Below are 143,530 nucleotides of genomic sequence, written 5' to 3' on the forward strand. Positions count from 1 at the left end.
TTCTCTTGACACAGAACCTAAGGCAGGAATCATTGGATTCCTTCTTTTTTCCCTCCTCACAGGTGTGAATTTGATCTATCAGTGTCTGAAAGGCCCCTCTCATCTCTGGCTGTGGGTTTCCACTCACAGAATAGATCCAAAGGGTGTTTCAGGACGACAGATCTCCCGCACGTTAAATATACCTGCCAGTAGCCCCACCTCATTCTTAAAGCTTTCCGGGACAATCAATGAAGTCAGTCCACTTAAAACACACAACCACCATGTGAATAAAAGGGTAGTGGCTGCAAGCTCTGGGTTGCGTGATAGAATGTGAGAAGTCACTGAAGACACAATCTCATTATCACAACTCTGACCAGCGGGGTCCAGACACAGCCACCTCCTCTGTGTGTTATCAGTCACATCCCAGCAAGTACTACCTCTTTTTTATTTTTCATCAGGGATGACATACTTAGAACAGGTTGACTCACCTGGACCTGCTCACTGTCTCCTGCTGACACACCTCTTCCCATTCTGAAAAGAAAAGAAAAAAAAAATCTTCAATTAGTCTCTGGGAATTCACATCCTCTGGTTGGAGGAATACATACTGGGCCAAACCACCCACAAAGAGGAGAATGAAATCTTTTACAGGGAGTCATCTCTGTCCTGATGCTAAGAACAAAAGACAAAGTAAGTTCTGAGGGCACAGATGTTAAAGTCTTAGAGGTAGGAGGGAATCAGACTATGAAGGGGGCTGTGGGGTGGAATACGTTTCAGAGTTTAGGTGGTTTACCCCAAACAGCCTCATTAGTGGCAAGTCAGAGGCTTCAGACAGCTTCTCTGAATTCATGGCCTGGGGCTCTTTCCACCAGAATGCATTGCTAATGTTGTTAGAAACAAAGAATACAGGAGAGGGCTTCCCTGGTGGAGCAGTGGTTGAGAGTCCACCTGCCGATGCCCCGGTCCGGGAGGATCCCACATGCTGCGGAGCGGCTGGGCCCGTGAGCCATGGCCGCTGAGCCTGCGCGTCCAGAGCCTGTGCTCTGCAACAGGAGAGGCCACAACGGTGAGAGGCCCGCGTACCGCAAAAAAAAAAAAAAAAAAAAAAGAACACAGGAGAGAATGAAAGATGCAGGTCAAGGCTCCCATCACCTGTCAGTTACTTTTTAAATAATAATAATTGTCATCATTATTATTATTATAGACTTGTCACTTTTTTCCCACCTCGTAGAGATAAAGGCACCAAAGGAGAAGCAGCTGTGCCACTTCGCCAGCAGCTTCAGCATCACGCCCGCCCAGGCCGCCCCTCTCGGCCTAAAACTCAGAGCATCGCCAGCCAGAGGATGCTCAGAACCCAGAGCCTTCACCTCCTGAAATCCACACATCCCAGCTGGCTCCCGGCAAAGCCAGTCCATCGAACACCATTGCTTGCTTGACCTGGCAGAGATCTGCGTACTCAACAAGACTAACCCAAAGAAGTACTCTGTCTCTCAAGTTTACACAGTCAGATAAGGGAGACACCTGTTGAAATGATCTTGTCCAGAAAAAATATACCTTGTGTTTTTCATGAACATTTATGGATTTTTAAGAGGTTGATTAAATTTTATTTCATTTGCATGGGGGTCAGAAAGAAACAGAGATAGATGTGAACCTTCAACATAACGCTGTAAGTGGGGCCCAAACAGTATAAAATGACAGGTTAATGGAAAACAATCACTTTCAATAGGTCTGTACTGATACCAAAAGTACAGAAGACACTAAAACTTATATTTTACGCAGTTGACACTGATCTGAGAAAGCACAAGATGACCCCAGAACAAGGAAACCTTCTCTGGGAGGCTCGCTTTTGTCTTGGGTTATCTTGAGGAGATGCTTTCAAGAGAGCCAGAGCAGCCAAGGAGGAGTCAAAGGACCCGTCCGGGCTCCAGGATGCTGGGTGCAGGTGTCATCCCTGCACCTGGATGCCTAGGCCACCTCTCCGCATATCCACCGACCACCCTGCTGTCCAGGGGCTTAGACGGGGTGACCCGGGTCCCTCCCAGTAATTCCATTCTTGAACCCCTAAATAGGAAGGAGCACATTGTGGATTGGTTGGCTTGAGTGGATAATCAGAAGAGGATAAAGAGGAGAAACAAACCACCTGAAAGTACGTGAATTAAAAGACACTCTATTCCTTGCCCCAAGTGAAGCCTGTCACCTTTTAGTAACGGCTTCCCAGAGACTGTACTCTTTCTCTCGCCTTGATGACACACCAACTGCCCTCCTGATCCCCTGGACCCGAAAGCCAGGCTGTGGCAGCCTTTTCTGTCTCTTCTCTACGCCAGTGACCAAGGTAGAAGGATGTTGGAACCAAGGATGGGAGAGATTTTTCTGTGACAACTCATGTTACAGAACACACCTCACTGCTGGCTACTAGGTGATGACACACCGTCACCCTTGCCTGGACCAGATCCATCAGCCTTAGGGGACCACACCCTGCCAGCCACAGCCATCCACCTCCATGCAACTTGTGGGCGACCTCATCGAGTAGCCAGCTCACCTCAAGGCAACTGCCCAATTAGTTAAATTTTATGCTACCACTTTAGATTTCTGGAAGAGAGGGTAACTTTTTTTTTACCCTGCAATAAACAGGCAAGCTTTAAGAGAAGGCACATAGGAAGAAAACGAAAAGTCAAGTCTTTTAAAGATTTTACTAGTTTTAGTTACATATGTAATAGAAGTAATTGTTCTTTCTGTAAAAAATTCAAATATAGAAGTTTATATAGTAAAACGTAAAGGTCCCATTCTATCATCCCCAACCACTTCACCTTCACCTCCAAAACTAACTTAACCTCTATTAGGCAGTTTGATATGTACCCCTATAGTCTTTTTTTCTGTGCACTGGCATATAATATATATACTTTATACATTTTATATATAATTTATATATAATTATATTATTCAGTTATATTTATATGATTTATATTGTATTTTATATAACTTATATTATTAAATAATTATATTATTATATTAATTAAATATAATTTTTATATATAAGTAATATATTATATAATTAATATATAATATATATTACATATTATTATATATTATTATATTTAATGTTAAATATACATTATATATAAATATATCTATATAAATATATTTATAAATTTACTATATATAAATTTATATTAAAATTTATATATAAATTATATATTATATAATTGTATATTAATTATATACAATACATAATTATATAATTATAATTATAATTATATATAACATATATTATATATAGGATTCTTGGTTCAAGATGGCAGAGTAGAAGGACATGCGCCCACTCCCTCTTGCAAGAGCACCGGAATCACAACTAACTGCTGAACAGTCATCGACAGGAAGACACTGGAACTCACCAGAAAACATACACCACATCCAAAGACAAAGGAGAAGCTACAATGAGATGGTAGGAGGGGTACAATCACAATAAAATCAAATCCCATAACTTCTGGGTTGGTGACTCACAAACTGGAGAACACTTATACCACAGAAGTCCACCCACTGGAGTGAAGGTTCTGAGCCCCACGTCAGACTTCCCAACCTGGGGGTCCGGCAACGGAAGGAGGAATTCCTAGAGAATCAGACTTTGAAAGCTAGCAGGATTTGACTGCAGGACTTCTGACAGGACTGGGGGAAATAGAGACTCCACTCTTGGAGGGCACACACAAACTAGTGTGCACATCAGGACCCAGGGGAAGGAGCAGTGACCCCACAGGAGACTGAACTAGACCTACCTGCTACTGTTGGAGGGTCTCCTGCAGAGGCAGGGAGTGGCTGTGGCTCACCATGAGGACAAGGACACTGGCAGCAGAAGTTCTGGGAAGTACTCCCTCGCGTGAGCCTTCCCAGGATCCACCATTAGCCCCACCAAAGAGCCGGGTAGGCTCCAGTGTTGGGTCGCCTCAGGCCAAACAACCAACAGGGAGGGAATACAGCCCCACCCATCAGCAGACAAGCAGATTAAAGTTTTACTGAGCTCTGCCCACCAGGGCAACACCCAGCTCTACCCACCACCAGTCCATCCCATCAGGAAACATCCACGAGCCCTTAGATAGCCTCATCCACCAAAGGGCAGACAGCAGAAGCAAGAAGAACTACAATCCTGCAGCCTGTGGAACAAAAACCACATTCACAGAAACATAGACAAGATGAAAAGGGAGAGAGCTATGTACCAGATGAAGGAACAAGATAAAATCCCAGAAAAACAACTAAATGAAGTGGAGATAGGAAACCTTCCAGAAAAAGAATTCAGAATAATGATAGTGAAGATGATCCAGGACCTCGGAAAAAGAATGGAGGCAAAGATCAGGAAGATGCAAGAGATGTTTAACAAAGACCTAGAAGAATTAAGAACAAACACCTAGAAGAATTAAAGAACAAACACACAGAGATGAACAATACAATAAGTAAAATGAAAAATACACTAGAAGGAATCAATAGCAGAATAACTGAGGCAGAAGAACAGATAAGTGACCTGGGAGACAGAATGGTGGAATTCTCTGCTGCAGAACAGAATAAAGAAAAAAGAATAAAAAGAAATGAAGACAGCCTAAGAGACCTCTGGGACAACATCAAACACAACAACATTCGCATTATACGGGTCCCAGAAGGAGAAAAGAGAGAGACAGGACCCGAGAAAATATTTGAAGAGATTATAGTTGAAAATTTCCCTAACGTGGGAAAGGAAATAGCCACCCAAGTCCAGGAAGTGCAGAGAGTCCCATACAGGGTAAACCCAAGGAGAAACATGCCAAGACACATAGTAATCAAATTGGCAAAAATTAAAAGCAAAGAAAAATTATTGAAAGCAGCAAGGGAAAAACGACAATTAACATTAAGGCAACTCGCATAAGGTTAACAGCTGATTTCTCAGCAGAAACTCTAAAAGCCAGACGGCAGTGGCATGATATACTTAAAGTGATGAAAGGGAAGAACCTACAACCAAGATTACTCTACCCGGCAAGGATCTCATTCAGATTCGATGGAGAAATCAAAAGCTTTACAGACAAACAAAAGCTAAGAGAATTCAGCACCACCAAACCAGCTCTACAACAAGTGCTAAAGGAACTTCTCTAAGTGGGAAACACAAGAGAAGAAAAAGACCTACAAAAACAAACTCATAACAATTAAGACAAAGGTAATAGGAACATATATATCAATAATTACCTTAAATGTGAGTGTATTAAATGCTCCAAACAAAAGACACAGGCTCACTGAATGGATACAAAAACAAGACCCATATATATGCTGTCTACAAGAGACCCACTTCAGACCTAGGGACACATACAGACTGAAAGTGAGGGGATGGTAAAAGATATTCCATGCAAATGGAAATCAAAAGAAAGCTGGAGTAGTAATACTCATATCAGATAAAATAGACTTTAAAATAAAGAATGTTACAAGAGACAAGGAAGGACACTACATAATGATCAAGGGATCAAACCAAGAAGAAGATATAACAATTATAAATATATATGCACCCAACATAGGAGCACCTCAGTACATAAGGCAACTGCTAACAGCTCTAAAAGAGGAAATCGACAGTAACACAGTACTAGTGGGGGAGTTTAACACCTCACTTACACCAATGGACAGATCGTCCAAACAGAAAATTAATAAGGAAACACAAGCTTTAAATGACACCATAGACCAGATAGATTTAATTGATATTTATAGGACATTCCATCCAAAAACAGCAGATTACACTTTCTTCTCAAGTGCGCATGGAACATTCTCCAGGATAGATCACATCTTGGGTCACAAATCAAGCCTCAGTAAATCTAAGAAAATTGAAATCATATCAACCATCTTTTCTGACCACAACGCTATGAGATTAGAAATCAATTACAAGGAAAAAACGTAAAAATCACAAACAAATGGAGGCTAAACAACATGTTACTAAATAACCAAGAGATCACTGAAGAAATCAAAGAGGAAATCAAGAAATACCTAGAGACAAATGACAATGAAAACACGACGATCCAACACCGATGGGATGTAGCAAAAGCAGTTCTAAGAGGGAAGTTTATAGCTATACAAGCCTACCTCAAGAAACAAGAAAAATCTCAAATTAACAATGTAACGTTACACCCAAAGGAACTAGAGAAAGAAGAACAAACAAAATCCAAAGTTAGCAGAAGGAAAGAAATCATAAAGATCAGAGCAGAGGGCTTCCCTGGTGGTGCAGTGGTTGAGAGTCCACCTGCCGATGCAGGGGACGTGGGTTCGTGCCCCGGTCCGGGAAGATCCCACATGCCGCAGAGCGGCTGGGCCCGTGAGCCATGGCCGCTGGGCCTGTGCGTCCAGAGCCTGTGCTCTGCAACGGGAGAGGCCACAACAGTGGGAGGCCCGCATGCCACACACACACAAAAAAAGATCAGAGCAGAAATAAATGAAATAGAAACAAAGAAAACAATAGCAAAGATCAATACAACTGAAAGCTGGTTCTTTGAGACAATAAACAAAATTGATAAACCATTAGCCAGAAAAAGAGGGAGAAGACTCAAATCAATAAAATTAGAAATGAAAAAGGAGAAGTTACAACAGACACTGCAGAAATACAAAGCATCCTAAGAGACTACTACAAGCAACTCTATGACAATAATATGGACAACCTGGAAAAAATGGACAAATTCTTAGAAAGGTACAACCTTCCAAGACTGAACCAGGAAGAAATAGAAAATATGAACAGACCAATCACAAGTAATGAAATTGAATCTGTGATTAAAAATCTTCCAACAAACAGAAGTCCAGTACCAGACGGCTTCACAGGTGAATTCTATCAAACATTTAGAGAAGAGCTAACACTCATCCTTCTCAAACTCTTCCAAAAAATTGCAGAGGAAGGAACACTCCCAAACTCATTCTATGAGGCCACTGTCACCCTGATACCAAAACCAAAGACACTACAAAAAGAGAATTACAGACCAATATCACTGATGAATATAGATGCAAAAATCCTCAACAAAATACTATGAAACAGAATCCAACAACACATTACAAGGGTCATACACAATGATCAAGTGGGATTTATCCCATGGATGCAAGGATTCTTTAATATACGCAAATCAATCAATGTGATGCACCTTATTAACAAATTGAAGAATAAAAACCATATGATCATCTCAATAGATGGAGAAAAAGCTTTTGACAAAGCTCAACACCCATTTATGATAAAAACTCTCCTGAAAGTGAGCATAGAGGGAACCTACCTCAACATAATAAAGGCCATATATGACAAACCCACAGCAAACATCATTCTCAATGGTGAAAAACTGAAAACATTTCCTCTGAGATCAGGAACAAGGCAAGGATGTCCACTCTTGCCACTATTATTCAACATAGTTTTGGAAATCCTAGCCATGGAAATCAGAGAAGAAAAAGAAATAACAGGAACACAAATTGGAAAAGAAGAAGTAAATCTGTCACTGTTTGCAGATGACATGATACTATACATAGAGAATCCTAAAGATGCCACCAGAAAACTACTAGAGCTAATCAATGAATTTGGTAAAGTTGCAGGATACAAAATGCACAGAAATCTCTTGCATTCTTCCACACTAATGATGAAAAATCTGAAAGAGAAATTAAGGAAACACTCCCATTTACCACTGCAACAAAAAGAATAAAATACCTAGGAATAAACCTATCAAGGGAGATGAAAGACCTGTATGCAGAAAACTCTAAGACACCGATGAAAGAAATTAAACATGATACCAACAGATGGAGAGATATACCATGTTCTTAGATTGGAAGAATCAATATTGTGAAAATGACTATACTACCCAAAGCAATCTACAGATTCAATGCAATCCCTATCAAATTACCAATGGCATTTTTTACAGAGCTAGAACAAAAAATCTTAAAATTTGTATGGAGACACAAAAGACCCCGAATAGACAAAGAGTCTTCAGGAAAAAAAACGGAGCTGGAGGAATCAGACTCCCTGACTTCAGACTATACTACAAAGCAACAGTAATCAAAACAATATTGTACTAGCACAAAAACAGAAATATAGATCAATGGAACAGGATAGAAAGCTCAGAGATAAACCCATGCACCTATGGTCAACTAATCTATGACAAAGGAGGCAAGGATATACAAAGGAGAAAAGACAGTCTCTTCAATAAGTGGTGCTGGGAAAACTGGACAGCTACATGTAAAAGAATGAAATTACAACACTCCCTAACACCATACACAAAAATAAACTCAAAATGGATTAGAGACCTAAATATAAGACCGAACACTATAAAACTCTTAGAGGAAAATATAGGAAGAACACTCTTTGACATAAATCACAGCAAGATATTTTTTGATCCACCTCCTAGAGAAATGGAAATAAAAACAAAAATAAACAAATGGGACCTAATGAAACTTAAAAGCTTTTGGAAAGCAAAGGAAACTACAAACAAGACGAAAAGACAGCCCTCAGAATGGGAGAAAATATTTGCAAACGAATCAACAGACAAAGGATTAACCTCCGAAGTATATAAACAGCTCGTGAAGCTCAATATTAAAAAAACAAACAAGCCAATCAAAAAATGGGCAGAAGACCTAAAGAGACATTTCTGCAAAGAAGACTTAGAGATGGCCAAGAAGCACATGAAAAGCTGCTCAACATCATTAATTATTAGAGAAATGCAAATCAAAACTACAATGAGGTATCACCTCACACCAGTTAGATTGGGCATCATCAGAAAATTTACAAACAACAAACGCTGGAGAGGGTATGGAGAAAAGGGAACCCTCTTGCACTGTTGGTGGGAATGTAAATTGATACAGCCACTATGGAGAACAGTATGGAGGTTCCTTAAAAAACTAAAAATAGAATTACCATATGACCCAGCAATCCCACTACTGGGCATATACCCAGAGAAAACCATAATTCAAAAAGACACATGTGGGCTTCCCTGGTGGCGCAATGGTTGAGAATACGCCTGCCAATGCAGGGGACACATGTTCAAGCCCTGGTCCAGGAAGATCCCACATGCCGGGAAGCAACTCAGCCCGTGCGCCCCAACTACGGAGCCTGCACTCTAGAGCCCGTGAGCCACAACTACTGAGCCTGCGTGCCACAACTACTGAAGCCCGTGCACCTAGAGCCTGTGTTCCACAACAAGAGAAGCCACTGCAATGAGAAGCTGGCGCACTGCAACGAAGAGTAGCCCCTGCTCACCGCAGCTAGAGAAACCCTGCGCACAGCAAAGAAGATCAACTCCGCCAAAAATAAATAAATTTATTTTAAAAAAAGACACATGCACCCCAATGTTCATTTCAGCACTGTTTACAATAGCCAAGTCATGGAAGCAACCTAAATGCCCATCAACAGATGAATGGATAAAGAAGATGTAGTACATATATACAATGGAATATTACTCAGCCATAAAAAGGAATGAAACTGGGTCATTTGTAGAGACATGGATGGATCTAGAGACTATCATACAGAGTGAAGTAAGTCAGAAAGAGAAAAACAAATATCATATATTAACACATATATGTGGAACCTAGAAAAATGGCACAGATGAAACAGTTTGCAGTGCAGAAATAGAGACACAGATGTAGGGGACAAATGTATGGACACCAAGGGGGGAAATTGGGGGCTGGTGGTGTGATGAATTGGGATATTGGGATTGACATGTATACACTAATATGTATAAAATGGATAACTAATAAGAACCTGCTGTATAAAAAAATAAATAAAATAAAATTGAAAAATTTTTGTAATGGGCATTCTCTTATCTAACTACAGTGTCATTATCACTTTTAACAACAATAATTCATTGATATCACCTGGTACCTGCTCCATAATTAAAATTCCTGAAATGTCAAAATTATATATATATAATATATAATATATATTATATATTATATATTATATATATAATTAATTATAATTAATTATATATAATATATAATTATAATTAATTATATATAATATATAATTATAATTAGTATAATTATATATAATATATATTACATATATAATTGATATATATATTATATTATATATAATTTATATATAATATAATATTTATATATAAATTATATAATATATAAAAATTTTATATATTATATGTAACTTATATATATAAATGAGGACATAAATGGTACCAGACTAATAATAATGTGTATTAGAGATATTTTCAAATCTGTACGTGTATGTTTATCTCATTATCTTTAATTGTTGCACAGTTTTCCATAGTAGGACCATATTATAATTTTTTAACCAATTCCATATTGATGGCCATTTAAGTTTTTCAGATATTTTTATCATATATACATGCATATATATATGAGTATATAATATATATCATTCTTTAATGTAAGATACTTCCATCATTTCTAAATTTATCCTTATTATAAATAACTTTCTATACAAGTATTTGCCTGCATTTATGTCTTAGGACAAATATCTAGAAGCTGAATCACTAAACTGGAAGAGACAAACTTTTTAAAACAAAAGTCTTACATGGTTAATTATTCAACTACCAATCAGAAAGTATATACTACTGTTGATCACAAACAACACTAAAAAAAAAAAAAAATCACGAGGGAAATTTACAGAGGACATTCTGGGTATCTGTTACCAATTATACCATGAGCTTTGGCTTGAGCTTTCTGAACCATCTCCTTCATTCTCATAAAACAGAGTATAGGAGTCCCAAAAGGGTATCCTTCAAATACCCCAGGATAACAACTTAAGCCAAAGAAAATTATTTCTGTATTAATCACACAGCAGCAACAGCTGCATCCTGTGACCAGTGACACAGAAGATACACACCAGAGGTTTAGGCTCTGGAGTTAGACACAGATTTGAATCTGTCTCTACAACTTGATGCTTACTCTCTCATGATACCTCTGTTTATCAACTTCTGTTCCCTTCTTTCCATATCCTCCCCTTGCCTCTCAGCTCTCAATTTCAAACATCCTGCCTTTGCCACCAGACTAATCTTCCCCTGCACTGGTTCACATCCTTCCCTTCGAAGGGCTTCCAGTGCCTGAGAGAGAGTTCCACGTCGGACTGGAACACAGAAGCTTGTAACTGACCATCACGCCCACCAACAACACTGGGAAAAGGAGAAGAAGAAAAACTGGATAAACAAACAAAAACATATGTTTTTAAAGCTATTGGGAACCACAGTTTCAAAAAAAAGTCTAAAGTCACTAAATTGGAGAGAGAGCCAGGGGGCTCCGCCCTGTGATCAGAGATGGCACTTTGTTTCAGAAGTGCTGGCTGAGTTGGGGAAGGGTTGTGTGGGTGAGTGTGCTGTAGACAGAAGAGAGGTGATGGATGATCCCTGTGAAGATTAACCGGGAGCAGAGATGTAAATGCAGTGGTTCCCTCCCACCCCACCCCCTTGCCCCTGAGCACGCGAGGTATACTCACATCCATTCAGGTTTATGCAATCAGAGAGTTGGAAAAAATAGTTTAGGTTATTCTAGTTCAAGGTTCTGAATTTTTGCTGCATGTTAGAATCACCAGGGAACTTTTAAAAATACGTTCTGGGGGTGCAGGGGGAGGGCAAGGGGACTTCCAGACAAATTAAAACAGAAGCTCTGCGGGCAAGGCCCAGATCTCAGCACTTCCTAAAGTTCCCAAGGTGATTCTGGGATGCAGCCAACATTAAGAAGCACTGGTTTAATTCAACATGCTTCTATCATTCCTTAGACTTTAGATTAGATCCTCATGTGTTAAACTATTTTATCTTCTTCCCACTACTGAGGGCTCAGGCTACCTCTCGGCTACCTTTGTGTCTTTACAGCATCCACCAAGGTGCTCTGCATGTAGTAGGTATTCGATAAATGTTGTTGACGTGATCGATTAAATACACTCCCATGAGAGTTAGTCATTAGGAACTCAACGTCAGGAACAAAATGCATTTCTTACAACTTCAAATTGAACACAACAAATATAGGAGAGAGAAGGACATTCCCAAGCCAGAAACATTCACACCTTATACTTTACATCAGCCCAGGAGAGTGGAAATGAATACATTTCCAGGGAAATCACCTCAATAAAAATGAAAGAAAAAGTCTGTTTCCCTGTCTCAAAAGATTTTCTTCTCTTTCTGGAAACTCACTGACTTTAATCCAGTTGGATCTAGCAAAGTAACAAAGACATTGGCTTCATGGCCACCTGGTAACCATGGTTACCTGGTTTGATTTCCCCCTCTAGCCGTGACAATCTGTGTGATCCAGGGCAAATTATTTAACCTCTCAAATTATTTAAACTCTGAGCCAGAGTTTTCTCATATATCTTGTTAAAAGATAAACTGAAGCATATTAAATTTTTTAAGAGTTTATTTGAACAAAAATTGACTTGAATCAGGGAACATCCAATCTAGCGGATAGAAAGTTGCTCCAAGGAGCTGTACAAAATGAAAGACATTTATAGCCAGAAGGGAGTGGGAACAAGGAAGTTATTCTAGGCAAAAAGTGGGTTGGTTATTGCAAGGTTACTTTCCTGTAGGGGATGCGGGGGTCTATCAGGCAGATGACCTAACTAGTGCAGATAAGGTGTTTCCTGATTGACTGGCTTAAGACTCCATTTCTGGAAGAGCGGAAACTGTAATTAAGTATGGGTTTGGTGACGTGGCACTTGGCATAAGTGATTCCATTTTGGGCCCGTTGACTTGTTCTTAACAATATAAAATGGAAAAAAAACATAGAACTAACTCATAAAGTTGTGGGGAAGATTCAATGCAAAGTTTCAAGTCTAGACATCTAGCCCATAGTGGGCATTCAAATACTACTTCTGTGTATTCTTGGGGACCATAGAATATTATATGTCTTCATATATTAATATATATTATATTATATGTTATATATATATTATATTATTATATGTCTTCATATATTCTGTGGTATTAAATCAAGTTGAGTCCTTGCCTGTAGTCCTGATTCCCAGAACTCATCCAACACCAAACTGGCCACCGAAGAGCTAAGGCGATTCCCCCATCAAGACTAGAAAGGGTTCAGTTAGGACGGGTCTGTAAGATAACACATCACAGCAGTGGAACCGGAAATTGGGCTGGTTGGGGAAAAGAAAGATGGATTTTTCCCTTACTGAAGGGAGAGCTGAACTCTTGAACCAACTGGATGTGTTTTCCTGTGTTTTGCCGACTAGCCAAAAGCGGTGGGCGGATGGATGTCTCTGCCTATTTCCTCCCGGTTGTTTTCACAGACCTACACTTTGAGAGGGCTAATTGTTGAGTCCTCATCTTTCTTCCCCACAAGAAGAGGGCTTTGTTCAGCGATTAAATCAGGCTGAGAGGCAAAGCCTTTCCATTTTAGATCAAGGTTTGGGCCCCCAAGTAAAAGAAATATCGCTTCTTTTTCGTTTAGCTGACAATGTTTTCTCCCTTAGAGAATGAATTGGAGATTTCCACCCACCAGAAAGGCCCCACCGTGACTCATACGGATATCAAAATACCAGGAGGTGAGACCCCAGCTAGCAAAGCAGAGCATGAAGACAATCGTTTAGACATCTTGTTTCTACTTCCAGTGAATGAACACAAGCAAAGATCGCCTTTGGTTCATCTACACAATGGCCTCAGCCCTCTCCCTTCCTTTGTTTTGGGGTGTATTGCATTTCAGACTCACAGGGAGAGAAAACCCTGCCAGTGGCTGGGTTCTGTGTGCTCATCGTCACCATCTCGGGAGGTTTCTTTGCTGCCCAGCTTTGCAAGACTTGATGGACTTTTCTCTGAAGTTCTAGAGCTGCTGAGAACTTCTCGTTGTTGCTGTCTAAAGTCATCACCTTCTCTGAGATTAAAGCATTGTGTTCCATGGCTTTAATCTGAGTATAAACTTCTTCAGTCCTTTCTTTGGGAAATAAATATTGCCTAAGTTTCTTAGTGCAAGTCACATGGCACATTCACCCTTTAAACAGGAGGCTCTAAGCAGCTTGGGTCCAGCGGGGTTGACAGCCAGCACCAAAAAGCAACGCAGGCGAGCACGGGGGCTGAGGAACCCCATGCAGCATCACTGAGAAGGGGGAAGAGGGTCAGCTTGCAGGAGAGGAAGGAAGTTGTCTTCTCAGCTGTTAGTCTAGTGGGTAATGGCTATAGCTGGCAGCTTAGAGCTTTAATGCCACACAGAGCTTCTGACACATCCTGGGGCAATGTTTTCTCTCCCATTCTTTCCAGGGAAGTAACTCTCAGTGAAAAAAGAGCTGGATCAGGAGTCAAGTCGGTTTAGTCCCAGCTGCTATTATGCCTGCAATCGCTTCCCCTCTGTGAGACTTGGTTTCCTCATCTGTAAAGTGTTAGGGTTGAACTAGAGGACCTTGAAGACCCCAGCTCGAGCCATCATGGCTTCAAAGACTAAAAGGCTCATATGATGATCAGTTTATAATTCTCTTTGATAGGAACTAATGTTTTTCTCATTCATCTCCTATAAAATTTTCTCCTAGCATTTAGCAGTCTTGGACCGTAATAGGACCTCTATAAACCCCAAGTGAGTGAATGAAGGAACGAACCTGATTTAACCCACTCTTCTCACTCCCGAGAAGCTCCATCTGAGTGAGGAGGCCCCAGTAGTAACACAATACTTCTTTGTCCGTAACTGTCCTTTTCCATCTTCTCACTCACCTAGTCCTTTGTGAGCTGTGGATTTTAAAGACCAGGAATTACTTGTCCAAGGCCAAGTAATTCTACTGGCAAAGTATACCAAATGTCCGAAAAAGAAAAACACTTAAGTGATTTTTTATAAGATGAATATAAGTCTGAGTCAAAATCAGGAAAGAACAGTATAAGAAAAAACAATTATAAGCCAGTTTCACATTTAATATAGTGTGAGGCTAGAACCAAAAGGCTTGATTTCAGTAAAGACTGCTAAGAATGATGACTGAAATCGAATTCCTGGTGACCTTCATTTCCGTTTCCTCCTGAATCAGTAAACAAATAAAACACAAAATATACGAGATAAAGACACAAGTAAGAAAGTGGATACAGCTTCCCAACTCTTGCCTAGTTTCTCAGAGACGTGCTTCCTAAGTTTTGTTTTCTGTGAAGAGAAGGCAGGATGAGAAATCCACCACATCAAAGAGCCCAAGTCACCAGTTTTCTTCCATGTGTGCTCTAGAAAAAGGAGAAGGGTCATATCATCATTCAAGGGTCTATCTATTACTATACAAAGCAATTCCTTTTTCCACTACAAGGACCACAATTTTGTGTCTTTGAAGCATTGTGTTTTTATTGCATTACTGGGTCCAGAGTAGACTTGACCATGGCCTATTACAAATATACACAAAACTCCTAACAATGTCTATCTGCAAATTGAAATCTGCAATGTATTTTAAAAATAAATAATGACCAGCTTGGGTATATCTTAGAAGGATATAGTAAAAGCTCTCATAACGTGATACAACACATCAATAGATAAAAGGGCAAAAAGCACAGTTTTTGTACATGCAAAAAAACCTCACATTCTGTTAAATCAACTCCAATTTATGATTTAACATAAAAAACTGATCAAATCAGGAAAAAAAAAAAAAGAATTACTCGTTCAGATGTACTCTTCTTGCCACAGAACTAATTTATTCTTGTGTAAGAAAGCCCAGAGTGTTGACTGGGCTAAGGTGCCTCTGACCCAGAGCATCCGCTGAGCACAGCTCTTTGTGGGGGACTGTACCCACACTCTCAGGCCTGGTCTGAACTGGAATATGGTTAGTGTCTTTCTAAAACACAGTGAGCAACCAGATTGCTCCAGAGAGAACAGCATCTCTCCAGAAAGTCCCTTTGTCTTAACCAAGCTCTTCTTCCTGTGGCTGGCGGTGGTCTGGCTCCCTTGGAGAAATAAGGGTTTGATCTTCACTACATGCACTTGACTCACGCTCCCTGGGTATATGCTTTTTTATCCTGGTAAATGGAGTGGTGTCATACTCTTCATTTGGTACCTGGGGCCCAGAAAGTCCCCAACAGCTGAGCTGAGGCCACGCTGTCCCCTCAGTGGGCTGAGGAAACTAACAGCTAACACATTTAACTCCAACCCCTGGAGTTACAAAATGACAAATCATAATTTGTCTCACACCTTTTCCACTCCACTGTGGGTGGCGGTGGGGAGAAGCAAAGTGAATTAGAGAAAGAGAACAGGCCCCAGTAAGAAAAAGTCCCAGGCCCCGGGGGAGCAGCCCAGGAAAAGGTCTGCCTCAGTTGACAGCTCAGATGTGCAGAATAGATCAGAGGGGTGGCACTTAGAGGCCAGCCTGAGCACATGGCCGTGTCCTTGCTCCCTCCTGGAGGGGTCGGGGAGGGCTCGTCTGATGCTGTGCGTTTACTTCCCCTTCCTTATTCTTCGCTCCATCCCTGTCATTCCTCACCAACTTCATCCACTGAGACATTCTGGGACTTTAATAACAAAGTAAAGAGCCTTGGGTGGGGAGTTACATCTAGGAGTTTTGTGTATATTTGTAATAGGCTATGGTCAAGTCTACTCTGGACTCACATCTTGGAGGTGAACAAAAATGCTAAATGTGTTGCCCTGGGACCAGCCACTGCTCCATTTCCAATCATGACAATGTGGTTTGTAAAGGAATCTTTTTCTTTAATGAGACACTGAAGCTCCTGCCTTCTTCTCTAGGCTGACACCTCAGCCGTACTGGAACTCTTAGGACCTGGGCATCCCCAGTGAATCTATCAGATTGCTAGCTCAGAAAGGGTGATGCTCAGTCTTAAAATGTTTACTGTCTCTAGTACTTCAAACAATGACTTGCACATAACACACATTCAACGGATACTTGTTGGGAGGGATAAGCCCCTTCCAAGTCATATGTGAAAGCCTCACGTTCTAGTGAATGAGCCCCTCTAGACTGCACAGTAACTGAATCTGCTGTAAAAAAAAAAAAAGTGGAGGGGCTTCCCTGGTGGCGCAGTGGTTGGGGTTCCGCCTGCCGATGCAGGGGACACAGGTTCGTGCCCCGGTCCGGGAAGATCCCACATGCCGTGGAGCGGCTGGGCCCGTGAGCCATGGCCACTGAGCCTGCGCGTCCGGAGCCTGTGCTCCACAACAGGAGAGGCCACAACGGTGAGAGGCCCGCGTAACGCAAAAAAAAAAAAAGGGGGGGGGGTGGATAAATTGGGAGCTTGGGGTGAACAGATACACACTACTGTTTATAAAATAGATAAACAACAAGGACCTACCATATAGCACAGGGAACTAACTATATTCAATACCTTGTAATAACCTATAATGGAAAAGAATCTCAAAAAGAATAGATTTATGTGTACATCTGTAACTGAATTACTTTGCTGTACACCTGAAACTAACACACCATTGTAAATCAACTATACTTCAATTTTAAAAAAAGAAAGAAAAAAGCAAAACAAAAACTGTTTTTAGGGCATTACATTGAGAATGTTTTCATCCTGCATGCTCAACCCAAACACCTGAGAGAAATCTTCCATTGCAGTTACTGCACTCGAGGAAACCCTGAGCCAGAATGATGCTGACCTTCCAGTTAGCATGGAAACAGGTAACCACCTCCATCCCAGTTAGGAATATGAAGTGCTAAACATTCTGGGTAGTGGAAGGCAATAGTTCATGGAAATCAAAGAACTACAGATCAGGTAAGAAACTTAAAAACTCATCTGCAAAGGAATATCTGTGAGTCCATAGTGATATAAATAAATGAATGAATAAGTAAATGAATGGGGAGGAGTGACTAATTTTCCTTACAGAAGAATCACACACAATCATTGTAAAAGAAAGGAAGGAAATAGAAAATTGCCATTAGACACCACCGTAATAACATCTGCAAAGAAAATACACCAATGAATGCTAAAGTCCAAGGGTGAAAATTTAAGAAGACACAAGATATTTGTATATACTCAAAGTGTCTCCCCCCAAATCTTGATCAATTACTGTGGTGGTTTTAACACATGTCCACAAATTCTTTACTCCTCCTCCCTTCAGAGGTGGAGATAATTTCCTCGAGAACTGAAAACTGAAAGGGAAAAACACTAACCTGACAGTGAAAAGTGGCAGACACCACTAATAAGAACCTGCTGTATAGGGGCTTCCCTGGTGGCGCAGTGGTTGAGAGTCCGCCTGCCGATGCATGGGACATGGGTTCGTGCCCCGGTTTGGGAAGATCCCACATGCTGCAGAGCGGCTAGGCCCGTGAGCCACGGCTACTGAGCCTGCGCGTCCGGAGCCTGTGCTCCGCAACAGGAGAGGCCACAACAGTGAGAGGCCCGCATACCGCAAAAAAAAAAAAAAAAAAAAAGAACCTGCTGTATAAAAAATTAAATTAAATTAAAAAAATTTTTTAAAAAGTGGCAGACACCACCTTCACCAAATGACTGGTTAACATCACCAGCAATAAGTCGTGTTGTTATCCTGTCCCCCAATATGATATGATGAGAAAATCACCTCCCCCAAAATGCATTAGCTTAGTCCTATCATGAGACAACCTAAGACAAATCCAAGTTGAGGAGCCTTCTGCAAGATACCTGACTAGCACTCCTCAAAAGTATCAAAGTCATTATTTTAAAAAAGGAAAGTCTGAGAAATTGTCACAAATTGAAGGAGGTTAAATGCCATGTGGGATCCTGAATGGGATTCTGGAACCGAAAGTGGATATTAGTGGAAAAACTGGGGAAATTCAAATAAAGTCTGCAGTTTTGGTAATGGTATTATACTAATGTTAATTCTTAGTTTTGATGAACGTATCATGCTTTTGTAAGATGTTAACATTAGGGGAAGCTGGGTAAGGGGTAGATGGAAACTCTCTGTGCAATCTTTGCAACTCTTCTGTAAATCTAAAAATATTCAAAAATGAAAAGGTTTTCTGAATCTATCTAGTCTATGCTCTTCATTTTATATATAAGAAATCTCGAGATGCTAACATGCAAATGTCCAGTATCCTAGCACCAGGCATGTGGTAAGTGCTTGATAAATGGTCCTTTAATTACATGGACTTTATTCTAATGGCCCCAGAACCCAGGCATCCTGGCCATGCAGTCCTGGGCAAGTCCCTACAAATATTGACTCTATAAAGTAATGAAAGTAATGTTTTTTTGTTTTTGTGTGTTTTTTTTTAAAGAAGATGTTGGGGGTAGGAGTTTATTAATTAATTAATTTATTTTTGCTGTGTTGCATCTTCATTTCTGTGCAAGGGCTTTCTCTAGCTGTGGCAAGCGGGGGCCACTCTTCATCGCGATGCGCGGGCCTCTCACTATCGCGGCCTCTCTTATTGCAGAGCACAGGCTCCAGACGCGCAGGCTCAGTAGTTGTGGCTCACGGGCCTAGTTGCTCCGTGGCATGTGGGATCCTCCCAGACCAGGGCTCGAACCCGTGTCCCCTGCATTAGCAGGCAGATTCTCAACCACTGTGCCACCAGGGAAGCCCAGTAGTGTTTTTTTAAAGTTTTGTTTTTAAAAGATAAAACAGAAATAAAATAAAAACAAGAAGTAGCTCCTTTCCTTTCACTAACCATGAAATTCAGATTTTCCCTAGATATATTTAGTGAAAGAGAAAAGTTAACATGGCTAAAATCTAACTTGTCTGGCAGCTGGCACATAGTTTTAATTTTAATTTTAATTAATAGGTGGTAGACATCACTACACATTTAAAAATAAAATAAAAGGAGGACCGGTGACCATCAGAATAAATATTTCATGATACTATTTGATAGAATAGGTTTTAACCATCTCATTAAATGCCCCAGACATTTAAAGAATTCATGAAATTCTTTAAGAAGAAATTCGTTCACACAATTTACATGTTTCCATGCTTCTGTTTTCACTCTGCTTTGTCAGAAGCACTGAAGAGAGTTTTATCTTTTCTATTCCTTGTTAGACTGCTGATTTAAAGAGAGGGGGGAAAAAAGCCAAACTCTACAGACACTTTCAAAGTTCAGTTTTATAATAAAAATTGTTTGGATAATTAGACCTTGACACTCCTGAAGATAAAATAAACATGTAATCTTCTATTTTATTTTGCTCAGTAAAATTATTCAGAAGATCAAATGTAGTAAAGACAATGTAAAATTAAACGTTTTGAAATTGATGTTGGACCTTGTTTAACTTAACATTTTGGAGAGTAACTGCCTCTGACATCAACTCAAGGAACACTTTTTTGCCGCTAATGTAATCAGTTTTGTAATGACATCAGCAAAGATATGTTTATTATTTTTTAACAAAACACACAGAAACATGTAAAAGTTTTAAACTTTTTCTTTGGAAATAATTTCAAAATACAGAAAAGTTGCAAGAATAAGAATGGAACCAAAAAATAAACTATACACCTTTTACCTAGGTCTACCTATTGTTAATATTTTATCCCATTTGCTTTATCATCCTTCTTCTCTTTCTCTCTCCCTCTCTCTCTCTCCCTCTCCCCCCCCCACAAGGTGAATTTTCACTCAGCCATTTTTTGCGTAAGTTGTATGTATGGAGACATCACAGCCCTGAAACCAGCAGTGTAAGAGATGACATAGAAGTTTTATCTGTGGGGATTTTTTGCAATGTTTTCTACAAATTGTATTAGCCCTAGAAAACATTCCAGTTACATTTTAAAGAATATTTATGACAACCTACATGGCTGCTCTGTTTAAAGGTATTTTTCTCTCCAGCTAGAGAATAATATTGAGAATAAATGAAAATAATCACTTATGTTTAAATTATTTTTTAATTTTTTAATTTTTTTTTTTTTGTGGTATGCAGGCCTCTCACTGTTGTGGCCTCTCCCGTTGCAGAGCACAGGCTCCGGACGTGCAGGCTCAGCGACCATGGCTCACGGGCCCAGCCGCTCCGCGGCATGTAGGACCTTCCTGGACCGGGGCACGAACCTGTGTCCCCTGCATCGGCAGGCGGACTCTCAACCACTGCGCCACCAGGGAAGCCTTAATTTTTTTTTTAATTTTAAGCATTCAGTATTTCTTACTGATATTCTTTGCTTTTTCTCAAGCAACTCTCTTTCAGAAGGGTTGTATCCTTGGACACTACTGGAGAAATGGAAGAGACCAAAACATTGAAACAAAATTATTGTTTCTTCATTTCCTTTTATCATATACCATTCAGAATAATGTAACAAAATGATTCTCCCTTTAAAGAAATATCTATAAGGCAGGGAAAGGCAGGAAGTTCCAGGGTTCAGGGTACCTTGATTAATATTTGAGGGAGTCATTTTTTGTTTCATGCCCCAGAATTTTTTTATACACCAGGGCAATGCAGCTAGGGGAGATTTGAAATAGGCAAGAAGCACATTCTCAGACACATTATTTTGCAAAAGAATACAATTTAAGGAATTTAAGGTCTGGGATTGCTCGAAACTATTGCTGTTCCCCTTACACCTTAGAAGGTCTTCCTTTAAACACCCAGGGGAAACCTCAACCAGTTTAAAGGCCACTGTCCTGAACAAGTCATGGTCATCTGGGCAAAGAAGAGGTTAAACTGGAGAAAGGAGGTAAACTGAACCCAGCTTCTTGGCGATGAGATTAAGGAGATGGCCCACCCCCATCCCCATTCGACATGATCAAGAGTCGAGATTCAAAGGATGGCCAATAGGCACATGAAAAGATTCACAACATCACTAATTATCAGAGAAATGCAAATCAAAACTACAATGTGGTATCACTTCACACTGGTCAGAATGACCATCATTAAAAAGTCTACAAATGACAAATGCTAGAGAGGGTGTGGAGAAAAGGGAACCCTCCTACACTGTTGGTGCAAATGTAAATTGGTGCAGCCACTATGGAGAACAGTATGCAGGTTCCTTTAAAAACTTAAAATAGGGCTATCCTGGTGGCACAGTGGTTAAGAGTCCGCCTGCCGATGCAGGGGACACAGGTTCGTGCCCCGGTCCGGGAAGATCCTACATGCTGTGGAGCGGCTGGGCCCGTGAGCCATGGCCACTGGGCCTGCGCGTCCGGAGCCTGTGCTCCGCAACGGGAGAGGCCACAACAGTGAGAGGGCCGTGTACTGCAAAAAACAAACAAACAAACAAAAAACCTTAAAATAGAGTTACCATATGATCCAGCAATCCCACTCCTGGGCAAATATCTGGAGAAAACTTTAATTCAAAAAGATACATGCACCCAATGTTCATAGCAGCACTATTTACAATAGCCAAGACATGGAAGCAACCTAAGTGTCCATCAACAGATGAGCAGATAAAGAAGATGTGGTACACACACACACACACACATATATGTATGGAATATTACTCAGCCATAAAAAAGAATGAAAAAATGCCATTTGCAGCAACATGGATGGACCTAGAGATTATCATACTAAGTGAAGTAAGTCAAACAGAGAAAGACAAATATCATATGATATCACTTATATATAGAATCTAAAATATGATACAAATGAACTTATTTACAAAATAGAAATAGACTCGCAGACATAGAAAACAAATTTATGGTTACCAAAGGGGAAAGGGGGTTTGGGAGGAGGGATAAATTAGGAGCTTGGGATTAGCAGATACAGACAACTGTACATAAAGTAGATAAACAAGCTCCTACTGTATAGCAAAGGAACATTGCTCCTACTGTATAGGAAACGAATATACAGGGAACTATATTCAATATCTTGTAAAAAACCACAATGAAAAAGAATATATATATATATATATATATATATATGAATCATTTTGCTGTACACCAGAAACTAACAAAACACTGTAAATCAACTATACTTCAATAAAAATTTTTTTTAAAAATAGTTGAGATTCAGAGGGAAATGCAGAGTTGGGTGAGTGTCATTTTGTCCATTGGTCACCACTGCAGCATCTGATAAATATCGTATGATCAGAATGGCAGCCAAGAATGTGATTTGTGATTAATCAAGTGAAAAACAATTTGGTTAATAAAAGACAGAAAGGTCTGAAGTAACCTGAAACAGAAGGATGAGAGTTCCCAAATGGTAGCCCTTCTTTCACTCATTCACCATCAGCCTATTTGTTCTGAGATTGGTTATTGAGTATTTATCATGTGTGTGTGTGTATATATATATATATATATATATATATATATATATATACACACACACACACACATATATATATATATATGTGTGTGTGTATATATATATATATATATATATATATATATATGTATGCCCACTGGTTCTGGTCCTCTAGAGAACCTTGATCAATTGATACAATCCTTAATATTATATACTCTCAGAGAAGCCCATACTTAAACTTCGTGTTTTCATACAGCTATATAATGGTATAATGAAAGAGAGATAGAGAGATATAGATAGATAGATAGATAATAAGGGACTGGCTCACACAATTAAGGAGGCTGACAAGTCCCAAGACCTGCAGGTTGAGTCAGCAAGCTGGAGGCCCAAGAGAACCAGCAATGTAGTTCCCATCCAAAAGCCGGCAGGCTGGAGACCCAGGAAGAACCAACATTTCAGGCCGAGTCCAAAGGCAGGGGAAGACCCATATCCCATCTCAAACGCTGTCAGGCAGGAAAATTCCCCTTGCTCAAGGGAGGTCAGTCTTTTGTTCTATTCAGGCCTTCAACAGATTGGATGAGGCCCGCCCACATGAGGGAGAGCAATCTGCTTTACTCAGTCTACTGATTTAAATGTGAATCTCATCTAAAAACTCCCTCACAGAAACACCCAGAATAATATTTGATCTGGGCACCCTGTGGCCCAATCAAGTTAACATATAAAATTAACCATCACAAGGATGAAGGAAGACAGTCCAGAAGACTGACACCTAAAATTGAGTCTTAAGGGATTCGTGAGACTTGACTAAATTGGGGGGTAAAGATTTGTGATCTAGGCAGAGAGAGAAGAATGTGGAGAGGGTCAAGAATAGAAAACATGGCTCACTCTGAAAATCACAGAGGATCAGACAGTGGGAGCTGGGGTAGCCAGGCCTGGAGGTCATTAGGGGAGGTGTTGGAAGGTAAGCAGAAGGGTCCCTGGCTTGGGGGCTTTGCCTGCCACACTAACGTCCTGTCCTTTTTTGTGGGAAATGAATGGGTGGTCACTGAAAGGATTTATGCATAGCAATTATCAGGTTTCCCTTAAAAACCTTTAAATTATGAAACAATACTTACAGACATTTTCTCAAAAATGAATGAAGTGAGCTTATCACTTTAAGGAAAACAACTGACAGTATTTGTTGGCCATTTTAAGTTTTCAAGTAAAAAAAAGTTTCAGATTTGGCACTGCAACTAACATTTAAGAAACTATAATTTGTCCAGTTTGGGTGTAGGATCAAAGGAGAATACTCACAATTATCTGAAAAAGCTATTAACATACTCCTCCCATTTTCAACTACATTTCTGTGTGAGGCTAGATTTTCTTCACATCAACTCAAGCAACATATCACAATAGATTGAACACAGAATCAGATATGAGAATCTGCCATTAAAGAGATTTCTAAAAAATATAAATGCCATTCTTCTCCCTAAAAATTTTCTATTTTGAAAATTATAGTTATTTTGCATTAAATATAGGTTAGTTATAATGTGATGTGTTTATTATTTTTAAATAAATTATTAAAACATAGTTTAAATTTTTTTTCTGTTTTCATTTCAAATACACTAAATATGAATAGATATAACTCACATGAAAAAGGGCTCTTTGGAGTCTTTAATAATTTTTAAGACTGTAAAGGAGCCTTCAGATCAAAAATTTGGAGAACTGTTGCACTAACATATTGCGCTAACTGTTCTAAATTCAAGACATTCCAATAGTAGCTGAGTTACACGCTTAACAGAAAGATAGGGTAGGAAAGATATCCCTGGGGGTGTGTAGTGCCTGAGTTAATCATTAAAGGAGGCTTCCCTTTCTTGGGTGCCCTGGAGGTGTTTCCACCCTGGGTGCAATGCACTGTAGTGAGTGCTTTTGGGGTGGGGAGGGCTTTGCCTCTCTCTGTTTGCAAAGTAGAGAAAGACTATTTGTGAATCTAAGCAAACTTCCCAGGCTATCTGGAAAGGGCAAATGTGGAAGTTGAGGATCTGGAAACCTATTTGCCTAAAACGTAACCTTAACCTATGCAGGTGAACTCCTGGGAAAGCCTTCATGTACCCCAGGAATGGGGTACTCCAAAAGATGGTCTTGAGGCCCAGTTTAAAACAGGTGGGAAGGGGAAAACACAGAATCTTAGAGACTGGGCATCCTGAATCACGACCCCCTAAAGAAATCCTATTTTCTTAACGTATTTTTGGACACAGACAGTCCTCTCCATAGCCCCAGGGACACAAAAGCCCGTTTGCTAATTAACATGATTCATCTGGCAGCTCCTGGCTCAGCCCTGACACCTGGAGCTGACCACCAGTTAGGGCTGGGCGGAATCAGGCAGTCTCTGTAAGTTCTCCCAGCCTCAGATCCTCACCTGTAAAGTGGGGTTCACAGCATCGACTTTGCATTTAAAGGACCCGGCACCCGTGACTAGATTAATAACAGCCATTCCAGTGCTTACTCTATGCCAGAACTGTCCAGGGCTCTTCATGTGTAAGATTTAGTCCTCACAGAAAGCCTGAAAATTCATTACAGTACTGCTGCACTTCTAAGGAGACTTTTGGTCTACACTTAACACATCCGAAATTGAATTTTGTCTTGCATTGGTTGTGCATGTGGTTAGTTCTCTTTTGTAGGAAAAGTTAATAAATTGATGGTGTATTCTACTGAAAATATGGTATGAGTTCCCCCATTTTAAGGATGGGGAACAAGTTAAAAATATAAAGTAATTTGTCCAGGCCCACACGTCAAGAACGTGGGAGGACAGAAGTGAACCCAGGACTATCTTTCTCCAAAGCCTGAGGTCATCTTATTGATTCACTACACTGGGCTGGTAGTCTCCCCTCTCCCCTTGATTCTGCCACATGGCACAGATTTCTGAAAATAAACTGAGCCCACCCAGGCCTCGAGTGCCCCCTCTACCCCTCTGTTCACCAAATGTAGGTGCCAGAATATCCAGGTGAGACATCTTTTGTGCAGTTAACCCGACGTCAGAGGCAGAGTTGCTCTGATGCCTGCAGCTGAAGTTTAGGCCTCAAGGAACTGAAAATGGACGGCTCGCACCCTCAGTGTAGAGTACTTACTGACAATGCAACGTTATGAAATATCTTATATATGGGGGACACGTCCGCACACTGCCCACCCTCATCCCCACCACCATCAGGTTCTAACAGTCCACCAAGCCAGCCTGTCCCTGGGCTTCATTTCACCCTAGACGTTGAATCTTGTGTGGCTAATGCGTGAAAAAAATGAGGCTTCTTCCATGGACGTCCACACCATTAAATACATGCAAAGACATCTCTCAGGGCGTGTGCGGAGGGCCTCCTTTAGTCCTAAGTGGCTGAAATACTCTGTTTTGTGCTTCTGCTGTCTTTTTCTTTTTCACTTTTTTGTGTGTGATATAGTTGATGTACAATATTATATAAGTTACAGGTGTATATCATAGTGATTCACAATTTTTAAAGGTTATACTCCATTTATAGTTATAATAAAATATCGTCTATATTCCCTGTGTTGTATAATACATCCTTGTAGCTTATTTATTTTATACATGAGAGTTTGTACCTCTTACTCCCCCCATGCTTCTGCTGTCTTCATGGGAGTTCCCTCTGAGCGTGATGTTACTTGTATGTCAGAACCTGTGGGTTGAAACCAGTGCCTAAGCCATCAATGCACTGGCTGAAGACTTGACCCAAACTACTCACACTGTGTCAAAAAACTGTGAGCTCCAACTGAAGCTGTTAAAACAGTCATTAGAACTTAACTCCAGGGACTTCTCTGGTGGCACAGTGGTTAAAACTCCACCTGCCAATGCAGAGGACACGGGTTCAAGGCCTGGTCCAGGAAGATCCCACATGTCACAGAGCAACTATGCCCAGACAGCACAACTACTGAGCCAGTGCTCTGGAGCCCGCGAATCACAACTACTGAGGCTGCATGCTGCAACTACTGAAGCCCGCACGCCTAGAGCCCGCGCTCTGCAACAAAAGAAGCCACCACACTGAGAAGCCCGCGCACCACAACGAAGAGTAGCCCCTGCTTGCCACAACTAGAGAAAGCCTGCATGCAGCAATGAAGACCCAATGCAGCCAAACATAAATAAATAAATTCATTTTTTTAAAAAAGAACTTTTAACTCCAGCAAACGTCAGTTGCCACATCTTTAAATAGTAAGGATTAAATAAAAGCCTTTGTCCAAGGATCTAGAAGAGTCTCCATGTTTTTCTTACTGCTCTGGATGTGTTTCCAATTTACATTTTAGAAAAATTGGGGGATTTGTCAAATTTGTTGCAAATATCTGTTAGCCTGTTGTTTTCCTTTTACTCATGTTCAAGGTTTTCTATGACACTGAACTTAAAATGTTCACAGGGTGTGGAATCTCAGTATTTCCTTTGTAGTTAATCTTATTGCTTCTAAGCCTGGTCTTTGTCCAACCAAAAATTAGACATTCACCAACATTTTCTTCTCCATTGTTAATAGCTTGATTTTTTAAAAAACACTTAGATGGGCGGTGCAACACATAATCTGATTAGCTTTTTCATCCCAAATAGTTGGCCAATTCTCCCAGTTTATTAAGTAATTCCAAGTTAAGAGACTCTCGACCGTGCTGGTGGGAAAAGTGGAAAGTGAGCCGAGGGCAAAGTGAGATGAGAATCAATTTGGCCGGAGGCTCCTGCCGCCGCCCGGGCCTGCAGATGGGAGCACCTGGCATGAAGAATGCAGGCACAGCCCGCCCTCGAGAGGGACGCCACCAGCTCTGTTCATTCAGGTCACTTTGCTGCAGCAAATCCTTCCTAAGCACGCATGCCCACTCCCCACCCCACGAGGCATCCTCTCTCTATGTGACCCTGTGATCTGTTGCCTCTTAAAGGTGCTAGTCAATTTCTTGGGAGGAAAGATTAGCAAGGCGGATTCTGGATATTACCTGGGGAGTCCAGAATCTGGACTAGGGCGCCCACCTTCTCCTCAAGGGCCACTGCTGACTTCCCTGAAGACCCTGACCGTCTGACCACCAGCTGGGCACCCCAGGAAGCAAGGAGGGAAGACGGCCCATGCCTCCCAGCCCAGCGCGCAAGCAGCTTGAAACTGACCTGACCTCTCACCTGTTCCACTGCTAACTCCCATTAACTTGGAGAGACCAGAAATATGCGGAGGGGAAATTTTACAACGGTTAAAGCCACAAACCTTAGTGTCCCAGGCACTTGGATTTGAATCCTTAAAATTCACCTGCTAAGCAGCCTTGAGGAAGTTCTTTACCTTTGGCGAGTGTCGGATTCTCCATCTGCAAAACAGCAAACAGGAACTGCCTCACCCCTCAGGGCGCCTAAGGATCTCCTTAAGACCATTAAGTCTTAAGGCGTTGCAGCTGTTCCTGTTTGACAGACTGACTTTATCTGCCACTGGGGAATTCCTCACTTGTTTTTCCTGGTATGAAGAGCCACAGTCTGGCTCTAGATCCTCCATAATGAGTGTCCTTCCAGCATTCACCTTCCTGCAGCTCTCTGCACCCCTTCACCCACCATGCGTCCACCTGGTGACTCATTCTTCAGTATTTTTTCAATAACAGTCACTGTCACACAGATGACTCTCAGCTTGCCCAAAAGGCCACAAAGTGGTCCTGGAAGTTGGATTGAGTCTCTTCCCACTGGAACCTTGAAAGGGGCTACAAGGGGGTGGGAGGAAGGGCAGGGAAGTGAAAGGGACCAAGAACCTGAGATGAAATGCCTTCCTGTGATTCTACCCAGGGCCCCAACACCATCTGCAGGGCTTGTATAAGAACAGCTGCTGACTGGGACTTCCCTGGCGGTCCAGTGGTTAAGAATCCGCCTTCCAATGCAGGGGATGTGGGTTCGATCCCTGGTTGGGGAACTAAGATCCCACATGCTGCAGGGCAACTAAGCCTGCGTGCTGTAGAGCCCGCGTGCCACACCTAGAGAGCCCACATGCCGCAACTACTGAGCCCTCGTGCTCTGGAGCTGACACGCCACAACTAGAGAGAAGCCCACACGCCGCAACTAAGACCAGATACAGCCAAATCAATCAATAAATAAATCAATAAAAAAGAACAGCTGCTGACTGAAGGGGCTGGGAGAAGGGATGGATGGCATTCTGAATGCCGTGATGGTAGATACATATCAGTATGTGTTTGTCAAAACGCACAGGACCAAACAACAGAGTGAGCCCTAGTGGAAACCATAGATTCTAGGTAATAATAACGCATCAATATTGGCTCATCAGTTGTAACAAATGTACCACAAATGCAAGATGCTAATAACAAGGGAGACATATGCCTGGACCTGGGGGTATCCAAGAACTCTCTGTACTACCTGCTCTTCTCTCGAAACCTAACACAGCTCTAAAAATAAAGGCTATTCATTTTTTTAAAAAGGTGACACAACATTGTTTTGCAAATGCAGACATTAGGCAATCAGAGTCTGCATGTCCCATTTTGGTTTTTTTCCTTGGCCACGCCGCGCGGCCTGCGGGATCTTAGTTCCCCAACCAGGGCTCGAACCCAGGACCCTTGCAGTAGAAGTGCAGAGCCCTAACCAATGGACCGCCAGGGAAGTCCCTGCAAGTCCTGTTTGAAGGAAGGTGATGGGGCTGAGTGGTAGAAGCTTGGTGTACTGACCCCAAGTGTGTTGAAAGACTCTTCCTCCCCGCCCCCCAAAAAAGGACCAGAGACGCACTTCATCCGTGTATTTCAACCAGGTATTTTATTGTTCTGGCAACTGCAAAATATACAAATTTCCGACAGGCATCCCCTGTTTGAAAGCTGGCACAGCTTCATCCCAGGTAATTAATTCAGACAGATGTATACAGAACACAGAGAAGTCAGAAATCACACATAAAAGGCCCCCAAGCCAACCAACTAACAAGACCCAATCTATACAGCTTTCCATCTTCAGGATCCCTTATACATATTAAATAAATAAATAGCACATCTGCTATCAAAATAATAAAAAAATAAATTTCAAGTATTAGAAACGAAAATGTCATTGGCGTGGTTCAAACAGTCTTTCTTCCCCCCCGCCCCCAAACGAAGAGCTTCGCCCACAGTCTCAGGACAGAAGGAGGAGAGGGGTGAGCCCGCCCCCAAAACAAACATGCAAAGCTAAAAATATTGGTCCCAGATGTTTTTCGGGGGGTGAGGGAGTGAGAGTCAATGGTCAGCGTTGCAGAAGCCCTGAGACCGTGGCTCAGACACACCCTTGTCCACCGCCTCCCTCCTCAGATGTCAGGCCCCTGGTCTCCAGTCTCCCAGCCTCGGCTCTCTCCCCATCTCCCCTCCACGCCCGTATTGATGTTCTATCTCCCCACTGAGGCTCCTGAAAACCAAGGTCCCTGGTTAGGCCAAGTGCATCCTTTGTGGATGCACTGATTTCGGGCAGTCAGAGGCAAGGGGGGGACACACCTTCACGAAGACCCCACTCAGACCAGCCATGAGAGTCAAAATTCAGGGTCAGCTCCGACAACCAGAGAAGGAGTCAAAAGGTGGACATAAGAGAGCCATTCTCAAGAGCAGAGCTGCAGGGCCCTCCGTCTAAAAACACAAACCCACACACACACACACACACACACACACACACACACACACACACACACACACACACACACACACACACACACACACACACACACACAGTCTGACACACACACACACACACACACACACACACACACACACACACAGTCTGACACACACACACACACACAGTCTGACAAGACAGCGGGAAAGCGAGAAAGTAACCAGTCTTGCACGGGAATGCACAGAGAGACATCGTCTTGGGAAGATGGCCAGTTAAGGGAAGGGAGGATTTGAATGGTTTTGTGTGAAACCCACAAACCTGGTTGTAGGGTGTCTGAATCGTGTTCCCATTTCTCCCAACCAGAGGAACATGCATTTTTCTACAAGCTCCTCTCAAACAAAACCCCCAAACAGCTCCTCTCCCCACTCCCAGCTCCAGCAGTCTAGACGCCCCTGCCTCTACCCCCAGTGACTACTGCACAAGCTAAGAGGGGTAAGGATGTGGGACCCCAAAGCAGAAGGCAGGAAGGGAAGGCGACCTTTGGCACCGGCTTTCAGAAATCCTGAAAAGGGTCATTTGGACAAACTCTACTGCTGAGTCCAAATCCATCCTCCTGGGCCTCGACACCGCCCCTCCCCCAGTCCTCGGAGGCCTTAGAGGAAAACCCGCAGGCGGAAACTACAGGTGTTTAGAACCACGTGTCCACAAGCCCTGCCTTGAACCACGCCCCCAAAATGCCACAGGGGCCATGAAGGCAAACGAGGACATTCTCTCCTCCAGAATCGCCCAAGGCACCCAGCTCCATGCTGGGCACACAGCAGACGCGTGACACAAGCGTAGGGAACCGAGCTGAATCCTGCCAGGAGACAGCGGACAGCCAGGCTCTCGGAGGAAGTGGCCGCGAGCGGGGCCTGGCTTGGGCCACTATCCCCACCAGGGAAACACAGGAAGTGATGAAGGCCCCAAAGGAGGCGGCCAGACCCTCGTTCCCCAGCCGTTTTAAGGGGTGAGGGGTCCTTCCCCTCCCCACAGGCTGCCCAACTCCCATATCCTTTCAGAGATCCAACCCCCAGGGCGCAAAATGCAAACATCTAAGTTCCTGAAGGTGTGACTTTCAGGTCACACTCTCTGCCACAAAAAAAGTGCACGAGCCAGCAGCCCCGGGAAAGCCGTGTCCCAGGTGCCTCGAATCCAGGCGGGAGCCTTCCCTGGGACGCGAGGCCCCGGTGCTCTTTCAGCAACGTATTTCCTCCTACCTCCGCAACTAGACGGTCCCACACCATCTTCAGAGACAGGACACACACCCGGGAGGGTGAGCGACACGCGGAGGGTCGCTGCCTGGCTGACCAGCAGGTCCAGCTCCGGGCTCTCTCGGCCGACCCCAACCTAGCACGGGCCGAGGAGGCAACGTTCAGGCCGAGAGGCACCAAGAGCCTTCTGAAAGTCTTCAGTGTCCCTTAACCTTCAGCAGCTGAGATCCAGGCCCCCTTTAAGGTTAGGACTCGGGGCAGTGTCATCTCGCCAGCAGGGAAGGTCCAGAAATGAGATGAACAAGCCCACGGGGAGGCGCCGCCGTCCCGCCTCCACTGCACATCGTCCTTCCCGGGCCTCAAGGGGTCCGCGGGGCGCGTGGCCCGAAGGCCAGGGAAGCACAGGCAGGCGGGGGCCCGGTCCTCCTGGAGCAGCAGCCCCTCCTCCACGCCGCCCTCCGGGAGATGTCCTTGGGATCGCTGGCCTTGGGCAGACAGAAGGGCAGGAGCCAAGCTGCGGGAGCGAAAGGGCGGGGCGCCGGCGGGGCTGCGTCAGTGCGTCCTGGAGGCCTCTGCGCCGCTCGGGGAGCCTTTCATGTTCTGCTTTCGGGAGAAAAGACGCGGAAGCCGGTTACCATTCCTGTTGACTAGGGTTCTAAAGCAAAGACGAAAGCCATGCAGTTAAGACGTGCCCCCTCTCCCCAACAAAGACCACGACCCTGAAGAGCATCATCACCAAACAGTGGCCCAGGAACGTGGTGGAGGCTAAGCCCGGGGGTCCCACGGGAGAAGGGCCGGGAGGGCCCCTGACATCTGCCTGAAGGACAGGGAGGCAGGGAGGGGAGGGCAGGCAGCTCCTGTGGGTCAGAGCTGTCCTGGGGAGCACTGGGTGCCAGCACCTAGGCCGCCCCCCCGCCCCCCGGCTCACGGCCCTTTAGAGCCCAAGGCTACCCTTGCCCCAACCCGGGAAACTCATGCTGGCTTCGCTGTCAGGCAGAGGAAGGGGTGGGGGGCTTAAATCTGGAGAAGCATCAGGACTCTCCTCCCAGCAGGGTATACCACAGCCCTAGGGACCTGGATGCCAGGAACACAGCTCGGATGCCGGAACTCAAGCAAGGGAGCTGAGCAGAGAAGGCATGTGTCAGTAAAGCTCTCACCCCATTCTAATAAAAGCAATCCTACCCGGAAGCCCCACCCCAAAGATGCTGGCCAGTACCAAAAACCCCTTAAAAAATAATTTTCAATCAGCTGGGAACAGACGATGGCTGCCACCACACAGCAGCAGTCTCTTGACCTACCCTCCCTAACCCACCCTGCAGGAAAGGGAAGCAGAATCTTTAAAAGTGTTCTCTTGCATCCTGAGTGTCTCCACCAAGACTGTCTCAAAAGGGCGGCAGGGAGAGTGGAACCCAGGCGGACAGAAATGTAAGCATCACCAAGGCTCACTCCCCTCCCGCGTGAACCAGGGGGCTGAGGTGGAGAATCTCTACAGAGAACCATCGCAGGGCTGGCAGCACGGAAGCCAGTGCCTGATCTGAGCCCGCTCTCAGCTGGACTCAGGAGCCCAGGTGACCGACCCTCCGACCACGAGTGCATCAGACAGCCCCTGTGAGCGGGGTGTCTCCTGGGGAGGCCCCCAGCCTCGCAGCCAGAGAGGACCCAGTCAACCCGTGGGGTCAGAGATGGAGGTGCTGGCTCCCACCCACCCTGGGACACCTCATGCCCAAGGCTGGAGCACCCACAAATGATGGCAATGCAACGATGACACGGGGGACCACAGGCACAGGCCATGTCATTCGCTCATGGTGCCCCTGGCTCTGGACACATGGGGGATCTCAAGACAATGGGGCTGCTCTTTAAAAACACACAAGTTCTGGGGCACAGGGTGTATGAGTCACAGACTTCACAATGGCCAGTCTTCACGCAGACTGAGACGCCCCAAGGGCTGAGATGCCATGACCCAGAGAGACGTGGAGGGGACAGGAGGGCATGCACGGAGCCATTTACCTTTCCAAGGTTAGTAAGGAGAAAACTTTGAGAAAATATGACAGACAGTTCGTCTTTCAAGCATAGTGGGGGGGAAGGAAGAAACATGTTGGGAAAGAAAAACAAAACAAAACATCTTTAGTAGGATTCTCTTCTTAGCGTGCATTTGAAACTTAAAAGTCAAGGATGCATCGTGAGGGCCAGATGGTCCGTTGGTCCCGAGCCCTAGTGCAGCCCCTGGAGAGTGGACTGCAGGGCGGGCGCTGAGTCCCACCTGGCTGTCGTGCCTGTTTTACCAGAGCACCAGCATCACCGGCATCCTCAGGCCACAACACTAAGACCCCAGGGGCACCCCACTCCCTAGTCCCTAGGCGCTCCTGCTGCCCATGAGGAGAAATCCCCCTGGCCTGTAGAGGAGGGAACACAGACCAGAGAGCCCTGGATGTAACCACCAAAGCATAGGGCATCACATCTCCCACGGGAACAGCTACCAGTGCACCAGGCACTGACCACATGTCAGGTATCTTGCTAAGTGCTACATCCATATTCTCATCATCAAAACACCTGGACGCTGGGACACCTGAGTGGATGCAGGTGTGATGGGTCCAGAGAACACATTTTTGCTGAACTGAAGGGATTTTGGCTACAGGCATTATTAGCCTTAGAGATGGACAAGTTCAACCTTAGAGGGTTGGGGGATGTGCCTGAATGGACCCCTCCCAGCAAGAAGATTTCTCTCCTGGCAGCATCAGGCCATGGGTCAGAAGGAACAGGATACACACAGATGCAAAACCATAAGGTTCCAAACCCAAAGGCTAGTTTTCACACAAGGAGGACTCTTGATCCCAGGGCATCCTGGGTGCAACACCTGGCATCAAGGGGGTAACGGACGTGGGACTGTTACTCTTAAAGACTGAACTCAACGGGCAGGCCCACCATTAAATAAACGCGTCTCAGCCACGGGAAGCAGCTGCAGGGGAGAGGCTGCAAGAAAGAGAAAGGAAATTGAACAGCTCGGGGCCACGCCCCACAGGCTGCAAATGTCAGGTGCCCAGGATAGGCAGGTGAACGGGACCCTGGCTGTTCTGGAAACCGGCAGAGAGAAAACAGCCAGGCTTTGGGACTGGGAGACCCATTCAAGGGCTGGTTCTGCTACGAAGCAGCTGGGTGACCGTGGGCGAGACTCACCCTCATCTGAGTAACAGGGACAGGAACTGCCTTGCGACCTCCTGGGGTTATTTTAAGGACCAAAGACTCGGGATGTGTACAAGCCGTAAAGTGATGAAATATATTTCTCAACAAGTGGTACCACCTAGTCCAAGCATGATGCCCCAAAGCTCCTATTTTCCAAGAACAAGCCACGTTTCTGCGTGAATTAGTCCAGGTAGCCTAACCAGCGAAAGGGACGTGGGGTGGGTGTGACTCGTGGCGTTGGGATGATATTTCAGGGTGTCTCTTATTAAAACTCTGCAAGATAAAGGCTTCAGTTCCTTCTGGGGCTGGGGGCCACCGGAGCAGAGGAAGCGCTGGATTATCCAGCAGCTGCTAACACTGAACTCTCTGCAGAGAAAAAGCTGCACCCCATCCTGAACATGACCGTGAACGTCGAGCAGGTTGTGATACAGGACAACCCGATGCAGAATGACGGCTCCCAAACAGACCTCTCCAGAGCCTGGGGGTCCTGGAGGCCCTGAAGGTGGGGGGCCTTGCCAGGACAGGAGGGAGAGGCTTGGGTCCTCCACTCTTTGTTTTGCAGGTTAGGCTCTGGGTAAACTTTCCTTTCAAAATGACAGGGCTCTCCCGGGAGAGGCCCAGAACTTAAAAGACAACATCAGCAGGCACAAACCCAGCTCCCGCCAAAATCTGACTCTAAGAGGGAAAAAGCAGATAGACATCCAGCCATCAAGCACTGCAAATACTAACAATCGCCCCGGCCCCGCAGTGGCCGCAGCAGCAGGAGGATGCACCCAAAACCCGCCGACTTCCTGTATCCTTTTCTGAAAATCCATGAATCCCTTATTCTTCCTCCCATCCCATCTTCCTCCTTCAGATTTCACAGAAACTGGCATTACCCTCAACACTTTAACAGATAGGAGGCCAAACTGGCAAGCAAGGAGAAAGAGATGCAAAAAGCAAAAGTATTCAGAGAAAAATACTTACAAACAGGCTTTCCCTAGCAAAGGCTGCAGAGAGAAAAGGTGGGAGAGAGAGTCAGTTGAGGGACAGGGTGAGGGCCCAGGTCATCGGGGACCAGGCAGCCTCCGCGGGGACAGAGCCCTGGACCCTCCCGGCCATGTCCAGCCAGTGGCCCTGCACACCGCCCAACCCCCACCTAGCCGGTCCCCACGGTGTCTGTGACTGCGGCCTCTAACCTTCCAACTATGACCCCACCGTTTACACCAACGCAGGATATCACTGACACACCACTTCAGTTCTCAGTTTTCATAAAAAGCACCTCTGACGTTAGACCTGAAAGGAGCACTAATTAGACATCTCCCAGCCAGTCTACCTCCCTCATTTTAAAAATCAGGGAGACTGAAGGCCGGGGAGGTGACGGAACCTGACAATAAAACCCCAGAGCCGGCGCCAGGAGCAGACACCACCATGTCAGAGTCTCAGCACGATCACCCCATTGATCAGCCCTTGGCAGTAGCTGCTTACTCCCCCATTCCACAGATGCGAAAACTGAGGCCTGAAGAGGTACGATGGCCTGTTGGGGCTGCACAACACCCCCACACACACAACACATTTTCAGACAACACACGGTTTAAATGCGTTTTGGGGGAAACGCAGGAAGAGCTTGTGGGCCTTCAGCACCCAGCTCATTAACAAATCCAATTCGAACCTGAGCCTGTGATTTCTGTGTCAGAGGCCAGGCATAGCGGGTTGGAGGTTGGGGAGACCACTGGGTGGGACCCAAATCTGTGCCCAGGGATTTCTGCGTCTCACATCCTGGCCAGGATTCTCGGGTGTTGTTGAGGAAAAGAGTGGTTTTCTGAAAAAAAATCTTAATGCCCAGTAGCCAGTACCTTTTAGCCTTTCACCATCACAGCGAATGAAATAACCTAAGAATGAAATCTAATTGGTTTTCTGCTTTGGGGTTTTTTACTACGTTATAGGAGAAAGTGGCTAGTTCCAGGTCCCCCGGCCCGGGTTCCAGCCCAGCCATGCTGGCTCCGTACACGCTCGCAGGGCCCCATCTGACAAGAGCTTTTCTCTAACGGGGAACGATGGAAAGGGAGCAAGTCAGGAAGAATACTCAGCGTGGGGACAGAAAAGACGTCCCCGGGACACACAGAAGCCAACAGCCCAGAGCTGGATGGAGACTCCTGAACTGGGGGTTGCCTTCAACTTTGAGAAGAAACTGTTCACCAATGTGAATGGATCGCAGACACTCGGCCATTTCTTTGCTCTGCCTGGCTCTGCCCGGGGAAGACCACCTCTCCAGAATGGGCATGTGCACGCACAGCCAACGTCTCAAGGACGGATCCGGGGGTCCCACACTCAGAGAGGCATCCGTGTCCTCTCCCCGCACACCCCCAAGCGGGCCTGGGTCTGAGGCTGCCACCGCCCCGCCGGGCACGCTTCTCCCCAGCAGGCACGTTCTCCCCACCCTGCACGAGACTCGACTCAGGAAGGAGAAGGGGGTCAACGCACTTGTCCGGGCAGCTGCGTGGGCACCTCCGGGGGCAGGCAGGTAGGCAGGGCAGCGGAGGTAGAAGCCACATGCTCCTCAAAGCTGTTGATGCGAGGCTTTTTGGTGGGCTCGGGGCTGGCTAGTGGGGTGACACTATTGCGTCTCATGAGCGGGTTAGGTCCCTTCTTTGCATCCTAAGCGAGACAAAGACAAAAGAGAGAAGGCGACAGTTACGAGGAAGGGGAAGTCAATAAGCCAAAACAAAAAAATCCAAAACCAAACCAAACACGTTTCTCTGCTTCTGGATTTCACTGAGACCACAAGCCCGACCACGGTGAACGGCCCTGGACCGAGGGGCTGCTGGCTCGTCCCGTGTCTAGCGCTCGGCAAGAACAAGGATGATCTCTCCTCCCGAACCCCCTGCCCGATCATTCCAAGACACCCACTCAGACAGACACGATGTTCGCAAAGCAGGCGAGGGAGGACGAGCAGGACGGTTCTGCACAGACAGTGATGCAGTTACAGCAGGGAAGAGATCAGAAGGACCTTGCTGCCAGCCTCCAAAAACACAGAGGCAGGGGTCCTGGGCATGAGGCTCAGGCAACCGCTGTGGGCAGCAGGAGGGGCAGGGGGGGAGCAGATGTGGTGTTGGACCCCCTCCCACTGACCTCAAGCCAGGATCTTCACAGTTCCTGTTCCCAGCGAGAACACCCAGCTTAGGACAGGAAACGCAAGCCTCCCCCAGCCAGGAGACCAAAGACGCAGGAAACCGCCAGCGAGGGCCGAACACCAGCCTTCCGACAAAGTGACAACTCCAGTGGAATGGGGACCTCTGAAGTCCCCCAGGGCCTGTCACTCTGTAGCTCGTGGCCCAGGAGCCTGAGCTGGGGTCTGTCTCCATTAAGCCCCTGCCCTGCTCTGAACAGTGAAGTGTTCAGGGGCCACCAGAGCCCAGTTTGGGCCCAACCCCAAGAACCCGGCTGCTGGCAGTCCAGCGGGGAGGCTGCTACTCCTGGAAGGAGGGCAAACGCGCATCCTGACACCCTGGCTCAGGAGGTGCCGTCACAGCCAAGGGAAGCCGTCCGCCTTCGCTTCGGTCAACCAGCCAGGCAACTGCCATGGGAGCTGGGATTTTAATGCCAAAATCTTCTGGCTAAGCTCCTTGGGAACAGGGACAAGAACATCACACTCAGTGTAAAAGAAAGGGTCAGACTGATGCTGGCAGAGAGCTGAAGTTTGACAGTCGGTATAGAGTAAATTCAAACTTTCTTTCACAATGTACGCCTGGGCAGAACCCTGTGCTGCCCATGGGAGGCCCAGCCAGGCTGACCACCGAATTCCAGACCCCACCCTAGAGGGGGGGTCAGCTGCGGCCAGGCATTGGGGTCTCCTGGAAGATCATTCCACCCGCCGCTGCTCCCGTGGCTAACCCCCGAGTCACAGCTGTGTTTCCCAGTCCCACCCCTTCTTCACTCTTATCGTCTTCGTGGGAATCTGGGACCTGAGTGCATGCAGATGACTGAGCGGATGTGTGGGTCCCGTGACTCTGGAACCTGCAATCGTTTAGCTGCCCCGGAGGAAAAGGTGACAGTAACTGGGCTATGGTTACGTTTAAAAGAGCAAGAATGTCTTCCTCCTCAACACTCACTTCTCGGGTTAAGTGGTGGGGGAAGAAGCATGGCAAGAGAGAAAAGGAAGACGATGCCGAGAAGCCACCAGATGGGCAGGCAGGAGCACGCGGATGCCGAGGACAGGGAGGGCCGTCATGAGGGCCCCTGTTCCAAACAAGACAGAACGCACCGACGGACACAGCCAGCCTTTACAAACAAGCCGCCGGGGTGGGGGTGGGGGGGCGTCCCAAGTGCTGGCGCCCACTGGTGCCGCCGCTTGGCAGCATCCTTCCCAGAAGGAGGATAGGGCAGGAGTGTGCGGGGGGGGGGGGGGGGGGGGGCGGCAGCGAGCTCACACTCACCTCTGACCTCTCCCGATGCGTGCTCACGGACTCCACGTTCAGGTAGATGGATTCTACTCGGCAGCCTGGGCGAGGGCAGAGAAGAGGTCGGCTACCGGTTAGAGGGGTCCCGCGCTCACAGCCTCACAGCCACCCCACCAGGGAGACCGGTCTCGGAGGGGCTGCGTCACCACACTCACCGTAAGCGACAGGCGTCAGCTTCAAGACAGCATGAAGGGGGCATTTCAGGTAGGGCATCTCCTCTGAGAAAGAGAGAAGGGTTACGGTGAGACTGGAGACTTGAGGGGGGACATTCCCAGGCCCCAGTGAGAGCTTCTGCCACGTGGGGACCACCTGCAGAGGCCTCACTGGGCAGGGTGTCCCCCCCACCGCCCCACCCCGCAACCCGGCCGCTGGCCTGCTGTGCTCGAGGCAGGCGGCCCTAGAAAGAACAGAACCGAAGCAAACCCAAACCCTCACACAATGCGCTGGAGTAAAAGAGTCCATTTCCCAAACAACTTAGGTGTCAGGATCCACATTTAAGTGTTAAGAGTAACATCAGAGTTTTCTGGGCTGTTAACTCCTTAGAGGTGGGTTGCCTCTTCCCCACCTGACCCACAGCCCCTGAGACGTCAGGACACAGGGCTTCCGGGAAGCTGGTTCTCGAAGCCATTAAGCCCACCCAGCATCAAACTGCTCGAGTGTCTTCCAGGGGCTGCAAGGAAGCGCTAGGTGGGGGGCGGGGGAGGGGACGCAGCCTTTCCTCACCCCTGTCAGCAGGCTACCCCAGCTCTAAGGCCAGTTTCCTTTCCCTCTCTCCTTTGGGGGGGCTGTGACTGGCTCCCCACCCCCTGACCTCCCGGGAGAGGATGCATCGGAGGACCAGGCACCTGCGCTCTTGTCCAGGAAGTAGGCCAGGAGGCAGCGCAGGACGGCCTGGTGGCAGATGACCAGCACGTTCTCCTGCCGCTCCAGCTCCATGATCACCGGCTCCAGGCGCTGGACCAGGTCCTGGTAGGACTGCAAGGCAGAGGGATGGGGCACCGAGTTGGAGCAGAAGCCCGGCATCCGTGGCCACGCCTCTCCCACTTATAAACCAGAGACCGCATGACGGATCCTCCATCAACCTCCTCCCCCCACACGGTCAGTGTGCTGCATCCCTCCCGGGCACTGGGGGACCCACCCCAACTGCCCTCTCCCTCTCACTGCTCGTTCCTGACCCTCACCCTCCACCGGGAAAGTGAGGGAACGGGGCCCTGGCACACACTACAGCGCAGAACAGCCCTGAACACGTTATACAGAGTGAAAGACCACAGGGTGTATGATTCCACTGATGTGAAACGTCCAGAACAGGGAACTCCAGAGATAGAACATAGACTCACAGTTGTCGGGGGCGGGGGAGGAGGAACTGGGACTGACCGCTAAAAGGCTGTGGTTTGTTTATGGAGTGATGGAATGTTCTAGAATTAGTGATGATAGCTGTACAATATTGTGAAATATAAGAAAAACCACTGACCTGTACACTTTGGTTAAAATGGTGACTTTTATATGATGTGAATTTTATCTCAATAAAAGAAAATTGAAAAAGAAAGGGTAGGCCTGTACCTTTAAGACCACCGAGGTTCCCTCCACCCCCAGTCCCCTCTCTCACTAAGCAGGTCCCAGGGAACAAGGGCCTGGGAGGGACCAGCGACAGCGTCCTGGGCTCCAGGGAACTGACACGCTGAGCGGAAGGAAGCACCACAGATGGGAAGCACCCCTGCTGGGTGTCACCGGGCCGAGCCTGCGGAGACCCCAGAGCACCGCCTACAGCTGGACTCTCCATTCAATGCTGCAGGCAGCTGCTCGCTCAGCCCGAGGGGGCTACACGGCCTAAGGATCCCTCCACCAGCATCGATGGAGTCAGTACAAGTGACTTGCTGACGTGTCTGCCATGTCGCCCACAGTCAAGGGGGCCCTTGTGCCCAGTGAATCACCATCCAGGACTGTTTTTCTTTCCTGAATTGTCATGTACGTCATTAGAGAAACACATCTGTCCCTGCTGCTTGTGGGAAACACAATTGTGCTTCTCTTGGAGCTGTTTACAAGGTCCAACTCGGGAAACTTGATTCAAAGGCAGACGGGCCAGGACGAGCATCGGCACAGGGTAGTGGGGTGGATGCAGGGGCCCTTCCTCCCGGAGTCACCAGTAACGGGTCCCTCCGGGTCCCTAGCAGCCCCCCTCCCCAGCCTCGCCAGACACAGTAGCCTCAGAAGGACCAGCTCAGCTCCTTGCCTACAGCACCCCAGCCACCTGCCCATCACTTGCCCAGCGCACACAGGCCCGAGCCAGAGACGCAGAGGGAGCGGGCGGCACGCACCTCCCCGGTGGGGTAGCGGTAGTAGTACTTGTCCTGCTCGCGCAGTGCGTACTCCTCGGGGTAGGTGTCTTTGATCTCCTCATAGGTCATCTCCTCACAGACGCCCTGGTGGGAACACCCAGAGGTCACTCAAGGGAATACCTGCCACGGCCGCCCCGACCTGGCCAGCGCAGCCCCTGCAGGTGGGGGAAGTGCTCAGGATTCCCCGGACTCACGGCATCAATCTCGTTGAGCGCCTTCCACTGCTCGTAGGGGAGCTGCAGGGCCTCTGCCGTCTGGATGGTGCTCTTCAGCTGGCTGGTCCACACCTTGAGGTCCTTCAGGTTCTGCTCCTCCACAAACTTGCTCAGGGCATTGGCGAACTGGGGGGAGCAGGGGTGGGACGGCGGATGGGATGAGGGGCTCATGCCGGACCACCAGCTCCGCCCCTCCCTCCCAGAGAAACAGTGCAGGGCCGGTCCCCGTGCACATCGGGGTCGGCCACACTGTCCTCACTGCTGGTGAGGGCGGCCTGGGAGCAGCCACTGCACACGTACCCCCTCCCCTCGGGCACACACACACACACCCCTCCCCACAGGCTCAAGAGACCCTCCACCCTCCCCAGACACATATACGTACACACACAGACACATGTGCATATACATACCCAGAGGAACACACAGAGACATACATGTACACACAAGGACACACAGACACAGGGACAGACACACACAGACGCACACAGGGACGCACAGCCCCACCCCTCGGTTTCCTGCCCCATCCCCGCACTCCGCCTACCTTCCTGCCCCTGCTGGACAGGCCCGAGTCCCCTCCGATCTTGCCCTGGAGGTTGTGCTCGCTCTCCCCGTGCCGGCACAGGTAGATGGTGCGGGGCTGCACATGGATGTTCATCAGGTAGTACACGATGCGGCTCTGGATGTGGTCCTGGACCCTGTTCACCAGGAACCGCCGGCCCACGTCGATCACCTTGATCAGGGACAGGTCCCTGCACAGGAGGGCGACCAGCACGTCAGAACACTGGACAGCACAGCCGGGGCAAAGCCCCGACCCCGCCCCAGCCCCACTGCTGAGACTCAGCCCCAATCAATCTGCAGTGTCAGCTCCTGGGGACACAGACGGAACCTCTCTTCTCTGAGAGTCAGGGGGTCTGAGTCTGTAATTCCCACAGAGGAGTGAGCGCTGGAGAGGCTGGCTGGCCTCCCAGAGCACAGGGAAAGAAAAGCAAGAGGATGGCAAAGAAAGCAAGAGAAATATCAAAGGACAGGAGCAAGATGGGACTCAAATATTCACTTTCCACACTTGTACACATGTCTAAAACACCGAATATGTCATCAAGAGTTTTTTTTTTTTTTTTTTTTTGCGGTATGTGGGCCTCTCACTGTTGTGGCCTCTCCCGTTGCGGAGCATAGGCTCCGGATGCGCAGGCTCAGTGGCCACGGCTCACGGGCCTAGCCGCTCCGTGGCATGTGGGATCTTCCTGGACCGGGGCACGAACCCGTGTCCCCTGCATCGGCAGGCGGACTCTCAACCACTGCGCCACCAGGGAAGCCCAAGAGTTTTTTTTTAAGATACTTAAAAAGAGAGTTTATAAAAGTATCCAGGAGCAAGTGCTTCATGGGAACATCAAGAATAACATTCAAAGCCCTAAAGTAGGTGGCTCAGACGGTCACGTCTTAGGAATTACCTGTCACATTTATCGGGGTCGAGGGGCTGGTAGCTGGCTTCATAGCAATTAATTCTCTTCATGAAATCGTCCATAGCTTCTGCTGAGTTGCAGTCTTTGTAATCTGGGCTAGAGATTTTCACTTCCTGTAACACCACAAAGAGGCAGCTGATAAATCACGCTGGAAGGCTTTCTGCTTAGAATGAAGCAGGATTTGGGGCTCGCAAACGGGGAAAAGCACAGACGGGCTCAGAATGATGATGACCCTACCCAGCGTTTTAAGAGAGAAAAAAAAAGAGATACGGCTGGACGCTGAGTCATACCCCATGCTTCCACGGGGAGAGCACCCAGGGCAGATAGAGCCTCTCAGCCTGGAAGGGCGAACACAGGAAATCCATGCGGATTCTAATGAACCCCTCTGAATGGGCCCCGATTCGGGATCAATCCAGTAGCCAGGTCACCAGCAGACAACCCAGCCGTCAATTCAGCTGAGCTCCCCATAAGCACCTGCAGCGTTCACCCCACCAAGCAGAGGTTGTCCGTAAGCAAAAGTGCACCGGGAGGTGCTGGCGATGCCCTGGTCCCACGTGCCAGGCAGGATTCCTCCTCCACTGCCCAGAGGTGGGGGCAGCACGCACTTGTCACTGGACCCCAATGGATGCTTCTCCACCTGGACTACGTGTCCAGTCCTCCTGCCCAAGGCTTGCTCTCATGGGACAGAGACGGAGGAGGAATGCCCCTCGGGCCTGCCATCCCCTATAGCTGAACAATAGGCCTGAGCAACCTGGCACATTTCAGGGAAACCCAGGATTTGTTAATGCATGTGCTCTTGTCGTCCTCAACAATGACCACAACCATAAAAGAGAGGCAGGCACGCTGCAAAATCCGAGTTCAGCGGGGAGTTTCATGGGTGCACGGTTACAGTCCGGGAAGATGAAAAAGGTCTGGAGGTGGATGGTGGGGATGGCTTCCCAACAATGTGAATGTGCTGAGTGTCACAGAGCTGAACACTTAAAAATGGTCAAAATGGTACCTTTTATATTATGTATATTTTAGCACAACTAAAAAAAAAATCTCAGTTCACAAACCCCTTTCTCCAGCACAGCCTTTGCCTAAAAAGCACAACAGAAAGGCCTAAAAACTGCAAAGTTGCTTTGAGGCTTCATCAGAGAAAGAGATCTCTGAACACGGAGAGGGTCGGGGCAAACAGATCCACGGATTCACAGAGGATGAGACAAGAGTTTCTGGCCAAAGCGGGTGTAGACGGCTCACTGGGGAAAAACGATTCTGCAGCTGCACTCTGCTTCCCTACCAAATGGAAATGGTAGAACCAAACCAAAGAAATACAGCAAAACCCTTTGTTTAGAGCATGGCAACTTCTGTTTCCTCCTACTCTGAGCCTCTTCCTTTGGGGCCACTGAAACCAATCTAGACTGATTTTCTACCATTTCAATAGCTCTTCCTGAAATATGAACTCATTTCTGAGAAATGCATGTAAATATTCCCACTGCCTTGGAGAAAAGGCCCAACACCAAAAGCTAACCAACTCCCAGCATCCCTTTAAAGGATGCGCACTTTATGTGGCCAAACTCTAGCATTCCCTGTAGAAGTGTCGGACCAGCTTTTCTTTACAGGTAATGTCTTACTCTGATGTATTTAAGCTGGAGAAGAAATTATCTACGATATAAGAAAGGGAACTGTAGTGAAGTCTTCATAGTAACCGTTTCTGTTTATGAGCTACTGCTATCAAATAAAATTTAAGAATTAATCAAATTAAACTGCCAATTACCCTCAATTTACCCGGCCAACTTCCCCTTGGTACAGGGAGAGGCGCAGGAAGATAGTTTAACCACCCACATTCTTCCCAAATTTGGGAATTCTGCCTTCTGTCTGCTGAGTCCTATGTGCTTTTGTCAATACACAAACATTCTTACCTACCAGGGGCCTTTACAGCAAAAGAGACCAGCCTGCTACTTCCTTTCCCATCTGGAGGGGTGAGCTGCTCTTTGCCCTAAGCAGCCCCATCACCCCTCAACTGCCAAGCTCCTGCCACCAACAGAAACTGTTCGAGATCCCCCAGTTTCTCTCTTATGTCCCACAAAGACAGCTTTCTGCCAACCATCTGAAAGGACCTTGATAAAGCCTGTCCAAGTCACAGAATGTGCTTTTAAGTTAAATACCGCTCTGTACTTCTGACCCCCCAATCCCTCCTCAGACAAGATCAACAACCAGCTGGGAGAGCCAGCTCTTTCTCAGGGTGGCTTCTCTGGGCCAACCCAGTCCCTCACTTTTCTCAGATTAGCACACTACAAAGGGTCTTACCATGATGTTGGAGGCCACAACTGTAGGATCATCACACACAGACTCAATGAAAAACACCTGGGACGAAGCAAGACAGAAACGCTAAGAAACAACAAATGTGGTAACACAAAGGGCCAACTTCGGTATCACTGTGATGGCACTACCACATTGGAGCAGAAAGGACCCCACTCATAAATCCCCAAATACAGAGAAAGGAACCAGCCACTCAGTCCTGAGTTCTCTGCACCCGCCCCCAATAGAGGGATGCTCCCCCTCCCCCTCCCGAGTCGCCATAACCCCTAAGAGCCCCCACCAGTCAGACCCAATCTGTAGGCAGCAAAACCCAGGCAGCGGGAGGGGAAGGCCCGAGCATGGAGCACCGGTGCTCCAGGCACAGGAAGCAGCCGATCCCTGCGGGGCTTCCCTTGCTCCTGAGCGCTCCGAGGCGAGACGAGAAATCAGGCTCACCTTGAAATCATTTTCTTTGGCAAAATGAAGGATCATGTGTCTCCTCTCTCTAGTAGTATTGGTGGCATCGAAAACCTGGCAGGGAGAAAGAAGGGTGGTGAAGAGAGCCCAGTTTGAGTTGAACAGTGTTTACCAAACCACCAGAGGTCAGGCCTGGCACTTCCTCACCCTCCCAGGCCCCCCACTTCCCCCTGCACTCAAGGATGGAAGGGGAGGGATGGGAATAGAACTTAAAGCAAAGGAACAACAGCCATACGCAGGAGAGGGAGCACAGGGAAGGGACACTGGCTCCCTCGGCTGTAGCCGCCCCAGGTCCAGCTGCCTGTGCCCCCGAGTCCACCTGACGATCACCTTCCTCCCGAGTCCCTGTGCTGCCCTTGCCCCCTGCTTCCCTCACAGCTCAGGCCAGACACCCGTCCCCACTGGAGGTGTCCCCACACAGCTCTGTCTACACTCCCTCCCCACCCCAGGGCACCATCCCGCTGGGATCGGAGACAGGGCTTATACTCCAGGCTTACTGCAATCTGGCCCCCTTCCTTCGCCAGGTAACTCTTGACATCTCTCAAGGCAGCCAGCGCACACTGCCTGCAACACACAGAAAGAGCATGGGTGCGTCAGAGCCGGGCCATCCCAGGAGGACACGCAGGCACCCCCAATTCACCCCAACGAGCAGGGTGACCTGTGATTCTACTGCTAAACTGCTCAGGCAGGCGGGACCGTCAGGCCCAAGGCCCCCGATGGGAGCCCCGCACACATGGCTGCAGCACTTGGGACTCGGCCTCGTGCCGGCTGCACAGTGAAGTTCCCCTGGGAGCTTTCAAAACACAGATGCCCAGGTCCTGCCCACAAATGCCCACTGTACCCATCTGGGCAGGGCTGTGCCCAGCTCCCAAGTGATTCTAAAGTGCAGCTGTCACACTTCAGTTCTCTGCTCACTTTGAGGTGAAAAGAAAATCCTTTTCCAACGTAAACAGATGATTTTCCAGGAAAATGATTTAGCTCACTCCTAATGAGCTGTTGCTGTCGGTCAGTGGGATCAGTGAGGCTCAGAGGCCGAGAGGCTCAGGCTGATACACAGGAGGGGGACCAGCTGCCTCTCTCTCACCCAACCTGGCGCTACAGAGCGCCCGTCCCCCTCTGCCCACCGCAGCCCGGGCCTCACTTGCGAACTTTCATGGCCTCCTCGTTGTCAGGGCGGAAGAAGTTGTAGGAGCTGTACTGCTTCACGGCTTCCCGGCGGTACTCACCCACGTTGAACACTGGATGGAAAAGAAAGGCCCCTTAGCTGACCACGCTGACCACCAGAAGGGCCTCCCAGGGTCAGGATCGCTCTTTCCAGAAAAGAAAAGCAAGCCGGCACACGACTTGAATAAGATCCTGATAAGACCCGGAAACCAGACAGTGGGCTCCGCGTCCTGTGCCAGCATCGCTTGGCCTGGAAGGCTGCCCAGCTCCCCCAAACCCAGAACCTTGTTTCTCCGGGGTTGCCTCCCATGGCCCAGCCTGCAGGCCGGCCTCTCCAGGCCGGGGCTGGAGCCTGAGCCTGAGAGCAGGTGGCAGCCACAGGCCTAGTGAAAATCGGGGCCATGATGTCCACCAACGCACTGGGGGTGGGGAGAGTGAAGGCTCCTATGCATGGCCGGGGCCACAGCAGCCATTCTGCAGATCAGCAGCCTGCACCCAGGGTGGGCAGTGGGTGCTGAGCCAGTGCTTAGTGTAGGAAGTACTGTGCTGGGCACAGGGCAGGGTGGGCAGCAAATGTGAAAAATTAGTCCCCGTGCTCAACACCCCCGTGTAGGTGGGAAGACCAGGCAAAGATTCGCAAAAATATAATCAATAGTACATGGCACTTTATGACGGTCAGTGGAGGAGTGTCTCAACTAAGGGCTTGGGGAACTTAAAGGAAAAGATCCACACAGACTGCGGTGGTCAGAGAAGGCTTCTTGGAGGAGGTGAGGGCTGAGCTGGGCAGGATGCAGGGCAGTGGGAACCAGACAGCAGCCAGTGAAAAGAGACCCTCCCCCTCCCATACACAGCAGGGTGTGCATACAGGGTGGAGGGTGGCACAGCTGGAAAGGCAAGTGTGTCCCTCGACTACAGGGACAGCACCCTGTTAGATGGCCCTGCAAAGAGAGTCCCAGCAGCTGGAGAGGGAAAGGCCATTCTTTTTTTGGGGGGGCGGTCATGGCAAGTGGGAGGGTGCCCTCAGCCTGACAGCCCCGGCCTGGGGGGCGCAGGCTCACCTTTCGTGGGGACGCCAATCCAGTTGAGGTAGCGGGTCAGCTTCTTGGAGATGTACGTCTTCCCCCGGGCTGGGAGGCCCACCATGACAATCACCGTTGGGGAGTTGGTGAGCTTCGGCCCACAGGCTGGGGAGAGCAACACAGAAAGGGCCATGAATAAAGCAGCCAGCGGGGCCCACAACAGGCTTTAAAGAATTCCACGGGGGACTTCCCTGGCAGTCCAGCAGTTAAGACTCTGTGCTCCCAACGCAGGGGGCATGGGTTCGATCCCTGGTCAGGGAGCTAAGATCCTGCAAGCCGCACGGTGTGGCAAAAAAAAAGAAAAGAAAAGAAAGAATTCCACGGAAACACGGCTTTCATTCTCACCTCAAAGCCCCTACATTTTACAATCCAGTGGGACTGGGCCCCTGGTGGCCAGAACCCTGGGTCACACAGCTCCCTCTTGCTTTGAGGTCCACACGGCAGGGACCCCAAATTCCCAGCCTGACACCTGAGGGCCCAAAACCCAGCCAGGAACCAATTACTAACCCCAGAGCAGAAAGCACCCCTGGGGGTGTAAGGCTCACCAGTGATGAGGAGGTTATCAGTAGGAGAGGTTGCTTCAGATGCAACATAACATGTAAATGGAGGCAGCAAGTAGGAGCCCTGGGGGGCGGGGCCCCAGCGGTGGCCAAATGACAGCAGCCTATTGTCAGTTTCCGCACCACCATGCACGAGGTCTGCATGGCCTTCCTAAAATAAGTAATTTTTAAAAGGCAATTTTCACAAGTAAGAGTTTATCAAATGGAAGTAGGTCTGGGACCCGGGAGGCTGACTCCCACAAATTTATCTGTCCCTGAGACTCTCCTGCCCTTTTCTGCTCCCCCCCTTCCACCAGGTCACATGGGCCCCGGCAGGGCCCCCGGAAACCCAGAGGGTCTTGCCTGACTTTGCTGAAAGTCAAAGGGGATTTGCAAAATCCCCTCCTGACTTTGCTGCTGAACCACTGTCCCATGTTCCTCAGAATCTCAACAAAACAGCAGGGAGAAAGGTTTTCACTGGGTTTGAAGAAAGCAGCCTTCTGAACCCTGTTCTGGACATTTCAGGTGCAGTGTTTCCTTGGCTGGCGTCTTGCCCCTGAGATTCTCCGGCATCCTGGTGACGAGACTGCTCTCGAGCCTGGGGCTCCCCGTGGGAGCCAGAGACCAGCCGCCTGCCCACTCCCTGACCAGCAGATGGGAGGCAGGGAGGGCCGCCAGGCCACTGACAGCACAGGCTTGAGGAGATGCCTCCTCTTAAGCTGGACACCCCAACACAGCCCCATGATGCTGGGCCTGGGGGCCAAACTGAGGTCACGTGTCCAAACACCGGCCATGCTGATCCAGGGTCTGCTCCTGGACCTGCAGGCTGGGGCCACAGAGGCAGCAAGCACCACACACAGGGGCTGTGTCTCCTTTCATGTTTCTAGACCATCGGTGACCTTCTCCACGCGGAGCAAGGAGGAGGAGGAAAAAGGCCATCGGGAGGCCAGGAGACACTAGGGAGCCACAGAAACCCTTGGCTGGGATTCCCCAGCAGCCATCGGCCAGGAACGAACAGGTTCCTAGAAAACAGAGGCCATTTCCCTGCCCTGCGTGAGCACACGAGTGGGGCAAAGAAGCACCAGTCGGCCATGTGTCACTCCGGCAACTGCAGGTGACACATGAGAAAATGAAAGTGTCCTCACTTGCGCCTGGAAACGATACTCATTCTGCTCACCCTTCCCCCAAGCCACCGGTTTTCCCCTGGTCTTATCTGATGTCCCCACATGCCACTGCTCTCAAGACATCCACATACAGAGACAGACGTGCGCACGTGCGCGCGCACACACACACTCTCAGCTGTGCACATACATGGAATACTTTTGTTGGACTCATGCCAAGGAAACAGAGACAGAGGCTGACTGATTTATCAAATCGGGGATTACTTCTATATCCACTAATCGTACGCGCAAATCTCCTCTGGCAGTAGACACTTCAAAAAAAAAACCATAAAGACATGGCAGAGTACATATCTGAAGCCAAAAATTCAAGCTGGATCTCAAACCCAAACAGACCATCCCTCCTTTGGCGAAGCAGAAATGATTCCTCTCTTCCTTTGGCTTCTTGCATGAGATTCAGAGAGCTGCCAGAGGGATGGCCAAAGGTGCCCGCAGCTGCCCCCCCGCCCAGGGGTCCCCAAGAGAGAAGGGAAACCACAAAACCTTGTGGCTAAACCTTCGGGTTTTACTCTTCTTCATCCCTGCCCCCTTTTTTTAAAAACTCACAACACATCTCAAGTGCTTTCATGGTCCTATAATCACCTGCCTCTGCTTCAGTTCCCCTCTGACTCTGTTTCTTCTTCTCTGCAGACCTTTTTAACCCTCCCACCTCTCACACCTTCCTCCCTGGAGCTCTGCCTTTTCGTTTTCCTCCCCAACAGCACAGGGATTTTCACAAGATTTTCCAAAAAGTACTTGTGTGTAAGGGGATACACAGAGGTTAGAGGGGTAAAGAAGCAATCGTCTGAAGCCCCTGGACAGAGGCTGTATTCGCAGGTTCCAATTCCAGCCCTGCTCCCTGACTGAGCTGCTCACCTCTCTGACTGAAGTAACCCACTGCCTCAAGCAGGCAGGACAGCTGTCCTGGCCCACGGTACGGACACCACAACGCAGGCTCAGGAAATAAAAGAAACCAATGGAAGACACTTTGCCGCTGCTCCCATACCTCCTGCAAGCTTTCTTCTACTCAGAGGCACACCAAAATGTTAACCTCAAAAAGATGCCACATCACTTGTGCTCTTTCCCGACGAGTAGGTAAGTCATGTTTTAGTGCCGAGTTTCAGGGGAACTAATGGAAGACTGGCGGCCAAGCTGTAGCTGTAGACAGGGCCAGTGCTCAGGATAGCCCCATGGAAGTTCCACGGTCGGGTGTCTACAGTAACCACGGCAACCTGCTCCCCTGCCGCTGCCAGGCAAGGGCAAACCACATGCTGCACAGGAAGCCCTGCTGTGACCCTGCGGTGATGCCACTGCCCAAGAAGGGCTCTCTGGGGAATGGGTCCATGTGATTGGCCCTGGACTGTGCTCCACTGGACACAAACCCTCTCCTGGGATCACACCAGCCCAGAGAGTCTGCTTGGTCCGTGTTAAGAATACATATCTAGGGACTTCCCTGGCGGTTCAGTTGTTGAGACTTCGCCTTCTGATGCAGGGCCTGTGGGTTTGATCCCTGGTCAGGAAGCTAAGATCCCACATGCCTCACGGCCAAAAAACCAAAACATAAATCAGAAGCAATATTGTAACAAATTCAGTAAAGACTTTAAAAATGGTCCACATCAAAAAAAAAAAATCTTAAAAAAAACAAAACAAAACATCTAAGTGAGCTCACCCCAGGCAGGTGCGGCTCTGCGGGGTAGGGAGACCCCAGCTCAGCAAAATCTCTTTTCAAAGCTCTTCTGGACTATGTGGTGGATGCCAAACTCATTCACTGCTTTGCACGCACATTTTAATTCGCGCCTAACCTTTGTGCAACAAACGGCCCTCCCAACCCGACACGCTCTCTGGCAGAGAGCGAGGGATGGGCATTTTAGTGAATCAGTTGACAACACAAGAGCATGGTGGCTGAGGGTGACGGGCCCTGGCACTTCCTCGGGCCGTGGACAAGTTACTTGATCTCTCAGGGTCTCGGTTTTCGCTTTCTGTGAAATGCAGGGATGCTTCATAAAGGTTCTCGGGAGGATTAATCACAAGATAATATGTGTAAGATACTTGCTATGTTGGCCTCCATCAGCCATTAAGGCTTCATCATCCCAGACACAAGGGAACTAGGACCCACAAGTGAAGGAGGTCCCCCTGCACAGGCGGTGAGGGACAGACCAGCTCCAGCTCACCTCGGACTTTCTCACCCGCAATCCTTCAGTCCCTCCTTCCTCAATCAGTGGTTCTCAACCAGTGGCTGAACCTAAGAAGCTTTTTAAAACCAGGATGCCCGGGCCCCACCTGCAGCAATTCTAACTTGGTGTGGGGTACCAGCATGGACTTTTTCCCCAAATTCTCCCCCAAATGATTTTAATGTGAAGTCAGGGCCAAGAATCACCTCTATAAATTATAGTGGCCACCCAAGGATAAGGTCAGGATTTCTCTGGAAGGTTTCCTTCCCTTCCTTCCCTCTTTAAGTTGGGAAACCATCAGTGGAGCTAAGCCCCTGCTGAGATGAAACCTTATCTCAGCAGACAGTACACAACCTACTTTACAGAGATGAGGAAACTGGATTCTGAGTGGGGAAACGATAAGTAAGTCCAGACCTGTACACAGAACTCTCAGCTTTCTGTGATGACAAACAGAAAGGATCGCCAGCTCTTGCCAGTCGAGAATTTACTTCTTTGTCCATTTAGCTGATTCACCAAGTCAGTAAGTCTCCCTGAGTTACCATCTGCACTCGAAGGAAGCTGCAGGTTTTGTAAGAAGCATTTACCACCATGAAGGTGTAGCAACGGGGCCCCTAACCAATGCGTTTCAGAGGTGGAAATACCACCAAACAAATCAATCTGGGGCTTTGTACTGTGCTTCTTTGACTGTTCTTTATACATCGGCAGTAGTGTTTCCGCTGCCCTCTTGTAGTTTTCACATCTCAGAGGAGGCTGCTGTAGACCCCCAACTAGGACAGCACTTAGAAAGACGGGAACAGGTTCAGAAGGGAGAAAATCCACCCAATGTTCCGAATGCCATGAAAGAAGGGGAGAGGGGCAGGGAATCTGGAAAGACGCCAAGAAGGGATACCCTCTCTTCGCTATTGGATGAGAGACAAATGTGACTATATAAACGGAGACAGACACTGCTACTTAAAATAATGGCATGTAAGCAGTAAATATCCAGGGTACAGATATTTTCATAAGAAAAAAACATAACCCCACAGCCACACGCAGGGATTCCAGGAGTGGGCGGGGACAGGAGACTTAATCCATCAGCTTTAGCAAGCCCTCCCCACCTCAAGCCGTGAATTGTTCCGACAGGGATTTTCAGGCAAATCTCTCATCTGCGTGTGAGACGTGCAGACTGATAGATTCTAATGGATGGGTCTCTGAAGCCTGGAGGAAAAGCATGGCTGCATACTTGTGTCTCTCACAATCACGCGGCTGAGCGGATGCCAGCCAATCTCAGCACCCCGGCACCGGCTGGACCTCCCAGTTCTCACCCGACCGTGAACCCCAGAGAACAACTAAATATGTATGTGCATTTGTATGCGCATACATACAGGCGTTTAGAGAACCAACCCATATTTGTATGACCCATTACAGTTTACCGAGCACTCCGTAAATATCTTTTACTCAAAAGTCAAAAAGGCTGGGGCTGTTTCTGCATCTTGCCATCTCCCTCAGGACTTCAGGCGGGGCATTCCTCACTACCAGTAGGTTTTACAGAAATACAACCGGACCGTGGTCAGCCTGTTCAGCGAGCTATGTAAGAGCATACCTGAAAGGCCGGTGGAGCAAGACATCTGCAAGGCCCCCAGCCCTCGGCTACCTTGTAAAGTAGCCTAGCTGTCCTTCAGGCTTCTGTAGCCCGCTGAACCAGAGGGGGCAAGCTGGTGGAGGAGCCCCCCCGCCCCCAGTGTGGGGAGCACCTGGCCAGGTCCCCATCAACAGGACGACCTAGGAGCACCCCAGGGGCAGCTCACCCAACCTCCTGGGGCAGGTCCGGGTTTGGTGGGGGGCGGGGGGGGGTGATTCACACCTGGGCAAAGCCTGGGGAGAGGAGCTGTCACCGTGGCCTTGGTGACCATCCCCTGAGAAACGTGGCAGCACAGAAGGTCAGGAGGCCACCTAGTGCTCAGGCTCTGTGGATGCCTAAAAGCCACCTGGAGGGTTTGCACTTGGGAGCCCACGTTTTACGTCTCAGGCAACCTGACCTGACCTGTAGCAAAACACGGCTGTCTCAGCCTGGCCACCTGACAGGCTCCTGGGCCGGTTCCCTGGAGGAGGGGTATCGCCTTCAAACCACCCGCACCACCCTTTTAAGAGGTGCTCTCTCCCTGGCTGGGGACAGAGCCCAAGGTAAACCTTCCCAAAGCATTTATGGGCCACGACGCACAGGGCGAGGAGGTGAACTGCCAGCAAACTCCGAGCTCAGTGAGTGTGTGTGTGCGCGCGCGCACGTGGGAAACATTGCCAACTGTGCAGTCACCCATCCGCAGACACCCCCCCCAGAACCTGCACAAAGGTTTGGTTCCAGACAGCTCTCTTGTAGTTCCCAGCACAGGAGCTAGAGGTGGAAGCGGGGAAAGGAAGAGAGGAGAGAGGTAGACAGCAGTAAAGAGAGAGAGGACAGAGGTAAAAACCAGAACTAGAGAGAGGAGATTAGAAATTCATAGAAGGAAGGAGAGAAAAACAAGAGCTATATAAAGAGAGAGAAACATATAGAAAGATGGAGTGAGAGGGGGTGGAAATACAGAGATTGAGAGATAAATATATAGGAGGGAAAGGCGAGACGGAAAGAGGTAAAAAGGAGGGGGGAAGGAGGGGGAGAGAGAGGAGGGGAGGTAGCGACGGACAGAGAAAGGGGGCTGAGACCCGAGGAGGCGCGGCGGGCGCCCGGGAGCGGGGGCCGGGCCGGGGGACACGCCGACGTCCCTTCCCACGCCTCCCGAAAGCGGAGACCTTCTGCCGTGCTCCGCGCTTCCCGTCCCGTGCGCTCGCCGTTTCCGGGTCCCTCTGCGCTCCCGGCGCGAGCGGAGTGGAGCTCCGCGGAGACTGCAGGCCTGGCCACAGCGCCCCCGACGCCGGCCAGGGTAGGCGTAGCGCCCGCGCCGTCCCCGCCTCGCGCCGAGGCCGGCGGGGAGGAGCTGGGGGCGCCTGGGCCGGGCCTCGGGGACGGCGTGGAGGGCGGCGCCCGGCCCGCCCGAGCGCGCCGCCCGGCCCGCCCGAGCGCGCCGGAGGAGGGGAGCCGGCACAAAAGCGCCCGGCCGGCGCCCGCCACACAATGGCCTCGCTGTCCACACGGCGCGCCCTCCCCGGCAGCCCGGCCCCGCGCACGTATGCACTCACATCTGGGCAACGAGGGGCGGTGGTCGACCGGGATCCAGATCTTCTGCACCCGGCTCTGAGTCAGCTCCAGGGGCATCTTCTCAGCCGAGACTCGGCGGCTCTCCGCCCCTTCTGAAGAATTCGGACTTGGGGAGGAGAGCGGTCTGGCGACCCCCGAAACAAAGGGGAGAGGGGGTGCGTGCGCGAGAGCGCGGCTTTTTGGAAACGTGCTTTGTGCTAAATCACGGACGCTCGCCCGAGGCGTGAGGCTCCCAGAGAGGGGCGGGAGGGCTGGGGCTGCACCCGCAGCTCCTGCAAGGCTGGACTCTTCCGCTCGGGAAGCCCCGGGATGCTCGGAGCGCCGTGACAGCCGCGGTCCCCGTGCGGCGGCTCGAGTGCGCTGCGGTCCACACCAACTCCCCTCCTCTCTGGCTCTGCTGGGATGCCCAGTGCTCCTCCCGGGCTTTTAAGAATCCGGGCCGGCAGAGACGCACACGTCAGCCCCGGGGCGGGGACGCATTCCTCGTGTTCCATCCCCCTTTCACGTGGAAGGAGGGTGGCCCAGCCAGGAGACAGCCTGCTGGCGCCCCCTGCAGGCCGGCGACATCGGCGCGCCCGGCTACTGAGGTTCCCCGGATAACGCCCTAAACCAGCCCTGGCTGAAAGTGCTACTCCGTGAGCCCCCTCCTATCATCCCCTAAAAGCGACCTGCACAGCCTCCCAGAATAATCACCTCAACTGCGCTTGGAGGAAAGAAACAGCACCGTCCAGTGTGGTCCACGGACCCCCTCTGCCTAATCACCTGGCATGCTTAATGCATCCTGCTGACTCGGTCTCTCTGGGAATGGGACCCCCATACTCTGCATTTTTAGCACGCGCTCCGGGTCAGGCACAGTCAAGGTGAAGACGCGTGTTTCGGGTTAAAGGTTGCAGAGAGGTTAGAGAGGACGGGGGGTGGTGGGGGGTGTTGTCTCTGCTACCCTAGAGGGAAGCCAGAGGGAGGATGCTGAGAGCGCCTGTGGGTCACTCCTTGCCGGAGCTGCTCCCTAAACATACCTGTGAGTCACCCGCCAGGGGCCCCGCCACCCACGGGGAGAGGGCTTCCCTGGTCCTTCGTCCTCACCCCGCCCAATTTCCTGAATTCCTTAGAAACCCCAACTAGCGCTGAACATTGCTCCCCCGACACCCAGCCCCCAAGACCTGGAACCCCGGGTCCCGGAATGCCGGGCACGAGGAGGGGGTGGGAGAGACCCGGAGGCTGGACCAAAATGGAACGTGGCATCTTGGTTTTCACGTCACCGTTTACAATATTTTCGATATACCTTTATCTCTCCGAGTAGAAGAGTAAATAAAATAGATCCTATTCCGACCTGCAATCCATTACTTGGCTGCAAGCCCCGGAATAACTATTGGAGGAGTCACCATGATTGTGCAAACCCCTAAAATTCGTGCCATTTAACCGGCGCAGCCCTACTGCATCTCTTCCTCGCCAGTTTTTGGTGTATGTGTGCCTTCTGCATCCCCGGTCCCCGCAGCTTTGCATCAGCAGGCGACATGTGGCAGTCGAGTAGTCAGGTCGGTGGCCGCCCCGTGAAGATCTGGGCTGCTTTGAGCGGGGGCTGCCGCCTGCACAGGGCATGGCATGTATGTGACTTTGGAACGCGATGCCTCGGTGCGCAGCGCAGCCCTGCCCTGCAGAGGTGTATCCCTCACGCTGGGCTGCGCCGTGATTGGAAGGAGGCGGCGCTCGCTGAAACCCACACCGCCACGGAACAGTCTGCGCAGAGGCTGCCACACGTCGCTCACGTACCGCATGGCTCGGCTGGGACGGCGCCCGCTCCCTGGCGGCCGTCAAGCTGCTCCCGCCTGCCCCGCCCCCCACCCCGGGCCTCCCCCTTCCCCTCACCCCAGCCCGCCCAGAGGCGGGGAGCGCCCAGCGTCCCCCATCGGGCGGGTGCCCCAAACCACCCCCCAGCCCGACCTCCACCCCAGGCACACCCCCAGTCCAAGCATCCCCCTCCCAGCCCGCCCAGGGTCGCGGAGCGGACAGTGTTGCCCACCCGGCGGTACCCCCGACCCCTTCCCACCCCCCGCGCCCCGACGCCCACTCTAGGCACCCTACTAGCCTGGGCATCCCCCATTTTCCCCGCATCCCAGCCCAGGGACCAGAGTCGCCTACGGAAAGGGTGCCCTTGACCTCCTCCCCCCCCGCCCCCACCCTGGGTACCCCCCCACACTCCCACCCCCCACTTCCCTCTCCTGAGTCCCTGCTCTCCTCCCTCCCACAGCTTTGCTGACAGTCTGGTTTCGGCGCTTGGGCAGCTGTTCAGAAACCCGAGTGCACTGCATTTGGACTTGTTTTTCTGTACCGGGAGCAAATGCCAGAGATGACACCCTATAGCGCCCCAGAGAGAGTCCCACTCCACTCCTGAAATAAGAGTGGTCTGATCCAAAGAGGAAAATAGCAGCGAGGGAGCGCTGGCGCCCGCGCCGGAAAGTCGCCGCTCCCAGATCGCTGGGGCCGGGGTGGGGACGGCTGCAGCCCTACAGGCTTGCACACTTGTCTCTCCCAGAGGACCCAGTGTACCTGGTGTACCCACGTGCCTGTACTTGCCCACCGATTTTTTTGCACACGCTGAAGGGCAAGGCAGGGGATGGGTGTCCAAGCTTGAAAACAACTGTGGGTCTCAGCTCAGCGGGAGAGCGGTCCACACCAGTGAAGGCACATCTTTAATCTCGTCATCTGGATGATGTGTCTGACCAGGGTCCAGCTCTGAGGGCACGAGGCGGTTGACATTCCTCGGAGCTTCCAGCTAAGTATTCACACTCCACACCCAGACCTGGTGCCTTCCTGCCCCGGGTGTCGGTAACGCCTAGAGCCTTAGGCGTTCTGGCTACAGAGCAGAGACTAAGTTCTCCCTCATCACCTCCCACACCTAATGGGGGCCAGCAAATGGAAGTTTCAAGTAATCCCCCTCCCACTTCTGATATCTAAGTGCAAACAAACTGGGAATGAGTGGGGGACTAGGACAAATTTACACTTTAAAATAAAGGGGGGGAGGGCAGCTAGAACTGGTGTGGCCCTTGCAATCCTCAAGTGCCATACATTAGCGTAGCATCCTTCTGGAAGCTAACACTGATTGACTGCAATGCCGTTTACAAACAACCCAATTGCATCTGAACTCCAAGAACCTACTGGTTCAGTGTTTATTGTTTTAGACATCCACCTCTTTCCCTAGTTCTGCTAATGACCGCATCTGTATCCAACTCTCCAGGGCTTTGACCAACCCCCCCCCACCCCCACCCCAAGCGGATGATCAGAACGCCGTCCTTCAGAAAAGGCAGCAGAGAATGTAAAAACTCCTCGAATACGATGATGTTTCTACAGATAGGACAGCTCCAAGTACTGGGGCAGGTGGGGGGGGATTCTATGACCCGTGGTCCTAGGCATTATTAAGGCTAGAAGGAATTTTCCAGATAATCCAGTCATCCTTTTAAATGAGTAAAGGGAAGTTTAGCGATTAGAGGAGTTAGAAGTAGGCCAAAGGTCAAGGAACACAGCCAGTTAGGACCCTCTACTTGACACAGTGGGCAGATGGCCCCCAGGGCACTTGTGATGACTACAGCCTGACCCGGGGGTGCTGAGTGGAGTCCTGACGAGGGCAGAGCACACTGTGACTCAGCCCATCTCACCCAGAACAGCTGAGCTCCCGGCAGGAGAGAGGAAAGAAAGCCCTTCTTGCACAGTAGTGCCTCTTGCGGTGCTTATTTATAGCGAATTCCTTAGCTAGCTCCAGACTCAGAAAGGATGATGGGGGTGGGTTTTCTCCATGACCTCTCTCTTCTCAGTTCCCTCTGCCGGCCACAGGCATCTAACCCTCACCCCTGCTCCCCCATGCTGCTGTAACTTCAGCCAAAAGCAACCCCATTTCCACGATCAGAAGCCAGTGAGCCAGACTGCAACACGGAAACCATGCTGGAACCCACCTCCTGTCCAGCGAGAGGAGGCAGAACAAGCCATGGCAGGCGTGAGCAATCAGAAGTTGCTAATTAGACACAAAGCGTCATCATCTGCTCCTGTGAACAATCCCGTGTCTGAGAGAGTGAAGAGAGACGCCAAATAAAAGACTGAAATAAGCCCTTACCTCATCGCCCATCCAGAGACAGGGGAGAGGACGGCATTTTTTTTTTCTAAATAAAATGTAACTCGTGAATGGGAACACAGGCATGGACGTCCACACGATGCCACAACGGCAGGTTGAAAACCGAGTTCAAAACTTGCACACAGGGCTTCCCTGGTGGCACAGGGGTTGAGAGTCCGCCTGCCGATGCAGGGGACACGGGTTCGGGCCCCGGTCCGGGAAGATCCCATATGCCGCGGATCGGCTGGGCCCGTGAGCCATGGCCGCTGAGCCTGCGCGTCCGGAGCCTGTGCTCCGCAACGGGAGAGGCCACAACAGTGAGAGGCCTGCGTACCGCAAAAAAAAAAGAAAAAAAAAAAAAAAAAAACTTGCACACAGAGGTTTATAGCCGCTTTATTCATAATCACCAAAACGTGGAAGCAGCCAAGATGTCCATCAGTAGGTGAAACGATAAATAAACTGTGGTGCCTCCAGACAATGGGATATTATTCAGTGTCCAAAAGAAATGAGCTGTCAGCCACGATAAAGACATGGAAGAACGGTAAGTACATATTCCTAAGTGGAAGAAGCCAATCTGAAAAGGCTACAGACTGTATGATTCCAACTCTATGACATTCTGGAAAAGGTACAACTACAGTAAAAAGATGAATGGTTGCCAGGGGTTGGGGGGAAAGAGGGATGAATAGGAGGATTTTTAGGGCAGCGAAACTGCTCTGTATGATCTTACAATGATGGATACGTGTCTTTTTTTTTTTTTTTTTTTTGCAGTATGCGGGCCTCTCACTGTTGTGGCCTCTCCCGCTGCGGAGCACAGGCTCCGGACAAGCAGGCTCAGCGGCCATGGCTCACGGGCCCAGCGCTCCGCAGCATGTGGGATCCTCCCAGACCGGGGCACGAACCCGTGTCCCCTACATCGGCAGGCGGACTCTCAACCACTGCGCCACCAGGGAAGCCCTGGATACGTGTCTTTATACATTTGTCCAAACGCATTAAATATACAACACCAAGAGTGAACCCACGGTAAACTATGGACTGTGGGTGACAATGATGTGTCCGTGTAGGTTCACCCTTAGTAAAATGTACCATCTGGTGAGTGACATTGATAACAGGGGAGGCTGTGCGTGAGTAGGGGCAGGGGGTACATGGGAAATCTCTACACTTTCCCCTCATTTTTGCTGTGAACCTAAAAGTGTCCTAAAAAATAAAGTCTATTTTTAAAAAATCATTCCTCTTCTATAAATGTACACTTTTCTCCAAATGAGGGGATTTACCCATCTCGTCACGAGAGTATCACGACAGTTAAATGTGGCCACGACCTGGCTCTGGGTGAATCGTCACAACTGAAGTCCTACTGAACCAGCAAGTTTCCTTTCCTTCTGCCCAGTCCGCGGTCCTCCACTTCCTGCAGGCCTTTCCTCTTCTGAGTGTATGCCCCGACCTTGGGACCACGCTATTAAAACTGCCCCTGGGTGTTTCACACCTAGCATCACACCAGGCTCCTGCTTTGAGAGTATTTTACACTCCCTGTCAACCTCCTCACCCTATATGAAGACATATGTTATCTGTGTTTAAAAGTATTACATTATGACTTCTGAATATGTGTGCTTTTAAAAAGTCAGATATTCTGTAGTCTAGTTAACAGTCTTGTACCAACATCAATTTCCTGGTTTTGGTATTTTACTACAGTCATATAAGATGTCACCATTAAAGGAAGCTGGGTGAAGGGTTCATGGGACTCTATGTACTATTTTGTAACTTCCTGTATTTCAAAATAAAAAGTTTTTTTTTAAAACTCCCCAAATATTAAATTGGTGATAGCTCAGTTTGCTCAAATTCCAGAGAAAAAAAGAAAAAAAGCATAGATGGTATAGATCCAGGCATTAAGGGAGAAGGGAACTGACGGAAAGGTAGCCAAGAACTCTTGTAGTGATTTGCATGTGTTCCTAACACCTTTGCTTCTTGCAAATGACACAAATATACAAACAGAATTTGCACAAATCCTGCACCTGTGGAAAAACGGAATCAAGCTCAAGCTGTGTTTTACTTTGGGTGGGGGGGATGATTCTATTTCTGGGCTTTGCATAAATCGTTGGGAGAATATTGGTGGGTTTGTAGTCTTTGTTGTCACCAATCTGCATGCACAGCACAAAATAAAGAGAAGACACATGCAGAGTTCAGCTGAAGACTCCAGACGGCTATGCTGAGCCTGTCTTTCCCAGAGGGAAGAGGAGCCACAGAGATGAGCAGCTCACTGTCCATCTTCTGGCACATTTAATAGATGCTCACAAGCAGTAGCTGTGTGTCAGACACTACACAGAACAGGCTGCACCGGAAACACAACAATCTCGGGTCCAGCCAGGAAGAGCAGGTGATCAAACAGCTCTCATCAAGGTGTTCCCTGCTCTATCTCACTCCGAGTATGACAAAGAAAGATCTCCCACGCCCAAGAGCTTGTAATTGAAGACCAGAGGGGGAAATGTACACGAATTAGACTACAAGTAGGGAACTAAGAGAGAGGTGTTGGGTAAGGTTATGCCGAATGCAGGCTCAGGGTAAAGTCCAGGTTGAGAGAATAAGGAAAGTTTGCATGTAATTGGGGCAGATCCGCTGGGAATTTCATATCCATTTCATTGTCCTTCAGCGTTTCTCTGCTAAGCCCAAGAGCAAACATGGAACTAAAAGTCAGTATCTCTCATTTCTTCCCACATTAAACAAGTATTCAATGAAAGCAACTGTTCCGGGGTCTCCAGAGTCAAGTGAGATGTGGTCCTTGTCTGAATTATGAATTCATTTTTGAATTTCACAGTGTCCCTAACACACAAACACACACAGACATACACACACGCACGTGCGCGTGCGCCCCGACCTTTTTCCCTTGGAGTTAATGAAACTGAGGCTCAGAAATATTACATTACTTCCCTGTGATCACATAGCTAATAAGCAAAGGAATAAAAAACAAAATCTCCAGCTAGGCTGGTATTCTTTCAAGTGTCACCCAATTAAATTACTTTCCAACTAGAACATTCAGTCTTCTTCTCAATAACAAAGTCAACAATAAAACTTTGGATCCAAGTGGTTTCTATGACAATGTCTACATTACTTAGTATTTGGATATAATGAGGAAATAAGAATCGTCTTAAGAAACGATTATGAAGATTAATAACTAAAAACTTTCAAATGAACCTACAATGTAAAGTGCTACTTAGCATATGAAGACAGAGAGACAGCCACCCAAAGAGTCCCAGCCCTCATACTGGGACAGCCTCCCCTACTGATGCAGAAAAGGCGCATGGTTGACACCACAGCTGAGCCAATTTAAAAAGAAATTACTATTTTATGAAATAAAACTGAGTCAGCTTTAAAAAATTTTTAAAAAGAGGTAGAGGAGGTCTTGGGCTTTCTGTGTACTTCTCAAAGGTTTTAAGGTGTCCTAATTGATTAGCAAAGGGAAAGAAGAAAAGAAAGATCCTATTTCTCGGACACTATTCAAATTCTTTGATAAGCTTCAAATTTCTATTGTTGATAATACATCTTTACGGCCAGGCTGTCAACAGCACAACATCACCGTAGCTGCAGGGCAGCACTGGCCCATAGGAGCGACAACCTTGGCTTAAGATTTTCCAGTTGTGAGAAGAAACAGGAGAACCTAACAGCAGCACTAGATACTAGTTAGCCTCACATAGTCCAGATACTGTTCCTTCAACACGTGCTGTAACAAGTTGGCGAGATGGTCCACATTCCATTTTGTATCCTGCATCTTCGGTCACCCTTCCAGGTATCTGGAGTAAGAGGCACCCAAGTGGAGACACACGGACAGAGGCGCTGGGGTGGGATCTGGATTCAGGGAAGAGCCGGGTGGGTAGCACAGAGAGGACTGGAGAGTGAGGAGGGGGAGGGGCAGTCAGGGGGCACCTTGTGGACCCTCAGGATGACTGGCTCCTGTTCTGAGAAAGAGGAAGTCCCCAAAGGGCACTGAGAAGGATGAACAAGAGGACGGGAGGGACCTTCCTCGCTTTCACAGCTGTTTCCATCCCGAGGGGCCTAGAACAGAGCCGGGCTGGTGGCACGTATCCGTCAACACTGGTTGACAGAATGCATGTTTGGTTAAAGACTGGCCTCTGGGGACTTCCCTGGTGGTCCAGTGGTTAAGCCTCCGCGCTCCCAATGCAGGAGGCACGGGTTCGATCCCTGGTCAGGGAACTAAGATCCTGCATGCCACAGTGGCAAAAAAAAAAGACTGGCCTCTGGTTATGGTGCTAAGAACAGGTTATAATAAGCAGGTAATGGTCTTAGGATCCTGAAATAACCGTTAGCTCCAGAATCTCCACTCTGGGTTTGTAAGGAAGATGGGGTCAAGGAGAGCTCAAAAGACAGGCCCCTGCGTGGAGACAGTTTCTCTTCCACTCACTCCTCCCCCAGAGAGCATTTATCCTATGAAACTAGAAGAGGAGTCCAGGCCAGAAACCTTTATTCTGGAAAATTCCTCTCCAAGGCTTTAAAACAAGAGGCGGGGGTGGGGTAGAAAAAGATCAGGGTGCTGGAACCCATAACTGGATGTTGGGATCCGTAACCACACTATAGGTTGTGGTAAAGGGCCCTCAGATCCTGAAAAAAGTTGCCCTGTGCCGTGAGGATAACTTAATGGGTACTTTGCTGAGAAACTATGTATCAGTTTCTGATACACAGCTCTGGGAGCAGCCCCGACAGGAACCCACATGCTCCTTTCTCTGCCCCGCCAGGCACAGAATCCCTCTAACTCCCGCTTACCTGCCCTCACAGACAGCCCACTGGCGAGCAGACCTGAATGTTCTATTCTGACCAGCAGCCATGATCCTCCTAGAAATGTACCAAGTGGGCAATCTAGTTTAAATACCATTCTCTCACCCGTTTGGTTTGTGATTGGTCTCCCTAAGCTTGACCAACTCTGGCTGCACTGCTAAAATCCAGCTTCTAAAGAAGAAAATTTGAGGACCAGACACCGGGGCACAGGGACCCCACACAGACAAGGCTGGCCACCCGTTCCTCTCTGACACCAACCTGGTCTGTTTTCATTGTGTGCATGGATATATGCCCTAGAACACTTGTGGCTTTGTTTCTTGTCAGAAAAGTTTCCCAGGGACAATATTTTATAGACACAAACACAAAACAGAGATCTAAGAAACAATCCAGAAGTAAAGAAAGACCCAGATAAACTGATGTAGCAGCTCTGGGTAAACTCACTGTGGAGTAGGGAAAACCATGGCAGCTACTAAGCCACCCCAGATGTCCCCTGTCCGAGAGTCTTCTAGGACCTGCATGACACTCTCCCAAATCACAGATGGAAAAGAAACAGGCAAAAACCCACCTCTGCCATGAGAAAAGGGCTGCACAACTTTCAGTAGGTGAAAGATTTTCAGAGTACACTAGATAAACTGAGGATAAGTTGGACAACTCTGGAGTTATTCTTTTTGATAGTTCTTGCTATTTCCTTATCAGTAAGAAAGCTATCACTCAGCCATTAGTCATGGTGGATAAAGAGGCCAGACAGATGCCAGGGATAGTGTGCAAACACCTGGACAGTGATTACATCCACTAAAGACTCAAACAACCCAGCAGCTCTTCACTGCCCCAAGGCAAGCTCACAACAACACAGCTGCTTGTCAAATACCTGTTACCAGCTTTAGGAGGGCCAGAGCTGCCCTGATACAGAAGGCTGGACTTTGAATCTGCACCCAGACACTTAGTACTGCTCCCTGGGGACAGTGTACACATACTACCTGGCCCTCCTCTGCCACCCATCCCCCAGTGCCAGTAACTCCTTTATGTAAAAAGGCAGTGGGTGTAGCAGCATTTTTCGCAAGAACCAAAGGCCCAAGTGTCCATCAAGAGATGAACAGAAAGACAAAATGTGGTCCATGCATACAGTGGAATATTATTCAGTCATGAAAAGGAAGGAGGGGGACTTCCAAGGTGGCGCAGTGGTTAAGAATCCACCTGCCAATGCAGGGGACACGGGTTCGATCCCTGGTGTAGGAAGATCCCACATACCGCAGAGCAGCTAAGCCCGTGCACCACAACTACTGAGCTGCACTCTAGAGCCCGCGAGCCACAACTACTGAAACCCGTGCGCCTAGAGCCTGTGCTCCACAACAAGAGAAGCCACCGCAATGAGAAGCCCATGCTCACCGCAACTAGAGAAAGCCCACGTGCAGCAACAAAGACCCAATGCAGCCAAAAATAAATAAATAAATAAAAATTTAAAAAATTTAAAAAGAAAAGGAAGGAGGTATTGAAACACACTGCAACATGGATAAACCTTGAAGACATTACAGGTGTGGACTGAGTTGTGGTCCCCTAGAACTCATATGCTGAAGCCCTAAGCCCTAGTACCTCAGAATGTGACTGTATTTGGACACACAGTGTTTAAAGAAGTAATTAAGTTAAATGAGGCCATTAGCATGGACCCTCATCCAATCTGACTAGTGTCTTTATAAGAAGAGGAATTTGGAAATTCCCTGGGGTCCAGTGGTTAGGACTCCGTGCCCTCACTGCCGAGGGCCCGGGTTCAATCCTGGTCAGGGAACTAAAATCCCATAAGCCGTGTGGCATGGCCAAAAAAAAAAAGAAGAGGAATTTGGACACACCAAGACCTACCAGGTGTGTATGCCCACAGAGGAAAGGTCCTGTGAGGACACAGCAAAAAGCCAGGCATCTGCAAGCCAAGGAGAGAGGCCTCAGGAGAAACCCAACCTCATCTTGGACTTCCAGCCTCCAGAACCATGAGAAAATAAGTGTCTGTTATGTAAGCAACCCAGTCTGTGGTATTTGTCATGGCAGCTGGAGCAAACTAATACAATTATGCAAAGTGAAAGAAACCAGACACAAAAGGTTATGTACTGTGTGATTCCATCAATGGGAAATATCCGGAATAGGTAAATCCATACAGACAGAAAGCAGATTAGTGCTTGCCAGGGGCCGATAAGAACAGGGGTGACTGCTTCCTGGGGATGGAGCTTCCTTTCCAAGTGATGAACACGTTTTGGAATTGGATAGAGGCAAGGGTTGGACAGCACTGTGACTGTACACTAAATGCCACTGAACTGTGTGCTTTAAAATGGTTCCTTTTATGGTATGTGAATTTCACCTCAATTTAAAAAAAAAAGACAGCGGATGAGGGAAGACAGAGAGCAATCTGAAAAATGAAGATATTAAACCTGTTCAAGTTAGGACAGGGTGGTTAACAAGACAGAGAAGAAGAGGATGCTAGAAAGACCAGGAAAAAGCAAATTCGAGAGACCGGAGAAAAACAGAAAAGACGGTCAGCCCAGACCTCTGCATCCATAGCCCCCTCTGCACCTGCCAACTGGCAGCCTTCCCCCACTTTGCTCCTTACCCAGGCCCCTCGTCATCAACAACACAAGGGGTGGGGAAGGAGGAGAGGGGAGGAGACCGAACAAAATCATTTCACATCGTGTTCATTTCACATCCGGCGGGTGTGACCTGCTGTACCAGAGTGGCTTTGCTCAACAATGCATCGGGGACAATGCCCAGCTATATACAATGGGGTTTTCGTAAGAAGAGTGCACAGCAGAGCCCCGGCACGCAGTGGGCTCACGATTTCGTAGCCAAGGGCTCTGTGCAAAGCGAGCCTTCAGCTTTCTCCAGACCCTGCATCTCTCCCTGAACTCTCAGCCAGGTGGTGGCATCTAAGTTAGAAAACAGGTTCCCCAATTCCTCCACCTTCCCCACTCCACCCTGCTCAGTGAAATCCATCACATAGCTGGGAGGTTCCATTACTTCCTGTAATAGTCAGGGTTCTCCTGAGAAATATGTATGTATGTACAAAAGGAACCTCATTATACGGTTTTGGAGGCTGAGAGGTCCCACCATCTGCTGTCTGCAGGCTGGAGACCCAGGAAATCAGGTGGGATTCACTCAGAGTCTGAAGCCCTGAGAAACAGGAGCTCCGAGGTCCGATGTCCAAGGACAGAAGAGGATGGACACCCCAACTCATGCCGAGAGAGTGAGTTCGCCCTTCCTCCATGCTTCTGTTGCATCCAGGCCCTCACCAGACAGGATGCTGTACACCGCTTTGGGGAGGACCATATGCTTTACTTAGTCCACTGAATCAGAGGCAGTCTCTCCAGAAACATCCACGCACACACACCCAGAAATCATGTTTTACCAGCTACCTGGGCACCCCTTGGCCCAGTCAGGTTGACACATAAAATTAACCATCACTCACCCCAGTAGCCACTCTTCCCATCATCCTTAGCAGCAGAACCCCAGTTTTTAGCTAAACAATCTCCCGGCTAAATGATGATTTTCAGACTTGCAGGTTAGCCATGGCTGAGGCGAAGGTGGAGCCAGGGGAGAGGGTCAAGCTCCCAGCCGCTCCACCGCCCGCACCCGGCACCGTCTTCTGCTGCTGGAACAGCTTACCTCCCCACCCTCCACACCCTGCATGTTCCCTAGGCTCTTTCCACACCGCATCTAGAAACTCCAATCTAGAAATCTGACGGCCCTCCCCCAAAGCCTCAGCTTGAACCTGTGGCTTCAGGCTGGTCATTCTATTATTAGATGGGCTGCTGGCCAGACAGACAAATGTCCCTTCCTGCAACTTCCCTCAATTCTCTCTCTGCCACCTGCCCCCTCCTCCAGGGAAGATGCCCACCCTCCAACCTGTGTGAGCAGCTGTCGTGTCCCCATGAGACATGCACTCTTCAGGCTCAGAAGCCCACTCCTGGGCTTTAAAGCAGTGTGAACACAGCTTTCCACACAGCAGAGCAAGAGTGGACCAGCCCCATGATGTGAAAGGAATCAGGTTCTAGGGAGGAGTGAATGCTGACTGACACCATAAGACCTACTGTTAATACCACAGCCAGGCTCTTGAAATGACTGGCAAAAAGTGATTCTAGGGAACCTATGGATAACCCAGGTTTGGATCCTCAACTATGCAAACCAGCCCTGTCTGGTCTCCAAAGCTTATTCAGCGGGAGTGGGGGCATGGAAGAGACTGCAGGGTGGGGAGGGGCGTGGGCTAGGGCTGGGAGCCTGGACCCCGCCCTGACCCTGTCTGTACCAGGTCACGGGATTGCCCTCTCTGGACCCAAGTTCCCTCCTCTGCCCATGAGCCCTCTAGATGGTCTGGAAGCATCTCCACTTCTCCAAGGATTCTAACTGCTCTCAGTGAAATGCAAATAGAAACTGGATGGTAATTACTAGACTATAAGCACTTAAAACACAGACAGCTATTCATCCGTGTATCACTAGAGCCTGCCATCATGTCAGGACACGGGACGTCTTCAGTATGTTGGATGAAGGAAGAATGTATTTGCAGTGATGCTATATGGCTCACATCATGGGCTGGAAGTAGCCTCCGTAACCACTCAGGGAACCCCAGGGCTTGGAGAGGGACAGAGAGCCACTCGCCCTGGTGAGCAGCTGGCTCATCTGGAAAATCAGGATAATCGCTGCCTGTGCACCTCGCGAGATGGGGAAGGGGACAAATCAGATACCACTAAAAGTGCTCATGCAAACACTCCAGTACTCAACACATACATGAAGATTAGCATTTTCTGAATCATCCAGGCCCACCCCGAGGTGGTGGCTGAGGCGTGTTAGTAGACTTCTTCTCCTCTTGAGGCTCCACGACCTGGTCTCCAGCCCTTGGTTTCCTCAACACACACACACACACACACACACACACACACGACCTGGTCTCCAGCCCTTGGTTTCCTCAACACACACACACACACACACACACACACATATGACCTGGTCTCCAGCCCTTGGTTTCCTCAACACACACACACACACACACACACGACCTGGTCTCCAGCCCTTGGTTTCTTCAACACACACACACACACACACACACACACACACACACACACACATATGACCTGGTCTCCAGCCCTTGGTTTCCTCAACACACACACACACACACACACACGACCTGGTCGCCAGCCCTTGGTTTCCTCAAAACACACACACACACACACACACACACACGACCTGGTCTCCAGCCCTTGGTTTCCCCAACACACACACACACACACACACACACACGACCTGGTCTCCAGCCCTTGGTTTCCTCAAAACACACACACACACACACACACACACACACATGACCTGGTCTCCAGCCCTTGGTTTCCTCAACACACACACACACACACACACACACACACACACACACGGAGAAGAGCCGAAGTCAAAACAACCGAGGTTCCCGACCCAGGACCCTGGGGAGGACGGAACTGACAAGCAGCCACCTTCTGCCGTGTGGTGAGCGCCCAGGGCGACGCACCGGGAGCTGAGGTTGAGAAAGTGGGGCGCAGGCTGTGTCGCAAGACTGCTTACGCCCCATGGTGCATGCAGCTCTGCAATTGCCAAATCCGAGCTGACATCCTTTCCCCTCTCTGTTCCCCCTTGTACTTCTTCCTTCTCCCGGTGGAAAACATTCTAAAAATAGAGCCAAATCAAGCCAAAAAACTGTTTAAATGCAGGTTTTAGAAAACAGCACTGAGTAGATGTTGGACAGCCTACAGCAGCTGGGCCGTGCTAATGCCTAGCGTTCAAGTTAGCGGGGCGGGTGGTCTGTTATCGCCGTGCTAAGACCACACTGCGCATGTGTCCGGTTCTGGGAGACGCCTTTTAAGGGAACGGTAACAAACTCAGACACATCCAGAGGAAGGCAATCAGAAGGCCCCAGCCATCTGGAAACCACTCTGTGAGGAACAGCTAAAGAACTAGATGTGAGATAAAGGACAAGATGATGAGATAAAATGATAAACAGCTACCAATACAGGGGAGCTGACTTGCATTGTGCTGCTCCCGGAAGCAGAAGCCCGACTGCGGGCTGGAGGCCATGGGGGGGACCATGATGGTACAGAATGATGACACAGTGCCTGCCCCATTGTGAGCCCCCGGCCCAGCTCATCAGCTTGGTGATTTGGGGCAGGGCACTTCTGTACACCTGAAGTGTGGAACGACCTCACAATCTCAGTGGTCCTTTTCCGTTGTAAAGTCTTTAAGTCTAGAACCGCGATACGAAGTGAATCTGGGTACAAAGCTGCTGACCCAGCATTTAATCACACATCTGATCAGCCTGGGTAGCCAAGGGGCCAGGAGCCACAGATTGGGTGGAACATTACTCTGACAAGCCCCCTGGAATGCAATAGCCCTCCGGTGATCCCGGCTGACGACTCATTCTTTCTAGTCACCCGTTGGGGCAACTGAGACCATTACGGCCCCTCTGAACCAATCAGAGACGCCAGCTCGAAACCCCAGACGAGAACGGAGTTAGACATCTAGACCAGTGTTTCCCATCTAGTGATGATTAAAACCTCAGGGAGTGACAAACGTGTGGGACCCCAAGAGGATGTTCACCCCCCGTGTAGAAATTAGTTCTGTTTCAAATTTCTCATTTTTGAATCAACAAATACAATCTTTAAGTATTTTTCCTAAGGCAGCCTTAGAGGTATGCCCCTCCGGTCTCCCTTTAAGAAAGAACTTGCTCGTCAGCTATGAGCGGTGCAGTTAAATGAGTCTCTAGCCACAGCACTTCGGGATCCGTGGTGGCCTTGGAGCCCAGGCCATGCCCCTCCCGGCAGCTCCCAGGTAAGGACTGAGCCCAGCAGGGCACCAGGGTCTGGCTGTTTCTGCCCACAATGGGCAAGCTCTGCACTGAAGCTCCCCACCGGGACTGGCAGAGACTTCTCAGAGATGCCCTCCACCTTTTCCCGCACACCCCCCAACTCGCCGTTCACAGGTATCAGGCCTGCAACCCTCTCCCTTTATTTTTCACAAGCACTACCCCCAATAAATCTCTTGCACTTCTGACTCCTGTCTGCTTCCCCGAGGACCCAACCAACACACATGCCCAAAATAAAACAGCTTGAGAGCATCCGAGTGTGTATGGAGTTCAGAGAAGTTAGGGTGCAAGATGAGTGTGCTCTTGATGCTTGGCTGGCTTATCGCTCAGATGAATTATCAGCAGCCGCTCTGAGGGGTCTGGCCATGGTACAGCTTTAGATGAATTTAGTCTCAGTTATTTGGTATTTGATGACAGAACTGTATTGATGACTGTGTAAAGATGGGAACCACAAGAATCATTGATGTTGACATGTGACTTCATGAGAAAATGATAAGGATTTGAAATCACAAAGAAAGAAATCACAAAGGCCTACTTTAAGGCATTCCACGGGTCAAATCTGGTACAAGTTTTGGGCAACAAAATGAATAATAGTAATAGATTATAACCCTGAGTAAAATGAGAATCCCCAAATCCATTCACCTGTAAATAAAACGAATGAATGAATGGGTGCAGGAGCTGAAAGAACGTCTCTTTACACAGAATGCCAACAAATAAGTGTAAAAGCAATGATGAAATTTGTAAGGCACTACTTGGTAATAATTATTTCAGATAAGAGTCATCGAGTGGCTGAAAGTTTGACAAGAAATGGGATATTTGCAGCATCTCAGAGTATCTCCCCACAAGACACTTATTAATTACAGAGGAGGAATAGAAACCTCACAGTAGAGGAAGCTGGTGGACGCCATCCTACACAAGGGATCAAAGTGAACACGGGCAGGAATAAGACTAAGACCTACCACACAAAGACCTACCCTGAGGACACGGCACTACTCCCCGGGTGTTCCTGCCAAAAATGTAGAGGCTGGATCTAATCATAAAGAAGCAACAAACAAACCCAGATAGGGGGGTATTCTAAGAAATAAATGGCCTGGATCCCGAGGAGTTACTTGCACACCCATGTTCAAAACAGCATTATTCACTGTAGCCAAGAGGTGGAAACAACCCAAATGTCCATCCACAGATGAATGGATACACAGAATATGGTCTATCCACAGTGGAATATTATTCAGCCTGTAAAAAGGAAGGAAATTCTGACGTCTGCTACAACATGCATGAACCGTAAGGACGTTATGTTGAGTGAAATAAGCCAGTCACAAAAGAACAAATACTGTATGATTCCACTCACATGGCGCACCTAGGGTGGGTAGGGTGGATGGATGGATGGATGGACGAATGGATGGATGGATGGATAGAGAGAGAGACAGACAGGCAGAGGAGTGAGGGAAAGAGAGAAAAAGAGAAGCAGAAATCAAATAGGGTAAATGTTAACATTTGCAAAATCTGGATGAAGGCTATCTTGGAAGGCTTTGTGCTATTTTTGCAACTTTCCTGTAAGTCTGAAATTATTTCAAAACAAAAAATAAAACTCAAAAAAAATTTTAAGTTCATGAAGCACCTAAAATGGTAGTAAAAAAATTTTAAGTTCATGAAGCACCTAAAATGGTAGTAATTCTGCACATTCACTTCAAAAGGCTCTTCCTCAGGGTTGGAATTTGCATGCATCTGATCAAATCACGGCATCTCTCATATTTCAAAACCTAATGTTGAAAGATAATGTATAATGGCAATTACATTTAATTTAACTTTTCACTTGTTGGCAGCAAAAGACCTGCCACATGGGAATTCCCTGGCGGGCCAGTGGTTAGGATTCCAAGCTTTCACTGCCAAGGGCCTGGGTTCGATCCCTAGTCAGGGAACTAAGTTCCCGCAAGCCGTGTGGCTTGGCCAAAAAAAAAAAAAGAAAAAGAAAAGTCCTGCCACACAGGAAACAGGTAATTTGTAGAGAAGCAGCCTAGAATACTTGCGTAACATCTCTCCTCATTTACTATATTTTAAATGGTGTAACATAAGCCATGTCATATATATTACACTATATTAAACACTGTAACAAGCTATGTCGTACATATTACACTATTTAAATATTATAAAGTTATGTAGAGCAAAATATACTGGCATAAGGATGCTTGGCTTTTTACTTTTAAAACACTCTGCAGGGGACTCCCCTGGTGCGCAGTGGTTAAGACTCCGCGCTCCCAAAGCAGGGGGCCCGGGTTTGGTCCCCGGTCAGGGAACTAGATCCCACATGCATGCCGCAACTAAGAGTTTGCATGCCACAACTAAGGAGCCTGCCTGCCACAACTAAGACCTGGTGCAACCAAATAAGTAAGTAAATATTAAAAAAAACAAAAACAAAAACACTCTGCAGAAGTCTTGGAACACCTCCCGGTCACCTCACTGGCCAGAACGTGGTTTCCACGCTGGCCACAAAGTCAGGAGGGAAACTCAGTCTTTTATCTGGATCAAATGCCTGGGATTCTGCTGCTCAGAAAGGGGGCACATGGATGTTGGGGGAATGCTCGCAGTCTCTGCCATAGCATCCTTTTCGGATAACACAGTTTTTCAACAAACCCCTCTCAGGAGACATAGTCTTTTATTCCAAAAAGAGTGGGGAAAGCTATTAAGCTTTGCACTCAGACGAGACCAATGAGGTTTATATGTCCCGTCTCCAACCCGAACGGGTACAATTGTGCAATGCCTTTTTTTTTTTTGGCCACGCTGCGTGGCTTGCGGGATCTTAGTTCCGGGACCAGGGATGGAACCCACGCCCTCAGCAGTGAAAGTGCCCAATCCTAACCACTAGATCACCAGGGAAGTCCCTACAATGCCATTCTTGAACTCACCTGTCGCAAATTCATGTTTCCCTTCCATAACTAAAGTAAATCAAATAGCATGTGTTAGCTGTAGAATACCGAAAGCTGAAGATCCGTTTCAGTGGATGTGGAGACGTGGCCCACTGTCCGCCCTGCAGCCCCTCCGTTTCTCCCCAGCTGCCTGCACCTCGCTTGGGCAGATGGGGGAGGCGCAAATCCCCAATTTCAGGGTAAGCTGCCCCCCGTCCCACCCGCAAGCCACTCCCCCTGGCAGGTCTGGATGTGACCATCTGACCCGTTCTCGATGGAAAACAATAAAGAACATCTTTTAGGTTTAAGCTACTGATGGTCAGGAATTCTGTGAGTTCTAGCCAAAAGCATTCTTAACTGGTAGATGTATCATGAGCATCATCAAAATTCTAATACAGACTTCATACACAATATTATGTTAATAATATAATCGAGAACAAAAGAGTTTCACTTAAAGTCATTTCTCTTTTTATATACCACCAAAAACACCACCACCACAAAAAAAAAAACTTTTGATTTTGGCCTCTTTGCATCCCTGAAAGCAAGGGAAGACCCCAACAGCTTCACTGGAGCCACCCCAGAAAACTTGAACAGGGCTCCTGCTGTTGCGGGAGAATCAGCAAGACCTTACATCACTGTGGAAAGGGTTCCAGAGTTTTTGTAAAAAAGGAGGCAGGAACTATTGATCTAGTATAACTGGGTGAGGTCTGAGCCCCCCAGAGCGACTTGCCTCAGCTCCCAGACTGAGCACTGGTCCAGCCACACCAGAGGGAAGATGGATGGGACCAGAGGGACCACATTTGAGGCCCTGGCCTTCCTCCACCGCCCTCCTCGCCCCCTCAGTTGGCCAGTTTTTGTGGCCTGTTCTCTTCATCCTTATCTGGAAGCATCCTTTCTTGCTTCCAGAAAAGAATCTGCACTCCATCCCCATTAGATTATCAGTGATTGCTGGGTGGCTTAAAGCATAGCCCCTCCCGTGGTCCTTGACTTAACCGGCATCCAAGCCCTTAAGCTGAAGAGACAACACGTCAGGTACAGATCCCGAGGCCCTGCACGCGGGGGGTGGGCTCAGGACTGGCCTCTCGTGGCCTACATCTGCTTCCAGGGGCTGGTCTCTTCCGGGGGGATCCCTGAGCCCCTTCATGTCTGCCTGCTGAGGGGGATTCTCTCTTTGCTTTGGTCTTTAGGAGACTGGGCCGAGCCACTCAGCGTCCCAGCCTGGGCCCCCCCAGATCGCTGCTTCTAGAGCTGGAAAGACAGCCACACCCAGAAGGAGGCGGAGGCACAAGGCTGCCAGGCAGAGGTGCGCAGGGAGAACCCCACTCACTCGGAACAAGAGGCAGAGTACCGGCTCCAAGGGCATCCTTTGGGTGTACAAGTCAAGTGGAAAACGCCCCCATGGACGAAGAGCCAATGCAGGGGACCCAATCTGATGACCCAGCTCCACAGTGAGTGGTCAGAAACTCATCACCAGGGAATAAGGAGGAAAAGGATAAAAGCCAGAGACACAGTAGTCACTGGACCCAGATGGTGTCACTGCCGCGGTGAGTGCATCTTTTGGACACTGTCACGTGCCATATATGAGGTGTACTGCTGATAGCAGAATACGGCGACAAGGAAATTACACATAAAATAATGCTGGTGGGATATAGAGAACAGACTTGTGGTTGCCAAAGGGGAAGGGGGTCGGGGAGGAACAGAATGGGAGTTTGGGGTTAGCAGATGCAAACTGTTACATGTAGAATGGCTAAACAACAAGGTCCTACTGTATAGCACAGGGAACTATATTCAATATCCTGTGATAAACCATAACGGAAAAGAATATGAAAAAGAATATATATATGTATAAATGAGTCACCTTGCTGTACAGCAGAAATTAACACAACATTGTAAATCAACTATATCAATATTTCAATTAATTTTTTTTAAAAAGTAATACTGGGGCTTCCCTGGTGGCGCAGTGGTTGAGAGTCTGCCTGCCAATGCAGGGGACACGGGTTCGTGTCCCGGTCCGGGAAGATCCCACATGCCGCGGAGCGGCTGGGCCCGTGAGCCATGGCCGCTGAGCCTGCGCGTCCGGAGCCTGTGCTCCGCAACGGGAGAGGCCACAACAGTGAGAGGCCCGCGTACCGCAAAAAAAAAAAAAAAAAAAAGTAATACTGGTGGAATCTCCACTTTCTAGAATATGTTAGATGTGTCTATAGATCAGAAATGATAGATCTCGGTGGTTGAATTATAGGTGATTTTCATTTTCATTTTGTGAATGTATTTTAAGATATTTTATAATGACTAGAATACAATACTATAACAACTATTCGATAACCATAATAGTAATCATTATTAAAACAGCTACCATTTATCAATCACTAAATCTGGGCCAAGCTCTGTGCTCAAGTTTTACATATATTTTCTCAACAATGCAATCAGGTAAGTAATGGTGTCACTAGTTTTCAGAGAAGGAAATCCAGGTTGAGAGGTAGAAATCCTGCAACAGGTCACACGACAGGGATTCAAATCCAGATGTGCCTGCCGCAAAGTTCATAACCTCTGCGCCCCATCGGCCTCCCGAAATGAAACCCTTTTAAAATTTATTTATTTATTTATTTAGGGCTGTGTTGGGTCTCCGCCTCTGTGCAAGGGCTTTCTCTAGCTGTGGCAAGTGGGGGTCACTCTTCATCGCGGTGCGTGGGCCTCTCACTATCGCGGCCTCTCCTGTTGTGAAGCACAGGCTCCAGACGCGCAGGCTCAGCAATTGCAGCCCATGGGCCCAGTTGCTCCGCGGCACGCGGGATCCTCCCAGACCAGGTCTCAAACCCGTGCCCGCTACATTGGCAGGCAGATTCTCAACCACTGCGCCACCAGGGAAGCCCTGAAACCCTTTAAAAAGAAATATATATGTGTGTGTAAAACTGGTTAATGGGGGCAAGAAAACGGGAAGGATGGCGGGTCTGGGCTGGAGGTCTGCTGGGGACCCTCAGGCAGGAGGGGCCACCGGAAGCCCCCATGTCACCCAAAGGAAGAGGCCCCTGAGGTTTAACTCCCCGGGGAGGGAGCCTGAGGTTGGCAGCCCTCACCGCCCCTTCTCACCTACTTGCTGATCCAAACAGTTTTCCTGGAGGAAGACAAAGGCTCTCATTTCTCAGTCTGACCTCCAGTGCAAATTTGGGTTAAATAACACGTTAACAAAAACAAGGGATACAGTAAACGACTAGCATATAAGCAACTATAAATGGGGGTGTCTTCTGATCACCTTCTCTTTCTTTTTTTTCTTTTTTTTTTGACAAGGGAACTCAGGAGCCCCATGCTGGAGGTTGGAGTAAAGGCACCAAAAGGAGAAGAAACTTATGGGTCCTGGCAGATGCTACAGCCTCCAGGTAACGTGGATGGGATGAGCTCCCTACAGAAACAGCCTGGCCCGGGATGCCTTGTAAATGGACTGTGGGTTAAAACAGCAGTCGTTTCCATAATCCTCCCAAAGCAATGACAGATCAAATGAGGATGTAAGGAGAGAACTGGAAGGCCTCATGGGCCAATAAGAGTTGCTGAAGTGAAGCAACTTCAGCAGGAAACCCTCTGGGGCACGACCCGGTCACCCACGTGTTTCTTCCACTGAGCCTCATGGAAAGCCAGGCCTTAGCTTCCTGGCTATTTCAATCAGGTTTGTTATGTCCTGGGTTTCAATAACTTGAGATTCCAGGCTGATAGGCTGGATAATCTAAGGGGAAAAAAAGGAGTGAACACGCAAAACTGATTACTTAACCTGAACCATGATACAGATCACTGTTCTTCAGCATCAGGGACACATGAGAACCACCCAGAGAACATTTTCCAAACATCCGATGTGTAAACCCCATGCTAGACCCATTCGGTCAGAACTGCTGGGTAGGATTTAGGCTTTGCAATTTTTTAACAGCCTCTCAAGTGATCATTGTGTCTAGCCAAATAAAGATCCTAATTTGCACCACACCTAACCAGCCCTATGCTGAGCTTCAGGCTGGGGCCACGGGATTGGGAGAAGTTCGTGGCATGTGACTACAAATACTTTATATCTTGTTCAGGAAACAAGACATATCTGCATGGGAAGCAACTAGTAGACACAATCGCCATGGAGTTTGTTGGTGTTTTGGAGAGATCTGTGAGCAAAAACATCTAGAATAAGTGAACCTCTCGGAGTCGGTGTTCCTGGTACACCTGCAGCCTTTTCTTTTCCGTGCCTTATGACCAGCCACTTAGCAGCCTTGAAACTTGTTCTTGTTTGTTTTGTTTTGCTTTTGAGAATGAAGAACTGGGTTGACCTTCTCAAAGAAGGCTGGATAAATTCTTAGGATACTAAACTACTAGGTAGTTTCCAGAGAAAATTCCCTCCTACCTGCTTTGCTAGGCTAGAAAAGTCCTCTGAAAGGTCATTTACCCACGAGGTCCGTTCACCCAACAGGGGTGAGGAGAATCACTGGGAGTCCCCTCCCCACCCCCATGAGAGCAGCTGGGGTAGCGGGTAAAGACTAAGTCACCTAGGGATGGGCCTGGGTGCACGCGTGTGTGTGTGTGTGCGTGTACATGTGTGCACGCAGGGCTCTGCTGCTTCAGACCCTGCAGGGCTCGGCCATGTCCACTTTCTGAGGTCAACAGGGTGGGTCCATGGGGACAGACGGACACTCCGGCTGACCCTGCCGTGGAGCAAGTGGAGTCCCTGGGGCACCGGCAATGGGGTTGCACTGTCTGGCAGAGACTCGGCCCTCTGCCCTCCTGACCCTGGCCCCAGACCCTGGACTGGATGACAAACTTCACCCACACTTGGGCATCATCCAGCTGAGCCAGGGAGAGCCTGGGGCCATCTCGCCGCCTCCTCCACTGGCCCCCGAGCCAGGCTCCATGTCCGCAGCCTGGAGGAACAGGAGTGGGTGGCGAGCCAGCCCGTGAGAGGCATTGGGCCTGTGATCTGGGAGGCCCTGCTTCTCCCAGAGGTGGTGTCAGGATTCCAAGCCGCCCCAAGTGTGTGCCGGGCTCCCCTCCGCTACCTACCCCTCCTCCTCTCCTCTTCTTGTGTGTGACGCACACACTCACGCTTCCCAGAGGACGGGTGAGGGGTTAGAGAGGCAGCGCGGGGAGGAGGGGGACAAAGAGTCACCGGAGCAGAGACCCCCACGGCTGGAAGCCAGGTTCCATGGCTCCAACTCTTATCTTTTGCCCTGTTTCGTTTCTTTCTGGTGAAATAGATGTAACCTACAACTTACCAATTTCACCATTTCTAAGCGTTCAGTCCAGTGGCACTGAGCACATCCACGTGCGGTACAACCATCACCACCATCCACCTCCAGAAATTTCCATCTTCCCAAACTGAAACTCTCACCCACTAAAGGATAAGTCCCCCTCCCCCTCCCCATCGGCCCTGGTAACCTGCATTCTACCTCCTGTCTCTGAATTCCTCAGAGAGGTGGAATCATATATTTGCCCTCTCGTGACTGTCCCATTTCTCTTAGCATGACGCCCTCAGGGTTCACACGTGTTGCAGCACGTGTCACAAAGTCCTTCCTTCCACAGAGGCCGAGTATTATCTCACTGTGTGGATTAATGCATTCATCCACCGATGGGCACTTGGCTGGTTCCCCCTTTTGGCTGTGGTGAATGTGCATGGGTGTACAAACGCCTCTTCAAGGGTCAACCTCTATATCATATGATTAGGATGTGCCTTAGTTTTAGGGACACATTCAACAATTTGCCATTTTCCGGAGAACGAATAAACCGAGTAGACCATCTTAGTTTGAATTCTTAAAAGTAAGGCAGTCAGAGTACAAACTGCATACATCCCATGATCAACTTTTTGGAAAAAAGTAGGAAATTCCCAGAAGTGATAACAACAGCTACCTCTATGTTAGGGAAACACGGGTGATGCCTTTCTTTCATAGTACTTTCCTGCCCTTTCTACAATGAGCCTGTATTATTGTTATCCTTAGGGAAAAAATAATAGTACTATGTTTTTCCCTCGGTCTGAATGCCTTTGGACTGCCTGTTGTCCCGGAGTCCACACTGACTTACATGTACATCATTCACTCACTCGTTCATTCGTTCATTCAAAATAACGTTAATTCCAGACATTTCTAAAAGCTGGTAACTTTGAATGGCTGAGTGCTGAGAGTCCAATCATTCCCGTGCAGTCGTACCTGTCACTTAGATTGATCTCACTCTGCGCCTGTTAAAGGGCACTCCCCGTCTGGAGCTAGTCACATGCCTCATTGTCACTCAGGGGGCTCAGAGGTCATCTCACAACTCACCAAACTGAAAGGAGCACTGGGTTCCAGCGCCAGCACCACTGTCTGCCTTGGCTGAGTCTGGCTCACAGGCACGTCTCTGTTCTTCGCCCCTCCCGTACCTACCTGCTCAGACAACAGGATTCCTGTCCACCTCGGGCTCCTGGGGCGCCAGCTTCCTCCCCATTCGAAAACCCAGCCTCCGACGGGTAGAACTCAGGGGGGTGGGTTCCTTCTCTTCCTCCACCTCCTGCCCCTTGCCTTCCTGGACCTCCACACCATCCTTTGAGGGCCCGAACTGATGGTGACACCCCAGAGCAGAGGAAGGAGGGACAGGAAAATTCCTCCAGCTGGGGGCGTCCTCCCCATGCCCCAATCTTTCTCCTTGTAGGTGTGGCCTTTCAGCACCTAAGGGAACAAACTGTTAGCTGATAAATGATCAGAAAGCTTCCAGCAAAGAGTAAGGGACTTGGAGAAAGCTCAAAAGCAGCATAGGGTCCTACAAGTTCAAGCTTTTGCCTGCTTCACCTTCATCTGTTGCTCTTCCCTGGCGGGAACCAGGCTGCCTGGGTTCAAATTCACCACTTACCAGCTGTGTGACCTTGGACCAAGAACTTAACCTCTCTACGCCCCAGTTTCTTCACTGGTAAAACAGGGTAGAAAATAGAGCCCAAGAAGTATTAGCTATCTTTATTCTTAGCCAATAAATTCATCTCAGTTCCCTTTTACTGAATGTACCAGGCGTCGTGTTAAGTACTTAAAAGAGATTATCTCTCATCTTCAGAACTACGCAACCGGGTAGGAACTATCGCTATTCTGGAGATAAGGATGAAATCTCAGAGAGATTAAATAACTTGTCTCAGGACCCGGAGTGGTGGAGAAGCCTTCCACAGTGGTCACCAGGGTAGGGAGGAGGAAACTGGGACTAGAGACCATTTCCCAAGGCAGTTTGTTTCAAAAGTGGGGCTTCCCTGGTGGCGCAGTGGTTGAGAGTCCACCTGCCGATGCAGGGAACACTGGTTCGTGCCCCGGTCCGGGAAGATCCCACATGCCGCGGAGCAGCTAGGCCCGTGAGCCATGGCCGCTGAGGCTGCGCGTCCGGAGCCTGTGCTCCGCAACGGGAGAGGCCACAACAGTGAGAGGCCCGCGTACGGAAAAAAAAAAAAAAAAAAGTGGTGCCAGCAGTGACCAAAGTCCTACATCAAATCCCACCAGCCCAATGTGCAGAAGCAGAAGCGCAGGGTGCCCTCTGGGGCAGAAGAGGCAAGTAGGGGCCAAACACACGCAGGGGCCCTCAGACACTTCCCCACGAGACTTGCGAGGCCTGGAATTGCTCCAAAAGCAATAAATCCCTTGATCCAGCAGACAAATTCAAGGCAAAGATGCCCACTCCCTGCCCCCAGGAGAAATAACACCTGACTGCATTCCAACGCAATCACCAAAGGCCCCTGTGTGGGGGAGGAGCTCTCTGTCCACAAGGCAGTTCCGGGCCCCTCCTCCCCTCCCGCACCCCCTGCCGAAGTCACTTGGTGATACCCCGCCCCGTCACTATGATTTAGCGCACACACACACATCCCCCCGACACTTCACACCCCTCTTTCCTGTTTTATTTCCCCCCCTGCGCACTTATCACCATTAACGTGCTGTGTTATGTTATCCTGTTTATTGTCTCATCTCCTCCATGAGGGCAGAGATATTTGTTTGTTTGTTTCTGCCTGCTAACGAAGCCCGGCCCCCAGTAGGTGTGCCGTAAACATCCGATGAGTGGGTGGTGCTGTGCTGGGCAGCGTGTGCCCACAGAGGCCTAAGCAATGGGGCCCGAATAAACAAACGGGCTCTCTCTCTGAGTCTGGGCATCACTGGTGTTCGATGTCTCACGTTTCCCATTATTACCCAGGCGGCATCCAAGTCCGACGGGAGCTTCTCCATATGTGGGCCCCTCCCGTGTTTGGGGTCTTCACACCAGCCCCCACTTCTCACATCCACCCTCACGTGCACCCCTGCAGGTGCCTGGAGCTCTCTGCGATGCACTCCACCTCCCAGAGTTTTCCACGCTCCCCAAACAATCCCCACCCCATGCGTGCATCCAAAACGTCCCATTAACTGGGTTTTACTGAAGTCTTTTATGTGTAGGGGAAAAAGAATCTGGTACGAGGAATTCATACAAAGATGTGAACGGCTGCATGCCAGTCACCAGGTAGCGGCTGAATTTCTGTCCACTGGGAGGAAGAGCGAAGCAGTCAGCCAAACCCTCCTGGTTTGGGCTGACTGTAGAGCTCGGAAGTGTGTCCTGTAAGAAGCCACTGCAGAACCACAAGCGCTGGGGTGGCTCCCTGCAGGCGCTCTGAGTGCTGCACACCAGAGTCATAGGAGGCCTCAGAGCTGCTCCCAGCCCAGGAAGCCCAGCTCGGCAAGCCCCCAAGAGCACGCGGTCAGGGGGCTCCCACCTGCTTTCCCCAGCCCTGGCCAGACAGCACCTGCATCTCCCATCCTGATTTCATCCCCGATTTCTTCCCATCCCACTCGATCTGTTTCATGTACTTAGACTTCAGGGGAGGTTTTGTTTGAAGAGATGGTTCTGCGGCCCTGAGAGATCTGCAAACCACGACCTCATCCGGGCCATCAACTTCACAGAAAAGTGGATCCAGAGGGAGGTGGCTGGCCCGAGGCACTCACAAGTTGGTGACAGCTAGAACCCAAGTTTCCAATCCCCCAAGCCATTTTTAAAATCAACATCTCATTCTCATTTTTGTAACATACGTACAAAAATGCACCCCTCAATAAAGCTCCAGGTGAACCCGCCTGCGTAACCATCGCCCGCGCAAGAACTAGGTCACTTCCCGAAACGCCAGGAGCCCCGTGCCCTTGCCAGTCACCACCCACTTATGACAACGGATTGGTCTGTTTGGTTCAAACGCTACGTCAGCGGAGCAGCACATTACTGTTCTCCTGGGTCTGGCTTTATGCACTCGACGCTGTGCCCGTGAGATTCTTTCATGTTGCCTCTTACAGCCGTGGTTCCTTCGTTATCACTGTTCCATTGCACAATGTACCACAATTTCTTTCTCCATGTTGCTGGAACGCTGAATGGTTTCCACTGTGGGGCTCTTGTGATAATGCCACTGGGAACGTTCTTGCACGTCTGGGCACATAAACGATTCCTGCAGGTCTACACCGAGGACTGGAGCTGCTGGACCACAGTTCAGTAAATATTGCCAAAGCATTTTCCAAAATGATGATATCAATTTTCACCTCCAGACGAGCATTCCTGTCACTCCGAAGTCTCCTCAATACTTGGTCTCTTTCTTTTTAGCCATCCTGGTTGAAACAGGGACAGACAAGTTGACCCTTGAACAATATGCGTTTGAACTGTGTGGGTCCACTTTTATGTGGAGTTTTTTCAATAAATAGAGTACCTGTGTTTTCAGTTTACAGACCCTTAAATTAACTAAGGGTGGGGAAACATTTGTGGCACTTAGAGATCATGATACGTGGAATCAAAAGAACAGAGGTTTGGGCTTCCCTGGTGGCGCAGTAGTTGAGAGTCCGCCTGCCGATGCAGGGAACACGGGTTTGTGTCCCGGTCCGGGAAGATCCCACATGCCGTGGAGCGGCTGGGCCCGTGAGCCATGGCCGCTGAGCCTGCGCGTCCGGAGCCTGTGCTCCGCAACGGGAGAGGCCACAAGAGTGAGAGGCCCATGTACTGCAAAAAAAAAAAAAGAACAAAGGTTTGAATCCTGATTCGCTCCAAACTGTGTCAGCTTCCTGCCCTTGGGTGAGTCATTTATCAATTCCTCTGTTTTTGAGGCAGAGATAGCAGTACGTGGATTCTCGACTGTGTGTGTGGGGGGAGGGGTTGGGGGGGTGTCAGCACCCCTAACCCCTACGTTGTTCAAGGGTCTGATGGTGGCTTTAAATTGATTTCCTAAATGACTAGGGAGATGGAGTCACTTTTCATTTCTTCCTGACCATTTGGATGCCTCCTCTTCTGAACACAATGAGATGTATATCTGTGTTTCCACCTTAAAGTCCTTTCTGGTTTGTTTGGTTTTTCTTTCTCCTTCCTCCACAGTGACTTTCATGGAGCAATGCCGTTTCCTGGGTAAGGGCTCCGGAGCCAGACTTCCTGGTCACGTTCCAGCTCCAGGGAGTGGCCATCACTCTGGGCTCCATCCCTCCCCATGCCCAGCGACACCCTCTGTGAAACGGGGCTGAGGATGCCAGGACCTCACCCTCTGTGAAACGGGGCTGAGGATGCCAGGACCTCACTCAGTAAGCTTCAATGTGCGCACGCAAACATCCAGGACGACACCTGCATGAACTAAGAGCTCAATGCGTTGGGACTTTTGACCGCGACATCTGGCAATCTGCCCCTGAAAGAGCCTGAAACTGCAGAGAAAAAGGACAGAGGGCGCAGAGCAAGACCGAGACAACGTTTCACAACCTGTCAGTAATTTTTCACAATCTGTCAGTAATTTATCACCACTTCAATAGCGGCCTCCTGCTTCTCCCTATGAAAAAGAGAGATTTCCCTCACGCGCGGGAACCCGAGAAGAGGTGATGCTGGTGTCTGAGGAGAGATGCTGGGTCCGACTCATCTCCACTGAAAAAAAACCGAACAGGCCCATGCATGAGGCTCGCCAGGACCCCAGGTCCGGGCTTCGCCCGCAAAGCCTGCAGACTGGGAACTCGGAGCCCCTGGGCCCCACGGAGCGCCAGGTGGCCTCACACCCGCCCTTTGTCCCCCCCATACCAAAAGCGCTTAGTTCCGGCCCCACCGGCCAGTCCCCACGGTCCAGGGCAGGGATGACCACGTGCCTGATAGCTGGGCTCCATCTCAGCCTCCTTGGCCGGAGCCTCGGGCAGCTCCAGGCAGCGGGCCCAGGAGGTCAGCCCGGGCTGTGGCCACCCTCACTAGACGGAAACTGAGCTGCACCTGGGGACACCCTGCCTGGACAGCCGGGCCAAGACCAGGCCAGGTGCTGGGGGTGCTGGGACTCTTCTAAGAAGCCCCACGCTGGATGAATGGGAAAAGTAGGTGATGCGGCCAGACGGGAAGAGATCAGGGAAGGCTGGGCTTCCGGTAAACAGGGCTCGTCAGTGAAATGATGTAAACAGCAGGCGTGTGCCAGGAGACCAGGATGAGTCACCAGGCCCCAGCTCCCTGAGTGTACAGACAAGGAAACTGAGGCTCAGGGAGGTTAGAAGACAAGCCCAACTGGTGATCCGTGGTCCCTCCTCTGACCATAACCTGCCCCTCCAATCCCCACGGCTACTTAGTCCCCAGACCCTATTCTACGTAAGGTCACTCATACAAGTGATCTGTGTGCTGCCCGCTCCTACTGTCTCCGGTCAGATGTAAGCCCTCGAACCTCCCGAGACCACAGGTCGTCACTTCCCATCTCCTCCCCCAGCCTCCCTATTCCAGTCCAACGTACACATTGCTCACACACTCATCTCCTAAAACGGTACTTCAGCTCTGTTCTTCCCCCCTGCTCAGGAACTATCACTGGCTCCCTACTTCCCCTAAGACCACTTCCAACCCCCTCAGCCTTCACTGCAGGTCCTCTGCAGGGGGCTCTCGGCGGCCTCTCTCCCCTGTGCCTCCTCCACTTGGGCCAGAGATCTGCTTCTTCCCCCAGACATGCCCTCCCCCACCCCCTTCACCCCCCACCCCGCCGCCTGTCTCTGCTTTTCAACAGAGCAACCCTCCGGAAATCCCTTTCCTCCTTTCTGTCCAATCCCTACATGTCCTCCGTGTCTCTTAGCATCTCTCCCTTGCTGTTCCCGTGAGCTTTTACTTCCTGTACTACATCAAACACTGGCATCCTGTCTGCACCTTTTCACATGCGTGGATCTGTGTTGTGCGTGTGTGTGCAGAGCCTGAATGTTCTCTCTGCATCCAACACAGCAGGCAGCATAGCCCCCCCAGAACGTGGGTGCTGAAAGTATACGCTGATGGACTAGACACACACAAGACGCCGACAGCATGCGCAGGCTTCTTGACAAGCTCTCCCTCCAGTTTAGATGCACTCGGCCCTGGGAACGCGGAGACTACGGAATCTCACCTCCACCTTCCATGGGCTGCTGCGGACACAGACACGAACACAAGCAGTGACTGTTATAGAAGTGAGTGAGGGCCTGGTGGAAGGAGCGAGAAGAACGCTCAATTCTGCCACGAGCAGTCTGGGAAGGCTTCGTGGAGGAAGTGTTGTGAGGGGAAATCTGAAGTGTCAAGTGCGGGAAGGGGGAGCACAGGGGTGAGAGAGGAGGACGTCCCCAGCTGGAAGAGGATCGTGTGTGAGGGGGTCTGGGGAGGCCTGAATAACGGGCCTTAGTGACTGAGCAGATGGTGAAGACAGGCTCACCACGGAGGGGCCTTTCCTGGGGAGAGACAGGGCCGACGTGCTCCAGCACTCCTGGAGGTGGAGGATCTTGTCCTGCTGCTCCTTCCCAGGTGCTGTCTGGCCTTGGGGGGCTGGTAAAGCACTCTGGTCCTCAGTGCCCAGATCCTGGTGACCCATCACCTGCCATGTGTTCCTGGTCCTCGTCGGAAACAAAGCCTCTTGTGTCTCCCAACCCACTGACTGCTGGGTCCCGTTAGGGGTCTGAGAATTTAGTGTTTGAACCACAAGGACGCTGAGTGGTGACCGGATGCATCAACAGGGCATTCAGATGTTTACCTGGAGAGCAACCTTGCATTCGGATGCTGCAGACACAGGGGTGGATGTCCACCTTTCCCATGCCCGGGGCCAACCCCTTCTGCTTCAGGACGTGCCAAACCAGGCCTGGCTGTTACATTTGAGGCTTCAGGGAAAGCGTTAGAAATTCTCTTTTCAAAGAGACTCTTCTCATGCTGTGTCGGGGAAGCTTATCGCACTCCGGGCCACCACAAGGCTGGTGTTGAATGTGCGTGCCTTCCACAGGCAAACCCCTTTGTACATCAGTCAGCAGCCCAGGAAGGCTTCATGGAGGAAGTGGGCTTATGAGCCTCTAAGTGGGCTTTTTCTAGCCAGAGGGGTTTGAAGGGGGAAGGTGGGGCTGCTAAATGGCGAGACATGGGTGTGAGGATGGGGACAGTGGGGCCTGTGCTGTCTGTTCACAGTCAGCTCCTTTCCCAAACCTGAAGATCAAGCTCCATGGGCTCCAGACCCGAGGTCACGGACTCACTGTTGTGGCCTCTCCCGTTGCGGAGCATAGGCTCCAGACGCGCAGGCTCCGGACGCGCAGGCTCAGCGGCCATGGCTCACAGGCCCAGCCGCTCCGCGGCACGTGGGATCTTCCCGGACCGGGGCACGAACCCGTGTCCCCTGCATCGGCAGGCGGACTCTCAACCACTGCGCCACCAGGGAAGCCCTGGGGAAATATTCTTTAGAGCCAGCAGGCTGAACCCAATCCAGACTCTGGCGCAGAACAGACTGGAAGAAAATCCTCCCACCTTGGTTCCCGGAGGGGACATTTCTGTTCTTGTGCTTGAGGACAATTCACAGCTACGTTAAGTGAAAATGGTCAAACACTTCTTAAAAGACACATCACACTGGATAAAAAGAAAAAGCAAGCCCCACGAAAAGAAATCCAGCTTAAGTATGAAGACATGCATCATTAAAAGTAAAAGGATGGGGGAACTACAGCATGCAAACACTAGTCAACAGAAAAGGGAGTTGCTGTATTAACAGCAAAGTAAATTTCAGAACAAACAATATTAGCAGCGTTCAAGAGGGACCTTCCTTAATGGTTAAATAGGCTGATTTAGCAAGAAGACATAACAACCAGCATAAATCATTAGAATTATCAAGTTTCAAATGTATTAATCACCATCATTTCTGTTTCAGTCGAATTGAGGAGAAATTCCAGTGTCTGCACACTGAGTCCCCTGCTGCCGTTCCCCTCCCCCCACCCCGCCTTATCTTGATGAGACCCTGAGGTCTCAGCCTAAACGCTCGGCCAGTTCACCTTCTCTGCTGCTCCTTCCATGGCAACGGGAACCCACAGCAGCACAGAGACCTGACCCCATCACGGCACCCAACAGGCTGGTAGATGCATCTTTGCTCCTCTTGTCTCCCTCCTTAAGGCCAAGGACTGCCTTGTTCATCCCTGAATTCTGAACACTTAAGACTGGACACATCCTAGATACTTATCTGATGAATGAATGAATGAATGAGGATTGAAGTCCTCAAAAACTCAAGCCTCTTAGCTCTCACTGGCTCCCAGAATAGAGACAAGTTCTTATTCCAACATAAAGAACAAGCGAGCATGCAGCGGGAAGAGCCTGCCCTGCTCCACGGCTGCCCAGCCCTGCAATCTTAGATGAGTCGGCTGCCCACTCAGGGCCTCAGCTTCCTCATTTACAAAGTGGTAAAAGGAATTCTAGGCCCGGGGAGCTGTGGTTTTTAAGCAGCAGTGTCGAAATGTGCTTTGCCAATGTTAGTTAACGTTAGAAGTGGTAGGTACCAACCGTGTCACCTGTGTCTCAGAGTGCCCAGACAAGGCCGGCAAGGGAAGGGAAGTGCGGGGAATGCACAGAAGGTGGGCGGGGGTGGGGGGGCGGCTTTAACGGGGTGTACCTGTTCGCTCACCTCCTCCCCCTCCCCCCTCCCCCTCCTCTCCCTCTGCACTGCAGAGGGTTAGGGCCATCTGGACCAAGCAAAGCAACGTCATATGACCCAGGACAATGACACATCCCTGATGGGAACAGATGCCAGGACCTCTATGATATTCACCACACAGGGACTTCCACGCAGTGCCAGGGGTAAGCCTGGGACATTCTGGGGAGGAGGCTCCAGAATATCTGTTCCTGACCCCCTGCTGGCTTCCAGGTTACACTCTATGACTAAGACACCGAATGAATGGATACTGTGGCAAAAAAAAGGGTGGGGGAGGAGAGAAACACCATTTCACTCCTTCTGAGTCAACCCTCCAACTATAGAAGGTGGAGCTCCAGCCCAGACCTACTGAACACAAATTTGCATTTCAACTACATCTCCAATGAGTCACGTGCATTCAAGTTTGCAAAGCACTGCTCTCTCCCTGCTGTGTCATCATTTCTCTGAGCAGTGGCCTCCCAACTTCTCTGATCACACATCACTACCCCCCAATAAGATACGTCTTTAGTTGTAAATTATATACAGGTGCTACTGTGCTGATATATTATGTACGTTATAAAACTTGCTTGAAAATTAGAAATTAAAAAGGATGAGTTAATAATAAGTAGAAAGAAAAGTTGCAGTATTTTCTTCCTGCACTTGAAGTCATCCTTTGGGGGCTGAGGAAGGACACAGGCATACACCCTGCCTTTCCCGGCTGCAGGATTAAAGGAGGGATACTCAGCGTGGAGGTTCAGTTGGGGTCCTGGCAGCGGTCCTCTCCTCTGGCTTCTCAGCAAGCGCTCACGCCCCGGTATCACCCTCACCACTCTCGTTCTTAACCATCCCATTTGCACCACCGATGGCCTCAGGAGTATGTGTGGCTGAAAGTTTCCACTCCGTTTAAACGTTCACCTTTCTGTATTACATTTGTTACAGGGGCACGAAAGCAAGCATACATGAGGAGTGGAAGAGAGTGGGAGTAGGCTTGGAAGATAGATTTCTCTTCTGAAATGAAAGCAATCCACACTTTTTCTGATTTCTGGATCACCAAACACTCCAAGCAGTTTCTTAAGATAAGATGAGGATCAAAGGACAGAGGTTTTTTAATTGCTTCTAGGCACGCCGCCTACTATCTTGGAATAAAGATCTATTTCTGGAGCTCCAGGAGATCGTAAACCTGGTTCTTCTGCTTGAAAGCAAAACCAAGGTCTCCTTGTCAGATAACCCGAGGGCAGGCCCCCAAGGCACATCTCCCCAGTCCTGCCACTTTAAAATAACCACAAACAGACATCCAGGAAATTCGCTGCAAAAAAAAGATTCCCAAAGTGTTACTAATTTAAGGTTCGTACAAACAGGGAATAGGAAAAGTCAAGTCTTTCCAGAGAGCAAGCCATACATACTACCAGTAAGCACGTCAGTCTTCTAGTGTACAGACCCAGAACCTCAAAGAGGCTGGTGAAGGTTTAAGGAAATGCACATCTACAAAACTAAAACTTCATAAAAACATAAAATTGGGAGTCAGGCCGGGGCCAGTCCTCCCTAGGGTCTCTGATCCTTGTTGAAAATTTTGTAGCAAGCCCAGAGGCTGGGATTTTGCCCCATTGCATATGCATTTAAGGATGCTGCATTTTTTAGAAGGATTTTTAAAGATTCTTCACACTTGTGAGCCTCTCCCTGGACCTCAGAAAACTACCCCTTTCTCCCAGTTCCTCCCCCACACCCACCAGTCAGCAGGGCAAGTACACACACACAACACACACACACACACACACGCACCCTGCCCGCTGGAGGCCTGAGGAACAAAGGCCCAAGATCAAAATAAAAAACCCAGCGGGAACACAGATCTGCTCTGTATCTACTGAGGATGGCCGTCTCCTCCCAGTTCCCAGCAACTGCAATGATTGTGGCCCGGTTTTGAGCCCCCTTGACTCCTATCTCCACTGAAGTTAAGATCCAGCTCTGCTTGTAGCCACCAGAGACCCCATTACAACCCCACAGGTGTGCGAGTGAGGAAAACTGGAGAAACTTTTCGCCCCCAGGCAGAGGGACCACCCCATCAGCTGCACCCGGGAAAGCACGAGGGGGTCCCTGCTGGAGAATCTGGGGAGGCGGGCAGGGGGGCGCTCCGCTGAGGACCACTTTGGGAGGTGCGGCCCCGGGCACACGGATCCCTAGCAAGTTTCCTAGACAGTCGGCACCGCGGACCACCTGCAGTCCTGGGTGTCAGGGTCAATCGGGCCTGCAAGGGCAGTGAGCCCTCCAGGCGGTGGCAGCTGCAGTGCTGACCGCTCGCCCCCGCCCCCTGTCGTCCAACCCACTGAAGCTCACTCAGAAGCGGGTGGCAACAGCAACCGCAGAGCTGTCATCGCTGGACTGAGAGCACCGGCTGTGGAGCACCGAGCACGTGCCAGGCCCAGACTGGAGTGCTTCCTGCTTCATCCTCAGGACCACCCCACTCGGCTGACGGGGGAGGAAACTGAGGCACAGAGACAGGAAGGAACTTCCCCAAGGTCACACAGCTGGTGTGTGAGCCCAGGAAGCGTGATTCCAGAACTCGCAGCAATATCCCACCTCTCTCGCTTGCACTCCCAGCCTCCAGCACAAAGCCTGGGGGGTTTGATCTTATTGACCGAATCCCTTATTGAATGAATTATAAGTGAATACAGAGACCACCGGGCAGGGAGCAGGACTCTGGCTCAGTAAGCAGGAACAGAAGTGGGGTGTCCCACAGCTAGCTTCCAAAGCACTCATCACCTCCACCTCCACAGCCACCCCCCTGAGCTGCCCTTTAGGATGCGAACATTGGGGGGGGGGGAGGCTAGGGAAAGAAGAGCACTGTGACTTAACCTTGGCCCCTACCCTAACCCTAGGGTGTTTATCAGTTAAAATACAACCTGGGGGAGAAACGGAGGAGAAGGAGGCAGGCAGACAGAAACACTTCCCCTCTCTACCCTGTTGATTAGGGCTGGGCTGGGCTGCCTGGTCGGCGACCAACGCCTTGATACCCTGGAGGCAGAGGAGAGAGGAGGACCCAGGAGGTTAAGGATGAAAAATCAGGAGATTTACTAAAAGGAAGGAAAGTGGACCTTCAGAAATAGCCTCCAGAGCTCTAAAAACTGTGTCCAGGGCAGAAGTAGCCTCAGGCAAGTTCCTCTGGGGGAAGAGGGCTCAGCTTGGTATTTTCTCACAGCGTTTTTTTAATAAGAAATTGTAACCAGGAAGTGAGAGAGTGGCATGGACATATATACACTACCAAACATAAAATAGATAGCTAGTGGGAAGCAGTCACATAGCACAGGGAGATCAGCTCCGTGGTTTGTGACCACCTAGAGGGGTGGGATAGGGAGGGAGGGAGGGAGGGAGACGCAAGAGGGAAGAGATATGGGAACATATGTATATGTATAACTGATTCACTTTGTTATAAAGCAGAAACTAACACACCACTGTAAAGCAATTATACTCCAATAAAGATGTTAAAAAAAAAAAAGAAATTGTAACCAGGTCTGCTAGAGATCCAAGAAAAACCAGATTCTTTACACGCATTTCATACCCCTACCTTCCTCCCAGGGATGCTAATATGGGATACACTGAACAATTTAATACATGTAGTGGAGACAAAAACTGACTCCTAAAGTATGAGTATACTCCTAGAGTATACTCAGAAAGTATGAAGCTATTAATTCATAAAATGAACCCAAGACCTCAGGGAGGGCCACCTCCTCTATGCATCTTCCCTAGAGGCTTAAAGTCTGAACTATGAGGCACTGAGGGCCACAGAGAGACTCCAACCAGCCCGGGCGCTCCCCTCCTGACTTTTCAGGGCGCTGTGTCTCATGCTGCCTGGAGGGCTGACATGTACTCAGGTCAGAGTTATTTGTTCCCCCAGTCCTCAGCTCTTACTGCATTGGTCCCACTTTTAGCCAGGTCTAGGCAGACAGAGTGGGCAAGGGGCAGATGGTCAGATGCAAAAAGAGGGCTGGGAGGCCATGACAAAGACTGATGCCCGTTGGATACTGCGATCACACCTGTTAAACTCAAAGTCAAGATTGCTTTAACAAGTGTGAGAGCACTTGCAAGGACAATGGATCAGAGATGTGCGTGGCTGGAAAACCTGACTTGCTGGTGAGATAGGGGGCATCCTCCTTCTCAGGTAGCCGTGGCACCCTGTCTGGCCCAGGACAACCTCCCTCTTCATCGGAGCTAGAGAATCAGTGACACCACTATCCTCCAGTCCAATGCACTCCATCAGTGCAGAAGCCCTTTGTCACTGTCATTACCCCCAAAGTAACCCATCCCATTAAAACAGATACATCATGAAAACTGAAAAGGCAAGGGCTTTGGAATCTGGCAGATCAGAGTTTGAATCTAAGCTTCACCATTTTCCTACTGATACATGTAAACACCTAGCTGTACCAGGTTCCTGGAGAAAATGCCATCAACTTTCTTCCCTGCCCCGTCTCGTAATTGACCTGAAATTCACCTCCTGTAAACATCTCTGCTCTGTCCGCTCAGGCAGCACGGGAACCAGAGCAATCCGAGAGTCCTTCATGTATTTGCAGCTGGGCTCGTGTGCCCCCGAGGCCTGTCTGGGCTAAACACCACAGTTCTTCAGCCACTCCTCATATGACTTGGTTTCCTGACCCTCCACTAGCTGAGTCACTCTGCGAAAGTTAACTTCAGAGAGAAGAGTCGTACATAGCCACGGTCCCAACTCATTCTAGGCTCTGGAGGAGGGGGAGGGCTGGGATGCGGGCTGAGAGGAATTGCTCAGCTCGGGGTCAGGCCCGGGCCTCAACCCGGGGGTAGGGGAGAGGGCTGGGAGAGCTTGCATGCAGGGGTGGCTGCGGTTTCTGGGGTTCACTGAGGCCCCCGACCCTCGGGAGGCGTCCTCTCAGGGTGGCTGTGCGGGCTGTTTACACGATGTCACACGGAACATCGCGTCCACGATCAGAGGGTTTGGTATGTCTTTCTGCCAGCAGCGCGGGGCACTTGCACTGTTTACTTCCCGAAAATAAAAACACTGCACGCGCTTACGCAATCTCCCGCGTCCAGGGCTCTTTTTAATGCCTCCCCGGACCCCCTTCCTCTTCTGCGGCGCGCACCCCGCCCCCGCCTGGCCCCGCCCCGGTTCGGCAAGCCACCTGCCGACCTAGTTCCTCTGGCGCTTTAACAAAGCTCAGCCACTCTCAGGCCTTCTCGGAAGAAACCCCTGGCCGGAAAATGAAACCAAGCCGCCGGGAGGGGACCGCGCGCGGCAGCGGGAGGTGCACGCCGCGCCCACGTGCAGGACCCGCGCCGCGGGGCAGGCTGGGGTGGCGCCACGTGAACGCGGCGTGGGGCGGGGCGGGGCGGGGCGCGCGCTGACCGGCCCGTGCGCCGCGCCAGCAGCTAATCCGCGCGCCCGACCGCACACACGGTCCTGCCCCGCCCGCCAGGCCCCGCCCCGCCGCTGCCTCGTGTCCGGGAGTGACCTCTCCAGGGGCGGCCGGGCTCAGCTGACCTGCGCGCAGGCCATCAGCCCCAGGAGGGCGAGGCGGCGGCTAGAGCAGGGCTCCACCTGCAAGCTCCTGCCTGGCCTCCAGCCCTGGAGACGCCGCAGAGCCCTGCCCTGTACCTGCCCACCTCCGTCCCCACAGCCTGGCTCCAGGAGGTGTATCAAGGGCGGCAGAATCTGCCACCTCAAAATATGCCTCTTGGCTTAAGGGTTATTTTGAGCTGGTTATTTTTGAGAAACCGCAGACACAGGAGAAGTTACCCTTCTACAAGGGGAATTTACAGTAGAAGGGGGGGACTGTTTCTGGGAAGGAGCACCTCTTCACCTGAGACACCTGTCTGCAGGGCGGGGGACTGTGGACCACACCTTTCCACCCCCCACCCCACCCCGCCTTCCAGCGAACTGCCTTCCTCCCCTGAGAAGCCCCCAGGCCCCCATCCCTGGCCTTAGCTCAGGAGGGTATATAAGCCTCAACTGCCTGGCAGCCTTTTGAATCTCATATCTTTGTGGGTACACGTACGTCCATCATTAAAAAATTTTTTTCCGGGCTTCCCTGGTGGCGCAGTGGTTGAGAGTCCGCCTGCCGAGGCAGGGGACAGTGGTTCGGGCCCCGGTCCGGGAAGATCCCACATGCCGCGGAGCGGCTGGGCCCGTGAGCCATGGCCGCTGAGCCTGCGCGTCCGGAGCCTGTGCTCCGCAACGGGAGAGGCCACAACAGTGAAAGGCCCGCGTACCGCAAATTTAAAAAAAATTTTTTTTCCTATTAATCTTTTTTTTGTTGGAGGGGGAGTCCTCAGCCAACGACCCAGAAGGGTGGAGGGAAAATTTCTTTCCTCCCCTGCAATATGTAGGATGGAATGTTGGCATCCAATCCACATAGGGCTTTTTTTTTTTTGCCCTCCTCTCTCTTCCCTCTGCAACCTTCCATTTTGAGATTATCTAGGATTTTAGTTATACGTATTTTAAAATTACTCATCGAGAGTTACTGAAACCTAATCTAGGTTTTCTATTTCGTTACTCACCACTGTTTCTTGTATCTGATAACATTACATTCTTTCAGCTACCTTCATCATCCTTCAGTCCCCCTCACTCCCCAGACCCTCTGCCAGAGGGCACGAGCCTAGTAACTTGTCTGAATCTTTGCCATCCTAAATGCGTCTTTATTTTGCTCTCATTTCACTGGTACATTATATACTAAATATAGGATTCCAAGAAAAAATATTGTTCCTTGTTTTCCCCTAATGTCTGGTTTTGCCAGTGAAAGCTCAGATGCAGCACTAAACGAGACCCCCTCACCTGGGGCTTCTGACTCACTAATGTTCACTTCAGCTGAATCTCCTTCTGCTTTCCAGTCCACCAATCACTTTTTCCATCCAATCATCAAAATCTCAAACTGCCAGGCCCTCCAGCTCAGCGCTGCAGACATCAATAGGCATACAGATCACCTGTGGGTCTTGGGAAACTACAGGTCCTGTTGTCATTCTGGGGTGAGGCCTGAGATTCTGGATTTCTAACAAGCTCCCAGGTCACAGCGAGGGGGACCACACCTCGAGAAGCAAGGCTCTAGCTGCTGCCTCTTCACAATGTGACTCCGCTTTAATCATTCTGAAGATGTTAATCATCAGTCCCACAGTCTGCCTCTGTGTTCTCTAAGAACTCTGTGTCTTGTCTGTTAATACTTGTATCTGTTAAGCTCGTGGCTTCTCTCTTCTACTGTTGGTTTTCCTCAGTATTTTTCTTTTCCTTTCTCCTTTTTAAATGCCTGATGGTCCGAGCTGCCTGTTGCTTCTCTGCTCCCATCAGGGTGGGTGAGGACCAGCCCTGCTGCCCAGAGGAGTGCCAGGAGGCGGGGGGGGGGGGGCGGTGCGGATAGCCGGTGAGGGGGTTCTACACCCCATCCCCCGAACTCTTCCCTTAGAAATTCCTGTGTCTTATTTTTAAAGTAACATACACGCATTGTGAAATGACGGGCAGGTACAGAAATAACATGAAGAATTCCTGGTTGTGTTTCCTCCAGAACCCCCTGCCTGTGCAGATATTTTTTAAGGCCCCAGAAGACTCGGTGTCAGCCCCCACCTGTGCACTGAATTTATGATCCATTCGCTGTCATTGCTTGTGGGGAATCAGGCATTCAACATGAGGAATTTTGTTTACCAAATGAATAACACCAGGAGTAAAGGAGATTCAAGATTTTTAAAAAAGGGCATCCCTGGTGGCGCGGTGGTTAAGAATTCGCCTGCCAATGCAAGGGATATGGGTTCAAACCCTGGTCAGGAAAGATCCCACTTACCTCGGAACAACTAAGCCCACATGCCACAACTGCTGAGCCTTTGCTCAAGAGCCTGTGCTCCGCAGCAAGAGAAGCCACAGCAATGAGAAATCTGTGGGCACCTCAACGAAGAGGAACCCCTGCTTGCCTGAAGACCCAATGCAGCCAAAAATAAATAAATTTATTTTTAAAAAAAGATTTAAAAAAAAAGATTCCTGGGGAAAATATAAAAAGTAAATATGGAATTGGAGGGGAAGGAGAGGAAGAACTGTCTGGTATTGGACCGGAATGCGAGAGAGCAGTATGAATTTATGATATTTTAAAGCATCTGTTTCCTAGCTCTGCCCAGTGAAAAGGCCCTAGAAACAGTGGTAGCCCAGGTGCAGGAAGCAAACCAGAGCCCAGATCTGGCTTCTAACTCCCATCCTCTGGTGAAAGTAACCAGGGCTCCTTGGAGAAATGGCTGATCCCAAGGCTGAGACAGGCTGTAGAGGCGAGCCTGCAGCTCCTGATTGTGCCAGAAAGTAAGGAAGAGCTCAGAAAGCAAAGGGAATGTGTCAAAGAGACATGGCAGCCATGTTGAAAGGGTCTCAGCCAAATCTGGGACGATTTGAGCGTCAAAATGCATCACGTCGGGAATGGATTCTAACACATGCGATCATAATTTTAAAAATCCCCAAATCCATATGGACAAATTAAGAGAACATTCTTGGACCTTCCTGGTGGCACAGTGGTGCCATAGCCAGGACATGGAAGCAACCTAAGTGTCCATTGACAGATGAATGGATAAAGATGTGCCACATATATACAATGGAATATTACTCAGCCATAAAAAAGAAAAACTGATTTATTTGTAGTGAGGTGGATGGACCCAGAGTCTGTCATACAGAGTGAAGCAAGTCAGAAAGAGAAAAACAAATACTGTATGCTAACACATATATATGGAATCTAAAATAAAAAATGGTTTTAATGAACCTAGGGGCAGGACAGGAATAAAGACACAGACATAGAAAATGGACTTGAGGACACGGGGAGGGGGAAGGGTAAACTGGGATGAAGTGAGAGAGTGGCACTGACATATATACACTACCAAATGAAAAATAGATAGCTAGTGAGAAGCAGCTGCATAGCACAGGGAGATCAGCTCAGTGCTTTGTGACCACCTAGAGGGGTGGGATAGGGAGGGTGGGAGGGAGACGCAAGAGGGAGGGGATATGGGGATATGTGTGTGCATATAGCTGATTCACTTTGTTATACAGCAGAAACTAACACACCACTGTAAAGCAATTATACTCCAATAAAGATGTTAAAAAGAAAAAAACAGAATCCACCTGCCAATGCAGGGGACACAGGTTCGATCCCTGGCCCGGGAAGATCCCACGTGCCACGGAGCAACTAAGCCCATGCGCCACAACTACTGAGCTTGTGCTCTAGAACCCGCGAGCCACAACTACTGAAGCCCGTGCGCCTAGAGACTGAGCTCTGCAACAAGAGAAGCCACCGCAGTGAGAAGCCCGCGCATCGCAACGAAGACCCAATGCAGCCAAAAATAAAGAAAAAGAAATTTATAAAAGAAAAAAGAGGGAGAGAGAACATTCTTGATCTGGGGAGGAACATGCTGAATTATTTAGGGATGACGTGTCATTATGTCTGCCACAAAGTCTCAAGTGGTTCAACAATAGCAAAACAGGTTGAGACAATAACACAGTAAAATGCAACAGCCGGGGAATCCAGGTGGCACGGGTTGTTCCCTGTGCCATGCCGGCAACTTTGCTAAATGCTTAACATTTTTTAAAGTAAAAAGAGAGACAGAAATGGAAAACCCTCCAGGCAAGGAGTGTCCCTCGTTGCCGTCACACACTTTTATTACTTTCCTGACACACGCAATTAATGCTCATGCAGCCGAAAACTATTCCTGAGTCATCAAGTGTAAGTTAAAAGTGTTATGTTTGTGTAGACACACAAATAAAATACATATGCAATTAAAGGGACACGTCTGGGGCAAATGAGTCCCAAGTGTTTTATCCAACATTCGGTGCAGGAAAAGATTTCCCATCTGCTCCCAGGCCCCCCGCCTCCTGAGCAGGGCAGTTGTCCCCTTTAGGGAGGTACACACGCTCAGTGGGCGGCCACTTTATAACAGACTTTGAGGAGGGCAGACGTTGCCATTTCTGCTGCAGATCAAAGAACAACATGGACAGTGATAATTAGGAAGCACAGGGGGTCACAGAAAAGGTCTCTTGAAACCTGGGCCTCCCTTTGGCCACTTGTGCTGGGACACATTTCTGCTGTCACTTAAGCATTTCGTGTCTCCTTTGTTACGGGAGGCCAGCCAGGCCTGTCCCGTCCATTCGTCTCACACACACTGCAGTGGTTCTCAAACCTTCAGGAGGAGACCCAGGACCGCCTGAACTCTATTACCTCGTGTTCCAGGGGGGTCCTCTCAGGGGTTCTGATTCATTCTTAACGTCCCCCCAGACACCCTTCATGGCTGTGATGGCGGGTATCCCGGCTGGAATAACAGGATCCTACCTAGGCGTCTTGGAGAGAACAGCGTCTAACTCATCTCTCTCTGAAAAAGAGGTGTTTGGTTAGAAGGGGGAGCAATGAAGGAGAGGTGCGATGCAGAATAAAACTCGAGGAAATGCCCCAGAAGAAGTCATCAGAGCTATTCTGCAGGGTCAACAACACATGAAGGCCTAGAGGCTGGGTGCTCCCGAGCCAGGCAGCTGCAAACCCCAGAGACTCTGGAAAAGGTGTCAGCTTTCCAGGCTTCTGTTCCTTTGCGGGAAGCACACCTTCTGTGTGATCCTTGTCAGGGACTGGGATAAGATTCTGATTTAATCAAGAAGCTAAAAAGACCCTCAAGTCAGAGAATGACATTCTTTGAGGCCTCTTCTGTGCACTGAAGTATTAATGTTCCTATTAATTCATTAGTTAATTCAATATATGTTTATCAGCCATCTACCAGGCCCGAGGCTGGACAACAGGACACTACCTAGGAGCTTACAGTCTAGCTGGGGAAACGGAATGAACACACATTACAGCACAGGAACCAAGACTACCTCCAGCTTGAAGACTGTAAGGCTAAATTTAAAAAAATTAATTAATTCAATTTAAAAATAAAAGAAGAAAATGCTGGATCTTTTTTGCAAAGAATTGCTCCTACTATAATAGCGAATTCAACACCTATAAACATTTTAAAAATAAAACACTAGGGCTTCCCTGGTGGCGCAGTGGTTGAGAGTCTGCCTGCCGATGCAGGGGACACGGGTTCGTGCCCCGGTCCGGGAAGATCCCACATGCCACGGAGCGGCTGGGCCCGTGAGCCATGGCCGCTGAGCCTGCGCGTCCGGAGCCTGTGCTCCGCGACGGGAGAGGCCACAACAGTGAGAAGCTCGCGTACCGCAAAAAAATAAAACACTAGACAAATTTTAAAAAGACTTTAAGGCAGCCTGTGTTTTGAGTTGGGCCTTGAAGGGTAGGGTACAGATGCATCCAAAGAGGAAACTGATGAGAAAAAGCAGAGCTGGGAAAGTGAGGGGTGTGCACAAGGAAAAGCATGCAATGAAATTGCAAGAAATGTAAAGAATTGCACAACTTTGTGTTTCCAGGAATGAAGGCAGAGTAAGGAAGATATGAGGGGGGAAAAATCTCAGGAAGGTAAACTTTTCCCAAAGAAGACAGCATCCTTCCCCAACATCAAGTAGAAAACACAATCTCTAATCCACAAAGGAGAGAGAACTTCATCTACAGACAGGTGCTAGAGGAACTAAACCTCCATCTTCACCATCAGCTGGCAAGTCCACAGAAATGAGTGTTTTCACCACCAAAAGGCAGGTACAAATAAAATGTTCATCGGAGCTCAGGGCATAATAACCCCAAACCAGAAACAACCCAAAGGTCCACGAACAACAGAAAGGACACAACGGAACACTCCATAGCAACAAGGATGAACTAAGCCTTCTACAAACAACCACATGAGAAAATCTCATGGTCAGAATGTTGATGGAAAGAAGCCACCTTCAAAATACACGTAATGTTAAAAAGAGAATGAAATTTTGCCATTTGCAGCAACATGGATGGACTTGGAGGGCATTATGCTCAGTGAAATAAATCAGATGGAGAAAGACAAATACTGTATGATATCACTTATATGTGGAATCTAAACAATAAAACAAACTAGTGGGCTTCCCTGGTGGTGCAGTGGTTAAGAATCCGCCTGCCAATGCAGGGGACACGGGTTCGAGCCCTGGTCTGGGAGGATCCCACATGCCGCGGAGCGGCTAAGCCCGTGTGCCACAACTGCTGAGCCTGCGCTCTAGAGCCTGCGAGCCACAACTGCTGAAGCCCGCACGCCTGGAGCCTGTGCTCCGCAACGAGAGAGGCCACCGCAATGAGAAGCCCGTCCACCACCATGAAGGGTGGCCCGCGCTCACCGCAACTAGAGAAAGCCTGAGCGCAGCAACAAAGACCCAACGTAGCCAAAAATAAATAAAATAAAATTTAAAATAAATAAATAAATAAAACTAGTGAATATAACGAAACAGAAACAAACTCACAGATACAGAGAGCAAACTAGTGGTTACCCGTGGGGAGGGGGAAGGGGGAGGAGCAAGATATAGGGGTAGGGGATTGAGAGACACAAACCACTATGTATAAGATAAACTACAAGGATGTATTGTACAGCACAGGGAATGTAGCCAATGTTTTATAAGAACTATAAATGGAGTATAACCTTTAAACATTGTGAATCTCTACATTATACACCTGAAACTTATATAATATTGTAAATGAACTATAATTCGATATAAAAAATATTCAGAAGAAACAAAAAAGATACATAATGCATAATATCATCTAGGCAAAGTTCAAGAACAAACAAGATTTCCAATGGGAGAAGTCAGAATAGGGGTTCCTGCTGGGAAGAGTTTTGAATGGCAAGGGCCCCAAGGAGCCTTTGGGGACTGGAAATGTTCTCTAGCTTTGATCCCAGTGCTGGTCACATGGATGTGTACATGTGTAGAAACTGACTGAGATCTGTACACTTAGTGCATGTATGCTACATGTCAGCTTAAAAAAACATAAAATGCAAACCAATAACAAAAAAGGCTGACTTAGATCTTGATGCGAACCACTGTTTAGAAATCACTAAAGACGTAAGGTGTACGGGCCCCAGGTTAGGACAGAGAGATGACACTTCAGAGCAGGAGAGACTTAGCCTGTCGTGATCTGTTCAAGTTGCCTCTACACATGCTCTTCCCAGAACTCAGTCTGCCACACACTTTGTAGAGGGCGTGAAGAGGAGCAATTAATTAAAGCTAATGTTCTGAAGACCTTCCTGATACCCATCCAGATAACTAAATACATATATTACAAATCAAACATAAGAATCATTACGGGCTTCCCTGGTGGCGCAGTGGTTGAGAGTCCGCCTGCCGATGCAGGGGACACGGGCTCGTGCCCCGGTCCGGGAAGATCCCACATGCCGCGGAGCGGCTGGGCCCGTGAGCCATGGCCGCTGGGCCTGTGCGACCAGAGCCTGTGCTCCGCAACGGGAGAGGCCACAACAGTGAGAGGCCCGCGTACCGCAAAAAAAAAAAGAATCATTACTATAGCCCTTTGGGGGCTAAAAATCAAATGCATGTTTAATGCTGTTAATCCTAACAGCATGAGAGATGAAAGAAGACCACTAGATTTGCAGAAGGAACTTGCTGGAAGAGATGACCCCGTTAACTCCTCCATTTTATAGAGGAGAGAATGAAGGTCCAGAGAGATGGAGCGACCATCAGAGGTCCCTCGACAGGTAGAAACATCACAGGACTGGAACCCAGGTCCCTCCCGCCTGCCCAGCACGCTCCCATACTCCCGGAGGTCTCCTGAGGCAGCTCCCAGGTCAAGGTCCACGTCACCCTTGCCCCGAAGCCCCCCTGCCCCGAAGCCAGCCCTCACGGAAGAAGGACAAGGAAGTGATGGGCAGGCAGAAGTCCAGACGGAGCCTGGAACCCAGGACCAGCCTCAGCCATTCCTCCTGGTCATCCGTCACCTTGACAAGGTCTATGAAATCTTTCTCTTTCTGCTCATCCAGAAAGTGGAGCCAAAACTTGCTTCTCAAAGGCTGAGAAACCAGCTGCTGTGAAGACAGTGAATTCTTGTTTGTTTCTTGGAACAGCTTTCTTGAGATCTAATTCACCCATTTAAAACCACGCAATTCCCCGTTTCTTACTATATTCACAGACTTGTGCAAACATCACAAATCTAGAACCTTTCCATCCCCCCCCACCTGAAGAACTCTTCAGCTATGTCAGTCCCCATCTTCCTCCCCCTCTAACTTCTAGGCAAACTCAAATCTACTTACTGTCTCTATAGATTTGCCTTTTCTGGACAGTAAGTATCCATGAAATCATACAATCTTTTGGAAATAGCTTTTTCACTTAGAGTGTGTTTCAAGGTTGTCTAGGTTGCGGCATATTTCATTCCTTTTTGGTGCTGAATAGTATTTCATTGTATGGATATACCACATTTTAAAATATTTATCAGTCCACTGACATTGGGTGGCTTCTCCTTTTGGGGGATTATGAGTAATGCTGCTATGAAAATGCACGCATATCTTTTTGCATAGATGTGTTTTTTTCATTTCTCTGGGCATATTCCTAGGAGTGGAACTGCTGGGTTATACAGTCGATGAATCCTTTGTATAAGAAGTGCCCTTGCTGGGACTTCCCTGGCAGTCCAGTGGTTAAGACTCCACGCATCCACTGCCGGGGGAGCGGGTTCAATCCCTGGGGGGAGCTGCACGGCACAGCCAAAAAAAATTTTTTTAAGTGCCCTTGTCTGTACCCTTGGACACAGTGGGGTGAGGACAGCCAAGGAGAGTGACGGGAAGTGACAAGAGGAACCAGGGGCAGGGGAAGGCGATGAGGCTGGAGAGGTGACCACACATCTCTCACTTCTGTTTTACCTTCTCATTTTGACATAATTTTAAACTTACAGAAGAATTTCAAGTAGCACAAAGAACTTCCATGTATCCTCCACCCAGATTCACCAGTTGTTAACATTTTGCCGTATTTACTTTGTATGTGTTATCACTACTTAAATAAATATATGCATATCTTACATATACAAAATACCACACATAGTATTTTTAATTATTAAATATTCATACATATTATTTTTTTGGAACCACAAGGGTAAAATGTGCCCCATTCCTCCTTAATACTTACCTAAAAGCAAAGATGCTCGCCTACACGCATAACCACAGGACATCCATCAAAAGCAGGAAATTAACTCAGATACGATACAGGCTCCAAATGAATTCTGCCAATCGGCACCATCACGCCCAGGACCCCGGGCAGGACCACCCACCGCATTTACTGTCCTGTCTCTAATCTGGGTCCCTTCCTCTAAGGACCTAATAATTTAAAGTATCTACTATTTGAAATGGACTCTCCAAATCATTTCATTTCTCTGTTAAAACTTAAATATAATTGGTAATAGTAGAAACAAGAATTTAAAAATTTAAAATACGACTTTATGTTCTATTTACATGCCATGTGACATTCAGTCCTGGATTGACCGTCTTCTTCTTGCTACACGTCCACTCACTTAGCAAACAATCCCTCCTGTGGGCACAAACGGCAATTTAACTGCCTTACAGCTATTTTATAAACCATGAAAACTTAGAGCTTTGGGAGCTGCTGATATTTTTAGCAAGTAGGAAGGAAAATTCTTCTTCATGCTTTGGTGATTTGGGTATAGAGAACTGGGTTAATCTTAACCCTTGGTCCATCTCATGCTCCCATCATTGACCCCTGAATGGCCCTCTTCTGTATGTTGGTTCGTTTTAATGATATAACAGACAACCAGGAATCTATCAGCCAATCGACATCTGAATTACCGGCTCTGATGACATCTGTCTGTACGAGAGAGAAGTAACCATTCTCTTGAATCTCATAAAAGAAATATCATTTTATTATATAGGTATTCCTCAAAAGCATATTGTTTAGTTTTTGTTGTTTTAATTTTATTTTTTTTAAAGTATCTGACTGTATCTAATGTTTTGAGATTTTTTAAACTGTCATGGACAATACTGAGTGTAGCTGTCTTCAGAGTGTAGCTCATTCAGACGGCCATAGAATATTCTGTTATGGGACTATACCAAGAGTGAATTCATTCTTCTCTTGTCCATGTGCTTTCGGGTTGTTTAAAGGCATTCCTAATAGAGTCTTAGAGTGCACGCCAGCGGCCCATTAGTCTCTCTGTGACACACCCAGGAATGACACCTGGTTACAGGGTGTGCAGATTTCAACTTTACAAGACAATTCCAAACTGTTTCCCACGCCCACCAGCAATATATCAGAGACCCTTCTGACCAGCATTCTCCCCGACACTTGATAACGTCAGACTTCGTTTCTGCCAGCAAAGAAGGGTAAAATGGAGCCTTCCACGGTGATCTCCATCTGTGTTTTCCTGAGAAGTGAAGAGGCTAAATTTCTCTTTTTTTCTTCAGCCCGTTACACACTCCCTGATTTTTAAAAGGTTTTCTTCAGTCATCTGGTTATTTCTAACAGAAGCCAGAGAAAGGAACATGGCCACGGAGACACACAGGCTTGTCCCCTTGCTGGGCACAGCTGGTTCTCCTGGAGAGCGGATGACCAGTTTAGTGTCATGCCATGTATTCCTTATTAGGAGGCATCCACAATGAATTTGTAAGAGTTTTATATGGTTAAGAAACCAATTTCCTCTAAAGCAGTAGTGACCATATGACCTTTCACTGCATTCAAATGACTGTATACAAAAAGCTTTTATATCATCCGGGATTTGCACCAAACATGATTTCAGCTGGAACTGCTTTCTGTTTTCTTTTCCCCACTTATATCTGGGAAATGATGCAATAACAGCAAACATGATTCATGGTAAAGTGGATGCTGACTGACTCATTTTCATGAAAAGGGGATGACATTTGACTTTTAGGCTTTTCACACTGAAACCAGGCAATTTGCAGATTCAGACTTCTGTGCTGGTATTACAGCAAGTTGATGATAAAATTCTTGCTCTGATTTCCTGATGCGGCTGTTGGCAGAATTGCTTTGAAATGTATTTTCCATACTTTCAAGCCGTAACCCAGGGCCACAGAATTAGCTTGGATTCTATTTGTTGTTCAAACGTGGTTGAGGTTTTCAAACCTCTTTCTCTAACATGAGGCCGTCTAGGGGTGATCAAGCCCAAGGCGTGAGGGTTGGCTGGAGGTGGGGAGGCTGACCCACTGTCCCAGTTTGCCTGGGACGAGGAAGGGGCTGGGTCTTGGGACTGTCGAGGCTAAAACAGGGAAATCGTGGGTGATCCCCGGTGAGCTGGTCACCCCGTTAGAAGGCTAACTTGGTCAGCTGGTGGCCGGCCTGAGTTTGTTCAGGAAGCCTTCCTGGAGTGGGGAAGGCCTTTTCTCCCCACAATGGGGGGCCTTCACACTTTAAGGAAACTGAGGAAGGGAGAGAAATTTAATTGCTACTTTGGTACTACTGACATGGAAACACTGGCCCTGTGGGAAACCTACCAGTCGCTTCCCTCCCAGCTTGGAAACTATCTGCGCCCAGCACCACACGGAAACTTGACGGATCCCTTATGTGCAGCAAGAATGGTCAACCCTGGGCTTCCCTGGTGGCGCAGTGGTTGAGAGTCTGCCTGCCGATGCAGGGGACACGGGTTCGTGCCCCAGTCCGGGAAGATCCCACATGCCGCGGAGCGGCTGGGCCCGTGAGCCATGGCCGCTGAGCCTGCGCATCCGGAGCCTGTGCTCCGCAACGGGAGAGGCCACAACAGTGAGAGGCCCGCGTACGGCAAAAAAAAAAAAAAAAAAAAAAGAATGGTCAACCCTGATTTGACTTGGAAGCCAGTTGCTTCTTACAAGAAGCATCTATCTGGAGACGAGCCCAGAGCATAACGGATCTTCGCAGAGGGCCGCGTGCCAAGTCCCAAACCTCTCGAATCCTCTCATAGTTACTCAACAGGCACCGGGACCCCTAACCCCACCCCACTGTGACCTGTCCCCTTGGCTGGTCCTGAGGCTGTTAACGTCCTCAGCATCCCCACAGATCAGCCAGGGGGCAGTCGTGGGAGCTACCCTGAATCACTCTCTTTCCCCCCACGTCCAGTCCATCCACAGGCCCCGCAATCTCTGCCTCCTGAACACACTCAGAACGCAACTTCCCACTGCACCACCCGGATCCCAGCCCACGGCACCGCTCGCGGGCCACCTGCAACCTGCTCTCAGGAGGGCAGCCACAGACCATCCAGAGGGTTTGCTAACCTAAAGTTCACTCGAGCCTCGTCCCCACTAAAACCCTCCCGGGGCCTCCCACCCACTCCAAGGAGGAGGCCAAAGCCTTACCATGGCCTCGAGGACCCAAATGACCCACGCTTTCTGAGCCATGTCCCACACCCACTACACACCAGCCCCACTGGCCTCCACACTCAGCCCACTGTGGCCACAGGGCCTTTGCACCTACACGTCCCCCTGCCAGACACTCTCCTAAGATACTGCGTGGTCCACTCCCCCAGTCCCTTCGGTTTCTGCCCAGATGTCCTCTCAGTGACCATCCTATCATCCTAGTTAAAACAGCAGCCCCCACCCCCCTCCCTCTTCTTTCCCATGTTATTTTTCTCCCCAGCACTGGTACCCACTGGACACATACCATACTCACTCATCTGTTACCGTCTGTCTCCGCGTCAGGACGTAAGGCCACGAGGGCAGGCGTCTCTGTCCAGTTCCCTGCTGCACCCTCAGCACTTGACCCAGCCCTGCTCCACGAGGCGCTGAACAGACATTTGCCACATGATGGAAGGGCTAATGCGGGTGACTAAAGTATTGATAACATCACGGGGCTGGGGGCGGTCGGCACAGGCAGGGGCAGTGCAGCCAGCCTCCTAGTGTGTTTCTTGCCTTTTCTTCTCAAGTTCCTCAGCTGTAACTCTCCCTTTCCTATATTCCCAAAATGTTTACTTTATGATGTTCTCCAGCAAAACATGGCCCATGCAGATGGCTGCTTGATGGGGGCCTCCCTCCCTCTAGATGGATCCGCTGCTTCCTCCCACGGGCCCCTGGCTCAGAAACCCACCCCCCAAAGGTCAGGCAGGTCACTTGCACCCCCCAGACCTGACGGAGACCCTCAGTCACACCCAGAACCCGAGGTGCAAGTGAGTCTGGGAGGTGCCGGTGAGGGCTTCCTGGCATTTTCAAGAGGGTGGGTCTCTCCCCATTCGTGGCCTTGAAATGGGTCTTTGGAGCGGACCAGAATCTTTGTTAATGAAATGGAATAGACTGGAAATGTCACCGTGTACCTTGTATCCTACAGATAAGATTGATTCATGAATCTTTCTGCCCAGGCATCAACCCAGAACCATTAAATCAGAATTTCCGGAGCATCCAATTTTTTAAAAAATCTCCCCAGTTAACCCAAATGTGTGGCCAGGAATGAGACAAACGGTGCCCCTGTACCCGTTGTTCCCGGGCAGCATGAGCTACCCCAGCAGTCAGGGGGCGTGCTGCCGAGAGCCAGGCTTTCCTGAGAGTCCGCATCAAAATGCATCTTCCTGTGCTCAGGACCTCTCTCAGGCTCTCTTCCTGCTTCAAAGCCCACATGGGGGCACCTTGCTAAGCTCCTGTCCGACCCCCACCGGCTGATGAAATCTTGCCCTTCCTGTGAAGACTGGCCCTCGTCCCCAGGCCTCTGGATGACGCCTCAGTGGGAGGCCTTCCTGAATCCCATCGCTGGGGTGCAACAGGTGAGGCCGACAGTCAAAACACCAAAGCAATCGGCCCTCGGTTGTTTTCTCAAAAGCATCAGCATCCCTGCATTTCCAGGCAGGGGGGGCCAGGGCAGCACAGCCCCAAACCCTCCTGTTCCGCAGACGTCGCCTGCCTGGCCCCTGACCAGGGGCGTGATACCTCCAGGCTGGGCCCCCTCGCTCAGTCTGGACACCGATGCAGGCAGGAGCCCGACGTGCTGTTTCAGGCCAGTGGGATGGGGGTTTGCTCCTCTTACTGTTGTCCCTCCACCGGCCTTGTCACCAGGAGGAATCCTGGAACTGTTCTCTGCAGGTCGTGAAATGATGAGCAGCTTTCATGTCCTTCTTGTCGGTTCTCTGCATTTTCCAAGCTGCTCACAATTGAACTTACATGGGAAACACTAGGGCTTCAGTTTTTTTTAAAGACTTTTTGATGTGGACCATTTTTTTTTAATAAGATGAACCACTTTATTTATTTATTCATTTATTTATCTATGGCTGTGTTGGGTCTTCGTTGCTGCGCGCGGACTTTCTCTAGCTACAGCGAGCGGGGGCTACTCCTCGCTGTGGTGCACTTGCTTCTCATTGCAGTGGCTTCTCTTGTTGCGGAGCACGGGCTCTAGGCACGCAGTCTCAGTAGTTGTAGCAGGTGGGCTCAGTCGTTGTGGCTCACGTGCTCTAGAGCACAGGCTCAGTAGTTGTGGCGCACGGGCTTAGTTGCTCCGCGGCATGTGGGATCTTCCTGGACCAGGGCTCGAACCCGTGTCCCCTGCATTGGCAGGCAGATTCTTAACCACTGCGCCACCGTTTTTCAAAGTCTCTATTGAGTTTGTTACAATATTGCTTCTGTTTTATATTTTGGTTTTTTGGCCCCGAGGAATGTGGGATCTTAGCTCCCCAACCAGGGATTGAACCCGCACCCGCTGCATTGGAAGGCGAAGTCTTAACCACTGGACAGCCAGGGAAGTCCCGGGGGCTTCGATTTTTGATATACATGATTTACAGCTCTTCCCCAGGTCCCCTGTGAACACGTGAGGCTCGGTCACTCTTTGCTGAAGTTCCACATGGAAGGCCCTGCTACTGGTGATTCCTTTAGACTCTGGGGAGACCTGCCAAGAGACGGTGGCCGCGAGCTCCCTGCAGGATGCAGACCCAGGATGACGTCGGCCTGACATCACGGGCAGGTTCCAGAAGGGTACCGTGTGCTTCCACAAAAGGCGGGCTCCAACACCGACTTCCTTTTGGTCCAATTTCCGTCCTGAAGTCGTAGCCGGAGGAGTGCAGAGACCAGAGACCGCAGGCCCAAGACGCCATCATTTGCCACTTGCCTCCCGCCTGGAGCTGCTGGAGAGACAGGCCAGGGTGCCCTGGACAGAGTCCCTGGAGGACCCAGCCCAGAGGGGACCCCCAGCCTCCCGTGGCCCGGCTTAGCCAAGGAGCTCGGAGGGGGAGACGGGGCGCATGTGTGACAAGCGTCCCAGCAACTGGGAAGCATCAGTCTCTGGGCCGGAGCTGCAAGGAATCTCACTTCACCCCCTTTGTTTCCAGATGGGTCAACCGAGGCCGAGCGCCATCCAGGGGTGGCCCTGAGACCCAGCCCGTCACCAACACAGTGGACCTGCCACCACTGGGTCTCCCAGCACCCGGCCGGGGTGTCTCCCCGATGGCACACATCTGCCTCCTGCTGAGGGCACGGCCCCACATCCTTAGATGCTTCCTGCAGCTTCCGCGTCACTTCTGCCACCTGTGGGTACCTGCCCTGCCCCAGCCGCTCTCAGGACTGTCCCAACAATGATGAATAAACGCTGAGAGAAGAGCCTGTCTGTAAACAGGACTGGCTCCTCCTGCTCTTGGGCTCTGCGGATCATCACCTGGGGCCATCACACTGGGGGCAGCGGCAGAGGTTATAAAAGACCCAGGCTCTTAGGTTACAGACCTCGGACCTCAACTCCTGCAGAACAGCAGGCGGGCCAGGGGCCAGGGCTGGGAGCACTCCTGACCTCCCCCCCTCCTCTCCCCTCCTTTGTCCCCTCCCCTCACTGCCTGTGTCCCTCCCCCTGCTCTTCCCGGGCTTCTCCTGTGGCTTTGTGACTTCCTGTGTTCGTTTTATCCAGCTTTCATCTAAATGCAGCAATTGGGAAGGACGGGAAGACACACACAGTCTGCCTGCCTCTTGTAGGGCCCCCAGGTGCTGATTCCAGCACCTCCCAGGAATCCGATGCAGATAAGGAGGAAACAGGAGGCCACCCACGTAGGTGCCAGGAGCTGGGACAGAGGTGACTACCCAGGCCCTGCCCTGGGAAAGTCCTGTGAAGTTAAAGATTCACATTCCTTGCAGGGGAGGTAAAGGGATGATGCATGCTTGGACGCTTCATGGATGTACAATTCCTGAGGATGTGGTACTTTTAGCTCCACAAGGAGAAGAGTGCCTGCTTGCACGGGGCCCCCAGGTCTGAACTAACCAAGGTGCATGCAGGCCACACTCAGGCACACAGCATCAGGTGCTGTTGTTATTGTGGTTTGGACCCTGCTATTTCACCCAAAAGCACCAAAATCGTGACCATAGTAAAAATCAGAAGAGTGTCCGCCTTGCTTACATTTATGACTTGGTATCGTCTTTATTTTAAATTACATGTGGGACGATGACCCTAATCTTTCAGTGATTAGGGATCTGACGGTCTTACTTCGACTATGCAACTACCCACTGCAGAAGAAAATGGAGTTTTGGACAAATTAACCAGGCAAAGGATTTATGAAGCACTTGCTACCACCTGGCCAGAGAGAAGTATGAGATCTAGACCCTCCCCCAAATGGAGGACAATTAAGTGCGAGGACAAGTAACTGCCTGCAAGAGCCCCATCTGCACAGAATAGATGGAAAACGGGGCAGAGAAGACTTGAACTTGAGCAGGGCCTTAAGGAACCACCAGAAGCGTACACGTGCCCACGTGTATATCCACACGTGTGCAAATGTACCATAAAGGATGGTAGCACCTGGGAGGGTGCGGCTGGCTCCTCGGAGGGGAGAGGATGCAGGAGGGAAGCACAGATGTGGGAGCACAGGGACGCTGGTGGCCACTACTGGACACTGAGGGCACAGACCACAGCAGAGGACACGCTTTAAGATAACGGGAAGGCATTAGAAGGGCGCAGCCCAGGGATCAAAGGCCTGAGAAGACAAAGCAGAGGATTCAGAAGGGAAACCTGGAGACAGAGGCCCTGAGGGAAACGGGCAGGCCCAGCCTGGTTGGCGGCTGCTTCCCTGGGGCGGTAGTCTCTGAAATGGAGCCTGTCCTGCCCAGCAAGCTGCCAGACCCCAAGGGAGGAAAGTTTGCCTGAGGACAGAGCCCGCCCGCAGGGCCCCAGAGAGGAGGGCGGTGCCGGCCCAGCACCCGAGCTCAGGGGAGGGATGAAAGGACCAGAGACCAGCCCAGCCCTGCCAGTCTAGTTGGGATCTGCTCTTTGCACTCCTACTGGGAGTGAAAGGAAGGAGAGGTCCCGGGTTTGGGTCCAAAAATGCTGAGCTCAGTGCGATGGGGTTCCCGTTGCAGGCAGCTCACCTGCAGGAACCCCTAAAGCGCTGCATCTCCTGCAACAGTGGGACTTGTCTTTGCCTCCGTGCCCAGCAGGGGATGGGGCAGTTCCTGGGCAGCTGTGACCTGTCATCTGGCTGGAGTATCATCTCCACGACACCAGACCCATGTTATGAGTCCAGCCCCTGACAGCTGTGCCCTTGGGGCCACGGGAGAGAGGGGAACCCCGACTGTCCCCACGTGCAGTCCCATCCCTTCCACCTGCCTCTCTCAAGGATTCAGAAGAGTCAGGCATCTAAGTCTGTCTCTCGGCTCATTTCTAACGTGGAAGACGTCTGATGTTCATAACGGCAGACTTATCACACTGTACGGTCTCAGCCTGACACACATCCTACCACATCCCAAGCTAGCCTGTCACTGGGGTCCGAGCCAGAAAGGCAGAGCCTCGGTCCAGCGCTGCTCAGCACACGAGTTGGCCGTTGTGTATGGAGCCTCTCTGAGCCTCACTTCCTTCACCTTCACAGTGGCAATAATAGCCCCTGGGGTAGTTGTGAGGACAAACGCACATGTGCAAAGCACTCAGCACAGGACCTGGAAGGTGGTCCCTAAGTGTGTTTGGTTTCTTACTGTTATTTATTATTAGAACCTTCACCCCTATCCCCATCCCTACTGAAGGTAGGATGTGCAGGAATACTTAGGACTCCACCATCTGAAGACATTTTTTTCAGCTTCTCCACCTGAAAGGGACCTTGAGAATTTAGCCAAGACCACAGTCTCTGAACACAGCACTCCTCAGCCCCCTAGAAAATCACCATCTAGCCTGCCTTTAACGTCCTCCAGAGAGAGAAGTTTCCAGCTTTAATCACCCCATTCACCACCTTCCTCCTGGGGCCTACCTAAGTTCTTCCCACCCCTTTGTTCTCCTGAGTTTCCCAGAATGGTCCGCGTCAGGGCATTTCCTTCTTACTCGAGCCCGTCTCAAAATTCCAGCAGCTTGGGCTTCCCTGGTGGCGCAGTTGTTGGGGGTCCGCCTGCTGATGCGGGGGGCACGGGTTCGTGTCCCAGTCTGGGAGGATCCCGCATGCCGCGGAGCGGCTGGGCCCGTGGGCCGTGGCCGCTGAGCCTGTGCGTCCAGAGCCTGGCTCCGCGGTGGGAGGGGCCACAGCGGTGAGAGGCCCGCGTACCGCAAAAAAAAAAAAAAAGAAAGAAAACAATTCCAGCAGCTCAGCTGAGGGTCGGACTCTGTTCACCCCACTAGCCCCCAGCACCCTGGAGCCACCAAGCAGAGAGGCCAGGGCGGATGTGAGTGTGAACGCGGTGCCCGCATGCCATCCCCTCAGCCGGCGGGGAAGGGCACCATCGGCTACTGCCCGCCACCCCGCCCCACCATTCACCCATCTCAGGCTACACGGTCCCTGCTGGCCATTATCACAGCAGGTGGACCACGCCGGGGAGGTGTGACTGCGGCGAGGGAACTGTCAAGTCTGTCATTCACCGAGAACCTCCAGCGTGCCCAGCGCAGAGCAGGCGCTCTGTCTAGAGAATGAATGAATGAATGAATGAATGAACGAATGAACGAACAAATGAATGAACGAACGAATGAATGAATGAGCGAGCGAGTGAGTGGCGTGCAGTCACTGAACTCTGCCCTAATTACATTCAGTGCCAGCGATCAAGCCTCTCACAGGCAACACCCAGGACGAGTACCAAAGATCGGCTGGTCATCTGTTTGTTCCCCCAGATCCGCTGTCACGAAGGGCAAATCCACCCGTCTCCGGTCCCCGCAGGCTGACCTGCACACACACGACAGGCTCCCTGGCCCTCGGCTGCCCATGTCCTGGGGTCAGAGGGAGGGAGCAGCGTGGGGCCTCTGCGGGGGCCACAAGCCAGGGAGGGGCAGCCCCCCTTGGGCCACTGGCTCCAGTGACTGCTCGACCCTCACCCCTCAGGACTGGGGTGGGACTGCCTGGGCTTCTGCAGTATCCCCTGTGGTTTTCCTCTACCCTAACCCAAACCTTTGTAACAGGCCCTTCATTAAATTCTCCTCAACTTGCCCTATATGAGCGGGCATGTGCTTCCTGCCAGGCCCTGACCCAGCTGGTCCCCGAGTCTTATTTGTCAAGACACAGAAACACAGCCTGGAAGGGAATCAGCGGCCAATGAACCTTCTAGACGTTAGCTACAAGGAAGTCCTTCTCCATCTGGCTTCTCTTCGTTTTGTGCGGAGAGAAGCAAAGTCTTTTCATTTCCCATTTTTTAAATTACTTTTTTTGAATAGTTAATAGATTCAGATGGTTCAAAATTTTTTAAAAGTATAAAAGAGTATATATATACTTGAAGTCTGAATATATACTGTATATATATTCCATATATATACATATACTGAAGTCTCCAGCACCGGGACAGTTCCAGGGATGGGGTGCCATATCCCCAGTCACGGGCCCAGCTTTCCACCTCCAGGCAGGTCCAGATGACATCTCATCACCAGATTAAACAAACCCGGCCTCGCCATCATTTCCACTTACTGTGTTCACTTCTCAACAGGAGGTTCCGACCAAGCCAAGTGGGGAGGTTCTGCCTTGGGCTGGAAGCAAGCCCTCCAGGGCCCCTGCCCTGGCTCACACCAAAGCTTCCAGAAAACCCAACAACGCCTGTTTCTCACACCCTGGACCTTTAGGAGTCAGCATTCACAAATGGAGGGGCAGGATTCACCTCTCCAGGCAGCAGTGTTCTCTTCAGATTAGGGAAAAAAAAAAAAAAGTCAAAGCTTAACGTGGTTGGCGGCGGGCAGACAGACATCTGTTGCATGTAACCTAATGATGCCATCACATAGGGAAACCTTCACAGGTGAACACTCACTCAACAGCCCAGGTGCTTAAGCCTCCTGCATAAGGCTCCCTCCAGCTCCGTGACAAGTAAACGGGCACTTTGCCTCCTAGGAGTTTGCCTCCAGAGACCACAGAACACAGCAGATAAATGACCATTCACACTGCACCTAAATGAGGTCAGCTGGGGACTGGGGGGAACGTCCAGGGACACGGCGTTGCCGTTATATGTGGAATAATGGAGCCAATGAAGACGGTGAGTTTGGGGCCACACGTCATCAGCTGAGGATCCGACTGAACCCTCTGTCCCTGCTCGTGGCTTTCACCTTCCTTCTCAACATCCCCACAGCACAGGGAGTGCCAACCATGCATCTTCACAACCAGGACCTCACAGTAGCACCTTAACAACCTCCGTTTAAGGGACAAAGGCCAATAGGGTAATACTGGCAACCGTAGCATTAACCTGACGATTAATCGCGATTATGAGAGAAGTGAAGAGACGGCCAGAAAGGTGGGGTGGAGGCAGCGGCGGGAAGCCACGCAGCCAGTCCCAGGTACCCGGGCGCCTGGCAGGGAGTCTCGGCTTCCTCTCTGTTCGCCCTGTCAGTGGTACCCAGGTGGGGGTGGGGAAGGCTTGGGTCAGAGTGACAATGGGTCACAGAGCCCAAGCCCCTTCCAACACAAACAGAAAAAGCAGGAGGAGCCAATCAGCTCTGTTCGGAAAGTAAAAACGAGTCTCCTCCAACCTAGGCTCCTCCCTGAGGGTGGCAAGTCCCGGCCCAGCTCTGCAGTACCCTGGGCACAGCAGGGCCTCCATCGCCCTGCCCGGAAATTGGGGCCCCGCGAGCATCTGGGATTTTCCGGCAGGCCTCGCGCACCCAGCCCGCGGTGCAGGTGGGCCAGGTGGGGCGCTGGGTGCCAGCTGCCAGGCACAGGGAGGCAGGTCTTGCCTGGCCGACCGGCCGTTTCCCCACGCCTCTGCATGCTAAGCCGCGCGCCTCTCACCCGTCCCGGTCCCCACACGGCCGTCCCGGTTCACGCGCTCGTTTTGCGGATGAAGAAACTGAGGTTCCGGGTGGTTAACTGACTTCCCGAGAGTCAGAGGGTAGAAAAGGCCGAAGGCAGGACCCGCACTCGGACCTGCTTCCACACCGCCGAGCTGCCCCACCCCCAACCCCTCGCCCTCCAGTCCCTCCTGGAGACTCGGACCGCAATCCGAGCGCGCCGCCGGGACCCCACGCTGCAAACCTCTCGCCACCGTAGAACAATCGACCCCCCGCCCCAAATCTCCAGTCCGCCGGGAGAACCCGATTCCACCTGCATCTCAGAACTTGCTGCGGCGCAATCCGGGTGCGGTCCAAGTACCACGACCGCGCTCTGCGCGCCGGCTCTGCGCACCGGCTCCGGCACGTGGGGTCGGCCGCCGAGTGCCCGGAGGGGGCGACGTGGGGTCGGAGGGGCGATGCGGCAGGAGAGGGGCAGTGCGGGGCCGGGCCCCCGCGCCCTCCCGGCCGCCCCCCGGCACCTGGCGGCGCAGGTCTCCTGCTCCGGCCCGGGAGCGCTACGTGGGGGGGGGGGGGGGGACTCCGCCTACCTTTCCGGAAGGGCATCCTGGAGGGGCGCTCCGGGCGGGTCCGGCCTGGGACACCGAGGCCGGGCGACGTCCGAGTGCCAGCCCCGAGACTCGGGGGTGCCTACGGGTGCCGGGTGCCGGGCGAGGGAGGGGGGAAAGGGACATATTTGGGCAAAGGCCGGGGCGTCACCGGCGGAGGGAGGAACCGCGGCGAAGCGGGAAGCGCGGCCCCGGGGCGGGCCTCGCGGAAACCGCTTAACCCCTGAGCTCCCGGCCGGGCAGCGCGCCGGCGGCCGCCCCAGCCCGGCCGGGGTCTGGGTTGCGAGCTCCCCACGCCGTGCATCGGAGCTGGGCCTGCCTCTCCTGACGCCCCTGAGCGGAAAGGAAACTCCTGATCGGGAAGAAAAGCAACTCGCTCATCCACGCCTTTGGGCGGCTGGAGGACATCATCCCTGGAAGTATTGGGGGAACTTTATTCCATTTTAATCTTTTTGTCCTCAGGCCCAGGAGTCCGCTCGAAGGCTGGTTGACTTGACTTGAAATTAAGTGAGGACTGGGGGGAGCAATCCCACACACAGCTCAATAAATATGTTAAAAAATAATGATGGTAGTGGGACTTCAGGAACTATAACCCAGAGAAATGGGGGAGGGGCTCACCCCTCACATTACTATTTATTTTGCCTTTGGGAAGACCCGCACCTGAGAAAATGCTTTATTATTTGGTGGACTCAAAAGTCTCAAAGGCAGGACATCCTTCCAGTCAGGTAAGAGTTAATTCCTGTGACAAATGCTGTTTCACATTGCAGTTTGAAGACCGGTGTTGCCACAATCTCCTGATCTAATATTTAAAGCACCCATGCAGATAGCAATTGGCCCACTTTCTGTATAGTGAAAAAAACCATCCAGGTGAGCTGGGAAAGTCAGAGCCAGTGGTTTAGTGGTTTTTTTTTTTTGAATCTTTTCTTAATCAGAATCAGTTGTTCAGCCTGTTGTCTTTTATGATTAATAGTCCGAACTCTCCCCACCCCCTTTTGAAGGGAGAAGGAAATAGCCATTAGTTCAGATACTGTATTGTCAGCTGGCTTGGGAACATGGTAGAGCCTCCTGGAAATACACTGTTGCATGGACCCAGCTGGAGATCCAGATGGTGAGCCCTGATCAGTCTGCCTGAGAGGAGCAGGAAGTGAGGGGTGCTGGGGGAGTCCGAGATTCAGTGCTGGGAGCAATGGTCAGCTCCCTCTGCCCTTTTCCCTGCCACGACCATAATGCCTGGTGGACGTGCACTTTACTCAGTGGACTTAGCTGCCACGAAGGCAAATTTTATCGAAGGCCAGATAAAGTGTGAAGACCGCACATCTCGGACTCAGACTGCTGTGAGTCATCCTGAAGCCAGAGGACATGCACTTTGAGAGGATGGGCCTTGCGCCCTTCTGGTTGGCACCTTTACTGCCCTATGGACTCACGTGGCTGATTGTGCTACAGTAAGAAATTTACGTTTGGTCTTTGTCACCGGTTCTTGACACAGAGCTCCTAAAACCTTTGGAATCTCTGGAGTGATCTTCTGTATGCTAAGGAGAGGACGGGTGGCTGGGGGCCCCTAGATAGCTTCAGGAGAGGGGCTGGTGGCTAGAAGACCAAGCACGATTAGAGGACTGGAAATTGAGTTCAATCACCAATGGCCAATGATTTAACCAATCATACCTACAAAATGAAACCTCAGTAAAAACCCCACCATGATGAGGCTCGGAGAGCTTCTGGTTGGTGGGCACATGGAGGCGCTGGGAGGGTGGAGCACCCAGGGTGGGCACGGAGGCTCCACATGCCTCTGCCCTCTCACCTTGCCCCTGTGCATCTCCTCCACGTGGCTGCTCCTGACTTGCATCCTCTATAACGAACTGATGATAGCAAGTGAAGTACTTTTCTGAGTTCTGTGAGCCATTCCAGCCAATTATCGAACTTGAAAGGAGGGCGTTGGAGGATCCCCAGACTTCATAGCCAAATTGGACAGAAGATGGGTACCCTGGGCATCTGAAGTGGGGCAGTCTTGCGGGACTGAGGCCATAACCTATGGGATGTGGGCTAAACCCTGGTAGTTTCAGAACGGAGTTGAATTGCAGGACATCCAGTTAGTGTCCAGAGAGCTGGACAACTGGCTGTTGGTGTGGAAAACCCACACTTTTGGTGTCAGAAGGGTTCAGATTCATGCAGCCTGATCTCGGCTTTGAGTCTAACACCATGCAGGAAAAAGAACACAGGACTCCTTTTAGTCTGGTTACCATCCTGTGTTCAGAGAGCAGCCCTCTCAGATTTTTGTAGTGCTTGTTTAACAATCCTGAGGACATTTGTTCTTTCACCACCAGTCAGAGGCAGCCGGCAAGGACTGATGTCAACATCTTATAACTCAGAGGGCTGCTGCTTGTCCCTTGCAGAAGGGAGGCAACAGCCCAGGCAAGTTCACTCAAGAGATAAGAGTGACGTGGGCGGCTGGCTTTGCTGAAGCACTAACTCATCACCGCCAGCACTGGGGGGAATTGGGCTGGGGTGGTGGGTCATGGCCCTCTGGTTTTCAGACGTGGAGGAAAGATTGGAAGCAATTTTACATTGAGAATAAATTCCCAGGCCCTGTCAACAATGTAGCATGAGTCATAAACTAAGTCATTTCATCAGTGTTCACCAAATTTCAATTGTGTCTGCTGACATTTCTGTTCTCAATCTAATGCACTATTGATTCAACACTGCTCCTCTCCTAAGGAGCTCATATACCTCAAAGTGATGTTTTTTTAAAATCTAGCCTAATTGCTACAACCATGAGGAAACTCCAAGTCCTCCTCCAGGCCTCAGTTTATCATCAGTGTAGGATGGTCACCGTCAGCAGCATAATCTGAGGTCACCTGAGGTCCTGAGGCACTCCAACTTGCAGGCAGGAGAGGAGGTTAGAGGGCTGCCCACATGGATCACTGGGCCTCAGCCCCCCCGTTTCTGATTCAGTCTGGGGTGGGGCCTAAGAACTGGCCCATCTAGCAAGGTACCCAGGTCATAAGGATGTTGCTGGTTCTCCTGGTTCCAGACCGCCCTTGAAAAGTGAAACTCAACCGTGAGGTGAAGGCCCCAGAGGAGCTAGATCAGAATCTTGGGCCCTGTTTACCCAGGGCATGAGCTGCCTTTCTCCTGGCTTTGGTGACCTGTTCCCAGGCTCTTGGCAGGAAGTGCCCAGGCCACAGCCTCTGGTTTTCTCACTGCAGGAAGAAAAGGGTCCCCGACCCAGATTTCTTTTCCGATTCATAGGCAGAAGACTTTCATGCCCTCTCAGAGGGACGGTAGCACTCAAATAGGAAGAGATCTAACACTCTGTACCCCTGGCAACTCACTGTCCCTACCACAGCCTTTCGCTTCCCAGGTATTTGGGCATCTGCATTTTCAAGCCTTGTCTCTCTAATTATAGAATGTAAGGCTTTGTCTCCGATGAAGGGTTCCCAGGCCAAAGAAGGGGGCTGGGAACTTTTGATGGGGGTCAGGAACAATGGTAAAAAGAAGTATGTGTGTGAAAGAGGAAGGAAGAGGAAGGTGCTGGGGGCAGGCGCCTCCTCCAAACTGCCAGCGAGGGGAGACCAGGGGCTGTCCCCACTGCACTGGCTCCCATGGCCTGGCTGCCCCCTCACTCTTTGCCCCTCGGCATGGTTTAAGCTTCCAGCTCCTCGGTGTTTGCCAAAAGGCAGACCTACAGCCAGCACAGGGAAGGGTGGATGCAAAGAGCAGGGGTGGGGACTGAGAATCGCCACAGCGTGCTTCCTACTCTGGCTGTGTGATATGCCCTCTTGGAGCCTCTGTTGTTGGTCTGTAAATGGGGAGACTGCCTTCTTTGTGCATCGCTGTAAGGATTCGAACTCATGTTTGCTTGGAGCACAAGGACCCAACAAAAGGTAGTTACTGTTAATGATATTAATATTAATAGAGCTGGAAGTGGAGAGAGGCTACTTTCAGGGTCCCCAGAGTAATGAATGGGAAGGGTCCCAGCAGAGGAGGTAAGTGATAGGAACTCCTGGGGAGGTACAGGGTGGGAGTGCGTGGCTGGCCCAGGAAACGTAGGGGCTGGTTCAGGGGGGTCAAGTGCAGCAAGAGAAGTCTGGCTGCCGGGGGATGAGCTCCCAGTGACTCTGCGTTTTACCAAAATGTGAGTCTGTGTGTGTGTATGTGTGTGTGAGACTATGAAAAGATTAATGATCCACAGTATCAGAGAAAACTATGACCATTAAGAGTAGTTCTATGGAAATAGCCAAGATATGGAAACAACCTAAATCCATTCATCAGCAGGTGAATGGATAAAGAAGAATGAAATAGGGGCTTCCCTGGTGGCGCAGTGGTTGAGAGTCCGCCTGCCGATGCAGGGGACACGGGTTCGTGCCCCAGTCTGGAAGGATCCTACATGCCACAGAGCGGCTGGGCCCGTGAGCCATGGCTGCTGAGCCTGCGTGTCCGGAGCCTGTGCTCCGCAACAGGAGAGGCCACAACAGTGAGAGGCTCGCGTACCGCAAAAAAAAAAAAAAAAGAATGAAATAATGCCATTTGCAGCTACGTGGATGGACCTAGAGATTATTATACTAAGTGAAGTAAGTCAGAAAGAGACAGACAAATACCATATGATATCACTTATATGTGGAATCTAAAATATGATACAAATCAACATATCTACAAAACGGAAACAGAATCACAGATATAGAGAACAGACTTGTTGTTGACAAGGGGGAGGAGGTTAGGGGAGGGAAGGATTGGGAGTTTGGGATGAGCAGATGCAAACTGTTATATATAGGATACATAAACAACAAGGTCCCACTGTATAACACAGAGAACTATATTCAATATACTGTGACAGGGCTTCCCTGGTGGCGCATTGGTTGAGAGTCCGCCCGCCGATGCAGGGGACACGGGTTTGTGCCCCGGTCTGGGAAGATCCCACATGCCGCGGAGTGGCTGGGCCCGTGAGCCATGGCTGCTGAGCCTGTGCGTCCGGAGCCTGTGCTCCGCAACGGGAGAGGACACAATAGTGAGAGGCCCGCGTACCAAAAAAAAAAAAAAAAAAAAAATCCTGTGACAAACCATAATGGAAAAGAATATGAAAAAGAATATATATATAAAGAATATATATATGAGTCACTTAGCTGAACAGCAGAAATTAACACAACACTGTAAATCAACTGTATGTCAATAAAATTTAAAAAGAACAGTTCTATGGACACGTCTAACTCACAGATCCTGGTTTCTAAATACCGTTCTCTGATTAAAGGGCCCAGGAGATCTTGGAGGGTTGGAGCGGAAAGATGAGCCTGGAACATGTTAGGGTGCCAAGAAATAAGTAACTTTTATGCTGAGGTGCCAACAAGTGACGGGGACGCGTCTGAAAGACCCGGGGGCCAATCTGAAAGGGCTCTTCTGGGAGAGTTTGAGCAACAAGATAAATCATGATGGCAATGGGTTCTGACCCATAGAATAAAGACTCTGTGAGTCCACACTGACGTAAAGAAATAGGTACATGAGTAAATAAGTGGGAGCAGAGGGAATGCTCTTCCTCACAAATTCTAGGATTTATAGAAATTAATGATTTCTAAAATTTATAGAAATTATTAGAATTCTAGCTAATAAGCCACATAGCACAGGGAGATCAGCTCGGTGCTTTGTGACCACCTAGAGGGGTGGGATAGGGAGGGTGGGAGGGAGACGCAAGAGGGAGGGGATATGGGGATATGTGTGTGCATATAGCTGATTCACTTTGTTATACAGCAGAAACTAACACACCATTGTAAAGCAATTATACTCCAATAAAGATGTTAAAAAAAAATCCTGTCATTCACAGAAATGCATCAGCTCAAATTTTTTCCAAGTATCAAAAACAGCATTTCTCCATAACTACCTCGTATTGTAATTAAAGTTCTTATTTCAGTTAAAGTGTTTTCCCTCTAATACTATTCTTTGTGGAGAAGCTGTAGAACACAATTACTGATATTTAGACTTTTTGCTTTTTTATCTAATTGCTTTACTATTCTTCAGCTTCAATCCCAAATAAAAGGATAAAGATTTAAAACTCTAAAAAAAAAGAAAAGAATTCTAGCTAATAAATGTAGACGGAATCATAGACTAGGACAGTCACTGTTTGGCAAATCCCACAGTAGTGATTGTTTCACAGAGGAATCATCAGTGGTTGCTGAAATTAGTGAGCAAAAATACGATGAGAGACAGGATACTGACAGTCTCACAGTATCTCCCACAAGGTAGTTATTAATGACAAAGGGGAAGAAGGCAACTTTACCGGGGAGAAACCTGGCAGCTGCCTTAACCAAGGGATCAAAGTGAACGCCTCCAGTGATGGACCAAATCGACATTGTGTGCCTCTTGACACAAGACACTGAGGACACAGGATGACACCTTCAGTGTTCTTGCCAAAAATGCATAATTTGAATTTAATCCTGAGGAAACATGAGGCACCTAAAAGAAGGGGCATTCTACAAAATAACTAGCCAGTACTTCTTCGAAAACGTTAAAATCACAAAGGACAAAGACTGAGGAGGACTGAAGGGTTCCTGCACTGTGTCCTGGACCACAAAGGGGACACCAGTAGGACAGTTGGGGAAATTTAAATAGGATTGTGCCAGTGTTCATTTCCAGATTTCGATAATTGTGCTGTGTTTATATAACAATTGGGAAATTGGAGTGAAGGGTATTTGAGAACTCTTGGTACTGCTTACAACATTTTTGTAAGTCTGAAATTAATTCAAAATGAAAAGTTTTTTAAAATTAAAAAGTAATTATAGATGCTGGAGAGCTCACTGAATGAGAAGACTCCCAAATTGATTTGGCCGTGTAATCAGTTGCTAGTTACCTTAGTGACAGGAACGGCCCAACTGCCAGGTGGCGGGAGCATCACCACACATCGAGGGGCTTCAACACTGCCGGTCTACTAGCTCGCTGTTCTGTACGTCAGAGGTCACGCAGCGAGACTGGGTTCTCTGCTCAGGGTCTCACGAGGCTGAACCAAGGTGTCAGCCAGGCTGAGTTCTCACCGGGAGGTTCTGGAGAAAAACCCGCTTCCGAGCCCTTTCTTGTGGGCAGAATTCAGTTCCCGTGGCTGTCTGCGGGTCCCCATTTCCCTCTGGCTGTCCGCGGGGGCCACCTGCGTTCGCGCCTCCATCTTCAAGGCGGGACGAGTCCTTCTCACGCTCGGAGCTCTGACCTCTTTTTCTGGGACCAGCTGGAGAAAACTCTCTGCCTTAAAGGACTCAGGCCCACCCGGATAATCCCCCTCTCTTAAGGTCAGCTGACTTGGGCTCTTAATTACATCTGCAATTCCTTCCTCTGTGGTACCTAGACTCTTGTTTGCCGGAATCACTGCAGAGGTGTGTGTACACCGGGGCCAGGAATCTCGGGGGCCATGGGAGAAGCCTGCCAACCACGGGGGAGTAATCTCTTAAACCGAATGCATGCGTGTGAATTGGCAGCAGGTTACGGCCGGGGAGAGTGGGCTACCCGCAGTGAGGATGCAGATGCCCCAGGGCCCCTGCCCGGCCATGGGCTGATCCTCAGAGAGGTCTCCTTTCTCTCCAGGCAATCCTCCTGCTTAAACTCCCTGACCGTGCGGGAATGTGGTCAGTTTTCCTCTCTCCTCCTTTCAGCTGGAGTTTCAGAAATCAGGATTTAGTCTCTAGGGGACCAATCCTTTTCAAATCCTTGATTAATGCCCCCAAGGGAGGAGAGCGCCATTGTGTTTCTTGTTCAACTGTCCCTGCAACTTTGTAAGCACGGAGCAGTTACAGCTGAGCCTGCTGGGAACATGTGCACCGCGGCCAACCAGCTCCATCAGGGACAGTCACCCCTTTCTTCAGAAGGAAAGAATAGCTGAAGTGAGGCTCCAAAGTCCGTGGTTGGCCTTGGCCGGCGGTTCACAGAGTCTCACTCCGACCTTTGAAGCTCACTGGGCCCAGGGATGGGTTTGAGGTGAGGACAGAGCCACTGGAAACATCAGAGCCCTAAATGACTGAGCGTAACCAGTCTGCTCCTAGGAAGCCACTCCTGTGTCAGTACAACCAGGCTTTTTTTTAATGGTACAAAGGGCTTTTGTGTGTTTTCACTGCACTCTGACAAGTTTTTGATTCATGCAGAGGCCAACATTCACCCCGTTTCTCGGATGACAAAGCTGGCCCCGAGGGTGGGGGTTGACCCCATGGCTGGGCTAGACAAGGACAGGCCAGAGTTCCAAATCTAGGCCTCTCGACCAAGGCCACTGTTCTCACTCCCCACCCTCTCTCCAGGGAGCTGTGCTCCCTCCTGGCCCTCATTGTCCTGCGGGCAGGATGTCACAGTCCTGAGGGTAAGCTTAGCCGGGAATCCGGGGCCATTTGATCTCAGTGTGTTTTGTCTTAATAACCTCTTCATGGCTGAGGAGCCAGGCTGCCTCCTTCCCAGAAATCAGGCTAAATCTCCTGGGCCAAGTGGCGGCTTTCCACCCCATTATGGTCCAAGAATATGATGATGCCTCTGAAGGGGGAAATGAAGAGTCATTGTGACTTCAGTGAGTCACATAATCACTTCTGGAGGAAAAGGGTAAATCTGCTTTATGAGGTTTCACTTCACCTGTAATAAGGACACTCACTCAAGAGGCAAACGAAACAGTGGACGGGTCAGGCCGTGGAGGCAGGTGGCGGATGCGTGACCAAGTCCAGCGCTGGCTCTGGTTCTGCTGCCGAGGCCACTTCTCCCTTCCTCCGCCTCTGATTCCCCATCTCGGCAACAAAGAATACCAGTTGTCGGCTGAATGTAAGGAGCAAAGGATTGCTTAAAAGAAAAAATACATCAAAGTTCTAATGTAAGACAAACGTCTTTTACTGTAATTGAGAGTGGCTTTTACATATATAAAAAACTGCTTGAATTATGTCTATTTTTATTTAATATCCATTTTATTCAAATTCAAAATTTTAGGTTTTCCTTAAGCTTTTAGGCTTAACTTAAAACTGCATCATTCTACTTAGAACTTTATTTGATAAAATATAGTAAAATTTAGCTGTCACTGTTAAGGGAAACTTGGATGACTGGTCCCATTTAGAAATTTAGTTATTTAAACTGCCTTAACAATTTAAACCTGCATTTATGAAATTAACTTTAGAATATTTCAGTTTGCTCACAGGTCTTCCCAAGTTCGCTTTCTTTCTCTTTCTTTTTCTTTCTTTCTTTCTTTCTTTCTTTAGGGCTGCGTCAGGTCTTCGTTGCTGCGTGTGGGCTTTCTCCAGTTGCGGTAAGCAGGGGCTACTCTTCGTTGCAGTGTGCAGGCTTCTCATTGCGGTGGCTTCTTTTGTTGCGGAGCACGGGCTCTAGGGCATGCAGGCTTCAGTAGTTGTAGTGCACGGGCTTAGTTGCTCCACAGCATGTGGGATCTTCCCAGACCAGGGCTCGAACCCGTGTCCCCTGAAGTGGCAGGCAGATTCTTAACCACTGCGCCACCAGGGAAGTCCCACTTCCCAAGTCTTGACCAACTGAATATGGTGAATCTTGAGTTCACTTAAATGTTCCCATACTGCTTACAATCTTAATAAAATTGCACTGCACCTTTTAGCTTAACACAAGTCTACATCAATTACTCAATTTGAGCCACAAGCTGCCTACATTGGTTACCCAAATTTGACACTTTCTCTTAAAATTAAAAGTTCTTAAAATACCAAATACAGATCACCTAAACTTAACCCCAAATTTTCAAAAGTATGAGTTTAATTTGCTTCACATTCCTCTGCTTACATAGAAACTTTTCCAGGGTTATAAGAAACTTAATAAAGAAACAATTGTCATTACCAGCAAGTCAAGGGTTCTGTCCCAGGGCACTGAAGTTACCTATAGATAACACGTAATAATGGTTTCCAGACCAGAGTTGGGGGTTATTTATTTTTGCAATAAAATGTTTAAAACTAAAAAGAAAGCTAAATTATAGATCTGCTGCTGGGAAGTTTCTAAACGGGATGAGAAGAGCTTTGAAGCTGCTCCCAGGCCTTTGCTGCTTGCTTCAAAAGGGCTTCAAGAATTAGCCAGGGAATTAATTTCTAAACGGTGTCATGTGCCAGAAGCATCCAGGGCTGTGTCTTGGGTCTCTGCCAGCCGCTCTGCAGAGCTTCCTCAGGCACAGGGCTGCAGAGGGAAGGAGAGAAGGATGAGACTGCATAAGGTTAAAGAAAAAGCAAGGCACCAAAATCAGTCCCACGGGGCAAGAGCATCAGACTCTTGGGTCTGAAGGACAGATATCTAACTCAAAGGAGCATAGGCAAATGGGCAGTTTTCTGGAAGAATGCTGAGGTTACTCAGGACAAAAGGCAGAACATCCAAACCACAGGACAGGATGACAACCTGCTACAGGGACAACGGGCACAAGGACGCCTGGACACAGCCGGGACCCGCCCCTCTCTCATCTCTTCTTCCTGCTGATGGTCGCCTTATTTCACAGTGAACCAGCCCCCCCACCCCTCTGTGCAGGGACACAGCTGATGGCGACAGCAGGGGTTTTTGGTGTCCCCACTCCCCCTCCATCTTGGAGGTCCTGAAGGTGCAGGCGGCTAGGACAGGAACCAAGCTTTCCAAGCTGGGGAAGAGTGGTTCCCAAAGGGAGGAGCTGTCACTCCAGCTCCAGCGGGGTGGGCGCTCCTGAAGGGTCAAGCCTGACTCAGAAGAGCAGCTTGTCCCCTTGGGCTTCACCAACCATAGACAGATTTATGGGAAGAGCCAGGCATCAGGAGACCTTGGTTCTGGTGCCAACTGCTGCCACCAGCTAATTTGCTGACCTTGGATGAGCCTCTTCCCTTCTCTGGGCCTCATTTACTCTAAAGTGACTGAAAGACCTCGAAGGGGGCTTCCCAAGCCTGGCACTACAGTTCTCTGAATTGGGACGGAAAGGCAGATTGGGGGGCAAAGGAGAGGTAACAAGGGCACTGGGTGGACTGATAGAGGTGCAGGCACTGATTACACAGCCAACACCCTGGAGGAAATTGGGCTTTGAAGCGAAGGATGCGGGCCAGCGGAAACTGCCCGGCCAGATGCAAAACATGGAAGAGGGAGGAGGCTTGTGGCCCAAGTGGCACTGGAGCACCCAGTCACCCCGCAGGGAGAGCCCTGACCATTCATGGTGGTCAGACCCACCAAAGTGCCTCCGTCTGGGTCCCCTCCCCTTGTTTCATTCCTTTCTGAATTCAACTTCTGGCACCTATGGTCCTATTCAAAAGCAGAATGATTTTGTAATCCTGTTTACTGATGTTTCCCCTCAACACATGAGCTCTGAGCCTGCCTGGTACATAGTAGGTTCTCAATGAACATTTATTGGGTAGATGAAGGATGGATATTTGGAAGACTGTGCTCCAAAAAGCTTAGGGCCATGATTTTCATCTCTGTATCTTTAGCTCCAAGAGTCTGGTTCACTGTAGATGCACAATAATTGTTACAAGAATGAGCCAGCCAATCACAAAACTACCTTTGCTGAATATGGATTCATATTTCTATGTGGCTTGGACTCTAAATGCATCTTGTTCCTTTTGTGTCATTGATCTTGCACAATGTGTGGCGTGCAGAAAACGTTCAGTAAGTACTTGTTAAAATGCAGTGAAATAGGGCTTCCCTGGTGGCGCAGTGGTTAAGAGTCCGCCTGCTGATGCAGGGGACACGGGTTCGTGCCCCGGTCCGGGAAAATCCCACGTGCCGCGGAGTGGCTGGGCCCGTGAGCCATGGCCGCTGAGCCTGCACGTCCGGAGCCTGTGCTCCGCAACAGGAGAGGCCACAACAGTGAGAGACCCGCGTACCGCAAAAAAAAAAAAAAAAAAAAAAAAAAAAAAAAAAAAAAGCAGTGAAATAAGCACCTCCTAAGCTCCGTATTAAATTAAAAAAATAATCCTGGGAGCCACTCATTTTCAGATACCTAATTCTGTATCAGTCAGGGATGTGTCTGCCCATAAGTTACAGAAACCTGGGTCTGCTGGGACTTAAACAAGCAAGGGCTCTTTTTTTGGGTGTAAGAAGTCCAGAGGTGAGAAGTCCAGGGCTGGCGATGAATCTACAGGTTCTGTTCTGCCGACCACAAGCAAGTAGGCTTGTTGGCCATGGTCCAGCCACTGTTGCACCTCCAGGCACCGGGGCCACGTGGTTCAAACTTGAACTGGGACAAAGGGTAACCACCAGCACATCTTTCCCTTTTACCAAGAAAGCAAAAGCTTTCCCTGAAAGGGCTGAGATAGTTCTACTTTCATCTCATGAGACAGACTTACAGCTTGGCTTCTGAGAAGCAGAAAATGTGTTTCCTACAATAGGACAGGTGGGAAAAGGAGGGCTAGGGGATGACATGTGACCACAGTGCTCCTATATGGAGAGGAGGGCATTTGGAGGCCTTTCAGTCATGTTCAACGTCACTTGGGAGAAGCATTCTCCGTGGGATATTCAAGGTTCTTCCTATCCCAGTCCTGGAAACTTACTCAAAACAAATGTTTTAGATAAGCACCAATCTTGGACCAAGGATTTTTTTTTAATACATTTGTTTGTTTGTTTGTTTATTTTTGGCTGCATTGGGTCTTCGTTGCTGTGCATGGGCTCTCTCTAGTTGTGGTGAGAGGGGGCTACTCTTTGTTGCAGTGTGCGGGCTTCTCATTGCAGTGGCTTCTCTTGCTGCTGAGCACGGGCTCTAGGCACGTGGGCTTCAGTAGTTGTGGCACACGGGCTTCAGTAGTTGTGGCTCACAGGCTCTAGAGCACAGGCTCGGTAGTTGTGGCGCATGGGCTTAGTTGCTCCACGGCATGTGGAATCATCCTGGACCAGGGCTCGAACCTGTGTCCCCTGCATTGGCAGGTAGATTCTTAACCACTGAGCCACCAGGGAAGTCCTGGACCAAGGATTTTTAAAACATCTTACTAAAATGAACTGTTTCGGATTCCCAAGGTTAGCTTGGAGTTCACAGTCGACATGTTGTCTCACAGGTAAATTCGGTGTGACGACTTTACCATCTGACTGAGGATGCCTAGTGGCCCATCTCTGGCTGGTGGACTGAGAACTAAACACAGATGAGGACGTGGAACCAAGGCTTTCATCCACCTCTGGCTGGGTAGGAGGAGTCTACCTGCCTTTCAAGGAAGACTGATGAGCCAGGTAAACACTGAAGTTTTCGTGTGGATAAGAGCCTTCAGTGGCTTCGGCAAAGGGTTCGTGCTTTGGGATTTTTTAATGTGGCTCTAAGAGCTGGAAAAAGGAAAAATAACCTCTTTTTTCTATGCTTTGGATGCAATTTTCAGGCCAATAATACCTTCATCTGTTTGCTAACATTACTGTTTACATATTTTAGAACCATATTTGTTCCCACATTTTCAACATGATTTGGGGACAGCTGATAGATGTATGTTTTTATTTATCTTAGTGCCTAACAGAATGGTAAGCATTTCATAAATACTTCTTCAGTGTCTAACTGGTATGAAAATACATGATTTCCCTGAATACATTTTTCAACCTGCCCCAATAAACAAATAAATTACGTTATTTGGCTTAAGTGATTCTTCTTTGTAGATAAGCAGAGAGATGGCCTCTTTTAACACTGGAAAAAGCAAGTTATATCACTCTTCCCCGCCTCACCCAATACTTTCAAGTTGACTTGTTTCAGAAAGAAGTTGAACATCTTACTCCGGCCTCTTCTTCCCACTAAGCCTTGGGAAGATGAAATATTTCAACACGAGTAAGCTTGATAAGGGCCATCAACCAGCACAGTGGTGGCAGCACCCAGCTGGCAGTGGTATTTCAGTCTTTGGACACAACTTCTGGGTCTGCCCAAAAGGGCTGTCATTAGTAGGAGGGGACTAGCTCTCCCGAACGAGGGATGTGTGGGTTAGCCTAAAAGGACATGGTTTATTTTTGTCAGAAAATATGCATTTGTCTAATCGCCTGGAGGGAAAAGCATTCCCTTTATTCCTGCACAGTCATTGTTACGAAACTAACACAACTGGTGAGAAGTGGCAAATGAGGAAATCATACACCAGCCTCCATGAGTTGTATAAGCAACTGCCCGCGGTGAAATCTTATTAAAGTGAAGTTGTTAGTTCTCGGCTTCTCCAGAAGGATGCAGTCTTTGACTAGAAGCTCTCAGGTGGAGGCCGTCCTGCACCAGCCCTGCTGTTCCGGAAGGCATTCCGCTCCAAGAGCAGGAACCCACGAGAAGGCGAAGAGGTGCGCGGGTGAACTCGGGGGAGGAGCCTAACGATGGCAGGTGCCCACCGCCTGGCGCATCGTCCTCACCTGCGCATCCCGGTTCCCGCCCCCCTCCCGCCCCCAAGCTCTGGACTCAGCGGAGAAGTGTCTAAGCCCCTCCTACGTGTCCTCAACAAGCCCGCTGAAATATGCTAAGGGCGGGGGCCGGCGGCGGCGGGGCAGTGACAACGAAACGAGCGTGAGGCACGCGATCTTCGCAGACAGAAAGCCCCCCTCGGCGGGAACACCGGGTAGAGACTGACAGAGACAGGCAAAGTGAGTCAGAGGCCTGCGTCAGCGTGAAAATGGGGACTCACTGGACCAGGGCCACATGAGGCGGCACAAGTGAGAAATGCTCCGCCTCCGTCCTCGGCCCAGCCTCCTTCGGACCAAAGGTTTTATTTTTAGTGAATGCCATGTCTTCCCTCTTACGTTATCTGATAACGTCCAGACTTATTAAACTGCTGCAAGAAACCCTAACTCCTTTCATACCTTTGGGGGCTTAGAAACACGTCTAGGAAGGAGACGGAGGAGAACCATCTGCAAGGAAGAGCAGCGCGGAGGAGACTGCACGACACCCGGGTGCGAGCGGGAAGCCGCCGCTCTCTGTGAACGAGGGCTGCCTGGGCAAGGTCGGGAGGCTGGGGCTCAGCTACCTAGTCGTGCTTGCAGAGCAGCAGTCGTGAAGCACCATCACTTCCCTTGAGCTTCCAAGCTAACGCAACAGCCTGCATCTCATTAAAAACAAAGTCAGTTTTGGAGTTCTTCAGACATCTCTGGTTCCTACAACATGGATCACTTTTTAAGAGAATATATTATCCAGACATTTAGAAAATCATTAAACAAGCACAGTAACTTTCGGAGATTCATTTAAGAAACGACTTTCTATACATGTCCTGGGGAAATAAGACAAGCCACCCTGACTGTGGAAGATTGCTGGTTGCCTACCTAATACCGACTCACCCTCTTTTTCTCAGAAAGAGAACTTGCAAGGTTTAGCAGGACACAAAGCTGTCTGAAAAATGGCAATGTCCCCAGCCTCCTTTTCAGCTGGCTGTGCACTTGACCAAGTTCCATCCAATGCAAAGTGAGCAGAAATACTGGATTGTGTTATTAAAGTACAGCTGGCACATGCCTCCGTAAACTCTTCTTCCACCCCTCTTTCTCCTTCTTGTAGATGGAAAGCAGATGTGATGGATGGAACTTAAGCAGCCTTCACAGACCATGAAGTGGAAGGCACGTGCTAAACATGGTAGGGCAGTTAAGATAGGCAGCACCTGGGTCCCTCCTACTGTCACCTGGCCACCTCAAACTGCTTCTCTTGGAACTTTTCTGTGAAAGACAAAAACACTCTTATTTAAGCTACTGTACTGGGTTGAATAGTGTCCTCCAAATTTATGCCCTTTCCAGAACCTCAGAATGTGACCTTATTTGGAAATAGGGTCTTTGAAGATGCAATTAGTCAAGATGAGGGCATACTGGAGTAGGGTAACCCTAAAACCTACACGACCGGTGTCCTTGTAAGAAAGATACTGGGACAGAATGCCACATGATAGAGACTGGAGTGATGTGTCTAAAGGCCAGGAAATGCCAAGGATGGCCACAACTACCAGAAGATAGGAAGAGGCCAGGAAGGATCTGCCCCGGGGCCTTCAGAGAGCTCAGTCCTGTCGATACCTTGATTTCGGACTTGTGGCTTCCAGAACTGTGAGAGAATAAATTTCTGTTTTTTTCAGCCCCCCAGTTTGTGGTCATTTGCTATGGCAGCCCCAGGAAGCTGGTTCATCTCCTGTTATATGTTTTGCCTTTGTTACACAAGGCCTAGCCTAACCCTCTGTACTAACCCTGCAGAACCACTGCTTTTCCCATTTGACGCCAACATTACTGTTCACTCAGGAATGGGAAATTTTGCTGGCAAATGGCTGATGATTTCCTCTGATTTATAGGAGACGAAAGTTTTATTACCAGCTCCACTCTTAACTCTGCCCAGACCCTTCCTCCCTGCACCTCCCACTAGATTCAGCAGTGCTCTCTGTCACCGCCTTTCTGCACGATTGATAAAAAACGCAATACAGTTGGTTCTTTGTATCCACGGGTTCCACATCCGCGGATTAAATGAGCTGTGGATCAAAAATATTTGAAAAAACTTTCCAGAAAGTTCCAAAAAGCAAAACTTGAATTTGCCCTGTGCTGGCAACTATACAGCATTTACATTATTAGGTATTATAAGCAATCTGGAGATGATTTAAAGTGTACGGGAGCATGTGGGTAGGTTATATGCAAATACTATGCCATTTTATATAAGGGACTTGAGTATCCTCAGATTTTGGTATGGGGGGTGTTTCCTGGAACCAGTGCCCCACAGATACCGAGGGATGACCCTAGAGGTAAGGCGGGCAGAGCCGGAAAACTGCCTGGTTAATAAGATCACTCAGCGCTTACTTTCTAACACACAGGTTCTCTTTCACTCTTGTTCTGTCATCCCTCTTCACCCTCTCCCCTCTCCCTACCCCCTGCCCCGTCCACTCTGGGCAAGGAACCTTTGGGCCATCCCAGAAGCAAGTCACAAAGTGCTACCTGGAAAGTATATCTAGACCCCTCTGAAGTAGCTGTGGTAACTAGGCCTTCCACACCCAAATTCCAGATATACAACTGCAAGGACTCCAAAAAGAAAACAACAGTAATCATCAGAATCTGAGCTGGATGACCGCCACGTAAGAGGTGCTTTTAGCACAAGCTGCACCATCCTTGCTCTTGGCTTCTCCTCATGATGTAATGGCAAGTGCTGACCTGAAGGGCACACGCCGCCCTTGCCGACAGCCTAAGCCATGAGCGCTCCCTGCTGCAGCAACAACGACCCACGAGAATGCGTGTGTCAAGTTTCCCTTTTTCCAGCACTGGATGACTCCACTCATCTCTCAATCTTCAAGTTCATTAATGCCTCTGATGCATCACTGCCATACTTCAAGTGTCCCCTTAGGCACAGTAACCCTCTTTTACTGATGGCAGAGGTTAGAACAGAGACTGCAAAAACTTAAAAAGAAAAAAAAATCAAAAGTTTCCTTTGAGTTCACTGATACATATTATCAATTCCGTTAAAACACCACAAACCTTAACTTACTGATAAAAAAGAAAAAAGTCAAGAATAATTATCCAAAAGTCACACCAAAAATGTTCGGAGCTCAAAGAAGTTGTCATTCAGAGATCAGAGAGCCTACTCTGTGCCAGCTGATGCCGGGCATGTTGGCAGTGTGGACTCTTTCTGCACAGTCCGGGGAGGCGTACAGACCGGCAGCCACATGCGCTCCACAGTGTGACGAGTGCTGTGACACAGGGTGACAGAGGGGGTGACAGGAGCAGAGGCCACGCCTAGCGTGGAGCGGTGGGTACAGGTATTAGCAGGCATTTATAACCTAAGGGTTGGAGCCTGAAGGATCAGCAGAGATCACCTAGGGGAAAGTGGAAGCCCCACAAGGTGGAAGGACTCTGAGAAGTTCTGTGTGGCCCCGGAGCAGGTGCGGGGGTGGGGGAGGGCGATGGTGCAAAGGGAGGATGGAGAAGCACGCAGGGCAGGAGAGTGGGGGCTTTGTCGGGCGTGCGAAGGAAAATCAGGGCAGCTCCGGACTCAAGGACACAGACTCAACGGGGAGTAAAGTCTAGGCCTTAGGCTGAAATCAGGGAGTTAAAGAAAGTTTGCTGAATTAAGTGAGGGGAACCCCAGCTCACTTCCCAGAACACTAGCTGGGGAGTGTAGTCTTTTTTTTCAGACAGTTTTGTGTTCAGCTAAAGCTTAGAGGTCTCCTTCTAAGGAAAGGGGTGTGAGGGGTATTAGGGTAGGAAGCCAGCAATCTTCCACAGTCAGGGTGGCTTGTCCTATTATTCTGTTGTTGTTGTTGATCTTGTCCCATGTATATTCCAAGTGCTTAGACAACTGTCTGTACATAGTAGCGCTTAATAAAGAATCATTGAGATATTAAAACAAAAAATCCTCATTTATGTCCTCGAAGAGATAAAGTTAGGGGAAAAAAGAAAGACCAGCATGCCATGCTAAAAAGTAAAAAGAGAGAGAGAAAGGAAGGAAGGGAGGACGGGAGGGAGGGAAGAAAGAAGAAAGAGTGTATCAAAATAACATTTCAAAAAGAATTTGAGATCCAATACTTGATTAACTGGAGTTTCAGAAAACTAAATGATGAAGCAATAGTACTACATAATACAAGATTAATTTCCCAGACTTTAAAGACACAAGTCTCTAGGTTGAAAGGGCCAACCACATCATGACATTTCTCAACACTGGGAGTAAAGAAAACATCCTAAATGTTTCCAGAGAGAAAAAGACATCACATTTAAGGAAAAATCAGAAGAGTCCTAGACTTCTCAACATCAACTGAAGGAACTAAAATGAAATGGCATAATACCTCAGAAGTCTGATGGAAGACAGTTTAAAACCCAGCCACGTATGTAAGTATAAAAATCAAGGATGGGTGTAGAATAAAGACATTTACAGACACATAAAAACTAACACAATTCTCATGAAGTTCCTGGCAGGGTGTATTCCGTGAAAGCGAGAACGTAGAAGATAGGAGACTCTAAAAATAAGGGACCCAACACTGAAAACAGCCAAGGGAGGTCTCAAGATGGCAGTGCACAAAGACCTAGAAAGTGACCAGTCCAGATTGGGGCAAAAGGTCAGAGGACTCAGTGGGGAGAGGGCTCCAGGAAAAATATGAAACCGATGGATTAATTGATATACCTGACCAGGGGTAAAAATATTGAATGGCAGATAAAAATCAATGGAAGAATTAGGAAAAAAACTTAAGTACATATACTAAACAGGTTTTTGGTTTTTTTTTTAAACTGGGCAATTATTATTAACTCTACAAAAACCCAAAAGTTATATAAGAAAATAATCACGATATACTACCTGGATCATAAGTGGATCATACTTATGTACTAGTAAGTTAGGAGTGACTACTGCTTTAACACAAAATTTTGATGTAAATATATTAGAACTGGGGAGGAGAAACAGGACACAAAAGTGGGGTTAAGAGAGCTAAATCCTCCTCTCCCATAACAGAAAATCCTTAAAAAAAAAAGTCTAAAAATAGAAAGTCAAGAAATAGCATCATTAGCAAGTGAGTTAGAGCCAGGGGAATAGATGCCATGAAAAGACTGTTGTAAGAGTTGAATGTGTGTTCCTTGGGGGAACAGGATTGGCGGCGAAGGGGGCAGGTCTGATTTGCTATAAACCTTTGAGCACTTAATTTTACAATTAAAATTGCTCGGAAAACAGGAATAACAGCCCTGAACTTACTTTCCAATCCAAATTTTTGTAGTAATTACGCAAAATTCAGTTCAGAATGACTCAGTACAGTTGGTCCCTTGTAAACGACCCATATTCATACCCGTATCTAAGGTGGTTTACTGACTTGCCATGCGTTTACTTCCGAAGTGACCCAGAGCCAGCATGATTTTGTTTCTTAATTCTTGATTATGACCCTAAGAACAGAATTGCAAGAAACTGCAAAGTGTGTCTTTGCTAGTTTAAGATTTTTTGACAAATTCTCGCTTTGATTCCACTTGTTCCTTCTGTTTTTCCAAGATAAATCAGTAATGAATTCCCTTTAGCAACTTGTCCACCCATTTCCTCCCATCACGAGCTCTGGTTTCAGCAGGACACAGACGCACCCATGGGCTCTGCTCCAAACCCACCCATGGGGACAGTGTGTGGCTTATCAGAACTTTGAAGATTTCATGTGTTCACTGCTTAGACAGACACTTACGCAGAGGGAGAAAAGGGCAACAGGAGGCAGATAACAGAAGAGATTTAATAAGAGGTATTTTTAATATCATGTGAGAGTGCAGAGGAGGGAAAAAGGTGGTTGCCAAAGAAAAAGACCCAGCTGTCACCAAATCCAGAAGTTGCTGGTATCCTGAAACATATTTAAAAATATTGGCAGACCATATAACTTTTAAAGGGACAATAATGTAACAACACTCTTTCTCTATTATTATAGTTGTATGAACCCAAGGCGCTCTACACGTAAAATATTTCCCCCAAAAAAGTTTTAGATTACGTTTAAAAAATTAAACCTATTTTGTGAATGTCTAGCTGATAAACAAAGGAAACTTACTAAACAGCATTTCACAAAATAGGGTCTATGTGTTGCCCTTCGTTTAGCAAATAATATCTAGCTCTTAATAACTGAGTACTGAGTAAGAACATACTTCTAAAAGGAAATTGCTAATTTTCCCATACTGTCAATATATGTGCATTTATATAAAACATCATTATTAAATTCATTGTTCTTCAAAAGATCTAAAAATCTTTAGAATATTCTGCTTTAAAAAAAAAATAAAACAACACATGCAGCTCCATAATTTAGATCCATCCTGACTCAAGGTCCAGGACTCAACCACTTCTGTATCTTACTGCCTTCAATCAGAGGTCAGCAAATAACAGAGAAAAGATAGAAAGACCAATCCAGAAACAAAGTGACTAATACAAGCTCCAGAAAGAGATACAATGAAGGAAGGGGAGGGAATTATCAAAGCAATATGTTGTGAAGAATTTCCAGGATATGAATTCAAAGGACATGAATTTCCAGATTGAAAGAGTCCATCTCAAACACCCAGCATAGGCGTGGAGAGGCACATCAAGACACACAATCATGACACTTGAGAACAGTGGTTCCAGACCCTTCCAGAGAGAAGACAAATCATAAAGGATGATATTGATTCTCTCAACAGCAACATAGGAAGAGAACAGTATAGCAACGCCTTCAAAATTCGAGGGAAAATGGGTCTTAACCAGGAAGTCCCTATTTAGTCTAATTAGCAATTAAGTATGATGACAGAATTAAGATATTTTCAGATGCAAAGCTTCAAAAAACTGTATCTCCCAAGTCTCTTTTCTTAGGAAACTACTAGAGGATAAGCTCCAGCAAAAAGATAGAGGAAATCAAGAAAATGAAGACATAGGATCCAGCAAAGATCCAATACGGGAGAGACAGAGAGAATTTTAATAATCCATTGACTTCCTGGAAAATGAAAGGGTCCAGCCTTCAAACACTCCTTCTAACCCTCTCTGCTCATTCTTTCAAGTTACTCATAAAACAACACTATAAACAAATTAGAAATTAGTATTTATATATATATATATATATTTAATATTCACTTATTTATTTCTGGCTGCGTTGGGTCTTCGTTGCTGCGCGCGGGCTTTCTCTAGTTGCGGCAAGTGGGGGCTACTCTTCGTTGCAGTGCGTGGGCTTCTCATTGCGGTGGCTTCTCTTGTTGCGGAGCACGGGCTCTAGGCATGCAGGCTTCAGTAGCTGTGGCACGCGGGCTTCGTTGCTCCGTAGCACGTGGAATCTTCCTGATCCAGGGCTCGAACTCATGTCCCCTGCATTGGCAGGTGGACTCTTAACCACTGCACCACCAGGGAAGCCCTAGTATTTATATTTTTAAGACATTCTGCATATTGTTCTCAGCTGAGCTAACTGTATACAGTGACTAATTTTCATTATTATACTTTTACTGTAATTAACTGAGTCAAGCTTTTCCTGGAACTGAGTCAGAGTATGTAATAAATCAATTCCATTTCCCCCCCACCCCACCCCCAGAGACATCGGTCTGAGAGCCCTCCTCTTCCTTCTCCAGTGGGGACTGAGTTCTCCAGGCCTTCTGCACATCACAGCTACTGGACCAAGACTTCCTTTCCCATCATCCTGGGAAATACTTCTCCTTCTCTCCTGTGTTGGGTCCCCTGCTTCCCTGAGCCAATGTCATCTTTTCTGGATTTACTCCTTGAGCTGTGGTGGGAATTAAGGAGGTGGAGACTGAGTTCAGACTATTCTCCTTAGACGCCTGCTCAGGAAGAGAAGGATGAAGAATAGGGGCAGTGGGGGGGCAGTATATTTCTAAATATACCCTCTTGAGGGTATATTTAGAAATACAGAGGCAGACACCAGAAGCAACCAGCTAAAACAGTTAAAAGCAGTTGCCGCAGGAGAGGTACAGAGCAGAGGACTGTTGTTTTCCATTATAAGCCTCATGGTGCCAATACCTCGCATGAGTAGCTACTCACTAGGTGCAAGATAATTGTTGGAAGACTAGGGGGGAAGGGCCAGTTCTCCAGGCAGAGGGAAGAACATGAGCAAAAGCCCTGCCAGTGTTTCTACTGCTGGAACATAAGGTGAAGGTGTGGTGGGGAAGCGTAAGCACGGGGTAGAGAGAACTCCCCAGTTTACTCACTTACGGAGTCTAGAGTGGCTGTGGAGAATGGTCGAAAGACTGATATACGGGGGTAACTTGTTGAATGGCTGGGGTATTGTTTTGGCAGATTAGAGGAGGGTAAGATTAGAGCAGGGATTCTAGCCAGAGACCAGGGTCTGTTATAGGCAAGAGATGATGAGAGTCTGAAATCAAGGAACTCCTCCGGGTTAACATGAAAGATGGAAAAGAAATAGAATCAACAGGTCTCAACTACAGATTGGGCTGGATGTAAGGGGAAGGGAGTAATCTAGGATGATGCCTAGGCTTCTGACTTGGGTGATGCTTCCCCCAAATTAAGAGAACCTGGCAGGTCTGAAAGGGGAAAAGTGAGTGAAGTTTGGGACAAGTGTGTGGGATGGGAAGGGATCATCTAATAGGCAGTTGGATAGAGATCTGAAGTTTTGTAATGACAACTGGCAAAGATAAAGATGCATGTAGGCCACAGCAGAAACCAAAGGCCAGGAGAGCAGGAAAAAACACCTAGGAAGAGGGAGGAGGGTAAGAGGTAAAGGGAAACACTAACAGGAAGAGTGGTCACAGGCCTCAAAAAGGGAGTGGCTAACAGTGTCGAATGTCATAAAAGGTCAAGAAAGAGAACAGAACAGATCCCATGAGATGCGGGGCACAGTGATCTTTAACAGAGCAACTGAGGAGGAGGCCTGGTGGAAGTACAGGTCTAGCTTGTAGTCAGTTACAACCCCCGTTCCTTCAGTGTGGGCTGAACCGAAGGGGTGAGCAAAGTAAAGGGGAGGCAGTGGAGTGCAGGTGATTCTCTGAGAAGCCCGGCTGTGAAAAGAAGGAAGAGCAGGGGCACTGGGGAGTAGCAGAGTGAGTTAAAATTCAAGGGTTTGACTTTTCCCCCCAAAGAAGCGAGAGATTTGAGAATGCTTATATGACTCAGAAAAGCTGTCAGTACAGGGAGAGTGTCAAAATACAGGAGAGGCAAGAGTAAACAGCCCTACCATGCAATCCAGCATCACACTCCTAGATGTTCCCCCAACTAGTGTACAAACTTATGTCCACAAAAAACCTGCACGCAAATGTTCATAGCAGCTTTATTCATAATCGCCAAAACCTAGAAGATGTCCTTCAGTAGGGGAATGGCTAAACAAACTGGTATATCCAGGTAATGGAATAAAAAATGAGCTATCCAGCCACAAAAAGACATGGATGACTCTAAAATGCACAGTGCTACATGAAGGAAACCAGTCTGAAAGGCTGCTTACCATATGATTTCACTACATGACCTTCTGGAAAAGGCAAAACTATGGAGATAGTAAATAGAGCAGTATCTGGCAGGCATGGGGGAGGGGAGAAATCTGAATAAGTGCAGCACAGGGCATGTTTTTTATTTTTAGGGCAGTGAAACCGTTCTGTATGATAGTGTAATGTAATTTACAAATTAAGCATTTGTAAAAACCCATAAAACTTTACAGCCTGAACAGTAAGCCTTAATGTATATAAATTCTTAAAAACTCATTTAGGAGGTTGGGGGATCTCAGGATGAAATGCAGAATGGGACAAATAAATCTAAATATATTACAAACAAATAAAACAATATTACTGAAGGTTGGGGTAGGGGAATAAAGTGCTGAGCTAAGTAATTTTGGAAATGTGTGGAGTCTGTAGGACTAAGGGCATGATAAACTGTACATAAAGCACTGTACTCTAGTTGAGAGAGTTGTTTCCCACAGGGCATGGACGAACGATTCTGCTGCGTATGTATACTGGAATTGAACAAGTAAGTGGATGGCAGAAATGGGGGCTTCTCCCCGTGGCAGTGGGAAGTTACAGTTGAGCAAGTGGAGGAGGCTAGAATAATCAGATCAGACATCAGTATGAACTCATGTTTACCTTAATATAGATACAGATGGTTACACATATATTTCCTTGCTTTATTAGCTGAGAGGGCCTAGACGCAGTGACACCCCATTAGCAATGAGCACACCTAATGCCCAGACCTTGGTTCCTAATACCACTCTCCAGTAAAAGGAACCATGGCAGGAAACAGACAAGGTGAGCCTGGAGCATCCTGTAGTTCCAGAAAGTAAGGAAGTGCTAAAAAACCAAACAACACATAGCAATGGGATGTCGAAAGCTAAAGGGGTACAGGTGCCAACTGCAAAAGCTTCCAATTGCCAAGGCTGGAACAATTTGAGCAACAACATAGAGTAATATTGGATTATAACCCAAAGTGTAAGATAAATATCCATATGTTCATACTGATATAAATGGCTGAATAAGTAAATAGATAAAACTTCCATTCAGAGCTCCAAATAACGTACATAGCTACTCCACTCTAAGGAGGTGGAACATACCTCCTATTCCCTGAGTGTGGGCTGTGCACAGTGACTTTCTTCCAAAGAGGAGAAAGGAATCACTTTGCAGTGGACAGGCCTGACAAACGTGACCTCAGCCAGGTGACCAAGTCAACATGAACAGGGATAAGTCATGTTCATAGTGTGCATCCTTGATACAAAGTGATGGGAACGCACTTCACCTCCGTGGTCTTCCTCTCCCTAAAACATTACCCCAGTCTAACCATGAGAAAAACACCCGACAAATCCCAGTTGAGGGATGATCTACAAAATACTTGACCAGTACTCAAAACTGTCAAGGTGGGCTTCCCTGGTGGCGCAGTGGTTGAGAGTCCGCCTGTGGATGCAGGGGACACGGGTTCGTGCCCCGGTCCGGGAGGATCCCACATGCCGCGGAGCGGCTGGGCCTGTGAGCCATGGCCGCTGGGCCTGCGCGTCCGGAGCCTGTGCTCCGCAACGGGAGAGGCCACAACAGTGAGAGGCCCTCATACTGCAAAAAAAAAAAAAAAAAAAAAAAACTGTCACGGTCATCAAAAAACAAGGAAAGTCTGAGAAACAGTCACAACCAGGAGGAGCCTAAGAAGGTAAGACTATTAAATGTAATGTGGTGTCCTGAATGGGATCCTAAAACAGAAAAAGGACCTCAGCTAACAACTAGAGAAATTTGAATAAAGTACATAATATGCTAATACTATATATTCTACAGGTATATAGTAATGAGTCAATACTGATGCATTAATTGTGACAAATGTACCACACTAATATATTAGTAACAGAGGAAGCTGAGAGTGTATAAGGGAACTCTGTACTACTGTCAAGGCAATCTATAAATCTAAAATTCAAGTTATTTTTTAACATATGGGAGAGGAATAACTAATAGAGCTGGGGATGTGAAATCAGAACTAGCCCAAGGTCAGAAGGCAGCAGTGAGACAAGACAGGGTCACGCTGTCACTCCTCCATCCTTCCCCTGCAGTTGTCTGGAAGCCCCCCTGTTGCCTTTCCAGAGGGCAATGCCTCTTCTTCCTTCAAGCCCCAGCACACATCCCCTCTCGTTTATTGCCATCTTGGCCTTTGCCACACCTAACAGATCTGCTCGGTCATCTATGACCTCAGTATTTCACACACAGTCAGCAAATTTACTGCCCATTTATTGTATACCAGACACGTGCTAGACGCTGGGACTAGAGATAAGTGCCATTAACCACAAAGAGCTCAGTCGAGGGGCATCTCTTAAGCTAGCCTGTTTCACCTTGCACTGCTTTTGCTTCTCTCTCTCTTTCTGAAATAAACTATGAACTCTTTGAAAGCAAGGATTACTACCTTGTTCATTTTTTTCATTGTCAGTGTTAAAAACAATAACAATGTATACACAGCAATTCACAAAGAAATGCTTGTTGAAACTAAATGAAGAACTGAATTCTCCTTCAGTTTAGATACGGATGACTTAGAGGAAAAGCAAACTATGAGAAAATAACAGCCTGCAAGGTTTTATACTCATAGGTGATTTTTTAATTGCCTGCAAAATCATCTCCCCCCAGTTTTTGAATATATTACACACATTGTGGAAAGCAGACAATCAGCAAGAGGTGAATGTACCTACAAGCAACAGAGAAACCACAGGCCCAGGGGCTCACATGGTTTTCCCCCCACAAGAGCTGCACCCAGGGCTGTGGCAGCCCCTCACTGCCCGTGACCAGGACTCCCCTTCCCACCATGCTTGGCACGTTGGCCTCAAGTTCACCAAATGGTTGCCTTGGCTTACTTGGCAAAGTGAAAAGCATTTCTAAAACTACCTCAATTGCCACTTACAGCTCATTGGTCGGACACATGGCCACCCCTAGCTCCACATTAGAGGTTCATTTCTTCCGGCCTTTAAAATAGAGGCCTAGGAATGAAAGGAGGAGCTTGAGAATAGGCGCTGGGCTGTGCAGTGTCTGCCACAGCCAAGCTTTTTGGCTCCCCACACAGTATACACTGATCATCCCGTACATACACTTCAAAAGCACTCACCACGTCCTGAGGGAGACGACTCTGGTCTCTTGCTGTTGACTCCAGTCCAGTCTCTGGGTGAGGTGTTTTCTCCAACAGGTCAAATGTGGCTCTCCATGCTGCACAGCTATAGCTAGAAAGCCAGGCCATCTGCCCTGGACACAGGACCCAACACACCAAGGCTGGAAAGGACCAGGACACCGGCACATGCCAGGCCTGAATGAACAAAGACCCTACCTGGACGGTCTTTGATCTGAGCGCTTTGTCTTATAGCAGCTGGTCTCTGGCTGTCCAGTCCCTCCCATACCTCAGTGGCTACTATCTTGGGGCAATTCAAACCATCACTTGAAGTGGGAAGGCAATACC

The 143,530-nt window shown here is 49.1% G+C and overlaps 1 protein-coding gene across 1 annotated transcript; it reads right to left on the bottom strand.

Moving 5' to 3' along the window:
- Window positions 1-29,645: 29,645 nt before the first annotated feature.
- Window positions 29,646-116,541, bottom strand: PFKFB3 (6-phosphofructo-2-kinase/fructose-2,6-biphosphatase 3). Its single transcript, XM_081229878.1, is given in 17 exon segments — window positions 29,646-32,327; window positions 35,874-35,896; window positions 37,371-37,544; window positions 39,323-39,387; window positions 39,502-39,564; window positions 40,192-40,321; window positions 41,662-41,766; window positions 41,877-42,023; window positions 42,439-42,646; window positions 43,346-43,470; window positions 45,647-45,703; window positions 46,094-46,168; window positions 46,612-46,678; window positions 47,256-47,352; window positions 48,337-48,462; window positions 116,371-116,391; window positions 116,394-116,541. Coding segments are annotated over 17 exon segments (1,611 nt in total). The 5' UTR covers window positions 116,515-116,541; the 3' UTR covers window positions 29,646-32,320.
- Window positions 116,542-143,530: the final 26,989 nt, after the last annotated feature.

The sequence above is a fragment of the Mesoplodon bidens genome (assembly GCF_964165515.1).
Source record: "Mesoplodon bidens genome assembly, chromosome: 3".
NCBI classification, from domain to species: Eukaryota; Metazoa; Chordata; class Mammalia; order Artiodactyla; family Ziphiidae; genus Mesoplodon; species Mesoplodon bidens.